This window comes from Pituophis catenifer, unplaced genomic scaffold (assembly GCF_029215685.1).
Source record: "Pituophis catenifer annectens isolate HBS135680 unplaced genomic scaffold, rPitCat1.0.hap2 SCAF_1, whole genome shotgun sequence".
NCBI lineage: Eukaryota > Metazoa > Chordata > Lepidosauria > Squamata > Colubridae > Pituophis > Pituophis catenifer.
The window spans coordinates 4,334,372-4,478,550 of NW_027256881.1; positions in this window are offsets into that span (position 1 = coordinate 4,334,372).

The following is a 144,179-nucleotide window of genomic DNA, read 5'->3' on the forward strand; positions in this document are numbered from 1 at the left end:
CTATCCTTCTGTTGATGCAGCCTAGAACTGTGTTTGCTTTTTTGGCAGCTGCTGCACACGGCTGGCTCATATCAGTGGTGGGTTCCTCCCGGTTCGGTCCGGTTCGACTGAGCCGGTAGCGGTGATGATATGACGTCACTGAACCGGTTCTCCCCCCCGCCCCCCCCCCACCCCCCCACCCACGTTATTCTTATCTTTTATTTGGTCCCACCCCCAATCTATTGCTGCCTCCTGAGTCCCAGCTGATGACTAGAGGGAAAAAAAACTGTTTAAACTCTTGCCGCGGGGCTTCAAAGGGCTGCCCTACAGCTGATCAGTGTTAAAAGCAAACAAATGAGTCGGGTCGTAAATGCGAGGACTGGTCGTAAGTGCGAGGACCTTCCAGAAATGACTCTGACCAGCTAGCCACGCCCACCTAGTCACATGACCTCCAAGCCACACCCACAAAATAAGCCACGCCCACAGAACCGGTAGTAAAAAAATTTAGAACCCACCCCTGGCTCAGATCTAAATGGTTGTCTACTAGGACTCCAAGATCCCTCTCACAGTTACTACTATTGAGCAAGGTACTACATATACTGTATCTGTGCACTTTTAAGAAATGTCGCACTTAGCAACAGAAATGTGGGGCTCGGTTGTGGTAATATGTAATCCTTGATTTATGACCACAATTGGAACCAAAATTTCTGTTGTTAAACAAGGTGACTGTTAAGTGAGAAGGAGAAAAGAAAAAGAGGAGGAGGAGGAGGAAGAGGAGGAGGAGAGCAATAGCAATGGAATCATAACATATCGTTTATAAGTTTGCACAGAAAAAATGTAGCTGTGTAAAAACTCTTAAAAGCACCCACCTGCATCCACATAAGAAAGGACCATTGGGGAAATTTGTGATTAAAAAAAGGGAATTTAGCGGATTTATATCAATGGCGACATACTTCCAAGAAAGGGATGGATTTTATATATGAGGAAACAGCAAATAAAATAGATGCAGGATATTTTTTTCCTTTAAGGGTTTTTTTTTCTTTTAAAAAAATAGTCAATTAAACTTACAGTAGGTAACAAACCAGTCTCTGAATTCCTAAAAGCTGGTTTAGGCTAACCAATTCAGGGGTGAAATGCTACCGGTTCGCAACGGTTCAGACGTTCGGGAAGTAATCTGTTTTTTACCTTCTGCGCATGCACAGAAGACTTTGCACATGCGCAGAGGGTCAAAAACGTGTGTGCGGTGCGCGCACTTCCTAACCAGTAGGGAAGGTAAGTAGATTTCACCCCTGAACCAATTGCACCTAAATTGTTAACTGATTGAGTTGGCCAACCAGCTTGTCCCAAAGATGATTGGATGCTACACAGGTGAACCCCAAACTCTGCACGAATATTGCTGCTTCCCAGAATATTTTTGTTTTCTTCTTAGCTTTGGGGAATTTCAAGGATTGTGTCCCTTATCCCTGTGCCACATTTAAATGTTAAATTGACCCATCCTAAAGATACATAAAGCAACAAACGAACTCCCTTTTTACGACTCTGTAATCCTTTAATTCAGGGTGGAGTCTATGCGACTGGATGGAGCTAAGCATTTACTGCCCGGATGCCCTTCCTGATGCCTACATGGAGTTCACAGCAGATACCTTTCCTTTGAGTCTTAGGAGAGAAACATCTGCAACGAACAAACATCGGGAGCTATTTCTTCTGTTACAAGGGGACACAGCCGTTCAATCCTGGCTGAATCTGAACAAGAGATGATGGTGTTCTTTGTATGCCGTGGGCCCCATCAAGAGGACACTGGAAGGTGGAATAAATTTCACGGCGAACAACGCCGATGAACTCTGCCTATTACCCGGCATAATAAAATAATGGAAATAACTGCAAAGGCTGGGGTGAAGAATGCAAGCTATCGATGCAAATAAAATCAACTCGGTGCAACCTCTACATGCGTGTAAATCTTAAGAGTCCGCTTCCTTTAAACACCGTGAGGACATAGACAATGTCGTTCCTATGTACGTACACATGGGAGCACAAATATACACCAACAAACCTTAGAACCAAGGGGGAAGGGGGAAAAAAACCCCCCAACCCCATAAGAGTGAAATGCATATCTCCAGTTTCTTACCCCTTCTTTATTGTAAAGGCATCAGCAGCTGCCAGACCAAATTACCGTTCATCTAAGCATTGTTGTGGAAATTTTCATGGGATTTGCAGTAATTATATGACAAAATGCTTGCAAATCTTACTCGTTGCTGAATAGAAACACACGGGGTCAAAGTCTGAACAGGTTCGGCTGGATAATTTGTAAACGTCAATCAACCCCACAAACCACTGGAGGTGTACAGGCATAAGTAAGTAGTGGGGGAAATAAAAAAAACAAAACAATGGGTAGGAACACAACAAAAGCTTTTCAATGCAATTTCCATCCCCCTTCCTCTCCTGTTTGCCAGTATGTGATATATAAAATAGAGGTGTGTGTATGTATTTATATTTAAAAAAAAACCATTGTATATGCCTTCAAAGGGTTAGAGGTGCTTGCGTTAACAAAATAAGGAAAAATGCAAAAGCAGGATCACCCTCCACCAAGGTGAGACAGAAATATATTTAATATATTTGTCCTAGAAGAGAATGAAAAGTGAGAGAGGGAGAGACAGAGAGAGAGAGAGAGACAGAGAGAGTGACAGAGAGGGAGACAGAGATGGGGGAGAGAGAGAGAGGGAGAGACAGAGACAGAGAGAGAGAGAGAGAGAAAGAGAGAGAGAATATATATATATATAAAAAAAAGAAGGAAGAACAGCCCAGTTTAAATAAAACTGGGAAAGATTAAATTAACTGATACATGCAATTCGCCAAGGGTAGATCGTTTTGCTCTGCAATAAATATAGGCCCCTATCTTCCCTCTTCCCGAGCCCAGCCAGGAGAGCAAAACAAAATTAAAAGATATAACAATAAAAATTATAAATGCATTGCGGCCCCAGAGAGCAGGAGTCTATAATGAAAGGCTGGAAGAGACGCCGAGGATGCTATCGGTATGGATCGTAAATAAACAGAAGCAGGGAAGATGAGGGGGTTTGCTCCCACGCTGCACACAGAGGGAAATAAAATAAAATAAAAATTGGGGGGGTGAGGTCTGGAGAAGGCATCGCGCACGTAAAGGACAGGACCGAAAAGCCAATTCTGAAACGTGTTTCCAGAAAAAAAAAAAAAACAGCTTCCAAAATGGCATAGCATTGAAACTTGCAAACAAGGACTGGCCTCCCAGGAATACGCCGTCGGGACCACTATGTACGGGGGGAGCATTTCTTCCACCCAACGGTTATTTCAAATGCAATTGCTTAGAGGAGATCCCAGGTGGGTATATCGTGAATCCAGAGAAACTGCTCGCCCCACTCCACTCGCCCAGCCCCTCCGGCGTTTCAGAGCCTGCTGTCAACCCTGAAGCTGGCTTAACTGTGGCCATTTTCTCCTTATAGGTTTCCTTTAAGGAGGTTTCGCTTCGCGGCTGACACAGTTAGGTGGGGCCGCGTGGACAATTGTTTCAACTCCTACCCTCAAAAACGATAAAAGCACTGCACGCCAGAACGACTAGACATAAGAACAGTTTTTTTCCGAACGCCATCACTCTGCTAAAGAAATAATTCCCTCAACACTGTCAAACTATTCACTAAGTCTGCACTACTATTACTATTTCTCTTCTCATCGTTCCTATCACCCATCTCCTCCCACTTATGACTGTATGACTGTAACCTTGTTGCTTGTATCCTTACGATTTATATTGATCGTTTCCTAGTATGATTTGATCGCTTATTTGTACCCTATGACTATCATTAAGTGTTGTACTTTATGATTCTTGACAAATGTATCTTGTCTTTTATGTACACTGAGAGCGTATGCACCAAGACAAATTCCTTGTGTGTCCAATCACACCTGGCCAATAAAAAATTCTATTCTATTCTATTCTATTCTATTCTATTCTATTCTATTCTATTCTATTCTATTCTATTCTATTCTATTCTATAGATAGCTGGGGTTTGTAGTCTAAATAAAATTCTTTCCCCTGGGAATCAAGGACGTTTGTGCAGGTGTTCGAGAGGTGGAGACTGAGGTCACCTAGCAACTGGACTACATTCTGATTGGACCGTGTGAGTGGAGACTCTGGGATGGGGGAAAGTGACAAAGTTTTACTTTTAATAGGATCTAAAACCGGCGGGAACTTAAGAGCTGGTTTTCCACCAAGTCTGTGCCAATTTGGTATGTCCCAATAAAATGTTCTTTGAGGAATTTGCCTGCCTCTGAGTTCTCATTGTTGGGGTGTATTACTTGGAACCTTGACACCCTGCATTGTATGAATAGGAAGGAAGGGGAGCCTGGAAGGATTTTATTCTCGGGGGCCCACATTTCAGAAAGTTGCAGGAATTGGGTATGTCTAATTTAATGAAGAGAAAGGGGTGAAAATTTAGGTGCGTCTTATACACCGAATGTAGCCCCGCCCACCCACTGGCCCCCACCCTTTGGCCTCTGCCTCCCAGCATTTTACCTCCTTGCAGCAAGCAGCAAGAAGAAACAGCTCCTTTCAGCTTCAGCACAGTCTAATTAGCACAAGTTGATTGGATCGGCCTCCCGACTCTCAGCTGTTTTGCTCTCAGTTGTTTTGCAGGGGCCTCTGCTGCTTGCTGCAAGGAGGTAAATTGCCGGAGCAGATTTTTTTTTCTTGTGCTAATCAAGCTATGCTGAAAACGAAACTGAAAGTAAAGCAGGCTGTTTGCTGCAACAAGGCAAAATTGCTGGGAGGCAGAGGCAGATTTCTTTTTCTTGTTTTCCTCACCAAAAAAGGTAAGTGCATCTTATACTCTGAAAAATATGATAAGTTGACCCCCTCTTCTTTGTGGCAGCCCCTCAAATATTGGAAGACTGCTATCATGTCACCCCTAGTCCTTCTCTTCATTAAATTAGACATGCCCAGTTCCTACAACTGAACAATAACAACAGCTATAGGGTACCGGGCTCAATAGTAGTAACTGTGAGAGGGATCTTGGAGTCTTAGTGGACAACCATTTAAATATGAGCCAGCCGTGTGCAGCAGCTGCCAAAAAAGCCAACACAGTTCTGGGCTGCATTAACAGAGGGATAGAATCAAGATCACGTGAAGTGTTAATACCACTTTATAAGGCCTTGGTAAGGCCACACTTGGAATACGACATCCAGTTTTGGTCGCCACGATGTAAAAAAGATGTGGAGACTCTAGAAAGAGTGCAGAGAAGAGCAACAAAGATGATTAGGGGACTGGAAGCTAAAACATATGAAGAACGGTTGCAGGAACTGGGTATGTCTAGTTTAATGACAAGAAGGACTAGGAGTGACATGATAGAAATGTTCCAATATCTCAGGGGCTGCCACAAAGAAGAGGGAGTCAAGCTATTCTCCAAAGCACCTGAGGGCAGGACAAGAAGCAATGGGTGGAAATTAATTAAGGAGAGAAGCAACTTAGAACTAAGCAGAAATTTCCTTTAAAAAGGCCAAAAGTTAATCAGTGGAACAACTTGCCTCCAGAAGTTGTGGGTGCTTCAACACTGGAGGCTTTTAAGGAGAGATTGGACAATGTTTTATCTGCAGGGTTTCTTGCCCGAGCAGGGGGTTGGACTAGAAGACCTCCAAGGTCCCTTCCTGCTCTATTCTGATTGATTGTTTGTACCACGTTGAAAACGTTATCTGCTGATTGTCTATTGTCAGCGGGTCCTCCATTTCTTCAAAAGTTGCAGCTGGTCGCTATCTTCTTTTAGTGATGCCCTGGCCTTGAGTGCCTTCTCTTCCTGCTTGGTCTTGGGTGAAGAAGCGATTTTGCTCCACCGATGCATTCTTTCTAGCATTGCAAATGATGCTCTGGCAGACTATTTATATTGCAGAAGAGCGCTATCCACGGGCAATGCTTAGACATCAAGTCTCGCCGATTTTTCTCCTTTTTTTCTCCGATCAAGTATAAAAACATGTTCATTTTACAGTCTCCTTTTTATCTCCTTTTGCAATGGGCACATAGAAATTGAGTTCATTTTTTCTAGGCCATCGTGCTTGCAAATTCAAGAGATGGCTCAGCCATTATCTCCCTCCTTTCCTTTCCTTTCCTTTCCTTTCCTTTCCTTTCCTTTCCTTTCCTTTCCTTTCCTTTCCTTTCCTTTCCTTTCCTTTCCTTTCCTTTCCTTTCCTTCTTTCTTATCCTTCCCTCCCCTCTTCCTCCCTTCCTCCCTTTCTTCCTCTACTTCCTCCCTTCCTCCCTCTACTTCCTTCCTTCCTCTATTTCCTTCCTTCTTTTCTTCCATTTCCTCCCTCCCTTCCTCCCTCTCTTCCTCTTTTTAGTTACTTCTTTCCTTCCATTTCCTCCCTTCCTCTTTCTAGTTTCTTCCTTCTTTCCTCTAATTCCTTCCTTCCTCTATTTCCTTCCTCCTTCTATTTCCTCCCTCCCCCTCCTTCCCCTCGCCCTTCCTCCCTCCCTTCCTGTAGTTCTATCCAGGATCTACATACTATTAAAAGATAAAATTCACAATTCAAGGTTGCAACTAGGGAACCCACTTCTTGGATGGGTGTTTACTTTCCAGAAAAGTTAAGATGGCAGCCCACGCCCAACCCCGCTCTCCTGGATGAAGCTTCTCGAATCAGGGGTCTTCAGAAGGACCATCCCAACTGATTTAAATAACAGGGCTGGGTCACAGCAGGGAAGCGTCCTGCAGATCATCAAACTGTTTTATCATCTCCATCTTTATTTCAAACTCTGTCTGGGAAGACCCCGGAAACCAGGGGGCAGATTCTTGCAGCGCTCCACTCACCAAACAAGTGTTCAAGATTTGTACTTTAGGATTGAACAAGAAATACGTGGATACTCCCATCCCTTTCCTCCAAGCTCTTCTTCCTCTTGATTATCATTTCTCTGCAGGGACTTAATGACCTGTTTGTGGCCAAGATTTTGCACTTAAGCAAAAAAAATAGTTAATGAGTCCCATCCTGAGTCGCAGGGAATGCTATTTTCCCCAGGTTAGCTATTTGCATTAAGTTCATTTTGTTCATTCTATCTATCTATCTATCTATCTATCTATCTATCTATCTATCTATCTATCTATCTATCTATCATCTATCTCAGTATATATGTGTGTGTGTGTGTGTGTGTGTGTGTGTGTGTATATATATATATATATATATATATATGTCTTTGGTTATTCGGGTCTTCTCCCACGTAAAATTGGAAGTGTCTCGGCGACGTTTCGACGAAGTCTCATTCGTCATCTTCAGGCTGGTGTTCTCGGCTTCGTGCTTCCAGGAGCTCCTGGAAGCACGAAGCCGAGAACACCAGCCTGAAGATGACGAATGAGACTTCGTCGAAACGTCGCCGAGACACTTCCAATTTTACGTGGGAGAAGACCCGAATAACCAAAGACCTACAATACAAACACCCGCGAAAACCTGAGAAAACATATATATATATATATATATATATATATATATATATATATATATATATATATATATATATATATATATATATATAATATATATATATATATATATATATATATATTATAATCCTACGAATAAAAGAAATATATATATATATATATTTATGTAAGTTTTCAACGGGTATATATGTGTGTACAGTTAATATCTCGGGTTTCTTCCCATGTAATTGTAAACATATCCTTAAAAGGGTAGTAGCGACGTTTCGACGAAATCACATTCATCATCTTCTGGCTGAAGTTCTCGGTTTGGTTCTTATGGGCAAACTGTGTGATCGTAACTGATGTTTTTCTATGAAAAGAGGCACCAAAGAATACACCGTTCAAAGTGACCGTTCAAAGTTACAATGGCACTGGAAAAAGTGTTTCACACTTATGACTGTTGCAGCATTCCCCATGGTCGCGTGATCAAAACTCGGCTGCTTGGCAAGTGACTCACATTGATGACGGTTGCAGCGTCATGCGATCCTTTCTTGTAACCCTTTGGACAAGCCAAGTCAACGGGGAAGTCAGATTCACTTAACGACCGAATTACTCACTGAATGACTGCAACGATTCGCTTAACAACGGTGGTGAAAGAGTTTGTAAAATGAAGCAAACCTTCACTTTACAACTGCCTTTGCTAATTTTTGTGCTCAACATTAGGGTTGTAAGTCGAGGATTACCTGTCTGTTGCAAAGTATTCCTGTTTATAGACCGAGATCGATTGCAATCCAGCCACTCTTTCCCGAGGTCTCTAGCAGATGGTGTTAGATCATCCCATCAAGAATGCAAAAAACCTTTTGACTTTCATCTAAATACTCCCCAAATGCACAGTTTGACTTGTCCCATTGGGAGCAAAACACAACCACTCGTGTTGTTGTTGCTTCAACAAAATAGGATGCTTAACAGAAAACTACTGGGACAGAGATAAAATATTGAGTTTCTAATGTTGGGGAACTCAGCCATTCCACCAATGGAAAATTTACTCATCCCCCAGCTCTCTGCCTAGCAGCACAGGTTTTCACCTGCAAGGAGGTGTGTGTGTGTGTGTATGTGTGTGTGTGTTTACTTGAGAACATGCAACACATAGGATTAAGTAGGTAAAGAAACTGTCAGAGAGGGGCATTTCTACAGGGGAAAGAATTAAGATGGTGCTGCATGCGTTGGTCGTTGCATGACAAGGTTCTTTCTTTCTTTCTTTCTTTCTTTCTTTCTTTCTTTCTTTCTTTCTTTCTTTCTTTCTTTCTTTCTTCCTTTCTTTCTCTCTCTCTTTCTTTTCCCTCCTTCCTTCCACCTTTCTTTTTCTACAGTTTTCTTTCCTTCCTTCCTTCTTTCTTTCTTTTTCTTTCTCTCACTCTCTCTCTCCTTCCTTCTCCCACCCTCTTTCTTTCTTTCTTTCTTTCTTTCTTTCTTTCTTTCTTTCTTTCTTTCTTTCTTTCTCTCTCTCTCTCTTTCTTTTTCCTTCCACCTTTCTTTTTTCTACAGTTTTCTTTCTTTCTTTCTTTCTTTCTTTCTTTCTTTCTTTCTTTCTTTCTTTCTTTCTTTCTTTTTCTTTTTTTCTTTCTTTCTTTCTTTCTCTCCTTCCTTCTCCCACCCTTCCTTCCTTCCTTCCTTCCTTCCTTTCTTTCTTTCTTTCTTTCTTTCTTTCTTTCTTTCTTTCTTTCTTTCTTTCACTCTTTCTCCTTCCTTCTCCCCTCCCTCCCTCTCTCTTTCTTTCTTTCTCTCACTCTCTCTCCTTCCTTCTCTTTCTTTCTTTCTTTCTTTCTTTCTTTCTTTCTTTCTTTCTTTCTTTCTTTCTTTCTTTCTTTCTTTCTTTCTCTCTCTCTTTCTTTTCCCTCCTTCCTTCCACCTTTCTTTTTCTACAGTTTTCTTTCCTTCCTTCCTTCTTTCTTTCTTTTTCTTTCTCTCACTCTCTCTCTCCTTCCTTCTCCCACCCTCTTTCTTTCTTTCTTTCTCTCTTTCTTTCTTTCTTTCTTTCTTTCTCTCTCTCTCTTTCTTTTTCCTTCCACCTTTCTTTTTCTACAGTTTTCTTTCTTTCTCTTTCTTTCTTTCTTTCTTTCTTTCTTTCTTTCTTTCTTTCTTTCTTTTTCTTTTTTCTTTCTTTCTTTCTTTCTCTCCTTCCTTCTCCCACCCTTCCTTCCTTCCTTCCTTCCTTCCTTCCTTCCTTCCTTCCTTTCTTTCTTTCTTTCTTTCTTTCTTTCTTTCTTTCTTTCTTTCTTTCTTTCTCTCTTTCTCCTTCCTTCTCCCTCCCTCCCTCTCTCTTTCTTTCTTTCTCTCACTCTCTCTCCTTCCTTCTCTTTCTTTCTTTCTTTCTTTTCTTTCTTTCTTTCTTTCTTTCTTTCTTTCTTTCTTCTTCCTTCCTTCCTTCCTTCCTTCCTTCCTTCCTTCCTTTCCTTCCTTCCTTTCCTTACTTACTTACTTACTTACTTACTTACTTACTTACTTACTTAAAATGAAGGGAGACTTCATGTTAACCTCCTTGAGCTCCTGAAGAACAGTTGTGACATAAATCCAACATATGAATATTAAATAAATTAAAATCTTGATTTTGGGAACTGAGAGTACTGGATTGAGAGGCTCCCTCTTGTGGAAAAAACACTGAACCTCAGAGGCATACATGCTATGGTTCAGGCAATTTTTCTCAATCTTGGCAACTTTCAGATCTGTGGATTTCAATTCCCCCCCTCCACCCCCCCAGAATTCTTCTTGGAGTTAAATTCCACACGTCTTAAATGTTGCCACGGTTGAGAAACATTACTGTAGACTAATGTTTTTCCAACTTGATAACTCTAAGATATGTGGACTTCAACTGCCAGAATCCGGGAGTTGAAGTTCACAGATTTTAAATTTGCCAAGTTTGAAAAACAAAATACCCGGCTCAGGAATTCGTTTTCAACCATCACAGGCTGTGTCTTCCTAAATTCCTGCAATATGTAGTAGAATCATAAGACTGGAAGGGATCTTTGAAGTCTTCTAATAGTCCATCAATAGGGATGCGGTGGCTCAGTGGCTAAGACGCTGAGCTTGCCGATCGAAAGGTCGGCAGTTCAGCAGTTCGAATCCCAAAGTGCCACATCATGGGGTGAGCTCCCATTACTTGTCCCAGCTTCTGCCAACCTAGCAGTTCGAAAGCACGTAAAAAATGCACGTAGAATAATAGGGACCACCTTTGGTGGGAAGGTAACAGCGTTCCGTGCGCCTTTGCAGTTTTGTCATGCTGGCCACATAACCAGGGAGACGTCTTCAGACAGCGCTGGCTCTTCAGCTTTGAAACGGAGATGAGCACCGCCCCCCTAGAGTCGGGAACGACTAGCACATATGTGCGAGGGGAAATCTTTACCTTTTACCTTAACAGTCCATCAACAAAGGGGAGGAGTTTTCAACCAGTGATGGGATTCAAATAATTTAACAACCAGTTCTCTGCCCTAATGATTTCTTCCAACAACCAGTTCACCAAACTGCTCAGAAGGTTAACAACCGGTTCTCCCGAAGTTGAACGAACTGGCTGAACCCCATCAGTGGTTTCAACCTATTCTCCAAATCACCGGAAGGTAAGACAAGAAGCAACAGATGGAAACAAGGAGCAAATCAACCTAGAACTAAGGAGGAATTTCCTGATAGTGAGGACACTTAATCAATAGAACAACTTGCCTCTGGAAACTGTGAATTTATTTATTATTTATTTTATTAATTTTATTTCTATACCGCCCTTCTCCCGAAGGACTCAGGGCGGTGTACAGCCTAATTAAAAACACAAAGATGGACAAAATTTAAAAATAATTAAAATTATTAAATAATAGGCCCAATTTATAAAACCCCAAATTTAAAATCCCATATTTAAAACCAATTAAAATCTTTACATTGATAGCCCAGCCTGGCGGAACAACATGGTTTTGAGGGCACAGCGAAATACACGGGGATCAGAGATTTTACGCATTTCTGGGGGGAGTTCATTCCAAAGGGCAGGGGCTCCCACAGAGAAGGGCCTCCCCCTGGGTGTTGCCAGCCGACATAATTTGGCCGATGGCACCCTGAGGAGACCCTCTCTGTGGGAGCGGACTGGCCGGTGGGAGGCTACTGGTGGCAGAAGACGGTCTCGAAGGTACCCAGGTCCAATGCCATGGAGCGCTTTAAAGGTGGTAACCAACACCTTGAATCGTACCCAGAAGACCACCAGGAGCCAATGCAGCTCGCGCAGGAGGGGTGTCACGTGGGCACAACGAGTTGCGCCCATAACCACCTGCGCGGCCGCATTCTGGACCAGTTGGAGCCTCCGGGTGCTTTTCAAGGGGAGCCCCATGTAGAGAGCATTGCAGTAGTCCAGTCGGGAAGTGACAAGGGCGTGAGTGACTGTGCGCAAGGCGTCACGGTCCAGAAAGGGCCGCAACTGGCGGATCAGGCGAACCTGGAAGTTTTTAAAGAAGAGATCGGACAACTATTGGTCTGAAATGGTATAGCGTTTCCTGCCCGAGACGGGGTTGGACTAGAAGACCTCCAAGGTCCCTTCCAACTCTGTTAGTCTAAAAACATTTTTTTCTAGAGGCCCTAAACCTCTTCATCACCTGCATTTATTACTGAACAGAAGGCTACATTCCCACGAAATGTTTGTGAAAATAAAATTATCACATTTTTTTTCCTCTCCAGGTTCATGGACCCCCTGAAATCTAACCACTGTTATTCTGAGATATCATTCCAGAGAAATGGTTATCTGATCCTCTTTTGAAAACCTCCAGCGACCGAGTACTCTGGGAGACAAGCTGTTGATTAATTGTTCTTACTGTCAGGAAATCCCTCCTTAGTTCTGTAGGAAGTTAGCACCCACCTCTCTCCTAGAAAAAATGAAATATTTTAGGAAATATTTTCCCTAAAAGGGAGGCAGAAACTCAGCCCCCCCCCCCGGTCAATGGACCATTAAGGCCTGGGCCAGTCTATTCTATATAACAAAGATCTACCTCCTTCAGGCAGAGCCATAGTAGGAATTGCCCAAAGCCCTTTTGTTAAGGATATTAGTTACAATAGTTACAGAATCTTCTTACCCAACAAACAGTAGTTGGTTAGAATAACAAACTCACTCTGGTTCACAAACCACGATGGTTGCAGATCCATCAAACCGATGATTAGCAGATAACAACTCCTCTCAATGGTAGCTTATCATAGCAGCTTCATCATCAACAGCAGCAGCATATCATAGCAGCAACTGAACATGTTACAGTACCTTGCTTAAATACTCTCATAACCAGTCATTATCTAATTACAGCATGACTCAGCATTAAAGTCACATAATACATTTACAGATTAAAGTTACAGTACACTTATATTGCCTGGACAACATAGTTAGGCTCAAACCATATCCTAACACCTTTCATTACATCATCACCCAGCAAAAGTCAACCAAGCCTGGGACACAGACAACCTACAAAGTTACCCCTGCATGGCCCCATGGGAGTCTGACAACCAATCAGAACACAAGCTCAAATTCAAAAGCCCAGAGAGGGCATAAAACCCAGGCACTCTCAGCATCTCTACCCTTTTCTGCCCAGGATCTCAAGCCATGTGATTCTGTTCATCGATAAACTTCCTTTCCAAGCAACTTCCATGAATCCAGTGTCTCTTTCCCCCACTTGGAACTGAACCCAGATGGACATTTCTTCCAACAGTGCCATCATAAACATCATGATCGCTTCATGCATCTCCTTGGCTTTTCGCCGTTCATTTTCATTTTCTTCTTTGCGACTTTCTTTCCTTATTATTCTTTTATTACCTTCGTTCAAGAGGGAAGCAAACCTTGGCTCAAAAAAATAAATAAATAATGCAGGTGTTGTCGATGGCCGGGGATTTTTTGTGACTATCAGCCCCCTTAAATTTCTGGAGATTGTTAGATCGGGTGATAGAAGAGACCGGATGCAGCTCGCAAAGTAACAACAGCTCTTTATTAGAAGTTTAGTAACCCAGCAGCTGGCTCATCGGACAGCTTCCCTTTTTATAGGGAGCTGTCAGATGGCTCGGCCAATGAGCTTCAGGGTGGATAAAAATCAATGATTTTTTTTAAAAAAATCAAAAAAATCAGATTTTTTTTTATTTAAATTGGATTTTTTTATTTAAATCGGATTTTTTTTTATTTTTATCGAATTTATTTTAATAAAAAACTTTGGGGGTAAAAATCTATCGTAAGATAGTTTTCTATTTAAGATACGTAAATAATTTAGTTTATTCAGCATGAAATGGAGCTTAGTTATGTAGCATGAGGCTGTATATTCTGCAACACTGGGACTATCGGTGAGTCAACAGTGGGTCCAAGGAGTAGCAGAGATGACAGTTGCTCTTTAAAAATTATGTTTTAAATCAAGTTGATTTAAATCAAGCCTTTTTACTAGTGATTTAAATCATGATTTAAATCGTGATTTAAATCAGCTCAATTTAAATCATATCCACCCTGATGAGCTTCAAGTATTTTTCCGCCAGTTTAGCGGACCTGTGTGGAGCCTATGCTCCACTCCCATTTAATATACAACAGAGACTATTTCCCTGGTGTTTTGGGGAGTAATCCCCAGCTAAAACTCAAATTTGCATTTAAATGGAGTTTTTTTTTTCCTTCCCTCTTTTTTTTTTTAATGAGCAAACCACACGGGAGAGGAAGACTATTAATTTTATTTTATTTTTTTATCCCTGGAGTGCGAGTGTTGTTCGGTGCTCTCTCACCTCAGTTTTTTTTCCAAACCCCTTTCAGGAAAGGTGCCGGTTTACATGCTGGGGAGGGGAGAAAGGGGGAGATAAAACCAACAACTCAGGAGCATCAGAATGACAGAGCCAAGGACCCCTCATTTCAACAAATATTCTCCTTAGTAAGTTAGCACCCACCCCTCTCCTAGGAAAATTTATTTATTTATTTTATTTAATTTGTATACCGCCCTTCTCCAACAGGACTCAGGGCGGTGAACAGCCACGGTAAAACACAACATATAAAATTTAAAAGCAGTTTAAAAGACATTAAATAATTTTGGCCATCAATTTAAAACAACCCAGTTAAAACCAATTACAAATTAAAACTGAAAGGATGGGATCAAGCCAGCCCGGCTAGATGAAATAGATGTGTTTTCAGGGCCCGACGAAAAGTCCAGAGGTCTAGTATCATGCGTATCTCTGGCGGTAGGTCGTTCCAGAGGGCAGGTGCCGCCACAGAGAAGGCTCTCCCCCTGGGGGTCGCCAGCCGATATTGTCTGGCCGACTGCACCCTGAGGAGGCCCTCTCTGTGTGAGCGAACTGGCCGGTGGGAGGCTATTGGCGGCAGAAGGCGGTCTCGTAGATACCCCGGCCCTAAGCCATGGAGTGCTTTAAAGGTGGTCACCAACACCTTGAAGCGCAAATGAGATGTTTTAGGAAATATTAAAAGGGCAGAATATTTCCCCTAAAAGGGAGGCAGAAACTCAGCCCCCCCCCACTTTGTCAATGGGCCATTAAGGCCTCTTCTACATAACAAAGATCTACCTCCTTCAGGCAGAGCCATAGTAGGAATTCCCCAGAGCCCTTTCATTACATTATCACCCAGCAAGGCTCAACCAAGCCTGAGACACAGACAACCTACAAAGTTACCCCTCCATGGCCCCATGGGAGTCTGACAACCAATCAGAACACAAGCTCAAATTCAAAGCCCAACAGAGGGCATAAAACCCAGGCACTTTCAGCATCTCTGCCCTTTTCTGCCCAGGATCTCAAGCCATGTGATCCTATTCATCAATAAACCTCCTTTCCAAGCAACTTCCATGAATCCAGTGTCTTTTCCCCCCACTTGGAACTGAACCCAGATGGACATTTCTCCCCTCTTCTCTGTGACAGCCTCTCAAATTATCCCCTCAAAACAAATGATCCCTTTGCTGGATCCTGGCAACTAATTAATTAATTAGTTAACTAATTAACAATTAATTAATTAATTAATTAATTAATTAACTAATTAATAAAAGCAAGGGCAGATCTCCCAATAACTTAACACAAAATAAGGACTTGTATGACAGCCAGCTGACCACCAAGATTTTATATCAAGAAATCCTCATCACATATTGCTATACAGGTAGTCCCCAATTTATGACCTCAATTGAGCCCCAAATTTCTGTTGCTAAGGGAGACATTTGTTAAGTGGGTTTTGCTCCATTTTTACCACCTTCCTTGCCACAGTTGTTAAGTGAGTCACTGCAGCTGTTAAGTTAGGAAACCGATTGTTAAGTGAATCCGGCTTCCCCACTGACTTTGCTTGTCAGAAGGTCGCAAAACGGGGATCACGTAGCCCCGGGACACTGCAACTGTCGTAAGTGTGAGTCAGTTGCCGAGCATGTGATTTTTTGATCATGTGACCATGGAGGTGTGGCAACACTCATAAGTGTGAAAAACGATCATAACTCACTTTTTTTCAGTGCCGTCATAACTCTGGATGTTGTAACTGTGAAGATTGGCAACTGTCAAATGTCTCACTTAACAATAGAAATTTTGGGATCTATTGTGGTCGTAAGTTAAGGACTACCTCTAATGACAGCAGAGATACTGTACCCCAAAGGTTGTATCTCAGGGGCTGCCACAAAGAAGAAGGAGTCAAGGAGACATTCAACCTAGAACTAAGGAGAAATTTCCTGATAGTGAGAACGATTAACCCATGGAACAACTTGCCTCCAGAAGTTGTGGATGCTCCAACACTGGAAGTTTTTAAGAAGAGATTGGACAACCATTTGTCTGAAATGGTAGAGGATCTCCTGTTGGGCGGGGAGTTGGACTAGATCAGGGGTCAGCAACCTGCGGCTCTGGAGGCACATGTGGCTCTTTCACCCCTCTGCTGTGGCTCCCTGTCACTCAAAATATGTATCACAACCGCCAATGTGCGACACCTGCAGGCACGCGATTTATTGAGCTTTTAGACCAACCGTGGATAAATCCAAGAAAAGAAAAGTTTCAGAAGAAAACAGAACGTTTAATTCAACTACAGATGCTAGTTTTGTGGCCGCTCAAGAAATAGTCAGGCATGGGAAGGGTTTTGTGGCTCCCGGTGTTTTCTTTTCTGTAGGAAACGGATCCAAATGGCTCTTTGAGTGTTTAAGGTTGCAAAGTCTTGGACTAGATGACCTACAAGGTCCCTTCCAACTCTGTTAATCTGATAAGTGTTTGTGGTCATTTGCAGTGTCCCCAGTAGCATGACTATGATTTGCAATGGTGGTTGTTTTTTGTTTTTTTTTTGCCAGAAACCAGTTTTTACTTTGGTGCCTGGCACAAAATGCCCATCGAGTCCAATGGATTTGCTTAATGACTGCAGTGCTTGTTGAACAACTGCGGCCTTCATTTCCCGAATGGTTGTTCTGCCCCAGTTACGGATCCCAAAGAACGCAGCACACACAAAGTCCGTTCGAACCTTAGTTTACTAAATAAACCAGGTTTTTTTACAACAACGGCTGTTAATTAACTGCATTAACAGCTGCCAAGAATTCAAAGAATAATACCGAAAGTTTACTGGGGTTGGCAGAATGCCCAGAAGCAATTTGCAGGAAGCTGATAAGATAAGCAAGACAAGACACAAAGGTATGTGAACGAAGTTGTTCCCTGAAAATTGCTTCAGTCGGGGTTGCTCCTTAAATAGGCTAAGGGAGTGGCCAATTGGCACCAGTGTGTTTGCTCAATGACCATAGCACTGATTTATTTTATTAAGAACGTTCATATAATTGGGCGCGGTCACATGGGGACTCGCATAAAGACCAACACAACTATAACTTTGGTCTCAATTACAGTCGTAAGTCAAGGACAACCTTTATGCTTTTCTATTCACCGTTTACAGCATGTTATTTATTTTACTATCACGTTGCTTGTTTTTTCGCTGCAACTGATATAGGATTGATCTCCACCGCTTTACCATTAAAAATAATCAAATCCGCTCACAATTAACGCCAAGTACAATCAAGTCCATTAAAAATCCCAGCGCAATAAACAGTTAAAGAGTAAAATTGCTCAGTTGAGGATATTTATAGTTACGTACTTCTGGGTGCTACGCTTTAAAAAGGATATAGACAAATTAGGATGAATGCCGAGGGTGGAGGGAAACAGAAGAGCAATCAGAAGTGGGAAGCAAGTCATTTCAAAGTCACTTGAAAAAGTTGTGGTTTAATTTCCTTTTTTCTTCTTCTTTAAAATAGTAATAAGTAGAATTCGTCCTCGACTTACAACACTTCATTTAGAGACCATTCAGGACCTGTTCATTGGTTCTCTGGGTGGTGGCAAGGCAGCGCAGCATGTGAAACAACCACAAATTTATCAAATTTCGATCCCATCGGAGTCGCAGGCCCTGGATTTTGGAGGCATTCTGTAAGTCAGCTCATTTGGTAGTCCTCGGCTTACAACAGTGACCATTCAAAGCTACGACGTCAATGAAAAAAGTGAGTTAAGACCGTTTTTCACACTTACGACTGTGGTGGTATCTCCATGGTCATGTGATCAAAAGTTGGAGGCTTGGCAACTGGCATGAATTAATGACGGTTTGTTCTGCCCCAGCAGAATGCCCAGAAGCAATTTGCAGGCAGCTGATAAGATAAACAAGACAAGACACGAAGGTATGTGAACAAAGTTGTTCCCTGCAAATTGCTTCAGTTGGCATTCCTCCTTAAATGGGCTAAGGGAGTGGCCAATTAGCCCCAAGTCTTACTCTCGAGGAAACCTCCTCCTGAGGAGCCACCCCTGCCTTTTGGCAGCTCTGCGCACCCGTGCATCGAGAAGAGGCTCCTCCTCTTCTTCCTCTTCACTTATGGGAGCTTCTGGAGGTTCTGAAGGCCCTGGCTGAATCCCTGCCTCTGGCACCACATCTTCTCCAGCCTCCTCACTGTCTGACTCGAGTGCCAGCTGCACAGGCTGCTGGCGCAGCACCACACCAGCCTCCTCGCTGTCAGAATCAGCTACTAGCTGCACAGGCCGCTGACGGGCCACAACACTGTTGCAGTGTCCCAGGGTCATGTGATACAACCAATTACCATAAATATGAGCCAACAGTGTGTGGCAGCAGCCAAGAAAACCAATGCAATCCTAAATTGCATAAACAGAGGGATACAATCAAGATCAAGGGAGGTACTAATACCACTCTATAAAGCCTTAGTAAGACCACACCAAGAGTACTGCATCCAGTTTTGGTCACCATACTATAAAAAAAGATGTGGAGACTCTAGAAAGAGTGCAGAGAAGAGCAACCAAGATGATGAGGGGACTGGAGGCTAAAACATACGATGAACGGTTGCAGGAACTGGGCATGGCTAGACTACTGAAGAGAAGGACCAGGGGAGACATGAGAGCCGTCTTCCAATATTTGAGGGGCTGCCACAGATCCAGGTCAAGCTGTTTTTCAAAGCACCCGAAGGCCATACTAGGAATAATGGATGGAAACTGAACGAGGAGAGATTCAACCTGGAAATAAGGAGGAATTTTCTGACAGGGAGAACAATCAACCAATGGAACAGAAGTTGTCTTTGGAAGTTGTGGGAGCTTCATCCCTGGAAGCTTTCAAGAAGAGACTGGACTGCCACCTGTCAGAAATGGTGTAGGGTCTCGTGCTTGGGCGGGGGGTTGGACTAGATGACCTACAAGGTCCCTTCCAACTCTGTTAATCTGTATCTGTATGTTCTGTGTTCTAGTGATCAAAGAATTTTTGCCATCCAGATAAAGTTGCCCGAACACATTTGGTGTGTCTGCTTTTCAAAAGACTCCCATTTTACCAGCAAAGAAATACAGATACTGGTAGTCCCTGACTTACAACAGTTTGTTTAGTGACCATTCGAAGTTACAACAGCACTGAAAAAATGACAGTTTTCACACTTATGACCGTTGCAGCATCCCCGTGCTCACGTGATTTACATTCGGAGGTTTGACCACTGGTTCATATTTATGACAGTTTCAAGGTCTCGAGGGTCATGGGATCCCTTTTTGCAATCTTCTGACGAGCAACGTCAATGGGGAAACCAGATTCACTTAACAACTGGGTTACTAACTTAACAACTGCAGTGATTCACTTAAGAACTGTGGCAAGAAAAGTCGTAAAATGGGACAAAACTCACTTAACAAATTTCTCACTTAGCAACATAAATTAGAATGATAAAATAACAGAGTTGGAAGGGGCATTTGAGGTCTTCTAGTCCAACCCCTGCTTGGGCAGGAAACCCTACACCCATGATGGTGAACCTATGGCACGGGTGCCACAGGTGGCACATGGAGTCGTATCATTGGGCACGCGAGCGTTGCCATAGCTCAGCTCCAGCGCGCATGTGTGCGCCGGCCAGCTGATTTTTGGGCCTTTCAGTCCTACCAGAAGTTGGGGAATGGGCTGTTTCCGGCCTCCGGAGGGCCTCCGGGGAGATGGGGAAGGCTGTTTTCGCCCTCCCCAGGCTCCTAGAAAGCTTCTGGAGCCTGGGGAGGGTGGAAAACAGGCCTACCGGGCCCACTGTGCCATCATGTGCTAAAAGGGGGGGGGCGCATGTGCAGGGGTGGGGGCATTGAATTATGGGTGTGGGCACACATGTGGGCCACCTCGCCACGCTCCGCCCACTTTTGGCACCACGCGACAACAAAAAGGTTCGCCATCACTTCCCTACACCATTTCAGCCAAATGGTGATCCAATCTCTTCTTAAAAACTTCCAGTGTTGAAGGATTTACAACTTCTGGAGGCAAGTTATTTATTTTTTATTTGATTTGATTTGATTTTTATACCGCCCTTCTCCAACAGGACTCAGGGTGCCGAGATAAAACATACTGTAACATATAAAATTTAAAAAACAGTTTAAAAGACATTAAATAATTTTGGCCCTCAATTTAAAACAACCCAGTTAAAACCAATTTCAAATTAAAACTGAAAGGATGGGATCAAGCCAGCCCGGCCAGATGAAATAGATGTGTTTTCAGGGCCCAATGAAAAGTCCGGAGGTCTGGTATTGTGCGTATCTCTAGGGGTAGGTCGTTCCAGAGGGCAGGTGCCGCCACAGAGAAGGCTCTCCCCCTGGGGGTCGCCAGCCGACATTGTCTGGCGGACAGCACCCTGAGGAGGCCCTCTCTGTGCGAGCGTACTGGCCGGTGGGAGGCTATTGGCGGCAGAAGGCGGTCTCGTAGATACCCCGGCCCTAAGCCATGGAGCGCTTTAAAGGTGGTCACCCACACCTTGAAGCGCACCCGGAAGACCACCGGAAGCCAGTGCAGCTCGCGCAAGAGAGGTGTCACATGGGAGCGCCCCGTCACTCCCATAATCCCCCGCGCGGCCGCATTCTGGACCAACTGGAGCCTCCGGTGCACCCCAAGGGGAGCCCCAAGTTGTTCCATTGATTAATTGTTCTCACTGTCAGGAATTCTGGGCTCAGTTGTGATCGTAAGTCAAGGACTACCTGTGTTAGCATATGGGGCAATGCAATATGTTTATAGCGCATATATCCACGATGGATCCCACATCACAAATGAACAAAGATTGTTTAATAAATCATTTGGGAAGGGAAATAAACCCCTGTCTTCTAACCTCATAATTGAGGCAGAATAGCATTAATAAACAAATACTCAGCAGAAGCTCAATTAGCCAGTGACTCATGCCCCATTATCCCCATCGCTGTACTCGTAGCCCCCAGCGCATGAAACCTATCAAGAGATGCATAAATATTATTATTTCTTCTGTATTCTCCTTGTCCATGCTTACACAGCTGATGGGATGACTATTTTATAAGATAGAGAGGGAAAATATGCCCCTGATAAGGAATCTGGATTCCTCCAAATCCGTATTTTATGAAACCATATTCTTAATCTTCGTGGTGGAGACAAAAATATCACCCTTGAAAGCATGCAGACCAAGGATTCCTAAAATCAGGGAGTCCTCGAATTACGACCGCAACAGCCTAAAATTTCTGTCGCCAAGCGAGACCGTTAAGTGTGTTTTGCCCCATTTTTACGACCTTTCTTGACACGGTTGTTAAGTGAAGCACTGCAGTTGTTAAGTTAGTAACCTGGTTGTTAAGTGAATCTGGCTTCCCCATTGTCCCCATTGTCTTTGCTTGTCAGAAGTTCGTGACTCGCCGGAATGCTGCAACTGTCGTAAATATGAGTCAGTTGCCAAGCGTCTGAATTTTGATTGTGGGATCACCGGGATGCTTGCAACGGTCGTAAGTGTGGAAAATGGTCCTAAGTCACTTTTTTCGGTGCCGTTGTAACTTCGAACGGTCACTAAACGAATGGTTGCCTCAAAAAAGGTGCTTTTTTTTCCAAAAAAGTGGATTGTTTAAACATTTCAGTTGCCTTTTGAAAAAAAAGCACCTTTGAGACAAGTATGACCTGAATGACTGAGAATCTCCACAGACATTTAAATGAATGGTTGTAAGTCGAGGATTACCTGTGATTCATTTAGTGACTGTTCAAAGTTACAACGGTACTGAAAATAGTGACGTATGACCATTTTTCACACTTATGACCTTAGCAGCACCCACATGATCAGAATTCAGATGCTTGGCAACCGGTTCATACTTACGACCGTTGCTGTCCCCCAAAGTCACATGATCCCCTTTTCCGACACTGCAAAGTCAATGAGGGAAGCCAGATTCACTTCATCAGGGGGTTACTAACTTATCAAAGTGCAATGATTCGCTTAACGACGGTTAAAGGTGGCAAAATGGGGCCCCAACTCACTTAACGTACGTCTCACTTAGCCACAGAAAGGTTGGGCTCAACTGTGGCCGTAAGTCGAGGACTGCCTGTATATATTTGGTCCTGGGGGGAGAGGAGTTTCACCACTCAGACCAGATCAATCAGTGTGAACCTGTAACAGGCATGCACAGGAAAAAAATCATGACCATTACACGCTCATTTTCCCACACCATTGGTGAGTGTTTGGCAGGAAGAGTCCCTCTCCTTCCATGTAGCAAGGCAGTGAAAGATTAACAGAGTTGGAAGGGACCTTGTAGGTCATCTAGTCCAACCCCCCGCTCACGCAGGAGGCCCTACACCATTTCTGACAGATGGCAATCCAGTCTCTTCTTGAAAGCGTCCAGTGATGAAGCTCCCACAACTTCTGAAAGCAACTTCTGTTCCATGGGTTGATTGTTTCTCCCTGTCAGAAAATTTCTCCTTATTTCCAGGTTGAATCTCTCCTTGTTCAGTTTCCATCTATTATGCCTTGTCTGGGCCTTCAGGTGCTCTGTAAATGGATTTTTTTGGGGGAGGAAATTTTTTAATGATGAAAGTTCTAAAAGGAATCCAGAGATAAGTCTTAGCACTAGTGGATTATATAACAGAATAACAAAGTTTATTTGTTTGTTTATTTATTTATTTATTTATTTATTTAATTTAATTTATTTAATTTAATTTATTTTATTTTTATTTTATTTATTTATTTATTTATTTAAAATTGATTTATATGCCGCCCTTCTCCGGAGACTCAGGGCGGCTTACAATGTGTTAAGCAATAGCCTTCATCCTTTTGTATATTTATACAAAGTCAGCTTATTGCCCCCACAAACTGGGTCCTCAATTTACCTACCTTAGAAAGGATGGAAGGCTGAGTCAACCTTGAGCCTGGTGAGATTCGAACTTACAGTAATTGCAGACAGCTGGTGTTAATCACAAGGCTATCAGTCTGCTGAGCCACCAGGCCCGGTTTATTTATTTATTGATTGATTCGATTTATATGCCGCCCTTCTCCGGAGACTCAGGGCGGCTTACAATGCGTTAAGCAATAGCCTTCATACTTTTATATATACCTGCTTAGTAGGGCTTTCGGCGCCCCCCCCAAAGCGGTGTTCTTTTTTATACAAAGTCAGCTTATTGCCCCCACAAACCGGGTCCTCATTTTACCTACCTCGAAAGGATGGAAGGCTGAGTCAACCTTGAGCCTGGTGAGATTTGAACTTGCAGTAATTGCAGGCAGCTGGTGCTACTTAACAGCACTTTAGTCTGCTGCGCCACCAAGTTGGGAGGGACCTTGGAGGTCTTCTAGTCCAACCCCCTGTTCAGCCAGTAAACCTATATCATTTCAGACAAATGGTTATCTAGTCTCTTCTTGAAACCACCCCCCGGTGTTGGAGCATTCCGAAGACAACTTCTGTTCCATGGGTTGATTGTTCTCCCTGTCAGAAAATTTCTCCTTATTTCCAGGTTGTTCAGTTTCCACCCATTATTCTTTGTCTGGCCTTCGGGTGCTTTGGAAAATAGCTTGACCCCCCCCAGTCCTCTCTGTGGCAGCCCCTCAAATATTGGAAGACTGGTATCCTGTCTCCCCTGGTCCTTCTCTTCACTAGACTAGCCATGCCCAGTTCCTGCAACCGTTCATTGTGACGGAGTGGCCGAAGAAGTCAGCCCCCCCACTCTCATCCTTCCTTTCTGATCCGCCATGCCGTTCCCGTTGCTTTTGGCGGTTCCAGATGCCACTAACAATAACCGCGGCTCTTCGCGCCTTTGAAATTCATTACGAACCAGTTACATTCCTGGCCATCTTACTGCCATTCTAACGAGGTTTTCCTTTCAGATGTCACTCTGGCGTGGCATAGATTCCTCTCGCCCGCCCCGGAGAAAAAGCTACCTGTCCCCTCCAATTTTCCTGCAAGGGAACGAGACGCGTCTGAGGGGCAGAGCAAATGACCAGGCCCTGAATGACCTTTTCTCCTTCAATTTCACTGTTCTCTTCTCAGGAGAAAAAGAGGGAACATCCGGGAGGAGAAATAAATAAATAAGCCAGCCTGTCAAGCCGCCACATTAGGTGGAACTGACAACCTCATCACCGGCTTGAGCTGTTACATATACAATAGCCGTGTCACTCGGTATCAGCTCAGAGAAGAAGCTGATGAAATTACAGGCCCATCATAGGCCAGAGTGTCGTTTTCCTACCACCAACTGGGTATTTTTTTTAACGTGAAGTTTCTTCCGTCTGTTGTTTCTTCCCAAGACTGGCTGGCAACCAATGCTGTGAGAACTTAGGGCCAAAGCTTGCAAGCTGAGAAGAATAGAATGAGCTGGAAGGGACCTTCGAGGTCACCTAGTCTGACCCTCTCCTCAAGCAGGGGAGTCTATCTATACCATTCTAGACAAAATGGATGTCCAATCTCTTCTTAAAAACCTCCAGTGATGGTGCACCCACAACTTCTGGTGGCAAGCTGTTCCATGGGTTAATTTTCCGCACTGTTAGGAAGTTTCTCCTTATTTCTTGGTTGCTTCTCTCTTTGATTAGTTTCCATCCATTATTCCTTGTCTTGCCTTCTAGAGCTTTGGAAAATAAGTTGCCCCTCTCTTCTTTGTGGCAACCCCTCAAATACTGGAATTCTGCTACTCACGTCACTCCTAGTTCTTCTTTTCTCCAGGGGTTCAAGCCACTGATCTAGATCATTGATGTGGTAGTTTTACCTGTTATTTTATATATGCTTGACAAATGAACTTATGATTATGATAAGGACCAGGGGAAACAGGATAGCAGTCTTCCAATATTTGAGGGGCTGCCACAGAGAGGAGGGGGTCAAGCTGTTTTCCAAGGCACCCGAAGGCCAGACAAGGAATAATGGATGGAAACAGATCAAGGAGAGATTCAACCTGGAAATAAGGAGAGATTTTCTGACAGTGAGAACAATCAACGATCAAAGAGAGAAAGGGGGGGGTGTTTTGCCCTCAAATCATTCAGCAGGCTTTCATGCCTAAAATGGGACTAGAACTCACAGTCTCCCAGTGATTGGCCCAAAGTCACCCAGTCAGCTTTTATGCCTAAAGTGGGACTAGAAGAATTCACATTTGCCTGGCGATTGGTCCAAAGTCACTCAGCAAGCTTTCATACATAATGTGGAACTAGAACTCACCACCTCCTAGTGATTGGTCCAAAGTCACCCAAGGTCAGCTTTCAAAGCTAAGGCGGGACTAGAACTCACAGTCTCCTGGTTTCTAGCCTTAAGCACTAGGCCAAACTGGTAGAGTTATGTGTGTACGATAACTTCTCCCCTTTATTCCAGTGAGTCAGGAAACAGTTAAGGCTCCCCCTTCCTCCTAACTTTCTAAATGGTTGAACTCCTGCATGTTGTAGTTTTTGACCGCAAATCATCTTTAATAGCAGACGTCATGGGACGACTCATTACATTAAACTATTTTTCATGCTATCTCCTGTAATATCCTTTAATCCAATGCGTTTCAAATCACCTCGGGCTAAAATAAGAGACATAGCAATGTAATAGCTTAGTGTATTAGTGGGTTAATTGCCCTGTTGTGGTCTCTCTTAAGAGATCTATGGGATGGGCCTCCCGACATTAATTGTCAACGGCAAAATGAATTTAACTCCTTGAGTGACGGGCAAAGACCTGGGATGAGTTTTGTGGCTTCAAGACGGTTGAAATAGAAATAGAATAACAGAGTTGGAAGGGACCTTGGAGGTCTTCTAGTCCAACCCCCTGCCCAGGCAGGAAGCCCTACACCACTTCAGACAAATGGTTGTCCAATTTCTTCTTAAAAACTTCCAGTGTTGGAGCATTCACAACTTCTGGTGGCAAGTTGTTCCACTGATTAATTGTTCTATCTGTCAAGAAATTTCTCCTTAGTTCTAAGATGCTTCTCTCCTTGATGAGTTTCCACCCATTGCTTCTTGTTCTGCCTTCAGGTACTTCAGAGAATAGCTTGACCCCCTCTTCTTTGTGGCAGCCCCTAAGATATTGAAACAATGCTATCATGTCTCCCCTGGTCCTTCTTTTCATTAAACTAGACATACCCAGTTCCTGCAATCATTCATGTTTAAGCCTCCAGTCCCCTAATCGTCTTTGTTGCTCTTCTCTGCACTCCTTCTAGACTCTCAACATCTTTTTTACATCGTGGCGACCAAAACTGGGTGCAGTATTCCAAGTGTGGCCTTACCAAGGCCTTATAAAGTGGTATTAACTTTATAAGTTTATGATCTTGATTCTATCCCTCTGTTTATGCAGCCTAGAACTGTGTTGGCTTTTTTGGCAGCTGCTGCACATGGCTGGCTCATATTAAGCGATTATCCACTAGGACTCCAAGATCCCTCTCACAATTACCACTATTGAGTGAGGTACCACATATACTGTACCTGTGCATTTGGTTTTTCTCGCCTAAATGTAGAACCTTATTTTTTTTCACCATTGAATTTCATTTTGTTAGATAGCACCCAGTAGAAATAGAAATAGAATAACAGAGTTGGAAGGGACCTTGGAGGTCTTCTAGTCCAACCCCCTGCCCAGGCAGGAAACCCTACACCACTTCAGACAAATGGTTGTCCAATTTCTTCTTAAAAACTTCCAGTGTTGGAGCATTCACAACTTCTGGTGGCAAGTTGTTCCACTTATTAATTGTTCTAACTGTCAGTAAATTTCTCCTTAGTTCTAAATTGCTTCTCTCCTTGATGAGTTTCCACCTATTGCTTCTTGTTCTACCCTCAGGTGCTTTAGAGAATAGTTTGACAATGTTCAAGTCTGTCAAGATCCTTCTAGTTGGTGTGACTAATTTCTGTCCTGGTCCCATGGGAGCTGGGGAAAAATGGGTCTCCCAACAGAAAAAGCTCTTTCCAGGCAGGCAGTCCTCAACTTACGACCCCAACTGAGCCCCCCCCCCATTTTTGTCGCTAAATGAAACATTAAATTGAATTTCACCCCATTTAACAACCTTCCTCGCCACCGTTGTTAAGTGAATCACTGCAGTTGTTAAGTAAGAAACACGGTTGTTAAATGAATCTGGATTCCCCATGGATTTTGCTTAAGGAGATCACATGACCCCAGGATGCTGCAGCCGTCATAAATGTGAGTCTGTTCCCAAGCTTCTCAGTTTTGATCAGGTGACCAAGGGGATGCTACAACGGTCGTAAGTGTGAAAAACGGTCATAACTCGCCTTTTTAGTGCTGTCGTAACTTTGAATAGTCACTAAGTGAATTATTTTAAGTTGAGGACTACCTGTATTGCGAAGCCCAAACTGAGAATCATGTGCCTAAATCCCTAAATTCTACCTTTCCTTCCCTTAACTATCTCTCATTGGCCACTCCATTGTAACCAATCAGGTTCATTGCCCAGCCTAACTCTTAAGATGTATGGACTTCAACTCCCAGAATTCCCTAGCCAGGAAGGCTGGTTAGGGACTTCTGGGAGTTGAAGTCCACACGTCCTAAAGTTGCTAAGGTTGAGAAACACTACCTTAGAGAAAATCTGTCTCTGTGGTCATAGAATCATAGACTCTATAGGGCTAGAAGGGACTTTGGAGGTCTCCTAATCTAGTCCAACCTCTGATTCGAGGCAGGATACCTTATTATAGGTAGTCCTCAATTTACAACCATTTTTAAAAAATGATCATTCAAAGTTACAATGGCACCGAAAAAAAGTGACTTGTGACCATTTTTCACGCTTCTGATGTTGGAAGAAATATCCATCTGGTTCAGTTCCAAGCTGGGAGAAAGGCACTGGAGACAAAATGGAGGCTGGAGGCTGATTGGAAAGAGGATCCATATATTGGTGAAGCAGAACCACCAAGAACATGTGGATCTGGTGCAGCTGGCCCCAGGGAGTTGAGAGGGAGGAGTTTTTATACCTTCTCTTGGCCTTTGAACTTGAGCTTCCTGTTCCTGTGTGAGAACATGCATTCTATTGGTTGTCAGACTCCCATGGGGCCATGTACAAATCCTAGGAGTTTGTCTGAGCTAGGTTTGGTTGAAGTTTGGGCTGATGCAATGAAGGGGCTTGTTGGGCAATTCCTATTATGGCTGAGGGCTAACCCTACCTTTGTTCAGACCTTTGCTGCAGGGAATTTGCTTACGAATAGAGCTATCTATCTCTTTATCTCTTAAGTGCTGACATCTGCTATGGGCTATTAAGGAAGGTGGGGGCTGCTTTCCAAGAGCATGCTTCTCCATTTCTCATCCAGGGGAATATAATATTCTGCCTTTTTAATATTTCTCAAAATATTTCATTCTTTTAGGAAAGGGGTGGGTGCAAACTTTCTGTTAGGATATGGTTTGAGCCTAACAGGTTGTCCAGGCAATATATATGTGTTCTGTGACTTTAACATGAATATGTATTGTGTGACTTTAAAGTTTTACTGCTGATTCATTGTAATGCTGAGTCATGCTGTAATTACACTGGTTGTAAACATATTTAAGAAAGGCACTGTAAAGTATTCAGTTGATGATAAACTACCATTGTGTGAGGAGTGCTATCCATTGTGCTAGCATCGTTGGATGGATCTGCTACCATCGTGGTTTGTGAACCAGAGTGAGTTTGTTATTCTAACCAACTACTGTTTGTGTGGTAAGAAGATTTTTGTATCACTGGACTGATTTAACTGGCAAAGACTTGGATTGATTTAAAAGACTATGAGATTGTTTTTTCACTATAAAGTAAACTTTTGATAAACCAGTTTGCACATCTCTTATTCATTGCTCTCAGCAACGTTTCTCTGTGCTCTACACTCTGCTGGTTGGTAACACAACAACAATATCCTTAACGTTTTCTACAGACCATTGCAGCATCCCAGTAGCAGAGTGGTGCGGTGGCTTACAGCAGTGTTTCTCAATCTTGGTAGCTTGAAGATGGGTGGACTTCAACTCCCAGAATCCCCCAGCCAGCAGCGCTACCAAGCTACCAAGATGAAGTCCACCCATCTTCAAGCTACCAAGGTTGAGAAACACTGTCTTAGAGGATTATGGGGTCGTTAAATGATGATGATGATTGCAGCATCCCTATGGTCATGTGGTCAGAATTTGGGTTCTTGGCAACCAGCATGTATTTATGACGGTTGCAGTGTCCCAGGGATCACCACGTCTAACCTTCCCAGCTGATATCCGACAAGCAAAAGTCAAATGGGGGAAGCCGAATTCGCTTAATAACCGCATGATTCACTTATCAACTGCAGTCTCACTTAACAACTGTGTCAAAAGAGAAATGTTATAGAATGGACGAAACACATTTAATATCCATCCCAACGGTTAGCATCAGAAATTTGGGGCTCAGTTGTGGTTGTAAGTCGTGGGCTAAAGGTAGAGGTTCCCCTCGCACATATGTGCTAGTCGTTCCCAACACTAGGGGGCGGTGCTCATCTCTGTTTCAAAGCTGAAGAGCCAGCGCTGTCCGAAGACATCTCCGTGGTCATGTGGCCGGCGTGACTCAACGCCAAAGACACACGGAACGCTGTTACCTTCCCACCAAAGGTGATCCCTATTTTTCTACTTTTTTTACGTGCTTTCAAACTGCTAGGTTGGCAGAAGCTGGGACAAGTAACGGGAGCTCACCCCGTTACGCAGCGCTAGGGATTCGAACCGCTGAAATGCTGACCTTTCAATCGACAAGCTCAGCATTTTAGCCACTGAGCCACCACGTCCCTTAGTCGAGGGCTAGGTGCATATAAAGCGATGGATCGGCGTTTGTACTGCAGACACATACTTAAGGGGCCGCAAGAAAACTGTGAATATTTGAGCCTGTTTACAACAAGCCCTCCTTTTCCTCCTTCCCCAACGGGTTTACTGCCGAAATAAAATATGCGCAGAAGGGGACGCCCGCCCATTTCGTTGATTTGATCGGTGTATCACAATGTTCCATTTGCTAATGTCACCTCCTCCCTGCCTCTTGTCGGCTTTTCAGTTGTCATTTCAGCAACGGATGCAGGGAATGATTGACAGGTCCCCTATTCCCCCAAGGTTACTTCAATTAATCCGTTTTAATAAGTTACAGATGGCCGTCGCGCAAATGGTAGCGGAGACCGTCAAACCTTGACACACGGCACCACACGTTGGACTCAAAGGGGGGGATTCCTGTGCAGTACCACCCCCCCCTCAACCCAGATGTTTCCCCATGACCTAACATCTACACCTAGTTTGCAATCCATATGGACAGAATGGGATGTAGATATGATTATGGAACATAACAAAAGTGTCTTCAAATATTGGCGAGTTAAAAGTCTATGGAGATTCTCAGTCATCCAGGGTCATGGTTGTCCCAAAGGTGCTTTGTCAGGAGGCAAGTGGGCTTCCTTGTTTTTTAGCAATAACACTTAGACTGATATACCGCTTCATTGTGCTTTGCAGCCTTCTCTAAGCGGTTTACAGAGTCAGCATATTGCCCCGAACAATCTGGGTCCTCATTTTAACCGCCTCGGAAGGATGGAAGGCTGAGTCAATCTTGAGCCTGGTGAGATTCGAACTGCCAAATTGCAGGCAGCCGGCAGTCAACAGAACTAGCCTGCAGTACTGCACTCTAACCACTGCGGCTCTTTGAACCTTGAGCCTCGAAGAATGGAAAGGACCTAGTCCAGTGATGGCGAAACTTTTAGGCACCAAGTGCCCAACCTGTGTGTGTGTGTGCATGCCCAAACTGAAAGGTGCGGGCATGCGCAGACATGTGCATATACATGCGCAGACACTCATGCATGCGCAGCAGAGACCCGAAGACCAGCTGGCTGGCAGGAGGCGGGGCATCCCAACACCGGCAGCATGGCAAGAGGTATGATCTGTCCCCGTCCACACACACACACACAAACACAGCCAGCCGAGGGTTAAGGAAGCACTTGGCACACACCCAGGTCCTTATCTCCAACTTGGCAGCGATATACACACCGTCTGCCAAGTGCTTTTATTTCCACAGAAACAGAAAGATAATATACTCAGCGTACAAGAGTCCAACAGAAATAATATTCGGACGAGGCTTTAGTGACTATCCAAGGTTTATTTTTGTTCGTCACAGGGATCACTGGCCACCACCCTCTATTATATAGTCTCTGGGGTGTGGTCCAGTGACTCAGTTCTAATCCCTAGCACGCCTCCTGAGCTGCTGCAATCGTTTATCACGCCTTCGGAGGCGTGCGTCCAGGAATGACGTCTCTCCCTCGCTCTCATCTGAGACACCTGTCTCCCTGCTAATCTCCTCTCCCTCGGCCGGCTCCTGAGACAGTGCCAGAGGGGAGGGGCCTGGAGAGGGAGGCCTGGCTGACTCCTCTTCCTCATGCTTGGAGCTTTCTTCCTCCGATGGGATAGGCTCAGAGGGCGGGGCCACAACAAGGTAAGATCTGTTTCTTTCTTGAGCTTCTGTTTCGTCGTTTGCAGGGAAACAGAAGCTCATGAAAGAAACGCCACGGAGATCTGATCTGGGGCGATGCTGCACATGCCTGCCAGCATAAAGGGCTCTGCATTCCACCCCTGGCACATGTGCCATAAGTTTGCCATCATGAACCTAGTCCAACCCCCTGCTCAAGCAGGAGAACCTATACCATTTCAGATAAGTGACTGTCCAGTCTTTTCTTTAAAAGCCTCAAGTGATTAAGCATCCGCCACTTCTGAAGGCAAGATGTTCCACTGGTTAATTGTACAATCTCTTCTTAAAAGCTTCCAGTGTTGGAGCATCCAAAACTTCTGGAGGCAAGTAGTTCCACTGATTAATTGTTCTCGCTATCAGAAAGTTTCTCCTTAATTCCAGGTTGCTTCTCTCTTTGATTAGTTTCCATCCATTGTTTCTTGTTCTGCCCTCTGGTGCTTTGGAGAATAATTTGACCCCCCCTTCTTTGTGGCAGCCCCTCAAATACTGGAATATTGCTATCGTGTCCCCCCTAATTCTTTTCTCTAGACTGGCCAAACCCAAATTCTGTAGCCGTTCTTCATATGTTTTAATCTCCAGGCCTTTGATCATCTTAGTTGCTCTTCTCTGAACTTTTTCCAAAGTCTCAACATCTTTTTTGTAGTATGGTGACCAAAATTGGTTGCGGTATTCCAGGTATGGTCTTACTAGAGTTTTAGGAAGCGCTACTAATACTTTACGTGATCTTGATCCTACTATGCCTCTGTTTATACAACCCAGGATTGTATTAGCTTTTTTTGGCGGTGGCTGAACACTGGTGGCTCATTTTCTTTGGAGATGTTTCACTTCTCCTCCAAGAAGCTTCTTCAGCTCTGATTGGATGGTGGGGAACGGAAGGATTTATATTCCTTGCAGACAGCTTGGTCATTTGCATCCTTTTTAGAGAGCCGTTGAGGCCCCTTGGAGGTCTGTCTGTGTCCTCAGAGTCACCTGAGTAGCGCAATTGGGTATGGAGCCTTCTTGGTTGCAGGATGCAGGAAACTGAAGGGCAAATGCTTCCTGTAGTCTGCCATTTTTCCTCTGGAAATCCGTTCCTACTCCCACACTATTCAAAGGGGTTTCATCCCAAATTGTATAGCTAAAAGTCTGTAGAGATTCTCAGTCATCCAGGTCATAGTTGTCCCTAAGGTGCTTTCTCAAGAGGCATCTGGAATTTCTGGTTTTGCTTTGAAGACGTTTCGCTTCTCCTCCAAGAAGCTTCTTCAGCTCTGACTGGATGATGGGGAATGGAAAGTGAGTTGGTGAGTTATTTTATTGTTAAACCTGTGTGTTTTTCGGATTTCAGTAGAAGTGAATCTCTCTACGGGTAGTCCTTGACTTACAAACTGAGAATTCTGAGACCAGAATTTCCATTGCTAAAATGGTTGTTAAGTGAATTGCACCCGATTTTACGATCTTCTTTGCCATGGTGGTTAATCTCCTGGTGATTGGTTCAAAGTCACCCAACCGGCTTTCATGCCTAAGGCGGGACTAGAACTCACCGTCTCCTGGTGATTGGTTCAAAGTCACCCAGCCGTCTTTCATGCCTAAGGCGGGACTAGAACTCACCGTCTCCTGGTGATTGGCTCAAAGTCACCCAGCCAGCTTTCATGCCTAAGGCGGGACTAGAACTCACCATCTCCTGGTGATTGGCTCAAAGTCACCCAACCGATTTTCATGCCTAAGGCGGGACTAGAACTCACCGCCTCTTGGTGATTGGCCCAAACCTATTAGCAGCCAAGCTTACTTTTGGCGTCAATCACTGCAAACGTTCTACATCTACAGCAATGTTTTAAAAACAAAACAGTATTTTAAAAACAAAAAGTATTTTAAAGGCAAAACTATTTTAAAAAGAAAGCAATATTTAAAAAACAAAACATGTTAAAAATATTTTTAAAACAAAACAATATCTTAAAAATGCTTGTCTTTCAAAGCAAAGGGGCTTTGAAGCCTTTGCCACGTCCCAACGGTCCTTTTTCGGACAACTGATTCTGAAGAAGCCCAAGCTTACAAATCCTATTTTTCGGGAACACGGGGGAAACACCCCCCCCAGCCCATCTGCCCTGATTGATATTCATGGGAATCTGGGATGGAGATCGAGACCCTTGAAAAGGTATCTCTCTGATGCCCTCTTGCCATTTTTTTTTTTTTATGGGGGATCTGAGGTTAATGAAATTTAATGCCAAGCGCTTCATTCGGAGGATGAACCTGAGGTCATCCCGGCAGCGTTGGAAAGAAAAGCCGTGTCTGGACGGGGCCAGAATGGCTGATTTAGACCCCCAGCCAGCAGTGAATAGCAGCCACTGAAGCATGAAGGTAGATTCTGATATTGCACTGCAAGGAGGGGAGCTGGCTGGCTTCGGCTTGCAGGGAGAATGGCCAACCTGATCTTCTCTCCTTCTTCCTTCTCTCTCTCTCTCTCTCTCTTTCTCTTTCTTTCTTTCTTTCTTTCTTTCTTTCTTTCTTTCTTTCTTTCTTTCTTTCTTTCCTTCCTTCCTTCCTTCCTTCCTTCCTTCCTTCCTTCCTTCCTTCCTTCCTTTTCTTCCCCCCCCTCTCTCTCTTTTACTTTCTTTCTTTCCTTCCTTCCTCCCTCCCTTCCTTTCTCTCTCTTTTACTTTCTTTGTCTTTCATTCCTTCTCTCTTTCTCTCTCCTTCCTTCCTTCCATCTTCCTTCTTTCTTTCTTTCTTTCTTTCTTTCTTTCTTTCTTTCTTTCTTTCTTTCTTTCTTTCTTTCTTTCTTTCTTTCTTTCTTTCTTTCACCCATCTCAATCAATGGATGGTTTACAATTCAAATTATATTCAGACTTTTCTCTGAGGCAACAAAAGAAAAGACTTTCTTCCCTTACAGGCGGTTCTTGACTTAACGACAATTTAGCCTGCCATTTTGCTTGATTGTTGTAAGGTGGGTCATCCCATGACCTCATTAACAGAATAACAGAGTTGGAAGGGACCTTGGAGGTCTTCAAGTCCAACCTCCTGCTCAAGCAGAAGACTGTATACCATTTCAGTCAAATGGTTTTTCCAATCTCTTCTTAGCACCCACAACTTCTGGTGGCAAGTCGTTCCACTGATTAATTGTTCTGTCAGGAAATTTCTCCTTAGTTCCAGGTTGCTTCTCTCCTTGATTAGTTTCCACCCATTGCTTCTTCTCCTGCTTTCAGGTGCTTTGGATTTTTAGGATTAGATTTTATGACTTTTTTGCAGTGGTCATTAAGTGAAGGTGGTGATTGTAAAGCAAACACTGTTGTTGTTAAGCGAATGCCATAGTTGTTAAGTGAACCCATTGTTTGCTATGGGGTGGGGTGGTGGTTTTCGGCCCCAAAACCAGATGTAAGAATTTTGAAAGAAAGTTGCAAATTATAGTCACGTGGATGTGGGATATCGCAAACGGCCGTCAATGTGGGCCAGTGACCAAGAGTGCAAGATGTGGCCACGTGACCTCAGGGGTTGCCCTGGATGTCCGAATGTTGAATTGAGTGGTGCCTTCCTTTTTCAGAGCAGGTCAAAACTTCAAATTGTTGTAATATATTCCCCATTCTTTTTTTTAATTTTCACATTGTTCAGAGTTGTGGAGACATGGTGGGATGCATAAGGAATAGAATAGAATAGAATAGAATAGAATAGAATAGAATAGAATAGAGTAGAGTAGAGTAGAGTAGAGTAGAGTAGAGTAGAGTAGAGTAGAGTAGAAGAGATTAGAGTAGAGTGGAGTAGAATAGAATAGAATAGAACAGAGTAGAGTAGAGTAGAGTAGAGTAGAGTAGAGTAGAGTAGAGTAGAAGAGATTAGAGTAGAGTAGAATAGAATAGAATAGAATAGAATAGAATAGAATAGAATAGAATAGAATAGAATAGAATAGAATAGAATAGATTTTTTTTATTGGCCAAGTGTGAATGGACACACAAGGAATTTGTCTTGGTGCATATGCTCTCAGTGTACATAAAAGAAAAGATACGTTCATCAAGAATCATAAAGTACAACACTTAATGATAATCATAGGGTACAAATAAGCAATCAGGAAACAATATCAATATAAATTGTAAGGATACAAGCAACAAAATTACAGTCATAAAGTCATAAGTGGAAGTAAGATGTATAAATGAAATGAATGAGAACTGGATTCCGAAATGTACTAAGTATATAAGGAGAAATTTAGCTTCATAGCTTTCTGCCTGAGATGCTACTCTTCTAAAAGCCTGGAGTATAATCACGGGTGGGGTTGAATAATTTCAGCAACCGGTTCACTGCCCAGTTGCTGGGTGGGCATGTCCATGGGGGCGTGGCCTACTCAGCTTCCTGCACCACGGCGGGGGGGCGGGGGCGTTTTCGCTCTTCCCAGGCTCTGGAGGCTTTCCTCAAACCTCCAGGAGGATGAAAATGGCCTCCTCCGGGCACTGGAGGCCCTCCAGAGGCTGGAAACAGGCCCGTGTTCAGACTTCCAGTACTTCTGGTAGGCCCATTTTTCGCCCTCCCCAGGCTCCAGAGGCTTTTCTCGAGCCTCCAGGAGGGTGAAAATGGCCTCTTCCGGGCTCCGGATGCCCTCCGGAGGCCAGAAACAAGCCTGTTTCTGGACTTCCAGTACTTCCTGTAGGCCTGTTTTTTGCCCTCCTAGAGTCTCCGCGCGCACCCTGCACTTACCTGGCATCCAAAACGGGCCACGTGGAGATTCCTGGGAGGGGCAGGATGTGGTGGGCATGGTCAACCAGTCCTTGGAACAAATGGTTTGGCGAACCAGATTAAAATTAACATCCGGTTTGCCCGAATTGGTCCGAACCGCCTGAATCGCACCCGATATAATTGAATTGTGTAAGTTCATTCCTCAAAAACCAAGAAAATAGATTCTGGTAAATATATTATTTCTTTTTCTCCTCCATCCTCTTCTTACTCACACATTTTGCATTGGCTGACATATAGATCCTGACCCCTTGAACCTTAAGAAAAGAAAATTAAGTGCTTCCGACTATTCAATTAATTATAAAACCATAATAACTGATGTTTAACAGCCACATTAATGGTGCAAGTTTCATTATCTAGCCATTAAGCTCTTGCCACATATATTTAAAATAATCAATTAGTATTTATTTAGCATACAATAACTTTTCTGTTTACATACCTCAATTAGGGGCCAGTTAGAAAGACCTAAAGGGGAAACAAGGTTTGCCTTCCACTTCTTTTGCTGGTCCCCAAAATTCTGAATCTGGAAAGTTTAGTAGAAAAATAAGAGTTGTAAAGATGAATTTTCGCACTAAGAGTCATTCTATCAGCTGGGGTTCAGCATTCCTGGACCACAAAGCAGTGGTGGGTTGCCCCCGGTTCGGACCGGTTCTATAGAACCGGTAGTAAAATCAGCGGGAGGCTCCGCCCACTGACCCTGATGTCATCAGAAGCGATCTGCGCATGCTCGCACACGCGCACGATCCCTTTGCGAACCGGTAGTAAAAGTAAGTAGAACCCACCCCTGCCACAAACGTTTTCATGAGCCCTGGGCAATGGTTAGAATGAAGTATTGCAGGCTAACTCTGCCCACTGCCAGGAGTTCAATCCTCACCAGCTCAAGGTTGACTTCCATCCTTCCGAGATCTGTAAAATGAGGACTCAGATTGTTGGGGACAATATACTGACTCTGTAAACCGCTTAGAGAGGGCTGTAAAGCACTGTGAAGCGATATATAAGTCTAAGTGTTATTGCTATTGCTGAATTTGCACAATGAGTTTGCAAATACAAATCATCCCAAAGGTGCTTTTTCAAGGTGCTTGAAAAAGTACCTTTGGTACAACCATGACCTGGATGACTCCATAGAATCTCCATAGACAAATTCTGTCACTGCGTTTTTGTATTTACCAGATGAGCTCTTATTTTTGGACTTTCAGACTTACCGTAGCTTGCCAAGTTCTTATCAGTAAGCTAACTGCGCATGTCTACATTCTTTTCTTCTTCTCTAAAACTTTCTTTGTTCTCCGGCCAGGAGAGGTGGCTGGGAAAGCTTTGCCAAGATGTAACTAATTAGCTAGTGAGATGTTTTATTTTCTTTATAACAAATAAATGAGTTTTTCTTAGAAAATATATCTTCGGGTTTATTTTCTTAAGGTATACTTCAAGGGAAAGTCACGATCCGCTTCTCTAAATCAAGGTGCAATTACCCAAAAGCAGAATGGGATTAATTGCCATCCTGACAAATTCAAATCACCATTTCAGTCTTTATGGATTAAGAGGGGAGGGGATTGGTCACCTTTTAGGGGAGATGGGCCAGTGGTGGTATTCAGCCGGTTCTATCCGGTTTAGGTGAACCGGTAGTGGTGGCTGTGGGAGGCTCCACCAGGGGTGAAATGCTCCTGGTTCAGACTGGTTTGGCGGAACTGGTAGCAATGGCGGCTGGTGGTTCGGAGAACTGGTAGCGATGGCGGTGCGAGGCTCTGCCCACCTGCCCAGTCATCGTTACTTCCTAGTTTTAACCTTATTTATCCTCTGTGCATGTGCAGAAGGGTTTGAGATGGGGCCAGGGCCATCGGGGAGTGATGTGTGGACTTCGGAGCCTCCAGAGGCTGACAGTAGAGAGGCAGAGGAACAGGAGGAGCCTGTTCCTAGTGCACGTATGAGAAGAGCTGCCAGAAGGCAGGAGCAGATAAAGCAGAGAGGACGACTCGGGAGTAGGGCCAAGAGATGATTGGCCCCTCCCATAAGGCTTAAAAGGCCAGCAACGGCTCTTTGCCGGAAAACAACGTTGAGAGAATTGCTTCTTGTTTCACTGTATTCATTTCTTATCGGCGTCTTCTGCTTCTGAACTTTTGCCAAGAAAAGCCTTTGGCAGTTTGCCTAATTATCCCAAGGTTGGTGATAAACTGAGGAATGGTGTTTTGAAGAATTTGCTTTTGGACTACACTGAGAATGAGTTAATTCTCAGCTGTTCTAATAAAGTCTGTTTATTTTCGAACTGTTTGTATTTAATACTAACGACTTGGGCCTGGGTCACAACACCTGTATGAAATGCTATAGGGTAGGGTTGGTGAACCTTTTTGATACCAAGTGCCGAAACAGGTGCCTGCCACCTGGCGTGCACATATTCCAGTTTCTACCACATGCATGCCAGCTGGTCTTCGCGCATGCATGTATGCCAGAAACCGGAAGACCAGGTGGCCGGTGCACATGCGCGCACCGGAAACCAGAAGATTATCTTCATGGCGTGCGCATGTGCACCAGGTGGCTGGTCTTCTGGTTTCTGGAAGCTCCCTCCATGCATGAAGACCAGTTGCCCAGCATGCTGGAACCCGGAAGAGCAATGGGTGATGGCTCGCGTGTCCGGAGAGATGGCTCTGCGTGCCACTCCCATTATGTGTGCCATAGGTTCCCCATCATAGCTATAGGGTCTCCTACTTGAGCAGAGTACCCACAAGCCCTGTCTTCTCGGGTGACTTTGCTGTTTGAATTCACTTGGGAGTGAGGGTGTCCACCTGGTTGTGTTTGGACAGCTTTTTAAAAAGCTGTCCAAACTGGTTCTGTGGGCATGGCATGGTGTGGTTTGGTGGGCGGGGCAGGGGAAGGATAATGCTCCATTCCCACCCCACTCCAGGGGAAGGATACTGCAAAATCTCCGTTCCCACCCCACTCCGCGGGAGGGACACTGCAAAATCCCCATTCCCACCCTACTCCAGGGGAAGGATACTGCAAAATCCCCATTCCCACCCCACTCCAGGGGAAGGATACCGCAAAATCTCCATTCCCACCCCACTCCAGGGGGAAGGATATTGCAAACTCTCCATTCCCACCCCACTCCAGGGGAAGGATACTGCAAAATCCCCATTCCCACCCCACTCCAGGGGAAGGATATTGCAAAATCTCCATTCCCACCCCATTCCAAGGGAAGGACACTGCAAAATCCCCATTCCCACCCCACTCCAGGGGAAGGATACTGCAAAATCTCTATTCCTACCCCACTCTGGGACCAGCCAGAGGTGGTATTTGCCGGTTCTCCGATCTGCTCAAAATTTCTGCCTTCGGTTCTCCAGAACCTGTCAGAACCTGCTGGATTTCACCCCTGGGCTGAAGACTCCATCAATCTCCCCATTTCGGAAAGGGGCCTGAGCTGCAGCTCTGGGGGAACAGCTGAAGTGAAGGTTTCGGGGGGAACCGGTTTTAAAATTTCACTAGTCCTCCCCCCTTCCTTCTACCATCTAGGCTAGCCAGAAGGATTTTAACATTGCCCGACCAGCAGGCTGTTTGCCTTCCAGAGTTGAGTTTTGCCCTCTATTAAATTCACCTTTTCTCGCTCAAGGCCATCGCTGTTTCTTCTGAGTTCCCAGCGGACAGAAGGGGCCGCGGTTTTCATTCAGTGGCAGGCCAGTTTTGCCGCTGGGAAAAGAAAATCCCCCTCCACCGCCCTGCCCAATCACACAAGTGCGCAAACAGGCCTTGCTTTTTTAATTTTAAGTTTTGCTTTGCTTTGTTTTCAGATAATGACGGAGTAAACTTTCGCACCTTTGAAAGGTGGACCTCAATTTTCTCTAGGTTGGGGATAATATACACAGAGGGAGAGGGGCCAGGGAATGGCAAAGCAGCTTTCTGCCACTGTCATGTAAACAAGATTGTGAGTTTGACTCCTGCCTTAGGCATGAAAGCCAGCTGGGTGACTTTGGACCAATCACCAGGAGACAGTGAGTTCTAGTCCACTTATTATTTAGCGATTTTTCCAAGATCTTTGTTGCAAGTCCTGCTAACAATTCAGGTATCTCCTGCTATTTTTCTGTGCATCTGATTCTTATTTATTTTTTTTTTTTTATGCCGCCCTTCTCCGGAGACACAGGGCGGCTTACAATGCGTTAAGCAATAGCCTTCATACTTTTGTATATTTATACAAAGTCAGTTTATTGCCCCCACAAACTGGGTCCTCAATTTACCTACCTTAGAAAGGATGGAAGACTGAGTCAACCTTGAGCCTGGGGAGATACGAACTTGCAGTAATTGCAGGCAGCTGAATGTTTATAACAGGCTATTAGTCTGCTGCGCCACCAGGCTCTTCCCAAGCAGCAATAAGTTCTTCTCGTTATTTTAAACCCATGCCTCTAGCCCAGGGGTCTCCAACCTTGGCAACTTTAAGACCTGTAGACTTCAACGCCCAGAATTCCTCAGCCAGCAAAGCTGAGGAATTCTGGGCGTTGAAGTCCACAGGTCTTAAAGTTGCCAAGGTTGGAGACCCCTGCTGTAGCCAATGGTCCTGAAAGAAATCAACCCTGAACTGTTCTTTGGAAAGACAGATCCTGAAGCTGAAACTCAAATACCTTTGGCCAGCTAATGAGAAGACATGACTCATTGGAGAAGACCCTGATGATGGGAAAGAGGGAAGGCGAAAGGAGAATGGGACTGCAGAGGATGAGATGGTTAGATAATGTCATTGACGCAATGGGGGGAAAAGCCAACACAATCCTAAATTGCATTAACAGAGGGATACAATCAAGATCAAGTGAGGTACTGATACAACTCTATAAAGCCTTAGTAAGACCAAACCAAGAGTACTGCATCCAGTTTTGGTCACCACACTACAAAAAAGATGTTGAGACTCTAGAAAGAGTGCAGAGAAGAGCAACCAGGATGATGAGGGGACTGGAGGCTAAAACATACGATGAACGGTTGCAGGAACTGGGCATGGCTAGTCTAGTGAAGAGAAGGACCAGGGGAGACAGGATAGCCGTCTTCCAATATTTGAGGGGCTGCCACAGAGAGGAATAAGGGGTCAAGCTATTTTCCAAAGCATCCGAAGGCCAGACAAAGAGAGATTCAACCTGGAAATAAGGAGAAATTTCCTGACACTGAGAACAATCAACCAACGGAACAGAAGTTGCCTTCAGAAGCTGTGGGTGCTCCATCACTGGAACAACAGAAATAACAGAATGGGAAGGGACCTTGGAGATCTTCTAGTCCATCCTCTGCTCGAGCAGGAGACCCTATATACCATTTCAGACAAACGGTTGTCCAATCTCTTCTTCAAAACCTCCAGTGTTGGAGCATTCACAACTTCTGGAGGCAAGCTGTTCCCACTGTTAATTGTTCCCACTGTCAGAAAATTTCTCCTTAATTTCCAGTTGTGATGGAGCCCTCACAACTTTTGGAGGCAACAAGCCATTAAATCAAGAGGCTGGACAGCCACTTGTCCTCAATGATACTATAGCGTCTCCTGCTTGAGCGGGGAGGAATGGGGGGAGACTAGAAGACCTCCAAGGTCCCTTCCCTTATTCTGCTATCTGCAAATCTGACAAGCATTTCCTTCAAATCCTTGTCCAAGTGATTAATAACACCGTTGAAATGTAAGGTGGGCAAATCCTAATTTCCAGCCAGCGTTCGTTTTCCTTGATCCCAAACCCACAGGGCTGCTGGTTTAATTGCCTCCCGATATTTTATCATTACGGCGACACAAGAAGGCGCATTAAGTTGAGAGGCCGGCCCAAGGATTTTTGCATGAACATGCCTGAGTGGGTTTTAAAGTCAGGCCTCCCAAAATTGGCTTTGACACTTGAATTCTGTGATGATGGAGTCTTTTATCCTGGCCTCTGCAGAGTAAAAGGTATCGTGGCATTGGCTTTGGAAGAATTTATTATAATACAGGAAACTGTCTTTGTGTTTAAAAGAATAACAGAGTTGGAAGGGACCTTGGAGGTCTTCTAGTCCAACCCCCTGCTCTGGCAGGAAACCCTGTACTATTTCAGACAAGTGGCTGTCCAATTTCTTCTTAAAAATCTCCAGCTTTGGGACTGGAGGGGAGGAGAAGAGTAGAAAGGGAAGGAGATAGAAGCGGGGAAGAAGAGAGAGGGGAAATAGAGAGGGGACAGGAGAAGGAGAGAAGGAGAAAGGGAAGGAGAGGGAAGGAGAGGAGAAGGGAGGAGGGAAGGAGAGAGAAGGAGAGGGGAGGAGAGAAGAGAGGGAGGAGAAAGAAGAGGAAAGGAGAGGGGTGTTGTAAAAATGGGTGAAACACGGTGTACAGGAGAAAAGAAAACAGACGGACAATTTCGTTGTTTTTTTTTTTGAGGGTTAGGTTATACTATTGAAACTATAACGGAAGATAATACAAATGCTAAAGCACATCGGTTTAGATGTTATTGCATACTAGTTTATATTTATATGAAAATTAAAATTGCAATTGTGTAAAAGGTAGGAGTAAATAATATGAAATAAGGAAAATAGAATGTAATAATTAGGAATATGTTTATATGTATTGAAATCAGGGGTGAAATGCTCCCGGTTCGGACCGGATCGCCCGATCCGGTAGCGATGGTGGCGGGTGGTTCGGAGAACCGGTAGCAAAAATCCCTGCGCCCCCCCCCTCTCCATGCCCAGCTGAGCCGCACGATCATCAGAGGCTGGTTTTTTTACTTTTAAAAACATTTTTTCTACAACCTCTTTGGCCGAAAAAATGCTTTTAAAAGTAAAAAAAAAAAAAAGCCTCTGATGATCGTGCGGCTCAGCTGGGATCGTCAGAGACTTTTAAAAGCATTTTTTTCTACAACCTCTTAAGGTTGTAGGAAAAATGCTTTTAAAAGTAAAAAAAAAAAAAAAGTTGGCTACGCCCACCCAGTCACATTACCCCCCCCCCCCAGCCATGCCCACAGAACCGGTAGTAACAAATTTTAGATTTCACCCCTGATTGAAATGTGTGATACTCAAACATCGCGCCATTCACACAATGATATGTATAAATTTAAAAAAATAAAATAAAAACTTGATTTAAAAAAAAAAAACTCCAGCTTTGGAGCATCCAAACAGTTTGTCTGTATTCTTTCTCTCCCTCCTTCCATCCCTCCCTCCCTCTCTTCCTCTCTCTCTCTCTCTCTCTGTGTATCTCTCCCTCCCTCCCTCCCTCCCTCTCCCTGCCTTTCCCCATTCACACACACACAGACACACAGCAAAGAGGAATACCAATGACACCTGTAATTTAATACATACAGCTATGCCTCAACTTAGAATCATTCATTTAATGACCATCTGAAGTTATAACGGCAGTGAAAAAAAGTGATTATGACTTATGACCCTTTTTCAGACTTATGGCTTGTGGTCATGTGATCACATTTGGACGCTTGGCAACTGGCACCCCAATGGTGCCTTTTCAAGAGGCAACTGGATTTTCTTGCTTTTTCCTTGAAGAGGTTTCGCTGGATGGATCTTTACTCAGAAGTAATCCCACTGTATCCAATGGAGTTTACCCTTTAGCAACTGCCTAGGGGATTTTCCTTATCCTAAGGTGGGAAATGTTGTACTCAAAGATGCTGTCCAGCTTGAAAAGCCCAGTTTTGAAAATGTAGTTTGCTATCCTCAAAAACGATCGGTCTCAAAAATAGGTTTGAAAACATGATTATACCAAGTTTTCCTGTCCTCTGCCACTAGAGGCTGCTCCATACCTCATTAAAGGGAATAAACCAGCCTGTTAATCAAGGTTCTCCAGGGGAATTCAGTTTCTATCAGCTCTGACTGTTGGTGCCAGCCCCAAAATCGCTTTCTATCCAAGCTCTGTCACTAGCCGAGGCTGAAAATGTCAAGGACCAAATCCCATCTCTTCTCTTCTCTTCTCTTCTCTTCTCTTCTCTTCTCTTCTCTTCTCTTCTCTTCTCTTCTCTTCTCTTCTCTTCTCTTCTCTTCTCTTCTCTTCTCTTCTCTTCTCCTCTCCTCTCCTCTCCTCTCCTCTCCTCTCCTCTCCTCTCCTCTCCTCTCACCCTAACCCACCCAACCACCTTCCTTCCCTCCCTCCCTCCTTCCCTAACCCTTCCTTCCTCTCTTTTTCCCTCCCTCCCTCCTTTCTATTTCTTTCCTTCTTTCCTTCCATCCTCTATTTCCTTCCTTTTCTTTCCTCTCTTCCCCTTCCTTCCTTCCTTTTTCTTTCATTCTTTCCTTCCTTCCTCTATTTCCTCTCCTCTCTTCCCCTTCCTTCCTTCCTCTATTTTCTCTCCTCTCCTCACTTCTCCTCTCTTCCCTTTCTTCCTTTTTCTTTCATTCTTTCCTTCTTTCCTCTATTTCCTCTCCTCCTCTCCTCTCTTCCCCTTCCTTCTCTCCCTCCTTCCTTTTTCTTTCATTCTTTCTTTCCTTCCTCTATTTCCTCTCCTCTCTTCCCCTTCCTTCCTTCCTTCCTTTTTCTTTCATTCTTTCCTTCCTTCCTCTATTTTCTCTCTTCTCTTCCCCTTCCTTCCTTCCTTCCTTTTTCTTTCATTCTTTCCTTCCTTCCTCTATTTCCTCTCCTCTCTTCCCCTTCCTTCCTTCCTTCCTTCCTTCCTTCCTTCCTTCCTTCCTTCCTTTTTCTTTCATTCTTTCCTTCCTTCCTCTATTTCCTCTCCTCTCTTCCCCTTCCTTCCTCCCTCCCTCCCTTCCTTTTTCTTTCATTCTTTCCTTCCTTCCTCTATTTCCTCTCTTCTCTTCCCCTTCCTTCCTTCCTTCCTTCCTTCCTTCCTTCCTTTTTCTTTCATTCTTTCCTTCCTTCCTCTATTTCCTCTCCTCTCTTTCCCCTCCCCTGGTCATGTGTTCACCAGTTTTGACCTTCCCAGCGGTCTTTTTTTTTGGGGTGGTGTGCAACCATGGTAAACACAGGCCAGTTGCCAAGTGCCCAAATTTTGACTAGATGACCATGGGGATGCTGCAATGGTCATAAGTACGAGGACCCATCGTAAGTCCCTCTTTTCAGTGCCATTGTAATTTCAAACAGTGGCTCAAGGAAGGGTTGCAAGTCAAGGGCAGCCTGTGTCTGCTGAGGGATGCAAAAGAAATTAGAAAGAAATGGTTAAGTGTCCAGAGACTGAGTTAAAGGAACGGAAGTGCTTTTCTCACGGGAGGGATATGTGTGAGAACAAGAAATTACAACGCCGTATTTCAGCATGATACTATTTAAAAGATGTTCAAATGATGGTGTGTGTTGTCTGATGCAATCTCCGTGTTGGTCGTATGTCCTTGGCGTGCTTTTTCTGACTGATGTCCTACATTTCCTGCTCCTGCGGGGTTACCAGCTAATATCGCTTAATTTACATGGGGAAGAATTTAGGTCACGAGGGTGTTAAAAACTGGCATGACTTTACACACACACACACACACACACACACACACACTCACACACATTCTCTCTGTGTGTATATATCTTCTATTCTATTCTATTCTATTCTATTCTATTCTATTCTATTCTATTCTATTCTATTCTATTCTATTCTATTCTATTCTCTATAATGGCTGAGTCCGGATTTGAATCCGCCTCTCCCGGCTCCTAATCCTTGCCCAACACCTTCATCACAACTCTGTACCAATTGTGAGATTGAGTTCTTGCGTAGCTAGAAAGAAACAGTCAGATATCATCTGGTGTCACATCAAGAGATCCTTCAAGTAATGAAGGAGAAAAGGGAGAGAGGGAGGGAGGAAGGGAGGGAAGGGAAGAGAGGAAGAATGTAAGGGAGGGAAGGGTCAGGAAGAAAGGAAGAAAAGAAGGAAAGAAGGGAGGGAGGGAGGGAGGGAGGAAGGAAGGAAGGAAAGGGTTAGGGAAGGGAGGGAAGGGAAGCTGAAGGAAGGAAGGAAAGAAAGAAGGAAGGAGAAGGGGAAAGAGTTAGGGAAGAGCTGGGAAGGAAAGAGAGGAAGAAAGCGGGTAGGGAGAGACCAAGGGAGGGTTGAGGAAGGAAGGAAGGGTGGGAGGGAGGAAGGGAGGAAAGAAGGAAGGAAGGAGGGAAGGAAGGAAGGAAGAAAAGAAGGAAGGAAAGGAAGGAAGGAAGAGAGGGAGGAAAGAAGGAAGGATGGGAGAGAGGGAGGGAGGGAGGGAGAAAGGAAGGAAGGAAGGGAGGGAGGAAAGAAAGAAGGAAAGGAAGGAAAAAATCTCACATATATCATAAGGACTTCCAAGCATAAACAGAAAGTTGTTGCCTGTTGCATTCCTTGGACAAGAGAACGAGGCACTAAAATATGAATAAAAAACCCGGCAGTTGCTGGAATCGTTGGGAAGTGACTTTTTAAAATCTTTTCTACAGTAACCTTTTTTTTTTTATTAGAAGTCCTGGGATTCCTGTCTGCCTTTTTCAAGGTTTCCAGTCCAGCCTGCAGGAGGAGCTGGACACCGGCTCTCGAAAGCAAAGGATCCTTCTGGTTCCTCTGTGGATAATGAAGAGAGGAGATTGGAAACCTAGCAGGGATAAGCAACTCTTCACAGGCACCCAGAGGCTGAGGGTCGATGCCAGCTGCCAGAATTAGGGAATGAAACCAAAATAGTTGTGTTTCCCTGGTCTAATTTGGGTCATTTGCTTTAATGGTTAAGTCACCAGGCTAGAAAGTGGGAGATGGTGAGTTCTAGTCCCTCCTTAGGCATGAAATCCGATTAGGTGACTATGGGCCAATCACCAGGAAACGGTGAATTCTAGTCCTGCCTTAGGCATGAAAGCTGACTGGGTGATTTGGGGCCAATCACCAGGAAACAGTGAGTTCTAGACCCGCCTTAGGCATGAAAGCCAATTGGGTGACTATGGGCCAATCACCAGGAAATGGTGAATTCTAGTCCTGCCTTAGGCATGAAAGCTAGCTGGGTGACTTTGGGCCAATTACCAGGAGATGGTGAATTCTAGTCCCGCCTTAGGCATGAAAGGCGACTGGGTGACTTTGGGCCAATTACCAGGAGATGGTGAATTCTAGTCCTGCCTTAGGCATGAAAGCCGACTGGGTGACTATGGGCCAATCACCAGGAGATGCTGAATTCTAGTCCTGCCTTAGGCAGGAAAGCTAGCTGGGTGACTTTGGGCCAATCACCAGGAGACTGTGAGTTCTAGTCCTGCCTTAGGCATGAAAGCTGACTGGATGACTTTGGACCAGTCACTCCCTCTCAGCCCAACTCACCTCACAGGGTTGTTGTGGGGAAAATAGGAGGACGGAGGAATATTGGGTATGTTTGCCATCTTGAGCTATTCCTAAAAATAATAAAGGTGGGATACAAATAAAAAATAAATTTACGTGTCACCAGGGTAGACAGTTCCCCCATGTTCCCATCAGGTGATTTAGCACACTAGAAGATGCTTGATTTAGGTTAACTGTGGTTTATGATCGTGTTATGTGTGGTCATACTTTAGTTTATTGTAGATCCAGCCTGTTTAGTTAGTTGTAGTTGAAGGATCCCAGACAAGAGATTAATTCAATAATCAAATTAAGTGTAATTGGGACAGAAGTATACCATTGATGTTCTTGTTCAATGGGCCCAATCAGTCCTGAGCTTCCCCCTGGGTAATAATAATAATAACAGTAACAGAGTTGGAGGTGACTTTGGAGGTCATCTAGTCCAACCCCCTGCTCACGCAGGACACCTATACTGGGGATTCGAACCGCCAAACCGTCGACCTCTCTGATCGACAAGCTCAGCGTCTTAGCCACTGAGCCATGCAGGGTCTACTGCAACCCTCAACGGCCAACTCATCGCAGCCAACTTGCTGCAGCCAAGTCAAGAGTCTCGCGATGAGACAAGAGTTACACCTAATATTGAAGAAATAGTGGGATAGAATCACTAAAGAAAGGATGCCAAAGGAGGGACAAAATGAAATGGGAATGACAAATATTAAACTATTTTTATAAAAAAAATATTTTATAGAATTCAATTGAATTGTTGAATTGTCCCATCACGAGTTGGCCGTGGTGGGTTTGGCTGTAGCTAATTGTCCCATTCCGGGGTATGCATGCAAATAATCTCATCTGGGTCTCCCTCCTGTCCTTTCAAATGTGGGAGGTGGATCCTTTTTTTCCTGCCTCGGTTCCTTCTCTCCAGATGCTGCTAAATTAACTCTCTGAGCATCCTTTGAAGTAGCTGTTTTCCTGGCTGGGAGTTCTGGTTTATCTGTCCTGTTGAGCTACAGAGAGATGGGTCTTGCCTCTGTTATTGGTTGGCTGGGGCAAGGAACCCCCAAAACCACGTGCCTTCCCTCCATGTGTTTTGAGACCACCCAATATATTTAGGAAGATCCAAAAGAGGACAAGTCCTGTCTGGGGTTCCATGTTGCCAACTCTTCCATTCCATCCTTGCCTCCTCCTCTTCCTCCCCTCCCCTCCCCTTTCCTCTCCCCTCCTCGTCCTGCCTCCTCCTCCTCTTCTTCTTCTCTCCTTCCCCTCTCTCCTCCTTTTCTCCTCCTCTCCCCCTTCCTCCTCCTCCTCTTCCTTCCCTCACTTTCCTCCTCCTCTTCCTCCTCCTCCACTTCTTTCCCTCCCTTTCTTTTTCCTCTTCCTCTTCCTCCCCTCCCTCCTCCTTTTCTTCCCCTCCCCTCCCTTCCCCCTCCCCATCCTTTCCCACCCTGCTCTTCCTCCTTTCCCCTCCCTCCTCCCTTCCTCCTCTTCTCTTTCCTCCCCTCCCCTTCCCCCTCCTCCTCCTCTCTCCTTCCTCCCTCTCTTTTCCTCCTCTCCCCTTCCGTCCTCTTCCTTCTGCTCTTCCTCCTCCTCCATTTCTTTCCCACCCCTTCTTCCTCCTCTTTGTTTTGTTTGTTTTTATTGAATTTGTATACCGCCCTACTCCCGAAGGACTCAGGGCGGTGAACAGCCATAAAAATAAAACATATAAATACAAAATTTAAAATAGAGATAAAACAAATTAAATAAATTTGGCTGAACCATATTTAAAACCCCAATAATTTAAAACCGAATTTAAAATTCCCATTTAAAAACGGAGAAGTTTAAGTCAGGCCGGCTTGCTGGAATAGAAACGTCTTAAGCGTGCGACGGAAGGTGCGCAGATCCGGAATCCTCCGTATCTCGGGGGGGAGCTCGTTCCAGATAGTAGGTGCCCCCACAGAGAAGGCTCTCCCCCTGGGGGCCGCCAGTCGACATTGTTTGGCCGACGGCACCCGGAGGAGCCCCTCTCTATGGGAGCGTACTGGTCGGTGGGAGGCTATTGGTGGTAGCAGGCGGTCCCGTAGATAACCAGGTCCTAGGCCATGGAGCGCTCTAAAGGTGATAACCAAAACCTTGAAGCGCACTCGGAAGACCACCGGGAGCCAGTGCAGCTCGCGCAGGAGGGGCGTTACATGGGAGCGCCACGTCGCTCCCATCACCACCCCGCGCGGCCGCACTCTGCGCCAGTTGGAGCCTCCGAGTGCTCCTCAAGGGGAGCCCCATGTAGAGAGCGTTACAATAGTCCAGACGGGAGGTGACGAGGGCATGAGTGACCGTGCGTAACGAGTCCCGATCCAGAAAGGGGCGCAACTGGCGAATCAGGCGAACCTGATGAAAAATCCTCCCGGTCACGGCCGTCAAGTGCTCTTCTAAAGACAGCCGTGAATCCAGGAGGACACCCAAGTTGCGAGCCCTCTCCGTGGGGGCCAATGCTTCGCCCCCAATAGTCAGCGATGGCACCAGCTGACTATATCGGGACGTCGGAAACCACAGCCACTCGGTCTTGGATGGGTTGAGTCTGAGCCGGTTTCTCCCCATCCAGATCCGTACGGCCTCCAGGCACCGGGACATCACTTCAAGGGCATCGTTGGGGTGGTCTGGGGTGGAGATGTACAGCTGGGTGTCGTCAGCGTACTGATGGTACTCCACCCCGAAACCACGGATGATCTCGCCCAGCGGCTTCACATAAATGTTGAACAAAAGGGGCGAGAGGACCGATCCCTGTGGCACCCCACATATAAGGGGCCTCGGGGTCGACCTCTGCCCCCCTGTCAACACAGACTGCGACCGGTCGGAGAGAAAGGAGGAGAACCACCGTAATACGGTGCCTCCCACCCCCAACCCTTCCAACCGGTGCAGCATGATACCATGGTCGATGGTATCAAAAGCCGCTGAGAGATCTAATAGGACCAGGATAGAGGAACAACCTCTATCCCGAGCCCTCCAGAGATCATCCACCAACGCGACCAATGCCGTTTCCGTGCTGTACCCAGGCCTGAAGCCCGACTGGAACGGGTCTAGATACGTCGTTTCATCCAGGTACCGGGGAAACTGTCGTGCCACCACACTCTCAACAACCTTCGCAACAAAGCGAAGGTTGGAGACTGGACGATAATTAGCCAATGTTGCCGGGTCCAGGGAAGGCTTCTTGAGGAGAGGTCTCACCACCGCCTCTTTCAAGGCAGCGGGAAAGACACCCTCACTCAATGAAGCATTTATAATCCCCTGGAGCCAGCCTCGCGTCACCTCCCGAGAAGCCAGCACTAACCAGGAGGGGCACGGGTCCAACAAACATGTGGTCGCATTCAGTCTACCCAGAATCCTGTCCACGTCCTCAGGGGTCACAGAGTCAAACTCATCCCAGATAACATTCTCAGGACCTGCCCCCGTCATCCCCCCTGGATCTACCCAGTCGGAGTCCAGATCTTCCCGAATCTGAGTGATTTTGTCATACAGATACTGAACAAAGTCCTCGGCTCTTCCCTCCAAGGGGTCCTCCCTCGCTTCCTGATGGAGCAGGGAGCGGGTCACCCTAAACAGGGCGGCCGGGCGGTTATCTGATGACGCAATAAGAGCAGCAAGATGAGTACATTTTGCTGCTTTTATCGCCACTAGGTAATTCTTAATATGAGATCTTACCAGTGTCCGGTCAGATTCAGTGCGACTGGCCCTCCAACTACTCTCTAGGCGTCTTTTCCGGCGCTTCATCTCCCTCAGCTCCTCAGTAAACCAAGGAGCCAGGTGAGATCGGCGCCGGGTCAGAGGCCGCAAAGGCACGACTCGATCCAGAGCTCCAGCGGCCGCCCTATCCCAGGCGGCCACTAAGTCTACAGTCGAGGCGTGAGCCAGGACCTCAGGCATTGGCCCAAGCTCCGTCTGGAACCTATCAGGTTCCATCAGGCGCCTGGGGCGGTACCATCTTATCGGTTCCGCCTCCCTGCGGCGGGGAGCAGCGGTTCGAAGATCAAGGCGAAGGAGAGAGTGATCCGACCATGACAAGGGCTCGATGGCTATGTCCCCTATCTCGAGATCACTCAGCCACTGTCCAGAGACAAAAATCAAGTCCAGTGTGTTTCCCCCCATGTGCGTAGGGCCATGAATTAGCTGGGTCAGATCCATAGCCGTCATGGAAGCCATGAACTCCCGAGCCACCTCAGACGTCTCACCCACGGACGGCAGGTTGAAATCCCCCATGACCATAAGTCTGGGGGTATCAACCGCCACCGCAGCGATAACGTTGAGTAGCTCGGGCAGGGCTGCTGCCACGTGGCAGGGAGCCAGGTACGTGATCAGCAAACCCATCTGAACCCCATGACCCCACTTCACAAGGAGGGTCTCACAACCGGCCGTCTGAGGAACAGTGGCCTCCCTCGGCCTAAAACCTTCTCTAATAATAACCGCTACTCCCCCGCCCCTCCCCTGAGACCTCGGTTGATGGAATGCGTGGAAGCCTGGTGGGCACATTTCTACCAGAGGGACCCCCCCCTCCAGGCCCAACCAGGTCTCCGTAATACCTGCCAGGTCCGCTCCCCCCCTCCTGAACAAGATCACAAATGAGGGGGGCTTTATTTACTGCGGACCTGGCATTGCACAACATCAGCCGAAGGCCCGGGCCCTGAGGGTCTGTGCAACCTGGAAAACGAGTGGAGCCTTGGGGGCCGGAGCACGCTACCGCATGAAGACAGCGGGTGCGCGCTCCCTTAACATGATATGGCCCCCTGCTCCCGCCATATCTACCCCTCCCCCTCACAGTACCGATGGTAAAAACACAATCTGGACAAGCTCGACCCCCCCCATTTCCTCCGGAACTCCCACCCCCCCCGCCGCATATAGTGGCCAGGCCTGACCTTCCCCTTGGTGGGTTATCCCCCAAACCCACTACCCTAGTTCCAATTTTGCCTCCCCCCCCCTGGGACCCCTTAAGATTTTTTCCAAAAATTTACATAAAAAACCCCTCAACCCCCTCTTCGCCGCATGCCACCTCTCTGGGTTCCAAGACCCGTCATTGAGGTAGGCCCTCGATAACGTGGAGGGCCAGGCTTGCGAGAGGGGGGAGTCTCGCAATGCAAGAAGCTGTGCCCTTAGGTACATCTAAGCTCTGAGGTAGTGATAAGGTATGGCCCAGGGCTCCATGATAGTCCAAATTGTCCTGAAAAAGGCAGGTTGACCATAAACGGAAGAGTCTCCACTGTCCTCTCACGGCAGTGGGGGAGTCCAATGTTCCAACCAATTCGAGGGTAATCGTCCAACCAGCCTCTCATGATGGTTGGCCGATTCGCCATGGGGAAGATGGTACATCCCATCGGTAGTGAAACAATGATAGAAACCGGCTCCGTTCGTCCTCCTGTAAACTGCCATTTTTCATACAGCCAGCGTGCTAGATAACAAACAGAGCCAGGTCCAAGGTCTCTAGAAGAAAATAAGCTGTCCACAATATTCATGCAGGTAGCGTATAGATGGATAATACAGGCAAGCAAATAGAGGAAAATAAGTGGGAGCCACCTCCATCGAGCAGGAACTGGCAGGGCAAGCATGTTAATCTTAGGGCCTGATAATGGCCCAACTAGGACGGGAGGGGAGGGGGGGAGAGGGTTAACCAGGGCTGCGCAGTAACTCCAACAGCCCCTCCACCCTCATTGACCCCCCCCCTCGAGTCTTCCAGGTCTTCCGACCATCCTATATGCCCAGTCCTAGCCCCCCGAGATGGTTATAAAGGAGGCCTCGCCATGGGGCTAAAGTTTGGGAATTACCCCAGAGCCCCCTGGCGGCCCAAAGTTGCCAAAGTTTAAAATTCAGAAATGGAGGCTCCCCCCTCTTCCTCCCCTCTCTCCTCCTTCCCCTCCCCTCCCTTCCACCTCCCCATCTTTCTCCCCTCTTCCTCTTCTTCTCTCCCTGCTCCTCTTCCTTCCCTCTTTCCTCCTCCTCTTCCTCCCCTCCCACCCTCCTCTTCCTCTTCTCTCCCTCTGCCTCCTCTTCCCTTATTCCTCTCTCCTTCCTCCTCCTCCTCTTCCTTCCCTCCCCTTTCTGTTCCTCTTCCTTCTGCTCTTCCTCCTCCTCCCCCCACTTTTTGTGAGGAGCCCCCTGTTCCTTTTATGCCTCTCCTGGCCCACCGAGCCCCTCCAAGCGAGCGAGCAACCGAGCAAATGCTCCCGAGCTTGGCACGAACCCACCCTCACCGCTGCATGCCTGTGCAGGCACAGATCTCCCCAAATTATCTCTCTTTCTTCTCCAAAGGGGGTGTGTGTGGAGGGAGCGGGGGATAGGAGTCTTGCGGCGTGAGTCGAGGTGGGGGGGGGGCGAGAGTTCCCTTTCAATCTGCCGCCGGCCTCCTGACACCCAAAATAAACAGCATAAGCCCAGAACATTCCCCGTCGCAAGGGGCCGAGAGGGCTTGTCAAGCAGGCCTGTTTGAGTTGCTAGGATGATAATGTGGCATGACACTTCTGAAATGAGACACCGGTTGCCATGGCGAGGGCTCGGGAGGAACTATCTCTCCAGAGGCAGAAATAAAACATGCTTTAAATGATGTTTGATTAGAATTTAGATCATGTAACTGAATGGCTGGGCTTGCTTTGCTCGGTGGCTCGCCTCCCGGACCCCCGTCTCTCTCTCTCTCCCACCCCCCACCACCCCCGATACATCCCTTGTCATCTTCAGCTGATGGAACCATTCACATTCATTTGAAAAAGAAATCAGCCCTTAAGTGGGGAGGGGGACCCGGGGAGGTTGGGGTGAGGGCGCCGGATTCCGATCACGAGAGTGGGATGCGGCGGCCTTCCTTCTCCCTCACTCCCTCTGTCCCTAGCTTTATTTTTCGGGAGCACGGAGAGATTTCTGAAGGAGGGGTCCTTGGTGCTCTCTGAGCTTTGGCTGTTTTCTTGCAGATGTTTCATGACCAAATTAGGTAGCATCATCAGTGATACAAGGGAGTCGGGTTTGCGGAAAGGAGGAAGAGGAGGAGGAGGAAGAGGGGTCCTTGATGCTCTCTGAGCTTTGGTTCTTTTCTTGCAGATGTTTCATGACCCAACTAACTAACATCATCAGTGCTACTTGCTAGTTGTAGTGATATTGTTATTTCATTTATTTTTTTTTAATTTTGATTTATATGCGGCCCTTCTCTGGAGACTCAGGGCGGCTTACAATGCGTTAAGCAATAGCCTTCATCCTTTTGTATATTTATACAAAGTCAGCTTATTGCCCCCACAAACTGGGTCCTCAATTTACCTACCTTAGAAAGGATGGAAGGCTGAGTCAACCTTGAGCCTGGCGGGATTCGATCTTACTTTAATTGCAGACAGCTGGTCTTAAATTACAGAGCTCTGTCTGTGGAGCTATCCAGGCTCCTTGTCCTTCATTTGGACAATGAAACATCTGCAAGAAAACAACCAAGCTCAGAGAGCACCGAGGTAGCCATATTTCAACCCGGATCTACAAATATTCTCCTTTAGTGTGATTTCTGAATGCAACCACAATTCACAAAGTGTTTTTTTTTTTAACACTCGGCAATTTTACCCACCTACCCAGAAGTGAAAGCTGATAGAGACCCCCTTTCGCTGATTAAATGGCACGAGGAATGGAAGGGTTGAGAAGACATGAGAGAACAGCCCCTTAAGACCACTTTCTGAACCTAGTTAAACATCGTCTTCATAAGGGGTGTCCAACCTTGGCAAACTTTTTAAGACTGGTGGATTTCAACTACTGGTATTCCCCAGGTAGACCTAAGGTAGTCCACAACATAGGACTGTAATGGAGCCTTCCCATTAATAGAGCCTACAGTGAAGGAGCACTCACAACTTCTGGAGGCAAGTTGTTCCACTGGTTAATTGTTGTATCAGGAAATTTCTCCTTAGTTCCAGGTTGCTTCTCTCCTTGATTAGTTTCCACCCGTTGCTTCTTGTCCTGCCTTCAGGTGCTTTGGAGAATAGCTTGACTCCCTTTTCTTTGTGGCCGCCCCTCAAATACTGGAACACTGCTATCATGTCACCCCTAGTCCTTCTTTTCATTAAACTAGACATACTCCCTGAAGAAGAGCCTAATGCTGGGAAAGATTGAAGGCAAAAGAAGAAGGGGACCACAGAGAAAGAGGTGGCTGGATGGAGTCACTGAAGCAGTCGGCATGAGCTTAAATGGACTCCAGAGGATGGTAGAGGACAGGAAGGAATGTCCTCTACCTGGACATTCCTGGAGGAATGTTGTCCATGAGGTCGTGATAGGTCGGAAACGACTTCGCAACTAACAACAAGACATACCCAGTTCCTGCAACCGTTCTTCGTATGTTTTAATCTCCAATCCCCTCATCATCCTTGTTGCTCTTCTCTGCACTCTTTCTAGAGTCTCAACATCTTTTTTACTTTGTGCCAACCAAAACTGGATGCTGTACTGTAACTCTTGTATTTCTGGAATTGGCTCTACTTTATTATTATTGGTCACGATTCTGTTAATTTAATTAATTTAACTTTTTTATTTGTTGAATTGTTCCGTGGCGAGTTTCCTGTCAGGATCCGAAAAGAACTTGACAGACTTGAACAAACCTATCCAACAAAATGAAATTTAATGTGGAGAAAAGCAAGGTTTTCTACTTTAGGCAGGAAAAACCAAAGCTACATGTACAGATTAGGTGAAACCTGGCTCAAAAACATTTTGAGAGGGACCTTGGAGTCTAGTGGACAATCACTTAAACATGAGCTAGCAGTGTGCTGCAGCAGCCAAAAAAAAAAAAAAGCTAATATAATCCTTGGTTGTATAAACAGAGGCACAGAATAAAAATCACCTGAAGTATTAGTAGCACTTTATAAAGCTTTAAGTAAGGCCACATCTTGGATACTGAATTCAGTTTTGGTCAGCACATTACAAAAAAAGATGATGAAACTTTGGGGAAAAAAATGCAAAGAAGAGCAACTAAGACGATTAAAGACCTGAAGACAAAAACATGCAAAGAACAGCTTCAGGATTTGGGTCTAGAGAAAAGAAGGACTATGGGGGGACATGATAGCAGTCTTCCAGTATTTGAGGGGCTGCCACAAAGAGGAAGAGCTCAACTTATTTTTCCAAAGCACCAGAAAGCAAGGCAAGAAACAATGAATGGAAACTAATGAAGGAGAGAAGCAACCAGGAATTAAGGAAAAATTTCATAACAGTGAGAACAATTAACCAGTGGAACAGCTTGCCACCAGAAGTTGTGGGTGCTCCAACACTGGAGGTTTTTAAGAAGAGACTGACAGCCAGCTGTCTGAAATGGTATGGGGGTTGGACTAGAAGACCTCCAAAGTCCCTTCCAGCTCTATTCTGATTGAGTTCTCTGCCACAGCAGAGATTTCACTTGATGGATATTATCTTTCTAACTAGAGAAGTGTAATATAAAACAATTATCTATTCAGATTTGGGGAATAAGAAGTATTACGCACAAAATGCTACCCTTTGGGGAAAATTAGAATTACCTCAACAAAATTGTGTATTATTTTACCGCTAGTCCACATGGTTTTCATCCATTGACCTCTGAAAGGTTAGAGAAACAGTCAAATGAATTTCCATACTTACAAATTATGTAAACACACTCATCAGGATTTATTAATCCTTGAAATAAAACAAAAGTCCTCTTCAGTGAACTTCAAAATCAATTAAAAGAGAGGATGGGATGTATCTGAGAACTAAATTTAAAAAGGAAAAAAAAAATCAGGTGAGACAGTCTTTCGTGATCTTCTCCAATTAGACTTTGAAATTAGGTTCAACATTGATTAGTCAAACATACTGTTAAAACACTTGACAATGGATATATATCGGCTTGGGAGCTAAATTCACAGAGAAAATGAGAAAGAATTTTCTACTTCTAATCCAGGGATCACAAAACTTGGCAACTTGAAGGCTTATGGACTTCAACTCCCAGAATTCCCTAGCCTCATGTTGGCTGGGGAATTTGGTGCGGTGGCCTAGAGGTGGAGCTCTCGCCTCGCAATCAGGAGGCTGTGAGTTTGATCCTAGATAGGGGCAGATATTTCTCTCTCTGGGCACACTGAAGAATATATCTGCTGAAAAAAAACCTCCACATTGGTGACAGGAAGGGCATCCGGCCAGTAAACACTCAGCTCAATTCAACTGCCCAGACTCCCACCCCCCACAAGGGATAATGGCAGTGGTGAAATCCAAATTTTTTTACTACCAGTTCTGTGGGATGGCTTGGTGGGCGTGGTGTGGCTTGGTGGGCGTGGCAGGGGAAGGATACTGCAAAATCTCCATTCCCGCCCCACTCCAAGGGGAAGGATATTGCAAAATCTCCATTCCCACCCCACTCTGGGGCCAGCCAGAGGTGATAGTTGCTGGTTCTCCAAACTACTCAAAATTTCCTCTATTGGTTCTCCAGAACCTGTCAGAATCTGCTGGATTTCAGTCCTGGATTAATGGGCTTATTAAAAGAAGATGATGTTGGCTGGGGAATTCTAGGAGTTGAAGTCCACCAATCTTAAAAGTTGTCAAGTTTGGAGACCCCTGTTCTAAACCATAAAAATGTGACAGATTCTCAATGAGAAGCTCAGACGATGCCCAGAAAATCAACAGTCAGTTTATGTTTACAAAGTTTTCTTGGCGTGAAGGGTTGCCACTTTTTCAACTTCCCAATCTACAATGTAGCTCTGGGATCTCTTAGTGGTCTCCCAGCCAAGCTCCCACCAGGTGCGAGCCTGCTTAGCTAATTGACAGTCAGCGACAGTCAGTCAAGTGCTGATAGCTGGGAACTCGAAGGAATCTTCAGAAGTCATAAAATCAGAATTTCAGTGCCCATTTCAGTAAGATGCCATGTTGCCCCAGAAACTGTATCTAAGGTTAATATTGATTTCTGTTTGTTCCAAAGATCAGACTTTTGTGAGAAGGATGAGATTCAGGGAAAATTACAGGAGTTCTAAAATTACAGGTGTTCTAATGAATTCATTGGACACATTTTACACAACCATAAATGTGCTTATATGCTCATAGGAGCCATGAACCCTGCATTTTGGATGTATTCTGTAAATTGGCCCATTTGAGGTAGCTCGGTTCCAAAAACTACAATCGATCAGATTAGAGCTGGAAAGGGACCTTGGAGGTCTTCTAGTCCAACCCCCTGCTCAGGCAGAAAACCCTCGACCATTTCAGACAAGTGGTTGTCCAATCTCTTCTTTAAAAACTTCCAGTGTTGGAACTTCTGGAGGTAAGTTGTTCCACTGATTAATTGATCTCAGTATTAAGAAATTTCTGCTTAGTTCTAGGTTGCTTCTCTCCTTGATTAGTTTCCATCCATTGCTTCTTGTCCTGCCTTCAGGTGCTTTGGAGAATAGCTTGACCCAGCGGTGAAATCCTCTGAAATCTGCTACTGGTCTGTGAATCTGTTACCGGGTGCGTGCTTTGCGCGCAGGCGCACCTGAGGTGCACCCGTGCAGCACTAAAAAAGGAACATTTTGAAGCCTTTTGAGCCTGCAAAGGTAAGTAGAACAGCGGGGGGGTGGGGGGTGGGGGTGGGGGGGGCAGGGGGGAGGGAATCAACTGTGCCACGAGATTTAGATTGGCTAGAAAGCAGGAAATCAGATTATTCTAGCTAATACATCGTATCACAACTGATCGTCGGAAATACCAGTTTGCCCGAACTGGTAGCATTTTGTTTATTACTGGTTCGCCGAACCAGTAGCATTTTTACTACCGGTTCGCTTGAACCGGTCCGAACAGGTAGCATTTCAGCTAGTGGTGGGTTCCTCCCAGTTCGGTCCGATTCGGCCGAGCCGGTAGCGGTGATGATATGACGTCACCAAACTGGTTCTCCCTCCCCGCCCTCCCCACCCACCACCCACCCACGTTATTCTTACCTTTTATTTGGTCCCATCCCCAATCTATTGCTGCCTCCTGAGTCCCAGCTGATGACTAGAGGGAAAAAAACTTTAAACTCTTGCCGCGGGGCTTCAAAGGGCCGTCCTACAGCTGATCAGTGTTAAAAGCAAACAAATGAGTCGGGTCGTAAGTGCGAGGACTGGTCGTAAGTGCGAGGACCTTCCAGAAATGACTCTGACCAGCTAGCCATGCCCACCTAGTCACATGACCTCCAAGCCACACCCACAAAATAAGCCATGCCCACAGAACCGGTAGTAAAAAAATTTAGAACCCACCCCTGATTTCAGCCCTGGCTTGACCCCCGCTTCTTTTTGGCAACCCCTGAGATACTGGAACACTGCATGTCACCCCTAGTTCTTCTCTTCAAGAAGGGCAATTAAGATGTCCAGCTGCTTGAAACCAGAAACTTATGCAGGGAGATAGCAAAAAGCAGGAATAGGTAGCCTTGAGAATACAATCGGAGCCATCCATCTTCCGGTATTTGAAAGGATGTCATGCAGGAAAAAAAAGGGGTTATTTTTTTGGTTTTTGCTTCTTGTAATCTGGTTGAGGATGGATTTCTGCACTGATTTAGATCTGAGAGTCTTGATGGCTCCTTCACGAGATACAGCAGTAGGAATCTCTACAGGTAGTCCTCGCTTAACGACCGGTTGCTTAACGACTGTTTGAAGTTATGACAGTCCTAATTAACATCCGGTTCTGGAGTTCCAAAGGCTACCCCTCCCCCCAGTCACATGATTGCATTTTGACTGTTTGGCAACTGGCTCGCATTTGTGGCCGTTTGCATTGTCTCTAGATCACATGACTAGAGGGTCATGTGATCCCACTTCTGGTGGTTTGTTTTTTTTTTGCTGATTTCCTTCCAGTTTTTGACAAAAAGCATCCATTGAAGAAAACGGGTTCGCTTAGTGACTATTGCGTTTGCTTAACAGCTGTTGCAAAAAAAGAAAAAAAGGTTGTAAAAATTGGGCACAATCACATGCTGACCGCTTAAGGACCACCACAATTTACTACCATAATTCTGGGGCCGATTATGGTTGTAAATTGAGGACTACTTATAATAGGCAGCAAGAAAGTGAATTCTTATATACAACTTTCCAAAATAAATCATATCATATCATATCTTGTATATCGTATATCATATATTTCATATTGTACCTCGCACCTCATATATTATGTATCATATCATATTATAACTACAAGTTTAGAATAACAAAGTTGGAAGGGACCTTGTAGGTCATGTAGTCCAACCTCTTGCTCAACAGGAGACCCATTATATTGTATTGCATTGTATTGTATTATGTATTTTATTGCATTGTATTGTATTGTATTATATTGTATTGCATTGTATTGTATTATGTATTTTATTGTATTGTATTGTATTGTACTGTATATTGTATTGTATTATATATTATATTATATTATATTATATTATATTATATTGTATTACATTGTATTATATATATTGTATTGTATTGTATTGCATTGTATTGTATTATATTGTACTGTATATTGTATTGTATTATATATTATATTATATTATATTGTATTACATTGTATTATATATTGTATTGTATTGTATTGCATTGTATTGTATTATATATTATATTGTATTGTGTTGTATTGTATATTATATTGTATTGTATTGTACATTATATTGTATTGTATTGTATTATATATTGTATTGTATTGTATTATATATTATATTATATTGTATTGTATTGTATTGTATTGCATTCCATTGCAGTTTGCCTCATTTTACAGTTGGTAAGCGAATCACTGTAGTTGTTGAATTAGTCAAATTGTTGTTAAGGGAATCTGGCTTCCCCATTGACTTTACTTGTCAGAAGGTCACAAAAGGTGATCACATGACCCCAGGACACCACAACTGGCATAAATACATGCCAGTTGCCGTGTCTAAATTTTGATCCCGTGAGCATGGGGATACGACGGTCATAAGTGTGAAAACTGGTCATAACAAGTCACATTTTTCAGTGTCGGGGTAACTTTGAACGGTCACACCAAATAAACTATTGTAAGTTGAGGACTATCTGTATAATATGATAATCTATAATTTAAATATAAAATAAAATAGGAAAGAACTTTTCTAGCACGCATCTTTCAGATTAAAGGCGGCGAGAAGGATAAGATCTCAGATCAGGTTTTTAATAGAGGCGAGTGAAACGTCCAATGTGTCGACTTAATTTCTTGTACTTTGATGCTGCCACATTCCCCACAAACTCCTGGTGGGGCACAGCATAAATCTGGTAATGCCATCATCAAAAGTTGATGGGCGAAATTAGAAATGTTGGCAGACATCAAATCTTCTTTCTCGCTCTACGCGGGAGGAATAAACACGTCAATTGCCAAGGGAGCTGGATTTACTCGTAAAATCTAACAAATTTTCAGAGTTACTTCGGGAAAAAAAATGAAAACGGGAAAAACGGTCTCTCTCTCCCTCTCCCACCCGCTCTCCCTCTTTCTCTTTCTTTCTTTTTGTCTGTTTCTCCCTCCCTCCCTTTCTTTCTCCCTCCCTCTTTCTCTCCCTCTTTCTCTCTTCCCATTTCTTTCTCTCTCTTTACCCTCTCTTTCTCCCTCCCTCTCTTCCTTTTTCTTTCTCTCCCTTCCCCTCTCTTATTCCCTCCCTCCCTCTCTTCCTCTCTCAATCTCTCCCACTCTCTCCCTTTCTCTCTCTCTTCCTTCCTTCCTCTTTGCCTGTCCCTCTCGCTTTCTCCCTCCCTCCTCTCCTTCCTTCCCTCCCTCTCTCCCTTCCTCTCTCAATCTCTTCCACTCTCTCTCCCTTTCTCCTTTCTTTCTTTCTTTTCTCTCTTTGCCTTTCCCTCTTATTCCCTCCCTCCCTCTCTTCCTCTCTCAATCTCTCCTACTCTCTCCCTTTCTTTCTCCTTTCCTTCCTTCCTTTCTCTTTGCCTGTCCCTCTCACTTTCTCCCTCCCTCCTCTCCTTGCCTCCCTTCCTCTCTCCTTCCCTTCCTCTCTCCCTCTCTCTCTCTTATCTTTCTTTCTTTCTTTTCTTCTTTCCTTCCTTCCTTCTTTCTTTCTTTTCTCTCTTTGCCTTTCCCTCTTATTCCCTCCCTCCCTCCCTCTTCCTCTCAATCTCTCCCACTCTCTCCCTTTCTCTCTCCCTTCCTTCCTTTCTCTTTGCCTGTCCCTCTCGCTTTCTCTCTCCCTCCCTCTCCTTCCCTCCCTCCCTCCCTCTCTCAATCTCTCCCACTCTCTCTCCCTTTTTCTCTTCTTTCTTTCTTTCTTTCTTTCTTTCTTTCTTTCTTTCTTTCTTTCTTTCTCTTTCTTTCTTTCTTTCTTTCTTTTCTTTCTTTCTTTCTTTCCCTCCCTTTCCCTCTCCTTGTCTTTCTTTCTTCCTCTCCCTCCCTCTTTCTCTCTCCCCTATCTCTTTCTCATTCTCCCTATCTTTCTCCCTCCCCCTCCATCTCCCTTCCTCTCTTTCTCCCTCTCTCTGTCCCTCTCCCCCTTTCTTCCTCTCCCTCCTTCCCCACTCTCTCTTTCTGCCTGCGTTTCTATGTATCCTTCAAAAGGTACACAATATGCAATGTATTATCAAGAGCCAACATTACTCTGCCTGCTGAGAATTATGCAGATCCTCAACCTCCGGAGCCGAATAAATTATAAAAGGATTATTTCTGCTGCTGACAATAGCTACTGTATCTCTTTGTCTCTCATAAATTAAAGGCCCTGCATTCTTTTCTCCCAGATAGGCCCACTCACTCACACGGATTTTGCCAGCCTGTTCCTATTTTTCCCCCACCTCTTAAGTCTGTATAAACCCCTGAATCCATCAAAAGGCACAGAATGTATTGATATCCAAGCTGCTAACGTCTATAGGAAAAGCTTGATTCTTATATAAAAATGAGATTCTGTCCACGGCGTGCACAACATACTACTCTTTAAGTGGAAATATATATTTATTTATGGAAGCATGAAGTCTCTTCCTAGTGAATAGAACAGTTCTTTATCCAGGAAAGAACTAGAACTAAGAATAAGCTTCCTTTATTGAAATGTGTAAAACAACGAAAGTGTGCGAGAGATACAAGTTTACAGGCAATCCCAAAGTAATCAAGACACAATATAATATTATATCACAGGCACAATGAATCGTTAATAGCCCAAAATGCTACAGTATACAGTAGACACAAGAACAATTTTTCCCCGAACGCCATCACTCTGCTAAACAAATAATTCCCTCAACACTGTCAAACTAGTTACTAAGTCTAAGCTGGGCTGTCTTAAAATTTTAATGGGTTATTTTAAGGGTAATGGGTTTTAATTTTTGGGAAGCCAATTCGATTCTGTTTTTAAATTATTTTAAATTTTATATTGTATGTATTTTAATTTTGGCTGTTCACCGCCCTGAGTCTTTCGGGAGAAGGGTGGTATACAAATTTAAATAATTAATAAATAAATAAATAAATAAATAAATAAATAAATAAATAAATAAGTCTGCATTACTATTAGTCTTCTCATCGTTCCTATCACCCATCTCCTCCCACTTATGACTATATGACTGTAACCTTGTTGCTGGTATCCTTAAGATTTATGTTGATTGTTTCCTTATATGATTTGATTGCTTATTTGTTCCTTATGACTATCATTAAGTGTTGTACCTTATGATTCTTTTTTTTATTGAAAAGTTTTACAAAAATTTTTTTTTTTCAAATATTTCCCCTTCTCCCCCCTCCCTTCCTTCCCCCCCACCCTCCCCGGACTTCCCAGAACAAAATACAGTGTAAAACAGTTAACAATCATATGCTAAGCTAAGCTAACTAACTACAGATTCCTATCCCCACCCTCGACACTTTAACTCGCCTTTTACTTAACTAAATATACATACTCTTAACTTTTCTATTCATTCATAAGCTCTTTGATACTTTTTAGTTCGATATTTGTTTTGAATGTAATCAATCCATCTTCTCCATTCCGATACATATCTTTCTTGTGAATGATCTTTCAAGTACGCTGAAATTTTCGCCATTTCTGCCAAATTTGCCACTTTTAATGTCCATTCTTCAATAGTAGGCAATTCTTCCTTCTTCCAATATTGCGCCACCAAAAGTCTAGCTGCAGTTATTAAATTTAAAATCAATTTAGTCTATAACCGTACAATCTGTGATTATACCCAACAAAAACAATTGTGGAGTAAACTTTATCTTCTTTTTAAGAATATTTTGGATAATCCACCATATTTTAATCCAAAATGCTTTAACTTTTTTAGAAGTCCACCATATATGATAATAAGTAGCATCGTCACAATCACATCTCCAACACATACAAGCCAACTTTTTAGGATCCAAATACCATCTGTAAAACATTTTATAAAACTTTTCTCTTAAATTTTGTGCTTGCGTAAATTTTACATTTCTAACCCATATTTTTTCCCAAGTTTCCATCATTATTGGTTCCTGAATGTTTTGTGCCCATTTTATCATGCAATCCTTAACTAATTCCGTTTCTGAGTCTATTTCTATCAGTATATTATATAATCTTTTTATATGCATTTGACCTTGATCTCTAATTTGTTTTACCAAATTTTCCTCCTTCTGCATGATACCAATTCTCTGGTCTTCTTTCCATCTAGCTTGCAACTGTCCATACTGAAACCAAGTTTGAATTATTTTTTCTTCTTTTAATGCCTTTATAGATTTTAACTGCAATATACCCCCTTCCATTTTAAGAAGCTCTTTATAGGTAATCACCTCTTGCTTTTGTTCTACACTTATATTCTCTATCGCATGTCTGGGTATTGCCCATATAGGTATCTTATAATTTAACTTATATTGATACTTCTTCCAAACTTGTAACAAGGCATTCCTTAGTATATGGCTTTTAAAGGTCTTATCCACCTTTTTGTCATAAAATAAGTAAGCATGCCAGCCATATAACAAATCATATCCTTCAATATTCAATATTCTTTCTTCTGTTGAATTAATCCAGTCACTAATTATTGTTAGGACAGCTGCTTCATAGTATAATCTTAAATTAGGCATTTTAAGACTTCCTCTTTCACGTATATCTTGCATTATTTTTAACTTTATTCTCGGTCTTTTCCTTGCCCAAACAAATTTATTAATATCCTTCTGCCATTCCCTCAAATTATCATCTTTCTTAAGTATTGGTATCATTTGAAACAAAAATAAAAACCTAGGTAAAACATTCATTTTTATTGCTGCTTTAGTGTTGTACCTTATGATTCTTAACGAATGTATCTTTTCTTTTATGTACACTGAGAACGTATGCACCAAAGACAAATTCCTTGTGTGTCCAATCACACTTGGCCAATAAAGAATTCTATTCTATTCTATTCTATTCTATTCTATTCTATTCTATTCTATTCTATTCTAGTCTAGTCTAGTCTAGTCTAGTCTAGTCTAGTCTAGTACAGAAAATTTTTCTGTACTAGATGATGATAGATGATTTCTCTTTTTGTTGTTGTTCTGATTTGCTTTTCTTTTGCTTGCTCTTTCTTTTCTTTTTTTTAGGTAGGTGACATGACTAGAAGTTAGATAGGATAGAAAGAAAACGTTTTTTAAATAAAGGGTGATATGATTAAAAGTTAGAATAAGAGATAGAAATAAGAGAAAGGGGGAATGTTAGTGTATACACTTTTATATAATAAAATAAAAGCAATTAACAAGAGAAAATATGGAATAATTGAATAATGACAGGCTGCAACTTAATATAAATGTGTATTATTATTATTATTATTAGAAATATATAAGTTGATTGAATGTCATAACTATGATTAATTTTGTTTGTTTTATTTGTATTAGAATGTATGACACCCAGGTGCCACACTGTTCACGCATTGATATGTTTGTAAAAAAATAAACAACTTGGAAAAAAGAAAATCTGTTTCTAAACAGCAAAGACCAAGAAACATTTATGTGCATCGTAAGAGTTGTGCATCGTAGCAGAACTGAGCATAGAAACGCATACAGGTAATGTCTAAAGAGCCTTGGTGGCGCAGCAGACTAATGTGGTGTTAACTAGCACCAACTGCCTGCAATTACTGCAAGTTCAATTCTCACCAGGCTCAAGGTTGACTCAGCCTTCCATCCTTTCGAGGTAGGTAAAATGAGGACCCGGATTGTGGGGGCAACTAAGCTGACTTTGTATAAAAAAAAAACCCGCTTAGGGGGGCCCGAAAGCCCTACTAAGTAGGTATATACAAAAGTCTGAAGGCTATTGCCTAACGCATTGTAAGCCGCCCTGACTCTCCGGAGAAGGGCGGCATATAAATCGAACCAATTAATTAATTAATAATTAATTAATTAATTAATTCTTGGCTTGCAACAGTTTGTTTAACGACCATTCAAAGTTACAACGGCCCTGAAAAAAGTGACTTATGACCGCTTTTCACATTCAGGACCATTGTGGCATCCCCATGATCACCTGAATAAAATTCAGTGTCAGTAACTAGGTGAATCCTGGAAAATAGATGGGGAAGAAATGGAGGTAGTGGCAGATTTTATTTTCCTGGGCTCCAAGATCACCACAGACGGGGACTGCAGCCAAGAAATGAAAAGACGCTTGCTCCTGGGGAGGAAAGCTATGGCAAATCTAGACAGCGTACTAAAAAGCAGAGACATCACCCTGCCAACAAAATTGTGTATAGTCAAGGCTATGGTTTTCCCAGTTGTAATGGATGGCTGTGAAAGTTGGACCATAAGGAAGGCTGAGCGCCAAAGAATTGAGGCCTTTGAACTCTGGTGCTGGAGAAGACTCCTGCGAGTCCCTTGGATTACAAGGCGATCCAACTGGTCAGTCCTAGAGAGATCAACCCTGACTGCTCTTTAGAAGGCCAGATCCTGAAGAGGAAACTCAAATCCTTTGGCCACCTAATGAGAAGGAAGGACTCACCGGAGAAGAGCCTCATGCTGGGAAAGACTGAGGGCAAAAGAAGAATGGGACGGCAGAGAAGGAGGTGGCTGGATGGAGTCACTGAAGCAGTCAGCGTGAGCTTCAATGGACTCCAGAGGATGGTAGAGGACAGGAAGGCCTGGAGGAACGTTGTCCATGGGATCGCGATGGGTCGGACACGACTTCGCAACTAACAACAACAACTAGGTGATCTACTCTTGATATTCAGATGTTTGGCAACTGACTCGTATTTATGACGATCACAGTGTCCCGGGAGTCGTGTGATTCCCTTTTGTGACCTTCCAACAAGCAAAGTCAATGGGGAAGCCTGATTCACATAACAACCATGTTAGTAACTTAAGTGATTCACTTAACAAACGTGGCAAGGAAGGTCGTAAAAGGGAGAAAAATTCAGTTAACCAACGTTTCAATTAGCTAGAGAAATTTTGGACTCAGTTGTGTCGTTAAGTCGAGGACTATCTGTACTAGAAATGACATTGGGGTATCTTGTGCCCAGCGTAACCACCGCAGGGATTCATTTAACAACGGTGGCAAGAAAAATTGCAAAACAGGGCAAAACTCACTTCACAAATGCCTCACTTAGCAATGGAGATGTTCAGCTGTAAGTCGAGGATTGTAATTGCTGTTCCCCCCCCACCTCTGACCAGTCATTAAATTCATCAACAGCAGTGTGGGCTAGAATTTACAGTTGGGAAAATGTCAAATTGGTGAAGAGACACACAGTAGAGGTAGAGTCCATGATTTACGACGACAGCTGGGATCCAAATTTTCATCGCTTAGGACAGTGATGGCTAAACTTTTTGCCATGGCGTGCCAGGAGCGGGGTGTGTGTATGTGTCACATTCACATGTGCCCACACCCATAATTCTATGCACCCCGTGCATGCGTGCATGACCCCCCCCGCTCCTGGCACGCAATGGCACGGTAGGCCCATTTTTTGCTCTCCCCAGCCTCCAGAGCCTTTCTAGGAGTCTGGGGAGGACGAAAACGGCCTTCCCCGCCCCCCTTGGAGGCCCTCCAGAGGCCAGAAACTGCCTGTTTGCCTACTTCCAGTCCCACCTGAGCTGAGCTCGCGTGCCCACCGATATGGCTACACGTGCCACCTGTGGCACGCATGCCATAGGTTCGCCATCACGGGCCTATAAGATATTTTCTTCTACTAGCAATAGCCCTTAGATTTATATACCGCTTCACAGAGCTTTACAGCCAGCTTGAAGCGGTTTACAGAGTCGGCACATTGCCCCCAAGAATCTGGGTGTTCTGACCCAGCTCTCCAAACACGACAAACCCTCTTGACATGAACTCAAAAGCTTCCTTTAATTAGGAGTGCCGGCAGCCCCGGCAAAAAAATTCTCTCTCTCCACAGGTTAACAAGGCCATCCGGCTGGAAGATGAATAGCCCTGCCCCCGCCCATGCGTGCGCGACCCCACTGCTCCCCCCGCTCCTGGTACGCGATGGCACGGTAGACTCGTTTTTTTGCTCTCCCCAGCCTCCAGAGCCTTTCTAGGAGTCTGGGGAGGGCGAAAATGGCCTTCCCCACCTCCCCCGGAAGCCCTCCGGAGGCCAGAAATGGCCCATTTGCCAACTTCCGGTGGGACCAGTTTTCGCCTTCCCCAGACTCCTAGAAAGGCTCTGGAGCCTGGGGACAGCAAAAAAACGGGCCTTCCCCACTACCCCCCGAGGCCCTCCAGAGGCAGGAAACAGCTTGTTTCTCTACTTCTGGTGGGCCCAGAAGGTTCGAAAATCAGCTGAGCTTGCGTGCCCACTGATATGGCTATGCGTGCTATAGGTTCGCCATAATGGGCTTAGGAAAATGGTTATTAAGTGAATCGCGCGCAATGCTACAATCTCTTTTTTTGCCATGGCTGTTAAGTGAATTAAATGGTCATTAAGCGAAGCCAGCATCCCCCCCCCAAATTGACTTTGCCTGTCGGAAGACGGCTGGGAAGGTCAGGAAGGGCATTGACATGACCCCGGGATGCTGCAACCATCATCAATACGTGCTGGGTGCCCAAATTGAAAAGGATAGCTGGCTTTCTCAATCAAACAAACCATCACTCACTCAATCAATCAATCAGAATAGAGTTGGAAGGGACCTTGGAGGTCTTCTACTCCATCCCGTTGCTCAAGCAGGAGACCCTATACCATTTCAAACAAGTGGCTGTCCAGTCTCTTCTTCAAAATCTCCAGTGATGAAGCATAATTTCTGGTGGCAAGCTGTTCCACTGGTTAATTGTCCTCAGTGTTAGGAAGTTTCTCCTTAATTCACAGGTTGCTTCTCTTCTTGATTAATTTCCATCCATTGTTTCTTGTCCTGCCTTCTAGGGCTTTGGTAAATAAGTTGACCCCCCCCCTCCTCTTTGTGGCAGACCCACAAATACTGAAATACTGCTATCACCTCACCCCTTGTATTAAGGAAGAAGTGCAATGCAGGGGTGAAATGCTCCTGGTTCGGACCGGATCTCCCGATCCGGTAGCGATGGCCGCGGGTGGTTCGGAGAACCGGTAGCGAAAATCCCTGCGACCCCCCACCCCCCACCATGCCCAGCTGAGCCGCACGATCATCAGAGGCTTTTTTTTTTTTACTTTTAAAAGCATTTTTCTACAACTTCTTCTGCCGAAAAAATGCTTTTAAAAGTAAAAAAAAAAAGCCTCTGATGATTGTGTGGCTCAGCTGGGATCTCAGAGACTTTTCAAAGCATTTTTTTTCTGCAACCTCTTCTGGGGAAGAGGTGGTTAAAAAAATGCTTTGAAAAGACTCTGACGATCAGGCAACTCAGCTGGGATCGTCAGAGCCTTTTCAAAGCATTTTTTAAACCACCTCTTCCCCGGAAGAGGTTGCAGAAAAAAAATGCTTTAAAAGTCTCTCTGACGATCCCAGCTGAGTTGCCTGATCCTCAGAGAGACTTTTAAAGCATTTTTTTCTGCAACCTCTTCCGCGGAAGAGGTGGTTAAAAAAATACTTTGAAAAGACTCTGACGATCCCAGCTGAGTTGCTTGATTGGCAGAGGCTTTTCAAAGCATTGTTTTGCATTTGCAGAAAAAATGCTTTGAAAAGTTAAAATAAAAAAAAAAAGTTGGCCACGCTCACCCAGTCACATTACCCCACCACCACCACCAAGCCACGCCCACAGAACTGGTAGTAACAAATTTTACATTTCACTCCCGGTGCAATACTTTCGTATATAGAACCAGTGTTAATCTTAGCTTCACGGAAAGAAGGTGGACATGAGTGGCAACCGGTTTGACAGCTGTCTATTGAAAAGACACACCGACACAGATTGGAACTGCCAACAGAGAAGACAATTGAGCAGAAGGTTGGACTTGAAGACCTCCAAGGTCCCTTCCAATCCCTATTATTCTATGTTCTAGTCCTTCTTTTCTCTAGACTGGCCTTATCCAAATCCTGCAACTGTTCTTCGTATGTATTTTGTCTCCAGGCCTTTAATCAGGGGTGGGCTGCTGGGGGTTCGCAGGGGTTTGTTAGAACCTCTAGCTAAGATTCTGTGGAGTTCGGAGAACCCCCAAATCCCACTCCTGGCTGGCCCCTCCTACCCCTCCCAGGAGTCCCCACGTGGCCTGTTTTGGATGCAGGTAAGTGCAGGGCACACACGGAGGCATGAGGAGGGCGAAAAACGGGCCTACTAGAAGTTCAGGAAGGCCGGAAACAGGCCTGTTTCCAGCCTCCAGAAGGCCTCTGGAGCCTGGGGAGGCCATTTTATTTATAAGAGCCTTGGTGGTGCAGCGGACTAAAGTGCTGTTAAGTAGCACTTAGCTGCCAGCTGCCTGCAATTACTGCGAGTTCAAATCTCACCAGGCTCAAGGTTGACTCAGCCTTCCATCCTTCCGAGGTAGGTAAAATGAGGACCCGGATTGGGGCAATAAGCTGACTTTGTATAAAAAAGAACACCGCTTGGGGGGCCCGAAAGCCCTACTAAGCAGGTATATACAAAAGTATGAAGGCTATTGCTTAACGCATTGTAAGCCGCCCTGAGTCTCCGGAGAAGAGCGGCATATAAATCAAACCAATAAATAAATAAATAAATACATTTTTGCCCACGCAGAGGTTCAAAAAAAGCCTCCGGAGCCCGGGGAGGGCAAAAACGCCCCTACCTGCCGTGGTGCAGGAGGCCAAGTAGGCCACACACCCCCATGGCCACACTCACCCAGCAACCGGGCAGAGAACCCCTTGCTAAAATTTTTGAGCAAATCTTAGTTGCTCTTCTTTGCACTTTTTCCAAAGTCTCAACATTTTTTTTTTTGTTAATGTGGTAACCAGAACTGGATGCACTATTCGAGGTGTGGCCTTGCTCAAGCTTTATAGAGCGGTACTAATACTTCACGAGATTCTCCGTCGACGACGGCAAAAATATTTGATTACCATTTGAGTAATAAGGAAACTATTTATCTTCCCTTGCTCCGTCGCTACCCCTAATTTTAATTGTCCTCGTCTTTTCCAACCTGTAACAGAAGATTAAAAAAAATCCAGTGGTCTTTATTCCACTAAGAGGTACAAAACGTTATGTGCCGCTACCCTCCACCCTCAACTCCTAACCCCGGAGAATATGATAAATTCTGTTTTATTGCTTCCAGCTCTGTTATTTAAAGTAATTAACCTTAATTTATAAATTTTTATTTCAAACTGCCTTTTAACTTTGCGAAGTGGCGAGCGAAGTCCATTTCCCAAGGCTGCTAATAGTCCCTCTATTTAATCAAAATTCATCCATCAGATTCCAGTGTTAAATCATCTTTTAATTGGGAGTTACATTCTGGTTAATAGTTTTATAATTCGCCCACTCTAATAGTTTTTACCACAGGGACCGACTCTATTTCTTTTTCGCTATTATTTCAAGGGTCAGCAGGGATCCTCTCTTTCTCTTCCTTTCTTTGGCTTTATTCTCATTAATTGCTCGCTTGCAAATTCCCCATGCCCTCTCATTACGGCCACACAACTTCGTCTGTCGTTGGGTGAACTTCACACCTTTTGACAAAGACTCGTCAATTAGTTCCCCCATCGCCAAGTGAGATTCTGGTTCCCTGCACGAAACCTGGTCCCTCCTTCACCAGACAGCAGCAAAATTTAAGTAGAGCTAATCATTTAGGATTAGCTGGTCTGGGCATGATTTTTGAATGTAGGTTCTAGGCATCTGAAGGCTGAGTCAATGTGTGCATCATTGACCATGCAACGGTTCTAAGAATTCATTTGTTGCATTTTAAGACAAGGGGATTCTTTATATTTGTTATTTATTTATTTTATTTATTTATTTATTTATTATATTTCTATACCGCCTTTCTCCTGTAGGACTCAAGGAGGTGTACAGTCAAGAAAAATATAGATACACAAACATCATAAAATTGCTAATTAAAATTATTATTATAACATAGTTTGGCCCAATTAAATAGAACCTAAAATTAGATAACATTTTAAAAACATTCACATGTTCATATGTTTAGCCCCGCTTGTTGGAACATCAGGGTTTTGAGGGCACGGCGGAAAGCACGGAGATCAGGGATATTTCGTATCTCAGGGGGCAGTTATGAAGAGGGAAGATATTTCTTGATGTGTATTTTATATTATTTATGTGTGTATAAATTATATATATCAGTGGTGAAATCTAAAATTTGTTACTACTGGTTCTGTGGGCGTGGCTTCGGGGGGTAATGTGACTGGGTGGGCGTGGCCTTTTTTTTTTAACTTTTAAAACCATTTTTTCTAAAACCTCTTCGGCGAAGAGGTTGTAAAAAAATGCTTTCAAAAGGCTCTGATGATCCCAGCTGAGTTGCCTGATCGTCAGAGGCATTTTTTCTTTTAAATGCCTCTGACGATCAGGCAACTCAGCTTGGATCGTCAGAGGCATTTAAAAGCATTTGAAGATCCCAGCTGAGCCACGTGATCATCAGAGGCTTTTTTTTTTATTTTTAAAAGCATTTTTTTGGTGGAAGAGATTGTAGAAAAAATGCTTTTAAATTTTTTTTAAAAAAAGCCTCTGATGTGTGGCTCAGCTGGGCATGGGCGGGGGCAGGGATTTTTGCTACCGGTTCTCCGAACCACCCGCCTCCATCGCTACCGGATCGGGTGATTTGGTCCGAACTGGCAGCATTTCACCCCTGATATATATGTGTGTGTGTGTGTGTGCATAAATGTATATAATTTTATATAATTCTTTTCTTTCTAGTATATTCTTAATTTTCTTTCTTTTCTATTTTTCATTTTTTTTTTTTTGCAATATGTATACACACACACAGAGTGTGTCTATCTCTGAATAACTCTAACACTCTATCTATCACTGTATCACTTTTACACCTAAGGTGGGACTGGAATTTCCTAACAGTGAGAACAATTAATTAATCAGTGGAAGGACGGTGTTCCATCATTGGAGGTTTTTAAGAAGAGATTGGACAGCCATTTGTCTGAAATGGTATAGAGGCACGCGTGCCACAGGTGGCACGCCGAGCCATATTGGTGGGCACGCGAGCGTTGCCCTAGCTCAGCTCCAGCACGCATGCGTGTGCTGGCCAGCTGATTTTTGGGCCTTCTGGGCCCACCGGAAGTCAACAAATAGGCTGTTTCCAGCCTCCGGAGGGCCTCCGGGGAGGAGGGGAAGGCTGTTTTTGCCCTCCCCAGGCTCCTAGAAAGACTCTGGAGCCTGGGGAGGGCAAAAAAACGGGCCTAACGGGCCCACCGTTATTATTATTCTATTCTATTCTATTATTCTATTATTCTACCTTCCACCCTTCTGCCAGACACTCAGAACTGGCATTAAATTAGCTCAGTGATTTGATGCCAGTTCAGCTAATTTGGTGGCACAGTGGGTTAGAATGCAGTACTGCAGGCTAACTCTGCCCACTATCAGGAGTTCGATCCTGACCGGCTCAAGGTTGCCTCAGCCTTCCATCCTTTCAAGGTTGGTAAAATGAGGACCCAGTGTTGTGGCCTGTCACCTGACCAGCCTCTCCAGCAGCCGAATCAGAGGAGGAGGCGTGGGAGTCAGGGTCAGCATCAAAGCAATCAGGGAGCTCCGACAGGGAAGAGGGAATGGAGCTGTCAGAGAGAGAGAGAGAGAGAGAGAGAGGGAGGGAGGGAGGGAGGGAGAGAGAGAGAGAGAGAGAGAGAGAGGGAGGGAGGGAGGGAGGGAGGGAGAGAGAGAGAGAGAGAGAGAGAGAGGGAGAGAGAGAGAGAGAGAGAGAGAGGCGAAGCCTGGGCCTTCTGTCAGCCCTCAGATGGAGAGGCAACAGCCCCCAGGTCTGGAGGTGGCTGATGAGGAAGAGGAGGAGCAGCTGGGTCCAGTGACAAATACGCGGATGTGCAGAAGGCAGAAGAGAGGAGAGCAGTGGAAATCCATGGGCTGATCTGTGGGCCAGAAGAGCCACTGTTGCTAGCGAAGCCCCACCCTAGCTCTGGGCATAAAAGACAGGGGGCAGAGATGAATAGATGTGGCAGACAACTATTCATCTTCCAGCCAGATGGCCTTGTGGAGAGAGAGAATTTTTTTGCCGGGGCTGCCGGCACTCCTAATTAAAGGAATCTTTTGAGTTCACGTCAAGAGGGTTTGTCGTGTTTGGAGAGCTGGGTTAGAACACCCAGATTCTTGGGGGCAATGTGCCGACTCTGTAAACCGCTTTGAGCTGGCCGTAAAGCTCTGTGAAGCGGTATATAAATCTAAGTGCTATTGCTATTGCTAGTAGAAGCCAATATCTTATAGGGCCGTGATGGTGAACCTATGGCATGCGTGCCACAGGTGGCACGTGTAGCCATATCGGTGGGCACGTGAGCTCAGCTCAGATGGGACTGGAAGTAGGCAAACAGGCAGTTTCTGGCCTCTGGAGGGCCTCCAAGGGGTGGGGAAGGCTGTTTTCGTCCTCCCCAGACTCCTAGAAAGGCTCTGGAGGCTGGGGAGAGCAAAAAACAGGCCTACCATGCCATCGCATGCCAGGAGCAGGGGGGGGGTGTCATGCACACATGCGCGGGGCGCATAGAATTATGGGTGTGGACATGTGCCCCCCGCGCCTGGCACACCATGGCAAAAAGTTTAGCCATCACTGTTATTGGGGATGATTTCACCAAGCTGCAGCTTTTAAAAAAGCCCCCGTCCATTCTCTGCTCCTCCCATCCTACCGTTAGACTTAAGACAGTAATGGCGAACCTTTTCAGCAGCAAGTGCCCAAACCGGGACACGTGTGTGTATGCGTGTGCCGGAGCGTCAAAAACCTGAAGGCCAGCTAACCGGTGCGCATGTGTGTGCCGGATAGCTGGTCTTCTGGTTTCCGGTGCACGCATGCACTCTGGCCAGCTGGTCTTTACACACACCGGAGCATTGGAGCGCCAGCCAGCTGGTCTTCGGGTTTCGGTGCTCTGGCGTGCGCGAAGACTGGCTGGCCAGCACACGTGTGCATGCCAGAAAACAGTAGAACAGCTGGCAACAGTATGCATGCCCAGAGAGAGGGCTCTGCGTGCCACCTATAGCACGTGTGCCGTGGGTTCGCCATCACGGACTAAAGGTAATATGGTAGCTTGATGGTTTGCTAAAAGAGTCCTCTCTATGGAAAGCCATAGAGCCTAAGAGCCTTGGTAGCGCAGCAGACTAAAGTGCTGTTAACTAGCACCAGCTGCCTGCAATTACTGCAAGTTCAAATCTCACCAGGCTCAAGGTTGACTCAGCCTTCCATCCTTCCGAGGTAGGTAAAATGAGGACCCGGATTGTGGGGGCAATAACATGACTTTGTATAAAAAAGAACACCGCTTGGGGGGGGGGCAAAAGCCCTACTAAGCAGCTATATACAAAAGTATGAAGGCTATTGCTTAATGCATTGTAAGCCGCCCTGAGTCTCCGGAGTAGGGCGGCATATAAATTGAATCAATCAATCAATCAATCAATCAATCAATCAATCAATCAATCAATAAATAAATAAATAAATAATTAATAAGCAGGTCACAAGAGAAATCGTAAAACCCTGGTTTGCAAACCCAAAGCTCAAGCCGGTGGGTTGGGTTCAGGAGAAACCATCTTTGAAAAAGCCTGCCTTTTACATTTCCCCCCTCCCCACTCCTGGCCAAGCTCTGCAAAACCATTCCAGACAGATAAACTGAAATGAGAATCGGCGAGTGGCAACAGAATTATTGTGCAATTATGATACTTTCCCCCCCCCCCCCACTCCTTCCCCACCAACTCTCCTTCTGGCTGAGCTCAATTTGATGTTTTACGCCCTTTACTACCAATTCTGTTTCCTGCTCATTCTCCCTCCCTCCCTGGATAATCCTATGTGGTGGCATTATAATAGTCGTAGTAATTTTTTTTATTACGGTCACACACCAGCCTCTACAATCATTTAGTCCACTTAAGACACGATCCTGTTTTGTTTGTCGGGGATGTGTTGTCATTGTACATATGTTGTGCGCTGACAATAAAGGTTTGGATTTGATGTGGGAAGAAATATCCATCTTGGTTCAGTTCCAAGCCGGGAGGAAGACACTGGGAACATGGTAGAATAGAATAGAATAGAATTTTTTTATTGGCCAAGTGTGATTGGACGCACAAGGAATTTGTCTTGGTGCATACGCTCTCAGTGTACATAAAAGAAAAGATATGTTAATCAAGATTGAAAAGATGGTTTATTGATAAAGCAGAAGCACATGGGTTTGTGGTTCTGGGCAGCTGACAAAATGGAGTTGAGAATGTGGGGGGGGGCACTTATGAGCCAAGGTGGTGCAGTGGTTAGAGTGCAGTACTGCAGCTACTTCAGCTGACTGCTAGTTCAGCAGATCAGCGGATCAAATCTCACCGGCTCAAGGTTGACTCAGCCTTCCATCCTTCCGAGGTGGGTAAAATGAGGACCCAGATTGTTGGGGGCAATATGCTATTTAGTATACTGTCTTTGGTGTAAGCCGTCCAGAGTCCTCGGAGAGTGGGCGGCATAGAAATATGACTAATTATTTATTTTATTATTATTTTATTAGTTTGATTTATATGCCGCCCTTCTCCGGAGACTCAGGGTGGCTTACAATGCTTTTAAGCAATAGCCTTCATACTTTTGTATATACCTGCTTAGTAGGGCTTTTGCCCCCCTGCCCCCCAACCAATGTTCTATTTTATACAAAGTCAGCTTATTGCCCCCACAAACTGGGTCCTCATTTTACCTACCTCGGAAGGATGGAAGGCTGAGTCAACCTTGAGCCTGGTGAGAATTGAACTTGCAGTAATTGCAGGCAGCTGGCAGCTAAATACTACTTTAACAGTAGTTTAGTCCACTGCACCACCAGGCTCATTATGACAAATAAATAAATAAATAAATAAATAAATACCTTTTTTTGGTATTTGAGCTTCCTGTTCCTGTGCAAGAACATGTATTCTATTGGCTGTTGTCAGATTCCTATGGGGTCATGTAGGGGTCAGAGCTGGCTCTATAGGCAAAAGAGGAAATGCAAATCCTAGGTCTGTGTTGGCAAAACTATGGCACGCGTGCCACAGGTGGCACGAGAGTGTTGCTCTAGTTCAGCTCGAGCGTACACGCGCGCACCGGCCAGCTGATTTTCGAGCCTTCTGGGCCTACCAGAAGTCAGGAAACAGGCTGTTTCCTGCCTCCAGAGGGCCTCCGGGTGGTGGTGGGGAGATCATTTTCGCCCTCCACAGGCTCCTAGAAAGCCTCTGGAGCCTGGGGAGGGTGAAAAACTGGTCTCCCCGTCCCACCGGAAGTCAGGAAACGGGCCATTTCCGGCCTCCAGAGGGCCTCTGGGGAGGCGAAGGCTGTTTTCGCCCTCCCCAGGTTCCAAGAACGCCTCTGGAGCCTGGGGAGGATGAAAAACGAGCCTATTAGGCCCACCGTGCCATCACATGCCAAAAGCAGGGGGAGTGCGGGGGCGATCATGGGTCCATTCGCGGGGGACAGGGCACATTGAATTATGGGTGTGGGTGCAAAAGCATGGCTTTTGTCCTGTTTTGAATCTTGAGTGAGGGGGGATAATCCTACCATTCTGCCTTTGTTCAGACTTTGCTGCAGGGAGTTTCAAAATATCCTGGTCTTGAATGGATTTCTGCCTGCCGTATTTGCTTTGCCTATGAATAGAGCTATCTAGTTTTCAATAAGCTCTTTATCTCTTAAGTGCTGACATCTGCAGTGGGCTATTAAGGAAAGTGGAGGTTGCTTTCTGCCTCTTAAAAAAACATGTTTCTCCATTTCTCATTTAGGGAAATGTAATATTCTGCCTTTTTTAAAAAAAAATATTCCTCAAAATATTTCATTCTTCTAGGAGGATGGGTGCTGACTTTCTACAGAGATGGTGTCAAATTCCATAATGCCTTGGTAAGGCCACACTTGGAGTACTGCATTCAGTTTTGATTGCCACGATGTAAAAAAGATGTTGACTCTAGAAAGAGTGCAGAGAAGAGCAACAAAGATGATTAGGGGACTGGAGGCTAAAACATATGAAGAACGGTTGCAGGAACTGGGTATGTCTACGTTGATGAAGAGAGGGACTAGGGGAGACATGATAGCAGCCTTCCAATATCTCAGGGGCTGCCACAAAGAAGAGGGAGTCAAGCTATTCTCCAAAGCACCTGAGGGTAGGACAAGAAGCAATAGATGGAAACTAAAGAGGAGAAGCAATTTAGAACTAAGGAGAAATTTCCTGACAGTTAGAACAATTAATCAGTGGAACGACTTGCCTCCAGAAGTTGTGAATGCTCCAACACTGGAAGTTTTTAAGAAGATGTTGGATAACCATTTGTCTGAAGTGGTGTAGGGTTTCCTGCCTAAGCAGGGGGCTGGACTAGAAGACCTCCAAGGCCCCTTCCAACTCAGTTATTCTATTCTATTCCAAATTGTCCGCCTGTTTTTGGCTGTCGATGGAGGTGGAAGGACTGCCGATTAGAGAGGCGAGATCTTAATCTCGGGGACGACTTTCATCCTGATCCATCTTGATGAAGTGGTTGTTAATTAGGAAAATCAGGAGCAAGCAATGGATTAAGTCATTAGTGGCCGAGATGGTATCGAGCCACAAAATAGCCACATGTGGCAGCTTAACCTTTTGTCTTGGAAGGAAGAACAATGGAGGAAGTCCACTGTTTGTTCGGGCTGCTAATTTCCCTTTCCCCCCCACAAAAAAGAAAGAAAGTACAGGTAGTCCTCGACTTACGGCCAAAATTGAGCCCCAATTGTTAAGTGAGACATTTGTTAAGTGAGCTTTCCCCCCATTTTACGACCTTTCTTGCCTCGGCTGTTAAGTGAATCACTGCAGTCGATAAGTTAGTAACTTGGTTGTTAAGTGAATCTGGCTTCCCCCATTGACTTTTGCTTGTCAGAAGGTCACAAGAATGGATCACATGACCCCAGGACGCTGCAACGGTCATAAATACGAGCCAATTGCCAAGCACCCAAATTTTGATCACGTGACCATGGGGGTACTGTAATGGTCATAAGTGTGAAAAAACGCTCCTAAGTCACTTTTTTTTAAGTGCTGTTGTAACTTTGAATGGTCACTAAACAAACTGTTGTAAGTCAAGGACTGCTTGTATAGAAGCTGTAGAGCAGAAATGCTTGAGGAATGCAGTTTTGGAGAATTGCAGTTTGGAAGTGTGATTTGTTTCTTCTTCTTTTTAATGAGATGTGTTTGAACTGTTTGTACCTGCTGGCATCACCTGGTGGTCTTCCATCCGATTGCTAGGCAGGTTAAAACTCTGTTTAGCTTTTCAAGATTAGCTAAACAGTTGGTGCTGCCTCTTAGCTGTGCATATGGGATTGTTTTATCCCTTTCTCTCCGATTATGGCCTTTGTCCTCAGCTACTTTTGTTGTTGCTGTTACTATTCACATTTTGTAGTGGTAGGGAGGATCCTTGACACTTTAAACCTAACAAACCATAGATTTAAATTGTTGTGGCCCGTCAGCGGCCTGTGCAGCGAGTAGCTGATTCCGACAGCGAGGAGGCTGGTGTGGTGCTGCGCCAGCAGCCTGTGCAGCTGGCACTCGAGTTGGACAGTGAGGAGGCTGGGGAAGACGTGGTGCCAGAGGCAGGGATTCAGCCAGGACCTTCAGAACCTCCAGAAGCTCCCTTAAGTGAAGAGGAAGAAGAGGAGGAGCCTCTTCTTGATGCACGGGCGCGCAGAGCTGCCAAAAGGCAGGAGTGGCTCCTCAGGAGGAGGTCTCCTTGAGAGTAAGGCTTGGGGCTAATTGGCCACTCCCTTAGCCTATTTAAGGATGGATAACGACTGAGGCAATTTGCAGGGAACAACTTCGTTCACTCTCCTTTGCGTCCTGATCTTAGTTCTCTTATCAGTTTCCTGCAAATTGCTTCTGGGTTTTCTGCCAATTCTAGTAAGATTACGATTATTTATTCTTTGGATTCTTGTAGGCTGTTAAGAAAGTTAATTAATAGCCTTTGTTTGAAAAGACTGATTTAATTTAGTAAACTAAGGTTTGTACAGACTTTGTCTGTGCTGTGTTCTTTGGGGTCCGTAGCTGGGACAGAACATAAATTTACATTTCTTGTATTGTGCATATTTAGAAGAATGAAGAGACCAGTGCCTGCAGAAATACATGAGTAGACCGGTGCCTGAAAAAATACATGAGTAGACCGCTGCCTGCAAAAATACATGAGTAGACCGCTGCCTGCAAAAATACATGAGTAGACCAGTGCCTGCAAAAATACATGAGTAGACCAGTGCCTGCAAAAATACATGAGTAGACTGGTGCCTGCAAAAATACATGAGTAGACCGGTGCCTGCAAAAATACATGAGTAGACCTGTACAGCTCTGCAAGCAGTTAAAAGCCTGGTAGACCAGTACCTCTGCTAAATCGTAAATAATTGTCACATGACCATCAAGCCACGCCCACAGAACTGGTAGTAAAATATTTTAGAACCCACCCCTGGGTTATAGGGTCCGCAAGGGGTCACCATTTGTAACTTTTCCAGCTGGCTTCCGACAAACAAAGTCAACGGGGGAAACTGGACTTCTCGTTCCTAAGCAAAGCAGTTGATAAATGAGTTTTACTTTCCCCCTATTTTATGACTTTTTTTGCTCTGGTTGTTAAGTGAAGATACTTAGTTCTCCTGGGAATACTTGAAACAAAATTTGATAGAAAGATAAGAGATTTGATTCTACATATACTAACAGTGGCAAGAATTGCGTTCGCGCAATACTGGAAGGAACGCAATAAAAGAAAATAAAAAGGAATCAGAGGGATTGATCATTCAGAAGATATATGAATGTGCCAAAATGGATAAACTGACCGTAGACTTAAAAGAAAAAGATGATTTGGAATATTATGCGGTTTGGGAAAAATGGTATACCTGGATAGATAATAGAAATAAAAATTGGGAAGATACATAAGGCTATTGAGGATTAAATACGGAATGTATATAATGTATATATTGTATGGAATGTTGATCCGAAGTATATAAAAATGACACAGACATGTATTAGAGTTGTGTAAAGGAAAATTGTAATAAAAATTATTTCAAAAAAAAAAGAGAAGATACTTAATTCTTACATGGCACGGAGTTTAAGAGCACAGCATTTCAGTACCGATTTCAGCTTTTTAGATCCTGTAAGTCAGGGGTGTCAAACTCAAGGGGTTTAGGGATGCTTAGATCTGGCCCACGTGGTGCCTCTGCCAGCGAAAACAGAGTTTGGGGAGGCCGCATGCGGCTGTCTGGGCTCCATTTTCAGCCGCGATGGCCTCCTGCAGCCCTCTGCCGGCAGAAATGGAGTCTGGGGAGACTACACACGGCCCCACTAGGCTCTGTTTTTGTTGGCAGTGGGCTACAGGAAGCCGTTGTGGCCGAAAATGGAGCCCCGATGAGTGGCCACGCCCCTTGGCCACGCCCCACAGATTAAACGCAACGATGATGCGGCCCTCAATGAAATAGAGTTGGACACCCCTGCTGTAAGTGATGGCTAGCAATTTATTGGACCGTTAAGAAATTGTACTGAGATCTCTCTCTTTCTCTTTTTCGCTCTTTCTCTACCTCTCTTTCTGTCTCTCTGTCTCTCTTTTCTCTGTCTTTATCTCTCTCTGTCCTTTTTTCTCTTTCTCTACCACTTTTTTCTTTCTACCTTTCTCTCTACCGTTCTCTCTCTTTCTGTCCTTTTTTCCTCTGTCTTTCTCTACCACTTTCTTTCTACCTTTTTTCTCTCTCTCTTTTCTTTCTCACTGTCTCTTTCTCTCTGTGTCTGTCTCTCTCTTTTCTCTTTCTCTTTCTATCTTTCTCTCACTCTTTATCTCTCTTTCTCTTTCTGTCCTTTTTTCTGTCTTTCTCTACCATTTTTTCTCTTTCTACCTTTTTCTCTCTCTACCTCTCTCTCTCTTCTCTGTCTCTCATTCTCTCTCCTTTTTCTCTGTCTTTCTCTGTCTTTCTCTACCACTTTTTCTCTTTCTACCTTTTTCTCTCTCTACCTCTCTTTCTCACTGTCTCTCTTTCTCTGTGTGTCTGTCTCTCTCTCTTTTCTCTCTTTCTCTTTCTCTCATTCTTTCTTTCTTTCTCTCTCTCTCTCTCTTTCTGTCCTTTGTCTTTCTCTACCACTTTCTACCTCTTTCTCTCTCTCTTTCTCACTTTTTCTTTCTCTGTCTCACTCTTTCTTTCTCTGTGTGTCTCTCTCTCCCACACACATTACCTACCAACATAAAACTGGGGTGCCCTTGAAAGAAGCACGTTGCCTTCGTGGAGAAGTGGGGGTGGGAAACTTGACCTTGAAATTTTCCTCTTTGGAGGCGAAGCCTCTGCTGCGTCCTCTCCTCTCCTCTCCCTCCGCATTGATCGCTCCCCTCCCCTCCCCTCCTTTTCTTCTTCCTCCAAAGATGAAAGAGGGAGAAAGGGGGGGGGAGGGGAGGGGAGCGTCTTGGAAGAAGCCATTGACTTAAAATTTACACTCCTTGGCCCTGCCTGCGTCTCCTGCCTTCCTCGGCCGCGGCTTCCCTTCCGTTGCTACGAAGCGCCATCGATCGCCGGATCTCTCAACGGGCCGGCGCCAGGTGGGCGGTGGGGAATTGGAAAGACTGAAGTTTCATTTCCACCTGAATGGAGCCGAAAATCAGCCGCCGCCTTTTTCCTGCCTTCAGAGCTTCCCAAGACTGCGCTTCTCTCGCCTCCTTGGAATCGGACGGCTCGTTCTGGGAGAGAGAAAGGAGGTTGATTCCCCCTTGACTGGCTTCCTCCCCGTCCTCTTCTCTTCTCCTCCTCTCCTTCCCCTTCCCTTCCCTTCCCTTCCCCTCCCCTCCTGTGTCCCTCTCCCCTCCCTCCCCTCCCCCTCCCCCTCCTTTCCTCTCCTCTCTCCTCCTCTCCTCCCTCCCCCTAACCTCACCCCTCCTCTCCCACTCTCCCCTCTCTCCCCTCCCTTTCCCTCTCCTCTCCTTCCTCCTCCTCCCCTCTCCCCCTCCCTTCCCCTCATATCCTCTTCTCCATCCCCCTCCCCTCCTCCCCTCTCCTTCCTTCCTCCCTCCCTGCTCCCCTCCTTTCCCACTATCCCCTCCCCTTCCCTCTCTTCTCCCCTTTCCCCCTCTCCCTCTTCTCCCTCCCCCTCTCCTCCTCTCCTCTCCTCTCCCACCCCGCCCCTCTCTTTCCCTCTCCTCTCCTTCCTCCTCCTTCCTCTGTCCCCCTCTCCCCTCTCCTCTCCTTCCCTTCCCCTCCTATCCTCTTCTCCCTCCCCCTCCCCTCCTGTCTCCCCTCCCCTCCTCCCCTCTCCTTCCTCCCTCCCTGCTCCCCTCCTTTCTCACTCTCCTCTCCCTCCCTTCCCCTCTCCTTCGCTCTCTTCTCCCCTCTCCCCCTCTCCCCCTCCCCCTCCTCTCCTCTCCTCACTCCCCCTCTTCTCCCCCTCTCCCCTCCCTCCCCGCCCCTCTCTTTCCTTCTCCTCTCCTTCCTCCTCCTTCCTCTGTCCCCCTCTCCCTTCTCCTCCTCTCCTCTCCTTCCCTTCCCTTCCCTTCCCCTCCTCTCCTCTTCTCCCTCCCCCTCCCCTCCTGTCTCCCCCTCCCCTCCCCTCCTCCACTCTCCTTCCTTCCTCCCTGCTCCCCTCCTTTCTTACTCTCCTCTCCCTCCCTTCCCCTCTCCTTCCCTCTCTTCTCCCCTCTCACCATCTCCTCTCCTCTCCCCTTCCCTTTCCTCCTCTGGGCCACGATTTATTCTCAACCAGACTGTGTAAGTGGCAGGTGAGTGTGTCCACACATGCAGCTCCACTTGCGTGAGTGGTGCACAATTGGAACTGCGAACGCTTGCATGCACGCCTGCCACTCACACAGAGCCATCCCCTCCCCCCTCCCCGCTAGACTGCCAAGCTAGAAAGGTTTGGGTTCAGGGGTGAAATGCTCCCGTTTCAGACCAGATCGGGCGATCCGGTAGCGATCGTGGCCGGTGGTTCGGAGAACTGGTAGCGATGGGGGAGCAAAGCTCCGCCCACCTACCCGGGAGTCATTACTTCCTGGTTTTAACCAGGAAGTAATGTATTTTTTTCCCTCTGCGCATGTGCAGAAGATTTTGTGCATGCACAGAAGGTCTGCACGCACAGGTGACGTGCACGCCTGCGTGCACTTCTGAATTGGTAAGGAAGGTAAGTAGATTTCACCCCTGTTTAGGACTGCTGCTTTAGAGGAAGGAAATGCTGACTCTGTCCCTCCTTTGCCTACAGACCTTCTGTTGTGACCCAGGCCCAAGTAGGTAGTAATCGACGCAAACAATGCCAAAACAAACAGACTTTATTAGAACAGCTGAGAATTAACTCATTCTCAGCATAGTCCAAACTAAATGAAAACAAATTCTTCATAACACAAATTCTTCAGTTTAATCACCAACCTTGGTATAATTAGGCAAACTGCCAAAGGCTTTTCTTGGCAAAAGTTCAGAAGCAGAAGATGCCAACAAGAGATAAGTACAGCAAGACAAGAACAAGTCTATCAACGTTGTTTTCCGACAAAGAGCCCAAGAGCTGTTGCTGGTCTTTTAAGCCTTATGGGAGGGGCCAATCATCTCTTGGCCCTACTCTTGAGTTGTCCTCTTTGCTGTAGCTGCTCTTGCCTTCTGGCAGCTCTTCTCATATGTGCACTAGGAACAGGCTCCTCCTGTTCCTCTGCCTCTCTACTGTCAGCCTCTGGAGGCTCCGGAGTCCATACCTCATTCCCCGATGGCCCTGACTCCATCTCTGCCTCCGACGCAGAGCCCTCATCCGGGCCTTCTCCAGCCTCCAGGACTGGTCCAGGTTCTTCCTCAGCCTCATCACTGTCCGACTCCGCTGCCAGCTCCGCAGGCTGCTGGTGGACCACAACACCTTCATCCCAACAACCTCTTGCTTACTATCCAAGCAATACATGGTTGTCAGGGTTCCAAATAATACACCCATAGCAAACAGAATTTCTGAGGCAAGCAGGTTCCTCAAAGAACAAGTTTATTGGATATATCATATTGGCACAGGCTGGTGAAAACCGACTCTGAAGGTTCCCGTGGTTTTCACCTAATTAAAAGTAAAAAGTTTCCCCACCTCCCTTTCCCAAACAATCAGTCACATGGTCCAATCAAGGTGCCGTCCGTTGCTTGGAAACTTCACTCCTCCTCTCTTCAGCCACCTGTGGGAACGTCCTTGGTTCTCAGGGGAAACTATTTTGTTTCGGCTACTAAAAACCCCAGCTCTGTCTATTCCCCACTCCCTATCCCTCAGCACCGTTGTGGCAACACCGAAACCTCCAAGATAGCCTCGGTCAGGCTAGCTTCAGAGTTGACACACGGTGGAGCTAAGTGTGTTCTATTCACAGTTCCGTCCATCCTTCTCACAGTGCCAGAGACGGGAAAAGGGAAATCTTTCAAGACGCCGCCGTCACTCTCTCTGGAGGTTTTCTTGGAGGTCTTTATACCCAACGGTCTCTCCATCCTCCACCAATTTGCACTCCATGGTGTCATGGCCACACGGGAGCTCACACACACTCCGACTGCCAGGAGTCCATCTTAGGAGGTGATCGGTGTCTGCGGAATCTCACTTTGGCAGAAGTTGCGTGCTGTCTCAGCGGCCAGGAGAGCGTGGCATCTCCTATTGCCATCTTTCTGAAGAGATCATTCTTTCTTTGGGCAAAGAAGCTGCAGGAAATTCCTAATTTTGTCTTGGTACCTTTGTTTCATTTGGGGAATGGCTAGGGGAGCTAGGGACAGGATAAAATTGGCTCTCTGTGGCTGCACAGCAGAAGGCCGAGCCATCAAACCAACCATTAAGATATGTGTGTACTTGCAGGCGTGTGCTGCATGGGGGTGCCAACTTCCAGACACAACTCCGCATTCGGTTTTGCTCACCACTTTCTGTTGCATGTGGAGCTTTTCGGCACCATCGCTGTTGATCTGCGTCACCGAGACAATGAACGCCAAGGAAATTTATTATTTTGTAAACATTTTTCCTGCTGTTACTCTTTAGAATTTTCTCTTGGGCAAGCTTTTAAAGGGTGCATTTGCAGGTAATGGCAAGGAATTGTTCATTGAATGACTTCAGGTAATCCTCAACTTTACGACCACAACTGAGCCCAAAGTTTCTGTTGTTAAGTGAGGAAATTTGTTGAGGTTTTTTTTTTTTTTTTGCCCCATTTTGCAACCTTTCCTGCCACGGTTGCTAAGTGAATTCATGGACGTTGTTAAATGAGTGACACGGTTGTTAAGTGAATCCCATTGACTTTGTTTATCAGAAGGTCTCAAAAGGGGATCACGTGACCCCCGGGGCACTGCAACCGTCATAAATATGAGTCAGTTGCCAAGGGCCTGAATTTTGAATACGTGACCCTGGGACATTGCAACCGTCGTAAATACGAGTCAGTTACCAAGCATCTGAATTTTGATCATCTGCATGGGGCTGCTGCAATGGTCATAAGTGTGAAAAATGATCATAAGTTATTTTTTTTCAGTGCTGTTGTAACTTTGAATGGTCACTAAATGAACTGTTGTAAGTTGAGGACTACTTGTATGTTTTGGTTGGTGCTATGGATGTATCACGGGGTGTGAGAAAAAAAAGGAAATTACAGGGTCCATTATCCTGCATTGCAAGTGAATTCAGATAGTCTCAAATTACAACTACAACGGAGGCCCGCCCATTACGGTTGTTTAAAACAAGTCCGTCACACGACCCACCCAATTTTATAATCATTTTCGCAATGTTTGTTAAGCAAACACTGCAGTCATTAAGCGAACCTATGATTTGCTCAAGGCGCTCTTATGCCGAAACCCGGAAGTCGGGCCCAATTTCTAGCAAAACCATCGAAAAACAAGGTCATGTGATCTTGGAGAGCTGCAGACAGCTGTAAAAGCAGCCATGTTGCTGAGGGCCTGAGCTGAGGTGGAAGTCACATGACTGTGTGTGACCGTCAGAACTTTGGATCAGGGTTGTAAGTCCCCTTCTGTCAGATAGGTTGCAGATAGACTTTGAACGGTTGCTAAGCAACCTGTTTGTAAGCCAAGGACTGCCTGTATGTCCTTGCCTGTGGAAAACTAGTGGTGACAAAAATCTTGACTCTTAACATGCTAGCTTCTATATTTGAGGGTTTATTAGGGAGAAGGGACCTGAGTGGTGCGCTGGCCTAGAGGTGGGGCTCTCGCCTCACAATCAGGAGGCTGTGAGTTCGATCCTAGGAAGAGGCAAATATTTCTCTCTCTGGGCGAAATGAGAATGTATCTGCTGAACAAAACTCCTCATTGGCAACAGGGAAGGGCATCCGGCCATGAAAACACTCAACTCCATTCAGTTCCCTGGACTCCACCCTGCAAGGGATTATTATGGGGTTGTTAAAAGAGGATGATGATGATGATTAGGGAGAAGGGACCTGAATTTGCAACCTGCTATCAAATGGTACTGTTTGGGAACAGTTTTTTGCATCTCGTTCAATGTCCGCGTGGAGAAAAATTCTCCAATTGTCTTGGTATCTGGAGAATCATGCATTTTATGGAGGAAAGAGGAATTAAAAAAAAGAAAAGAAAAGGAGAACGGGGCAAGAGAAAATTGAATAAATCAAATTTCCTGGGACAAATAGCGTAGGCCAAAAGGCAGTTATCCTTTCAATGGTGCACTTCTCCAGATTTCGCAGTGCAAGACCCAGCTAACATCTGCACAGAAAAAATGCATAGTTTAGGGGAAAATGCATAAGGAAGTGAGGGTTTTTTTTTTCCTCTCTCTCCTGGAACTGCTTGTAAAATGTGCCTTTTAGGGGAAAATGTTCCCCATTTAAATGCAAATGTTGGACTATTTCGAACAAGAAAATAGCAAAAAATATCAGGAGGAGAAGTTATGACTGGAACACATTAGAAAATGACATGGCCTGTAGAATGGAAGGAAGCCATTTGTAGATTTTGGGGTGGGGGGGATGAGTAAAAAATGGGACATCCTTCCTTGTCCTGGAGGAGAGACCAGAATAAGACAATAACAGAGTTGGAAGGGACCTTGGAGGTCTTCTAGTCCAACTCCCTGCTCTGGCAGGAGATCCTATATCATTTCAGACAAATGGTTGTCCAATCTCTTCTTAAAATCCTCCAATTTACCTGCGAACTATCACCATTTTTGTCCCAAAGGTGCTTTTTTCAAGAGGCAACTGGATTTTTTGGCTTTTCTTTGAAGACGTTTCGCTTCTCATCCAAGAAGCTTCTTCAGCTCTGACTCATTCCCCACCATCCAAGTCAGAGCTGAAGAAGCTTCTTGGATGAGAAGCGAAATGTCTTCAAAGAAAAACCAGAAAGTCCAGCCACATTGTCTCTTGGAAAAAGCACCTTTGGGACAACCAGGACCTGGATGACTGAGAATTTCCAGAGACATATCACCATTTTTATTAATAAGGTTCACTGTATTCTTTCAGATTCTTTGACCTTACGGGGAAAAATATTCTTTTTTCCCCACCCTTTTTAAAATGCTAAACTTTTCTTTAAACACATTTCTAAAATCAAAGCTTTCTAATAGATCTTTTTCTTTAAAATAGATTAACAGAGTTGGGAGGGATCTTGTAGGTCATCTAGTCAACCCCCCCAAGTAAGAGACCCTACACCATTTCTGATAGATGGAGAGCCCAGTCTCTTCTTGAAAGCTTCCAGTGATGAAGCTCCCACAACTTCTGAAGGCAACTTCTGTTCCATGGGTTGATTGTTCTCACGGTCAGAAAATTTCTCCTTATTTCCAGGTTGAATCTCTCCTTGTTCAGTTTCCATCTATTATCTCTTGTCTGACCTTCAGGTGCTTTGGAAAATAGCTTGACCCCCTTCCTTTCTGTGGCAGCCTCTCAAATATTGGAAGATGCTATCATGTCTTCCCTGGTCCTTCTCTTCACTAGACTAGCCATGCCCAGTTCCTGCAACAGTTCATTGTATGTTTTAGTCTCCAGTCCCCTCATCATCCTGGTTGCTCTTCTCTGCACTCTTTCTAGAGTCTCAACATCTTTTTTATAGTGACCAAAACTGGATGCAGTATTCTAGGTGTGGTCTTACTAAGGCTTTATAGAGTGGTATTAGTGGGAGGGACATGAGTGGGCAAGACAAGAGGGCCACCATAACTGCCTAAATGACGTTTCTCCATATTTAACATGTGCCATGCATTGCCTAAGTTGGGATGTCCATTGTGTTGTTGCTGTTGCCATCTTGGATTGTTTGACACTCCCCCTCATACTCACATGTCCCTGAACCAGAAGGTCATTGCATCCCTGTAAAATTCAATAAATGTTGTCTTTGAAAGCATTTCCCTAGCAAATTCTTTTTTATCATCTTGTATGAAAAGTGACTGGGAAAAATGCAGGCGCATTTTCCTTCCTTCCTTCCTTCCTTCCTTCCTTCCTTCCTTCCTTCCTTCCTTCCTTCCTTCCTTCCTTCCTTCCTTCCTTCCTTCCTCCTCTCCCCCTTCCCCTCTCCTCCTCCTTTCCTCTCCCCCTCCTCCCTCCCTCCCTCCCTCCCTCCCTCCCTCCCTTCCTTCCTTCCTTCCTTCCTTCCTTCCTTCCTTCCTTCCTGTGGTGGAATTCACATTTTTTTACTACCGGTTCTGTGGGCGTGGCTTGGTGGGCATGGCAGGAGAAGGATACTGCAAAATCCCCATTCTCTCCCCACTCCTGGGGGAAGGATATTGCAAAAGCTCCATACCCACCCCACTCTGGGGCTAGCCAGAGGTGGTATTTGCCGGTTCTCTGAACTACTCAAAATTTCCGCTACTGGTTCTCCAGAACCTGTCAGAACCTGCTGAATAGTACCCTCCCTCCCTCTTTCCTTGCTTCCTTGCTTCCTTCCTCAAATTTGTTCACTGCCCATCTCACAATAGAATAGAATAGAGTAGAATTTTTTTATTGGCTAAGTGTGATTGGACACACAAGGAATTTGTCTTGGTGCATTTGCTCTCAGTGTACATAAAAGATACGTTCATCAAGAATCATAAGGATCAATTGAATATACACAGGTGATGTGCTATAATAATTTTGTGCATCGTGCATTGTGCATCGTGTTGTCTCGGGGTGGTTTCAAAGAGGGGGGGCTCTTATTGTCACTTCAAAAGGTGATCTGTCAGCCCTTCCTTAGAGAAAATTAGCAAAAAATCCCCAGCCATTTCTGTCCCCGTGGCCTAGAGCTCTCTGATTCACCTTTAATTAGGATAATATTAGCCAACATCATTTCCGTGAAACGAGTCAACGTGGAAACCAAAAAGGGATGAAGAACATACATCGGCCTGAAGGGACATTCCTTCCTTTAAAAACAGCAACAACGATCGGTTTGTGGTTGGAAAACGGCAAAAAAAAAAACCCTGATTCCTAGCTGTAAAAAATGAAAATGCACCTCTGTACGCGCATACACCCCAGCACCGAGAGAAACCTGGATTAAACTGTCACTCATATTCTCCATCTATCCAGACAGCCCATCCATGTCTCTACAGGCAGTAGTTATCCCAACGGGAATGCGATATTCTTGTCACAATCCGAGAACACAATTGGCACAATCCGACGGGCCACTTTGATTAGACTCCGCCAGGACAGATGTCCACAGCAGGTTATCAAAAGAAGCCGATCTTCTGATAACCGCTTGCTTCCCGCCAAGGAGCAAAAGGTCAAGAGTGGCTCTCCGGATATTGGAGTTCGGAGCACAGAGCGGATTTTTTCCCCCGGCCAAGTTGGTGAAAAGAGGGGCCTGCCTGGGACTGTCTCCCTTTGAATGCCGGTGCGGTTAAAATGAATAAGTAAACGGACGTTTATCGGCAGGCTGCAACGTCGTGCGATCCAGCCAAAGAGAGAGAAGAGAGGAAGAATAATTGAGATTTTTTTTTAAAAAATATTTTATTTATATGAATCATCGATGCCAGCAATGAAGAACAATGGATGAAAACTGACAATTGCAAACAATAAGCTGCAGAGAATAGAAATAGAATAACAGAGTTGGAAGGGGCCTTGGAGGTCTTCTAGTCCAACCCCCTGCTTAGGCAGGAAACCCTACACCACTTCAGACAAATGGTTATCCAACAACTTCTTAAACACTTCCAGTGTTGGAGCATTCACAACTTCTGGAGGCAAGTTGTTCCACTGGTTAATTTTTATTTATTTATTTATTTATATTAAATTTCTATACCGCCCTTCTCCCGAAGGACTCAGGGCGGTGTACAGCCAGAAATAAAACCATGACAATAGAAAAATTAAAAACAATTAAAAACAATTAAATCAACTGGCCAAAAATTCTAATAAAACAACCCATTAAAAATAGTAAAAATATTATTATTATTTAGGCCAGCCTTGTTTGTTGGAATAGTAATGTTTTTAGGGCACGGCGAAAGGTATGCAGGTTGGTAATCCTACGAATCTCCGGGGGCAGCTCATTCCAGAGGGTAGGGGCCCCCACAGAGAATGCTCTCCCCCTTGGGGTCGTCAGCCGGCATTGTCTAGCTGACGGCACCCGGAGGAGCCCCTCTCTGTGGGAGCGTACCGGTCGATGGGAGGCTATCGGTGGCAGAAGGCGGTCTCGTAGATACCCAGGGCCCATGCCATGGAGCGCTTTAAAGGTGGCAACCAACACCTTGAATCGCACCCGGAAGACCACCGGGAGCCAGTGCAGCTCGTGCAGGAGCAGTAATTGTTCTCACTGTCAGGAAATTTCTCCTTAATTCTAGGTTGTTTCTCTCCTTGATTAGTTTCCACCCGTTGCTTCTTGTCCTGCCCTCAGGTGCTTTGGAGAATAGCTTGACTCTCTCTTCTTTGTGGCAGTCCTCAATTTATGACCACAAAAATTTATGTGGCTAAGTGAAACCTATATTAAGGGAGTTTTGCCCCAATTTTACAACCTTTCTTGCCACAGTGGTTAAGTGAATCTGAATTCTCCATTGACTTTGCTTATCAGAAGGTCGCAAAAGGGGATTCACATGACCCCGGCACGCTGCAATCGTCGTAAATATGAGTCAGTTGCCAAGCATCTGAATTCTGATCAGATGACCCCGGGACATTGCGACCGTCATAAATACGAATCAGTTACCAAGCATCTGAGTTTTGATCACCTGACCATGGGGCTGCTGCAATGGTCATAAGTCTGAAAAACAGTCATAAGTCATTTTTTTTCAGTGCTACGGTAACTTTGAACGGTCGCTAAATGAACACACAGACGACCTGTGTGTTTTGATTGGTGCTGTGAATGTATCACCGGTGTGAGAAAAAAAAAAAAGAAATGATAGTTTGTGACCTCTCTTGCCATGGTTGTTAAGTGAAACACTGCAGTTTTTAGGTTAGTAATACAGTTGTTAAGTGAATCTAGCTTCTCCGTTGACTTTGGTTATCAGAAGGTTGCAAAAGGGGAACACACGACCCCGGGACACTGCAACCGTCGTAAATCTGAGTCAGTTGCCAAGCGTCTGAATTTTGATTGTGAGGCCTCGATGGTCGTAAGTGTGAAAAATGGTCGTAAGTCACTTTTACAGGACTACCTGCATTGTATGTTGGAGAAATTAGAAGAAGTGCGCAATTGTCTCGACTTAAACTATTTGTTTAGTGACCAAAGTTGCAACGGCACTGTTCTGCCCCAGCTACGGACCCCAAAGGACGCAGCACACACAAACTCTTTACAAAGCTTATTTACTCAAAATAACTTAGTCTTTATTATTTCAAAAGCTGTTAATGAACTGTCTTAACAGCCTACCAGAATTCTAAGATAAGGTAAATCACAGTCTTACTAGAGTTGGCAGAAAGCCCAGAAGCAGTTTTGCAGACACGAAAGAGAGTGAACTAAAGTTGTTCTCTATAGCTTGTTGCAAGTGGCGTTCTTTCTTAAATAGGCTAAGGGAGTGGGCAATTAGCCCCAAGCCTTACTCTCGATGAGACCTCCTCCTGAGGAACCACTCCTGCCTTTTGGCAGCTCTGGGTGTTCGTGCATTGAGAAGAGGCTCCTCCTCTTCATCCTCTTCACTTAAAGGAGCTGGAGGGTCTGAAGGCCCTGGTTGAATCCCTGCCTCTGGCACATCTTCTCCAGCCTCCTCACTGTCCGACTCGAGTGCCAGCTGCACAGGCTGCTGGCGCAGCACCACACCAGCCTCCTCGTCGGATTCAGCTTTAATCCGTGCAGGCCGCTGGCGGGCCAGAACAGGCACTGAAAAAAAGTGACTTACGACCGCTGCTTGCACTTACAACCGTCGCAACATCTCCCCGGTTTTGTAGTCAAAATTGGGGCAAACAGCACACATTTACGACAGCGGCACTGTTCCAGGGTCACGCGATCGCCATTTCCAACCTTCCCAGCCGGCTTCCCACAAGCAAAGACAATGGGGGTGGGGAAAGCCTGATTTGTTTTACCACCGCGTGATTCGCTTAACGACTGCCGTGAATCACTTAACCACAAGAAAGATTGCCAAATGGAGCAGGAGTCACTTAAAAACTGCCTCGTTTCGCGCGACAGTTTTATCCGTAGAACTAAAAGTCAAAGGCCTTTTTTCAAATTTATTTGAAACATTTCCGCTCCCGATTATGGTGGTATGTCGAGGACTCCCTGTATACGCGACTCCATCAAACCCCAGTGAATCCTGGATGGTCCCTAAGGTGCCGACAGAAGGCAGGAAAGGAAAAAAAAAACACGACAAAACTGCCCTTCTCTGTCCCTGCGCTAAAATACATTTTTTTTTAAAGGAATAAAAGATGAAAAAGAGAGAGACAGAGAAAAAGCTGAACATTGACTCTCGTCACCTGGTGCAGACTAAATTTACACTTGCTCCATGTCTGTTCTCTCTGCATGCTAAGACATGTCACCATTCCCCAGCTCTGCAGGACAACATGTCTTTGATTTTTCTTTTCTTTTCTTTTTTTGATCACCCGATAATCTCCTTCCTCCTCCTCCTCCTCCTCCTCCTCCTTTTTTGTCAGGTGGAAATGAGTGTCCTGCATCTTCGGCTCCCCATAAAATTCAGCGATGGGAACACCGAGATGGTTTTTTTTTTTTCTCCTCCTGTGCCGTTTCCACCGCAGGTTGCTTTGATTAGCAATTATTTCCCCCGATATTAAAAGCCAAGCTGCAAAGAATCATTTATGTGTCCCTTGAGTTTTATTTGCCTCCGCCCTCTCCCCCCCCACCCCCCTCTTCCTGTCGGGAGCTTATTAAAAAGGAAGGCCGAAAAAAATGTGACAAATTAGCAATTTATTTCTGTCACTTCGGTCGCTCGGAGTGGAGTGGAGGCTGGAAACGGGTTGCAGACACAATGCATTGAGGCTTGCAGGTGGTCCTCGGCTTACGACCATATCAGCCCCAGATTTCCATTGCTAAACAGGGTGGTTGTTAAGTGAGGTTTGGCCCATACTATGACCTTGCTTGCCAGAGTTGTTAAGTGAATCGCTGCATTCCCCCCCTCCCCCCCCCCAGTTAGTAACAATGGATGTTAAGTGAATCTGGCTTCCTCTGTGACTGTGCTTGTCAGAAAGTCACAAAAGTTGATCATGGGACCCCAGGATACTGCCACCGTCATAAATATGAACCGGTTGCCAATCATCAGTACATCAGTGGTGGGTTCCTCCCGGTTCGGCCCGGTTTGGCCGAGCCTGGTTCAGCCCGGTTCGGCCCACTTCGGCCACCCCCGCATTATTCTTACCTTTTATTTCTTCTTTTTTAGCCCAGCTGATAGGTGCAGCAGAGTGGATTGCCACACCTCAGCTGGGCAGATTCCCAACGCGCTTGTGCGGAGCGCAAGTTTGGCGCGCACACGAGCAAAGTGCGTGCACAGAGAACCAGTAGTAAAGCCGGTTAGAACCCACCACTGCAGTACATGCTGGTTTACCAAGCGCCCGGATTTTGATCACATGACTGTAAGGCTAATGTGATGGTCGTAAGTGCAAGGACCAGTTGTGTCACTACCTCAAACAGTGAAACAGTCACTAAGTGACTGTTTAAGTTTAAGTAGAGGACTATGTGTTGGAATAAGAATCTGGTCCAATTCCAAGCTGGGAGAAAGACGCTGGAAATAAAATGGGAGGCTGGCTGCAGGAAAGGAGGTCTCTGTTTATTTGGATGCCAGAAATTTCAGTGACAGCAACATGTTTCTGGGGTAGCTGACAAAACGGGGTTGGGATAGGTGGGCTTTTATACATTTATTTATTTATTTATTGGTTTGATTTATATGCCACCCTTCTCTGGAGACTCAGGGTGGCTTACAATGGTTAAGCAATAGCCTTCATACTTTTGTATATACCTGCTTAGTAGAGCTTTCAGGCCCCCCCCAAGTGTTCTTTTTTATACAAAGTCAGCTTATTGCCCCCACAATCCGGGTCCTCATTTTACCTACCTCGAAAAGATGGAAGGCTGAGTCAACCTTGAGCCTGGTGAGATTTGAACTCGCAGTAATTGCAGGCAGCTGGTGCTACTTAACAGCACTTTAGTCTGCTGCGCCATCAAGGCTCTTTCTTGGGAGCTTTGTGATTGAGATGCCTGTTCCTGTGTAAGAATATGTCCATTAATATTTTAATGGCTGTTGCCAGATTTCTTATGGGGTCAAAACCAACAAAGTTTGTCTGAGCTAATCTTGTCAGCTTTGACTTGCCTAATTGTGTTGCTTATTTGGAGTCTCTTTGCTTATGAATAGATTGGCCCAGTCTTTCCGAATGGATACATAATCTCCGTCCCTAAAGACCAGCCTCTTCAAGATGCTATTTTCCTATGGCAGGAAGACTGAGGCTGCTTTCTGCCTTTGATTTTTCTCCTTTTCTCCTTTAGAGGAAATAGTCTACCCTGCCTCTTTTTAATAAAATAAAAGAATAAAAATATTTTAATCTGGGGAGGGAGGAGGCTTCCTACAGATGTTTGTCTGTGTATGTGTGTGTGTATGTATATATTCTCTATTTTTTTCACTAGCACAAATTATTCAATATTTTCACGTGAATTTTTCTTTTAAAGGAAAAGAGAATTTCAGCCAAATGCTGCCGAGATGCATTCTTGCACCTATTTAAAGATGAGGTTCAGATGTTAAATGCATCTTTTTGCTTTCCGTCCCCCCGCCCCCCCTTTCTTCAGAAGCACTTTTATTCTCCTAGCGAATTCTGGAAATTTCTTTCTCCATCGTTCGCTTCACCTCCACCCCTCGAATAACTTAAAGAGTCCATTGGCACTAACGATCCGGCCAAATCCACCTTGCAATTTCTGAAAAAGTGTGTTTCCTCAAAAGAAACATCGGGTTTTTCCTCTTTATTTTCAGGGTAGAGTGAGAATTGCTTTCGTATCTCTTTTTAATGATGGTTTAGAGCTTTTATTCCTGAAGAGAAAAGATTGCGGTTGGTGTTATCTGTTTTTCCAGAAGCTTCTTTCGCAGGCAATTTTTTTTTCTTCTTCCCAAGGCCTTTCCTTGGGGGTTTAATCGAAGTACGAGAATCCAAGAAGACCACAGACCAGGAGTGAGATGATTGTGCAAGGAGAAAAACAGGACCAAGCTAAGTGTGAAAACACCCTCGCTCTCCGCTGTCTGCTTTTACCAAAATTCTCTTCTGCAAAAGAAATGTGAAAAAAAAATAATAAATTCACTTTTATTGAGCTGAATGGAGAAAGGAAAAAAAAAATTAACAGGATTATTTCAATTTTGCTAAATTGCAACCGTTTGTAGCTGGTGGCGGGTTAAGTCGAAATAGAGGAGGTAATGAAAGCCATGGCTTCATTCAACAATATTGGGTGATATTAGGCTGGATTCAGAATTGCATCTGAGCTTCACGATTCTCATAAGAAGGCCAAAAGGGGGGAAATTTCATATCTCCATGGTGCGTGTGTGTAAAATTATCTATTGGATAGAGACGTCTTGAAAAAACAGAGTTCTTCAGATAACTCCTCTGAACTTTCTTTTCTGGAGATTTCCATTGGCTCTAAAATATAGTAAGTGGGAGAACAAACGAATGAATGAATGAATGAATGAATGAATGAATGAATGAATAAACAAATGAATGTCCCAAAGGTGCTTTTTCAAAGCACCTTTGGGACAACCATGACCTGCATGACTGAGAATCTCCATAGATGAATGGATGGATGGATGGATGGATGGATGGAAGGAGGGAGGGAAGGTGGGAGGAAGGAAGGAAGGAAGGAAGGAAGGAAGGAAGGAAGGAAGGAAGGAAGGAAGGATCCCTCTTACAATAATATCCCTTCTTTTCTGGAAAAGCTTTCAATTGGCTCTAAAATCTAATAAGTAGGAGATGGAATGAATGAATGAATTTATTTATTTATTTATTTATTTATTGGTTCGATTTATATCCCGCCCTTCTCTGGAGACTCAGGGCGGCTTACAATGCTTTTAAGCAATAGCCTTCATACTTTTGTATATACCTGCTTAGTAGGGCTTTCGCCCCCCCCCCCCAAAGCGGTGTTCTTTTTTATATGAATGAATGAATGAATGAATGAATGAATGAATCAATCAATGAATCAATAGCAATAGCACTTAGACTTATATACCGCTTCAAAGTGCTTCACAGCCCTCTCTAAGCAGTTTTACAGAGTTAGCAAATTGCCCCCAACAATCTGGGTCCTCATTTTACCGAACTCGAAAGGATTGAAGGTGGAGTCAACCTTGAGCCGGCTAGGATCGAACTCCTGACTTTGGGCAGGGTTAGCCTGCAGTACTCCCACTTTGGCAAAATATGTGTTACCACTTAATGTATCTTAATGAGCAGTTGCTATCAAGAGCTTTTACTATGACCTTGAAATCTGCAACAGAACAGCTGAAGGCGCAAAGCAGCCATCCTTGGATTGTCGACATATAAATACAGTCCCTTTTTACCCTGTGCATTTTTTTCCCAAGACCTATCATTTAAAAAAAGAACTTTCAATCTATTTAAAAAAAAAATCCACATCCATTTTGGTCTGTAACTTTCCCTTCCTTAACAATCACTTTTGGATATAACTTCTAATGCTGTTCTTGGTTGGACAAATTTCCCCAGGGTAGGTTTTTTTTTTTTTAAATGTAACTTCTCCAGTCTAAACTCTTCCTTTTTTTAAAGCAATTGACCCATCCATCAATCCAACCTGAGCCAATCCACCAACCATCCATAATGACTATCCTGTTTTCATGGAGGACTTTACAATCTCCTGTAGTCTTTGTCCGGAGGGGAGGATTGGTGGTGGGTTTGGGCATGTTTTTATTCAAAGAAAAACCAACTGGATCAGATTCTTCTGTTACAGGAAAATCTATTGCAATTGTCGTGCGCTTTAGGGCCTCCCATGGAAACTGGCAGCTGCAGATCTTTTCAAAAACACATAGAATAGAATTCTTTATTGGCCAAGTGTGATCGGACACACAAGGAATTTGTCTCCGGTGCATACGCTCTCAGTGTACGTAAAAGCTATAAATGATAAATCATGATCATCGTCATCGTAAAAATACACTCATCAGAAACCATAAGATACGACATTTAGTAATAGTCACAGGATACTAAATAAGCGATCAACATAAATCATACTAGGATACTAAATAAAACAATATAAATCGTAAAGATACAAGCAACAAAGTTATAGTCATAAGTAGAAAAGGAGATAGGTAATAGGCAGGGGTGGGTTCTAAATTTTTTTACTACCGGTTCTGTGGGCGTGGCATATTTTGTGGGTGTGGCTTGGGGTCCTCGCACTTACGACCAGTCTTCGCACTTACGACCCGACTCATTTGTTTGCTTTTAACACTGATCAGCTGTAGGACGGCCCTTTGAAGCCCCGCGGCAAGAGTTTAAACAGTTTTTTTCCCTCTAGTCATCAGCTGGGACTCAGGAGGCAGCAATAGATTGGGGGTGGGACCAAATAAAAGGTAAGAATAACGTGGGGGGGTCGGGGGGCGGGAGGGGAGAACCGGTTCGGTGACGTCATATCGTCACCGCTACCGGCTCGGCCGAACCGGACCGAACCGGGAGGAACCCACCACTGGTAATAGGAAAGATGAAAACAATAATAGTAATACAGTCTTACTAAATAGTTTGACAGTGTTGTGGGAATTAGTTGTTTAGCAGAGTCCTCAACTTACAACCATCTGGTGATCATTCGGTGTTACAACAGCACTGAAAAAAGGGACTTTCCCCGATTCTCACAACCATTGCAGCACCCCCATGGTTACAGGATCAAAATTTGGGTGTTTGGCAACTGGCACGTATTTAGGATAATTGCAGTATCCCAAGATCCTGTGATTTCCATTTGCAACCTTCAGACATGCGAAGTCAGTGTGGGAAGTCAGATTCATTGAACAACGCCGTGATCACGTGATCAAAATTCAGACAACTGGCATGTACTTATGACGGTTGCAGTGTCCCGGGGTCATGTGACCCAGGAGAAGGCATGAAGGCCACGCAGCCAGCTGAGAGTTCAAACTCCTCTTTAATGCTCCAAAATTCCCCAAACTCTCCTGCGTTCTTGGCAAGTCTCAGAGCAAGAAAGAGAAAAGGAGAGAGAGAGGTAGGGAAAGAGAAAAAAGAGAAGAGAGAGAGAAGAGAAGAGAGAAAGAGAGAGGGAGAAAGAGAGAGAAAAAGGAGAGAGGTAGAGAAAGAAAGAAAAAAGAAAGAGAAAGGGAGAAAGAGAAAGAGAAGGAAAAGGAGAGAGAGAGGGATAGGGAAAGAGAAAAAAGAGAAGAGAGAAGAGAGAAAGCAGTAGAGAAAGAGAGAGGGCGAAAGAGAAAAAAAGGAGAGAGGTAGAGAAAGAAAGAAAAAAGAAAGAGAAAGGGAGAAAGAGAAAGAAAGAAAAGGAGAGAGAGGGATAGGGAAAGAAAAAAGAGAAGAGAGAAAGAGCAGTAGAGAAAGAGAGAGGGCGAAAGAGAGAGAAAAAGGAGAGAGGTAGAGAAAGAGAAAGAAAAAAGAAAGAGAAAGGAAGAAAGTGAAAGGAAGAGAAAAGGAGAGAGCGAGCGATAGGGAAAGAGAGAAAAAAGACAAGAGAGAAGAGAGAAAGAGTAGTAAAGAAAGAGAGAGGGCGAAAGAGAGAGAAAAAGGAGAGAGGTAGAGAAAGAGAAAGAAAAAAGAGAAAGAAAGAGAGAAAGAAAGAGAAAAGGGGGGAGAGAGAGAGAGAGGTAGGGAAAGAGAGAAAAAAGTCAAGAGAGAGAGAGAGAGAGCGCATTTTGCGGGCATTTTGTCGAAGGCTTCCTGAATGTCTTCAGCATATTTCTCCATATCTTTGTGGCGGCCGAAGCCGCAAAGATATTTACTAGGAGGGATGGCCCGTCATTTCTATTGTGGGTCCGTGTGACATTCATTAAGTGCAACTCTAGAAGGAGAGGGTTAAGCAGCCTGGCCTTTTTCTTCTGATTTGATCATACATCAACACGCGCTCCAGGTTAAATGCCCAGGATACGGCTTCAGATGAATAGTCAGTAAGCGTGTAGAAGATACTTCACCCTGTGCTACTTAACTCAAGGAAATGAGTCTCAAAGCTGGTGTCACCGTAAAATATGGACGCTCACTTAGATAATGTGTGCTGGGAAATCTCACACACTTCCTTTTCTTTCGGCTTTTACAACTGGCTGCACTTTAAGATACAAAGACCAGCTCCTCTCTCTCTCTCTCTCTCTCTCTCTCTCTCTCTCTCTCTCTCTCACACACACACACACACACACACACACACACACACACACACTTCCCCTCTCTGTCCCTCCCTCCCTCTCTTTATCTCTCCCTGCCTCTCTTTTCCTCTCTCTTCCCCTCTTCTTTTCCCTCCCTCTCTCCCTCCCACTCTCTGTCTCTCCCTCCCTCTCCCTTTCTCTATTCCTTTCTCTCTTTCTCTTCCTCTCTTCTTTCACTTCCTCTCTCTCACACTCCCTTTCTCCATCCCCCCTCTCTCCCCCTTGCTTCCTCTCTCTTCCTCTCTATTTATCTCTCCCTTCCCTTTCTGTTCCTCTCTCACTCCCCCTCTCTCTTGCTCCGTCCCTTTCTGTTTGTATCTCTCTTCCCCTCTCTTTTCCTCTCTTTCTCCCTTCCTCACTCCTCTCTTTCACTCCCATTCTCCACCCCTTCTCTCTTTCTTTCTCTTCCTTTCTCTCTATTTTTCTCTCTCTTCTCTCTCTTTCCCTCTCACCCTCCTCTTTCTTCCCTCTCTCTCCCTCTCTTTCCCCCTCTCGTTCTCCATTCCTTTCTTTTTGTCTCTCTCTTTTCCCCCCTCTTTCTCTCTTCCTCTCTCTTCCTCCCTTCTTCTCTCTTTCACTCCTATTCTCCATCCCCCTCTCTCTTTCTTTCTCTCTTTCTCCCTTCCTCACTCCTCTTTCACTCCCATTTTCCATCCCCTTCTCTCTTTCTTTCTCTCTTCCCCCTTTCTCTTCCTTTCTCTCTATTTTTCTCTCTTCCCTCTCTCTTCCCCTTTCCCCCTCTCATTCTCCATCCCTCTTTCTGTCTCTTTCTTCCCCCTCTTTCTCTTCCTCTCTCTCTTTCACTCCTCTTTCACTCCCATTCTCCATCTCCCCCCTCTTTCTTTCTCTCTTCCTCCTTTCTCTTCCTCTCTCTCTTTCCTCTCTCTCCCTCTCTCCCTCCCCCCTCTTGTTCTCCATCCCTCTTTCTTTTTGTCTCTCTCTTCCCCCCCCCTCTATTTCTCCCTCTTCCTCTCTCTCTCTCTCTTCCTTCCCCCCCCCACTCTGGTTTCCCTACTGCCAAGAGCCAGTTTGCATTCTGCCAATGGCTGCTATTTTTATGTGTAATTTATCTTTATTGCAACATCAGGGAAGAGGTTTAACCCTTGGCACAGTTGAAGGAACTCTTGGTGGCCAATTGATAGGGATTTCCATAAGGGTATGTCTGTACTTGTGGGTGTGTGGGTGTGCATGAGAATGGAGGGGGGGGAGGGGAAGGTGTTGGAGGATGCCCTTGAAAATTGGCAGCATCAGCTGGTTAAGTTTAAAATAACAGGCAGACAATGATGTGCAGGAAAGTCACCAGTAACTTGCCATCTAGCAAAGCTAGGAGGTGAAAGAGAGAAGAGGCGGAAGGATTCTAAACTGACTGAAAGAAACAAGAGAGAAATGCACCATTCAGCAATTGGGCAGGAAAAACATGAGGCTCAAGGATAGGATAGAATATTTTATTTATTTATTTATTTATTTATTTATTTATTTATTTATTTATTTATTTATTTATTTATTCATTCATTCATTCATTCATTCATTTATTTATTTATTTATTGGTTCGATTTATATGCCGCCCTTCTCCGGAGACTCAGGGCGGCTTACAATGCGTTAAGCAAATAGCCTTCATACTTTTGTATATACCTGCTTAGTAGGGCTTTTTGCCCCCCCCCCCCCCCCCCCGAGCGGTGTTCTTTTTTATACAAAGTCAGCTTATTGCCCCCACAATCCGGGTCCTCATTTTACCTACCTCGGAAGGATGGAAGGCTGAGTCAACCTTGAGCCTGGTGAGATTTGAACTCGCAGTAATTGCAGGCAGCTGGCAGCTAAGTGCTACTTAACAGCACTTTAGTCCGCTGCGCCACCAAGGCTCCAAGAATAGAATAGAATAACAGAGTTGGAAGGGATCTTGGAGGTCTTCTAGTCCAACCCCCTGCTTAGGCAGGAAACCCTACACCACTTCAGGATGTGGGAGAGTTATTTTATGTATTGATTTGTATCCCGTCTTTATTATTTTAAAAAAATAAACCAAGGCGGTGAACATATCCAAAAAGACCTTCCTTCCTCCTCTTTTCCCCACAATAACAATCCTGTGAGGTGGGCTGGGCTGAGAGAAAGTGATTGACCCAAAGTCATCTAGCTGGTTTTCATGACTAAGGCGAGACTAGAACTCTCAGTCTCCTGATAATTGGGATAACATCACCGAGCCAGCTTTCATGGCTAAGGCGGGACTAGAATTCACAGTCTCCTGGTGATTGGCTCAAGGTCACCCAGTCAGCTTTCATGGGCTCAAGGACACCAGCCAGCTTTCATGGCTAAGGCGGGACTAGAACTCACAGTCTCCTGGTGATTGGCTCAAGGTCACCCAGTCAGCTTTCATGGCTAAGGCGGGACTAGAACTCACTGTCTCTTGGTGATTGGCTCAAGGTCACCCAGTCAGCTTTCATAGGCTCAAGGACACCAGTCAGCTTTCATGGTTAAGGCGGGACTAGAACTCACTGTCTCCTGGTGATTGGCTCAAGGTCACCCAGTCAGCTTTCATTGCCCTAGAACTCAAAGTCTCCTGCAGTGATTCTCTTAAGAATCCTTACTACATGCCATCACATATCCATAAATTTACACTATAACTGGTATTCTAAAATTGTCAATAGAATAGAATAGAAGAACAGAACAGAACAAAATAGAATAACAGAGTTGGAAAGAACCTTGGAGGTCTTCTGGTCCAACCCTCACTCAGACAGGAATCCCTATACCCGTGATGGCGAACCTGTGGCATGCATGTCAGAGGTGGCACGCAGAGCCCTCTCTGTGGGCATGTGCACCGTCGCCAGCTGCTCTTTTGGTTTCCGGTGCACATGTGGCCATTTTTTGGGCCATTTTCAGGCCGCTTTTTGGGCCAAAAACACCCTGAAACACCCTGAAAATGCCCCCCAAAACACCCTGAAAAATGCCAGAAAACAGCCAAAAAACAGGCCATTTTCCGGGCCATTTTTTGGCCCATAAACAGCCTGAAAAAAGCTCTGAAAACACCCCCAAAAACGGCCTGAAAACGGCCCCAAAAATGGCCAAAAAACAGGCGTGTGCACACCGACCAGCTGGTCTTTGGTTGTCCGGTACTCCGGCACACGCATATGCACACACGTTCCGGTTTGGGCACTCAGTGCCGAAAAGTTTCGCCATCACTGCCCTATACCACTTCAGACAAATGGTTATCCAATCTCTTCTTAAAAACTTCCAGCATTCACAACTTCTGGAGGCAGGTTGTTCCACTGATTAATTGTTCTGACTGTCAGGAAATTTCTCCTTATTCTAAGTTGCTTCTCTCCTTGATTAGTTTCCACCCATTGCTTCTTGTCCTGCCCTCAGGGGCTTTGGAGAATAGCTTGACTCCCTCTTCTTTGTGGCAGCCCTTGAGATATTGGAATATACTGCTATCATGTCTTCCCTAGTCCTTCTTTTCATCAAACTAGACATACCCAATTCCAACAACCGTTCTTCGTATGTTTTAGCCTCCAATCCCCTAATCCTCTTTGTTGCTCTTCTCTGCACTCTTTCTAGAGTCTCAACATCTTTTTTACATCGTGATGACCCAACCTGAATGCAGTATTCCAAGTGTGGCCTTATCAAGGCCTTATAAAGTGGTATTAACACTTCACGTGATCTTGATTCTATCCCTCTGTTAATGCAGCCTAGAACCGTGTTGGCTTTTTTGGCAGCTGCTGCACACGGCTGGCTCATATTTAAGTGGTTGTCCACTAGGACTCCAAGATCCCTCTCACAGTTACTACTATTGAGCCCTATAGCTGTTGTTATTGTTCAGTTGCTAAGTTGTGTCCAAGTCTTTGCGACCCCATGGACCACAGCACATCGGGGGGCTCTGTCCTCCACTGTTTCCCAAAGTTTGCCCAAATTCACGTTCCTTGTGTTGATGACACCTTCTAATGATCTTATCCTCTGCCATCCCCTTCTCCTTTGGCCTTCCATCTTTCCCCACATCTGGGTCTTTTCCAATCAGTCCTCTCTTCTCATTAGACTCATCCAACTGGTGCAGAATGCGGCCGCGCGGGGGATTATGTGAGCGACGGGGTGCTCCCATGTGACTCCTCTCCTGCGCGAGCTGCATTGGCTTCCAGTGGACTTCCGGGTGCACTTCAAGGTGTTGGTGATCACCTTTAAAGCGCTCCATGGCTTAGGGCCGGGGTACTTACGGGACCACCTTCTGCCACCAATTGCCTCCCACCGGCCAGTTCGCTCCCACAGAGAGGGCCTCCTCAGGGTGCCGTCAGCCAGACAATGTCGGCTGGCGACCCCCAGGGGGAGAGCCTTCTCTGTGATGGTGCCTACCCTCTGGAACAATCTACCCCCAGAGATACGAGTGATCCCAGATCTCCGGACTTTTCGTCGGGCCCTTAAAACCTATTTCTTTCAGTTAGCCAGGCTGTCCTGATTTTATATTGGTTTTTAAAATTGATACTGATTTTAATTGAAATGTTTTAAATTATGGGCCAAACTTTATTTAATTATTTTAAAACTATTTTAACTTTTGTATACAAATGCTTTATTTTTGGCTGTTCACCGCCCTGAGTCTGAAAGGAGAAGGGCGGTATAGAAATCATAAATAAATAAATAAATAAATAAATAAATAAATAAATAAATAAATAAATAAATAAATAAATAAATAAATAAATAAATAAATAAAAATTAGGTGACCAAAGTGTTTGAGCTTCAGTGTTTAAAGGGTCGACTCATGGCAATTGGAGCAAACTTTGTTAATCTGAGAGGTGTTGTTGTTCATCCAAGCAACTTCAACAGTCAGAGCAAAATTAGTTAGACAGGGAGTCAAGAGAGTGGTTGGAATGTACCAACTGTTGCAGTGGTGGGATTCAGCCGGTTCGGCCCAGTTCGGGTGAACCGATAGTTAAATTGCTGGCTGGCCCCACCCCACTCTCTTCCACCCCACCCCTTCCAGGAGTTCCCACATGCCCCATTTTGGCTCCCAGGTAAATGCAGGGAGGCCTCCTAGGCACAGGGAGATGCGGTGCGCTCCCTCACAGCCTGTTTTAGCTCCCAGGAGGCTTCAGGTAGGCCTCCTAGGCCCAAAATGGGGTGCGGGGTGATGGCATGCCCCCCCATGGCCCATTTTTGCTCCCAGGGGGGTGCAGGACGCTGAGTACTGCCTGTCACACCCCCTGGCCACACCCACCATGGCCACGCCCACCCACCCAGTCATTAGGGCAGAGAACTGGTTGTTAAATTATTTGAATCCCACCACTGAACTCTTGCCAAACCAACGTCGGGGGTTTCTCCAGAAAATGGCTTGCAATATGATTGATGAAGTTGCTTGGATGAGCAACGAAACGCTTCAGATTAACAAAGTTTGGTCCAGTTGCCATGATTCAAACTTGAGACACCTTTGGCCTGGATGATCGACTTATTTGAGCTTCGGCTTCAGGATTGCTCCTTCCAAAGATCAGGCAGGGTGGATTTCCTTGAGGATGGATAGATTGGATCTCTCTGCAGTCCAAGGGGCTCTCAAGGGTCTTCTCCCAGCACCCCAATTGGAAAGCCTCAATTCTTTGGTGCTCAGTCTTCCTTGTGGTCCGACTCTTACAGCCATCAATGACTCCCGAGGAATCCACAACTTTGACAATAGATGGATCTTTGCCAGTAAGATGATGTCTCTGCTTTTGTTTTAAATAGTGCTTTTAGTTTTTAGTAATGTTAGTTACACGGGACGCGGTGGCTCAGTGGCTATTACGCTGAGCTTGTCAATCGAAAGGTCGGCAGTTCGGCAGTTCAAATCCCTAGCGCCGCGTAACGGGGTGAGCTCCCGTTACTTGTCCCAGCTTCTGCCAACCTAGCAGTTCGAAAGCACGTAAAAAATGCAAGTAGAATAAATAGGGACCACCTTTGGTGGGAAGGTAACAGCGTTCCGTGTGCCTTTGGCGTTGAGTCATGCTGGCCACAGGACCACGGAGACGTCTTCAGACAGCGCTGGCTCTTCGGCTTTGAAACGGAGATGAGCACCGCCCCCTAGAGTCGGGAACGACTAGCACATATGTGCGAGGGGAACCTTTACCTTTAATGTTAGTTACAAATATTTCTTTGTGCAGATTTGTCATTGGAACAAAACTGAATGTTAGTGGGCACCATTCAGCTTGGACACTCACATGGAAATGACATACAAGTAGTCCTCGGCTTATGACCCAACATTTCTGTTGGTAAGTGAGACATTAGTTATGTGGCTTTTGCCCCAGTTTATGACCTCTCGTGCCAGAGTTCTTAAGTGAATCACTGCAGTTGTGAAGTTAGTGACACGGTTGTTAGGTGAGTCTGGCTTCCCCATTGATTTTGCTTGTCTTCTCCAGCACCACCAGACATAGTTAGAAACAAACAGATTCTGGGTTTGGCTAGTCTAAAGAAATGAAGAATTAGTGGGGACATGATAGCAGTATTCCAATATTTGAGGGGCTGCCACAAAGAAGGGGGGGGTGTCAAATTATTCCCCAAAGCACCAGAGGGCAGAACAAGAAGCAATGGTTGGAAACTAATCAAAGAGAGAAGCAACCTTGAATTAAGGAGAAGCTTCCTAACAGTGTGGACAATTAACCAGTGGAACAGCTTGCCACCAGAAATCGTGGATGATCCATCACTGGAGGTTTTTAAGAAGAGACTGGTCAGTCACTTGTCTGAAATGGTGTAGGAATCTCATGCTTGAGATGGGGGCTGGACTAGAAGACCTCCAAGGTCCCTTCCAGCTGTATTGTATTGTATTGTATTGTATTGTATTGTATTGTATTGTATTGTATTGTATTGTATTGTATTGTATTCAGAGGTGGGTTTCAGCAGGTTCTGACCAGTTCTGGAGAACCGGTAGCAGAAATTTTGAGTAGTTGGGAGAACCGGTAGTAAAAATTCTGACTGGCCCCACCCCCATCTATTCTCTGCCTCCTGAGTCCTAGCTGATTGGGAGGAAATGGGGATTTTGCAGTGTCCTTCCCCTGGAGTGGGGAGGGAATGGAGATTTTACAATATCCTTCCCCTGCCACGCCCACCAAGCCACGCCCACCAAGCCATGTCACACCCACCAAGCCACACCCACAGAACCGGTAGTAAAAATTTTTGAAACCCACCACTGATTCTATTCTATTCTATTTACTTATTTATTTATTAGTCATATTTCTATGCCGCCCACTCTCCGAGGACTCTGGGCGGCTTACACCAAAGACAGTATACTAAATAGCATATTGCCCCCAACAATCTGGGTCCTCATTTTACCCATCTCGGAAGGATGGAAGGCTGAGTCAACCTTTAGCTGGTGAGATTTGATCCGCTGAACTAGCAGTCAGCTGAAGTAGCTGCAGTACTGCACTCTAACCACTGCGCCACCTCGGCTCATTCTATTCTATTCTATTCTATTCTATTCTATTCTATTCTATTCTATTCTATTCTATTCTACTCTACTCTACTCTACTCTACTCTACTCTACTCTACTCTATTCTATTCTATTCTATTCTATTCTATTCTCAAATAAGAATCACTCCTAAATAACAAGTAGAATAGATTTCATGATCTTAGTCTGAGGCCTCCTTGGTGATCTCTGAGCTTGGTGGCTTTGCTTGCAGATGTTTCATTACCCAACTAGGGAATATCATCAGTGCCCTAGTGACTATAATTGCATCAGTGGCTAGAATTGTATCATGGCGAGGCCCGTAGTGACGATCGATGACTATAATCGCACTGCAGCGAGGCCCAAAAATTACGTCGGCTTGCTCTTTATGAGGTGCACCTCTTGTAAATATCGCCACGCTGTTGTTATTTATTCATATATCGCTGTTTTAAGTTGCAAGCCATGCTCAAAAGTGGATCAGGAACATTTTCAGCATGGCTTTGCAAACCGGAGTCTGTCAAATAAAACAAAGCAATGGAAGATGTTCCATTTACAACGCAATGCAATTATAAGCCATCTTGTGAACATTAATGGAAAAACAGGTAAAATTAAAACATCCCTATGGGCTGGAGCAAGAAAAATATACCAAACACAACATCCGAAGAGCAGGAACGATAACCGATTTCACCTTTGTCCACGGTGAAATAAATGCTACAATTCACAACCGTCCGGAGATAATCGTCAGGCTTCAGCGACCGTGAGCTATATTGATATATGATTCAATCCCATCCCATTTCAAAGCAGGTTTTTTTTTAATGCAAAACCTCTCACTAGGGCCATGCAGATTTTATTTTTCTTTTAATTTATATATTAGGTTTCGTGCTACTCCCAGACAAGGACTGTGAAAGGCTCACATGCCTCATTCAACGAACTTATTTTTTTTTGCAGTGCCAAATTATAACAAGAGAACATCATGTATAATGATGCCTTGGTGGCGCAGCAGACTAAAATGCTGTTAAATAAGCTGACTTTGTATAAATATACAAAAGTATGAAGGCTATTGCTTAACGCATTGTAAGCCGCCCTGAGTCTCTGGAGAAGGGTGGCATATAAATCACATTTAAAAAAATAAAAAAAAAATAGCACCAGCTGCCTGCAATTACTGCAAGTTCAAATCTCACCAGTCTCAAGGCTGACTCAGCCTTTCATCCTTTCGAGGTAATTAAAATGAGGACCCGGATTGTGGGGCCAATAAGCTGACTTTGTATAAAAAAGAACACCGTTTAAGGGGGGGCAAAAGCCCTACTAAGCAGGTATATACAAAAATATGAAGGCTATTGCTTAACGCATTGTAAGCCGCCCTGAGTCTCCGGAGAAGGGCGGCATATAGATCGAACCAATAAATTAAATAAATAAATAAATAAATAATCTGGATTTTCTGGTTTTTCTTTTGAAGACGTTTTACTTCTCATCCAAGAAGCTTCATCAGCTCTGACTGGATGCTGGAGGAATGGAAGGATTTATATTCCAGCTGGTCATTTGCATCCTTTTAGAGAGTTGTTGAGGTCACTTGGAGGCTTGGTCTGTGATATAGGAGGACAAACTCATCAAGAGAAGATTCAGCAGTCCACCTGCTTTTAAAAGACAAAGGCCACACTTTTGAGGACAGCAAAGTCCACATTTTGGACAGTGAGGTCAGCTGGTTTGAAAGAGGGGTCAAAGAGGCCATTATGTCCAAATTGAGCAGTCCTCTCTCAACAGAGGGGAAAAGATATGACATCATCTATCTCCAGTCCACAACACAGTCCTTTCAACAGTTCCAAGAAAGCTCCACACCCATCTGCAGCACTCAGATGACCCTAAGGACACAGATAAACTTTCAGGTCGCCTCAATGACTCTCTAGGTAAAGGGAAAGGTTCCCCTCGCACATATATGCTAGTCGTTCCCGACTCTAGGGGGCGGTGCTCATCTCCGTTTCAAAGCCGAAGAGCCAGCGCTGTCCGAAGATGTCTCCGTGGTGGCTGGCATGACCTCTTCTTTGTGGCAGCCCCTCAAATATTGGAATACTGCTATCATGTCCCCACTAATTCTTCTTTTCTTTAGACTAGCCAAACCCAAAATCTGTTTGTTTTTAACTATGTCTGGTGCTGCTGGAGAAGACAAGCACAGTCAATGGGGAAGCCAGACTCACTTAAAAACCGTGTCACTAACTTCACAACTGCAGTGATTCACTTACTCAGAACTCTGGCACAAGAGGTCATAAACTGGGGCAAAAGCCACATAACCAATGTCTCACTTACCAACAGAAATGTTGGGCTCAGTTGTGGTCATAAGCCGAGGTCTACTTCTATGTCATTTCCATGTGAGTGTCCAAGCTGAATGGTGCCTACTAACATTCAGTTTTGTTCCATTGACAAATCTGCACAAAGAAATATTTGTAACTAGCATTAAAGGTAAAGGTTCCCCTCGCACATATGTGCTAGTCGTTCCCGACTCTAGGGGGCGGTGCTCATCTCTGTTTCAAAGCCGAAGAGCCAGCACTGTCAGAAGATGTCTCCGTGGTCATGTGGCCGGCATGACTCAACGCCAAAGGCGCACAGAACACTGTTACCTTCCCACCAAAGGTGGTCCCTATTTTTTCTACTTGCATTTTTTACGTGCTTTCGAACTGCTAGGTTGGCAGAAGCTGGGACAAGTAACGGGAACTCAACCCGTTACGCGGCACTAGGGATTCGAACCGCCGAACTGCCGACCTTTCAATTGACAAGCTCAGCGTCATAGCCACGGGACACTGCCAACAGCAGAAATGCACTAAGCATTTGAAGTGCAGTCATGTGATTGTGGGGTGTGGGGGGGTGCCTGACCATTGGAATTTCGGATCCAGATTTTAAACTCCACTTTTCAGGTAGCTTCGAATGGTCTTTCAGTCACTGGTCATAAGTCGAGGACGATCTAAAATGTCCACCCTGCACTATTTACCCTAAAATTTTGCTGCTTACAGGTAGTCCTCGACTTACGGCCAAAATCGAGCTCAAACTTTCTGTGGCTAAGCAAGACAGTTGTTAAGTGAGTTTGGTCCCATTTTACAACCTTTCTTGCCACAGACGTTACGCGAATCACTGCAGTTGTTAAGAACCCGGTTGTTAAGTGAATCTGGCTTCCCCATTGACTTTGTTTGTCAGAAGGCCGCAAAAGCGGATCAGGTGACCCCGGGACACTGAAACCGTCATAAGTATGAGTCAGTTGCCAAGCATCTTGAATTTTGATCACATGACCATGGGGATGTTAGCAACGTTTGTGTAAAAAAACGGTCCTAAATTACTTTTTTTCAGTGCCATTGCAACTTCGAACGGTCACTAAACAAACTGTTATAAGTCGAGGACTACCTCTATTGCTTTATCACCCTCCTTCACGTCCAGTTTCTTTCCAGCTTGATCTTTCCTCAGGCACCCAGGCGGAGGTCAAAAAAAGTCAAGATGGCAGCCACAAGCATGCAAACGAAGCCCCATCGTGCTCAAAAAAAAAAAGAGGGGGGGCAGGGCTTCCACCGGATGCTCGTGGCCGCCATTTTGAAGTTTTTGACCCTTGGGGCGGGTCTTCCCTTAAAGAAGAGCTGCTGAACCCCATCAAATCCCTATCCCAAAGAAAATACACGCCCTCCGTTTTGCTGCAAAGACCCTACCTGCAAGTCTGTGCGCGGGGAACAATGGCAGACAAATGTGTCTGTGTGTGTATGTACACAGGGGTGTGCAAACAAGACCAGGAGAGTCCTGCTGCATATAAATCATTATTGGCGAACATCTCAGCTTTTGGGGGCGCGCTGTTTTGCGGCTGCCTTGCAGGAGCCCGGGACATAAATCATAATTCTCCCACAATAGATCCTTTTGCAGACTCCATCAGGAAAAACGGTGTTGGTTTTATTGATTTTTTGACACCCGAGCCCTGGCGGACGGCCGCTGCTGAATCATTATGAAATGAAACTGATTAGGAATTCATAGAATACTAAATAAACTTTACGAGGCCGTTGTAAGCTTTTTTTGGGGGGGTGGGGTGGGGTGCCGGGGGGGGGGGGGAGATGCATAGGGAGCGGAAAATGAGAACTAATGATATAAAAATTACACAGCGTGCTGACTATGATTAGGCCGCTATTGATTGGTTTCAAACTGTACATCAGAACCGAAGGATGTAGAGTTGTGGGGGCTGGCATGGTGTGTGTTTGTGTGTGTTTTTTTTTTGAGGGGGTGGGATGTGTGCTTGTTTCCCTGTGTGTGTATGTTTAAGGCTGGAAAGAAAGAACGCTGAAAGACAGCCGCTATTTTAAAAAGCTAACGAGGGGAATAAATTTAGCCCTTTAGTTCTCCTACACAGAGAATGGGACTTTTACAGAGGTGGGCTTCTAAAATTTTAGCAAGGCCTGGTTGCTGGGTGGGCATGGCCATGGTGGGCATGGCCTAGTCGGCCTCCTGCACTATGGCGGGGAGGGGGGGTGTTTTTGCCCTCCCTGGGCTTCGGAGGCTTTCTTCGAGCCTCTGGGAGGGCGAAAATGGCCTCCCCAGGCTCCGGAGGCCCTCTGGAGTTTCCGGCCTTCCCGAATTTCCGGTAGGCCCATTTTTCGCCCTCCCTGAGCCTCCGCGCACACCCTGCACTTATCTGCATTCAAAACGGGCCGCGTGGAGACTCCTGGGAGGGGAGGGGAGGGGAGGGGTGGGGTGGGCAGGGCCATCCAGGAGTGGGATTTGGGGGTTCTCCGAACTGCACAGAATCTTAGCTAGAGGTTCTCCCAAACCTCTGCGAAATCCCAGCAGTCCACCCCTGGACTATTAGCCATTTTGAAAAAGGTGGTGGGTTAGTCAAAGGAGGGGGGGAAATATTTATTCCCTCCCCCCTAAAAAATTTATCTGCCAAAGTACTCCAGCTCTAAAAAAACACCTATTTTTGATTTTTTTAAATCTGATTGCAAAGTGGGAAGAATTATTTATTCCTCCCCCCGCCCCCAAAAATACATCTGCCTAATTTCTTCAGCTCTTAAAAAAAAACTATTTTTGATTTTTTAAAAAATCAGATTGCAATGTTGGGTTCGGTTGCCAACTGGATGCTTCCATCTCTTATGTTTGCATCCCAATTCTTGTAGATCTTTGGTCTGGGTTCACACAACATGTTAAAAGTCATTGGTAGGGGTAGTCGTCAATGTAGGACCACAGTTGAGCCTGAAATTTCTGTTGCTAAGTGAGACATGTTTTAAGCAGTGGTGGAGTTCAAAATTTTTTACTACCGGTTCTGTGGGTGTGGCTTGGTGGGCGTGGCAGGGGAAGGATACTGCAAAATCCCCACTCCTGTGGGAAGGATATTGCAAAATCTCCAGTCCCACCCCACTCCAGAGGAAGGTCACTGCAAAATCCCCATTTCCTCCCAATCAGCTGGGACTCGGGAGGCAGAGAATAGATGGGGGCAGGGCCAATCAGAGGTGGTATTTACCGGTTCTCTGAACTTCTCAAAATTTCCGCTACCAGTTCTCCAGAACTGGTCAGAACCTGTTGAAACCCACCTCTGGTATTAAATGAGTTTGGCCCCATTTTGCTACCTTTCTTGCCACGAGTTGTTAAGTGAATCATTGCAGTTTTTAAGTGAGTTGGTTGTTCAGGGAATCTGGCTTCCCTGTTTAAGTTTGCTGGACTGAAGGTCGCAAAAGGGGATGACGTGATCCTGAGACACGGCAATCGTTATAAATAGGAGTCAGTTGGCAAGGGTCTGAATTTTGATCCTGTGACCATGGGGATGCAATGGACGTAAGTGTGAAAAACAATCAGCCTCTCTGTTAAGTTTGAATATTTTATTAAGTGATAAGATACAAAATATAAAAGTGAATAGGAAAGAAGTGGCGGGAAAGGAGGGGAAGAGAAGTGAGGGAGGGTTGGGAAAAATAAAAATAAAATAAAATATGCAATAAAATAAAGCATTAACATCCCGGTGGTCTTCCGAGTGCGCTTCAAGGTTCTGGTTATCACCTTTAAAGCGCTCCATGGCTTAGGACCTGGTTATTTACGGGACCGCCTGCTACCACCAATAGCCTTTCACCGGCCAGTACGCTCCCATAGAGAGGGGCTCCTCCGGGTGCCGTCGGCCAAACAATGTCGGCTGTCAGCCCCTAGGGGGAGAGCCTTCTCTGTGGGGGCACCTACGATTTGGAACGAGCTCCCCCCGGAGATACGTAGGATCCCGGATCTGCGCACCTTCCGCCGCGCGCTTAAGAGTTTTCTATTTTATCAAGCTGGCCTGGCCTAAATCTTCCCCCTTTTTAAATGTGGAAATTTTAAATTTTTAAATTTTAAATTCGTCTTATTTATAGGGGCATGGGTAAGGCGTTTTAAATTGGGGAGCCATTTTGGATTTAATTCTGTTTTAAACGTATTTTAATGTTTATATTGTATGTTTTTTAATTTTGGCTGTTCACCGCCCCGAGTCCTTCGGGAGAGGGGGCGGTATAAAAATCTAATAAATAAATAAATAAATAAATAAACCACGACTTTCTGCTTTTCCATAGTAATATAAATTAGCCATTTCTATAAGCATCTATCAATCTAATTGGCAAAACCCAAAATCAAAGTTTCATTTTTTCCCCCCTCACCCCAAGCACAAAGTTCAGAAGCGGTTTCCATGTGGAAACAAAAGTACTGTATATTCTTTTCTTTTAATCCAAATAGTCCATTTTGCCATTTCTGCCAACTCCATCAGCTTTCGTCCACAAAAACTTCCATTTTTGTGCGTACAATAGTCTCTTGCTGCTGACAACATATATAGGGACAATGTTCCCAATGTTTTCTCCAAATCTTTTTCCATTAGACCCAAAAGGAAAATTTCCAGTTTCATCTTTATTTTTGTCTTCAGAATTTTCTGTATTAAAAAGCCTATTTCTCTGTTCGTGTGTGTAAGGACATTTTCTTAAAGCCTTGCTTTGCTGTTTCTGAGATATGTATATTGAATTTAGATTTGTGCTGTTAGTACCTTCACTCACTCATTCACTGCCATATTGACTATATAAATTGAGTGTTACATGTAATAGGGAGAGTTTAGACATTATTCTCTGTAATTTGATTTAATGGCTGGGATTGGCAGGCCTCCTCTCCCTCCCACGGCCTCCTCTGCCCCTCCTGTGTTTATTTACATATGTATTCTCGACAGCGTACATACACACACTGACGTATTCACGAACAGACATTCGGCTGCACATACCCCATATTAGTACGGGTAGTCCTCCATTTACGACCACAATGGAGCTCAAAATTTCCGTTGTTCAGTGAGACATTTGCGACGTGACTTTTGCCCCATTTTACGGCCTTTCTTGCCTCAGCTGTTAAGTGAATCTGGCTTCCCCATTGACTTTGCTTGTCAGAAGGCAGCAAAAGGGGATCGTGTGACTCCTGGGATACAACAACGGTCATAAATATGAATCAGTGGCCAAGCGTCTAAATATTGGTCACGTGATCGTGGGGATGCTGCAAAGGTCGTAACTGTGAAAAAAAGGTCCTAAGTCACTTTTTTCAGTGCCGTTGTAACTTTGAATGGTCACTAAATGAACTGTCGTAAGTTGAGGACTATCTGTATACTTTTTCATTTTGGAAGAGGTATGTGTCAAAAGAGGGGTTCGGATCCTAATAAATGTTACTCTCTGTTTTTTGAATAGGAACATAGAACATCAGAGTTGGAAGGGACCTTGGAGGTCTTCTAGTCCAACCCTCACTCAGTCAGGAAACCCTACACCATTTCTGACAAATGGTTGTCCAACCTCTTCTTAAAAACTTCCAGTGTTGGAGCATCCACAACTTCTGGTGGCAAGTCGTTCCACTGATTAATTGTTCTCACTGTTTTGAAAATTTCTCCTTAGTTCTAAGTTGGTTTTCTCCTTGATTGGTTTCCACTCATTGCTTCTTGTCCTGCGCTCAGGTGCTTTATTTATTGTTTATTTATTTATTGGTTCGATTTATATGCCGCCCTTCTCCGGAGAATCAGGGTGGCTTACAATGCGTTAAGCAATAGCCTTCATACTTTTGTATATACCTGCTTAGTAGGGCTTTCGGCCCCCCCAAGCGGTGTTCTTTTTTATACAAAGTCAGCTTATTGCCCCCACAATCCGGGTCCTCATTTTACCTACCTCGGAAGGATAGATGGCTGAGTCAACCTTGAGCCTGGTGAGATTTGAACTCGCAGTAATTGCAGGCAGCTGGCAGCTAAGTGCTACTTTAACAGCAGTTTTAGTCTGCTGCACCACCAAGGCTCTTCATTTGGAGAATAGCTTGCCTCCCTCTTCTTTGTGGCAGCCCCTCAGATATTGGAAGACTGCTATCATGTGACCCCTAGTCCTTCTTTTTACTAGACTAGAGTTTTATATTTTGGTCACCACGAGGTAAAAAAGATGTGGGGACTCTAGAAAGAGTGCAGAGAAGAGCAACCAAGATGATTAGGGGACTGGAGGCTAAAACATATGAAGAACGGTTGCAGGAATTGGGAATGTCTACTTTGATGAAAAGAAGGACTAGGGAAGACATGATAGCAGTCTTCTAATATCTCAGGGGCTGCCACAAAGAAGAGGGAGTCAAGCTATTCTCCAAAGCACCTGAAGGCAGGACAAAAAGCAATGGATGGAAACTAATCAAGGAGAGAAGCAACCTAGAACTAAGGAGAAATTTCATATCCACACACCCTGATTCCTTGGGAAGTTCCTGATTGCTTAGGATCATTTGTGCCACTAAACAGGACAGGATCAACTTTACCTTTTTGCCTTTCCATGGGGATAACCCTCACTTACCTTATTTAATAGGCCAGTCCTCAAACCTGGGGGTCTTGTCTCTTTATGGTCTGGTCTGTAATCATCTGGAGTTTCTGATGAATGAATCCAACAGAAGGAATAGGGCAAAATAGTTTCATCAAGAAGAAACTATAACTTCATCCCAGTTACATGTCAGTAGGGAGATGTGAAGAAAAAAGTGAATATTCACCATCAAATGTTTTGGGGGATTATTTCTAATAGGTGAGATCACTAATTGGGGGGCTTAGGCAGTGTGGGATTCAGCCGGTTCGCACCTATTCAGGTTAACTTTCTAAACAGTTCGGAGAACCGGTTGTTGGAAGAAATCTTATTTTGTTTTTTTTTCCACTTTACAGGGCTAATCCTATAAGGAAGGAAGGAAAGAAACATTCTGGTGTTGTTTCTAGCCTAATCTTCATTGCCCTGCTTATAGAAACTGCCTCTCCAGTTAACACTTATTACATTGTTAACAGTTAAGGCAAAGTACCCATCTACCTGAGTGACGTTGAGCTGGCCACGCCCACACGGTCACATGATGACCAAGCCACGCCTACCCAGCTGGTCATTAGGGCAGAGAACCGGTTGTTAAATTATTTGAATCCCACCACTGGAGCTAGGTGCAACGATGGGCTGCTGGGGGTTTGCAGGGGTTTGGGAGAAACTCTAGCTAAGATTCTGTGCAATTCAGAGAACCCCCAAATCCCACTCCTGGCTGACCTCGCTCACCCCGCTCCTCCCCTCCTAGGAGTCCCTACGCGGCCCATTTTGGTTGCAGATAAGTGCAGGGTGTGCGCGAAGGCTCAGGGAGGGTGAAAAACGGGCCTACCGGAAGTTCGGGAAGGCCCGAAAGGGACCCATTTCCGGCCTCCAGAAGGCCTCTGGTGCCTGGGGAGGCCATTTTTGCCCTCCCGGAGGCTCGAGGAAAGCCTCCGGAGGCCGGGGAGAGCAAAAACATACCCCTGCCATGGTGCAGGAGGCTGACTAGGCCACACCCAACATGGCCACGCCGACCCAGCAACCGGGCAGAGAACCCCTTGCTAAAATTTTTGAGGCCCACCCCTGCCTAGGTGAGCTGGGTGGTGTAGAAAATTTATAAATTGAGAGCCAGTTTGGTGTAGGGGTTAAGGTGCTGGTCTAGAAACCAGGAAATGATGAGTTCTAGTCCTGCCTTAGCTATGAAAGCCAGCTGGGTGATTTTCAGCCAGTCCCTCGCAGGGTTGTTGTTTTGAGGAAAATAGGAAGAAAAAAGTGCGTTACGTATGTTCAACACCTTGAGTTACTTATAAAAGTAGTAAAGGCGGGATAAAATTATAACGAATTAAAGAAAAAGAAATAAATAAAATTAGAGATAGCGGAACACCTGCCACAGACCTCAAAATTCATGGATCTCTATCACTAAATAGATGGGTCTCCTCGCCTCCTTCCTCCCCTCCACAGCATTAATCTGTAATTTGATTACATATCTGTTTAAATACAGTTGCCCATTTGACAGAAATATTGTGTGCAAGGAAAGGAATTACATCCCAAGCACTATATTACCAGCGCGGAAAAAGTTTTTCCTAAGCAGCCCGCGAAAGATTAGTTAGTGCTTGACACACCATGTCTTGCTGTCTCTGTTATTGGGCAAAATTAAATCAGAACAGGAAAATATTAATTTAAAGTCGGGAGGGGATAGAGGCCATTCACTTCCAATTATGCACCATCCTGTCAAGCTTTATACGGGCGTAAACAAGGGAAGAGGGCTGAATTAATTGCCTTGGATTCTGCCCCATTCCAGAACCAATTACAGAAATATATTGGCTCCTAGCATTATTATATACACTGCTGTGAAGGAAATTGTGTGAAATTTTAACGGATTTCAGATGTAATAATCGAGAACACAATTCCGCACTGTATTAACAGTCCAGGAGGTTTCTCTCCTTCCTTCTTTCTCCCTCTCCCTCTCTCTCTCTCTGTCTCCTTCTATTTCTAACACGGATGGGTGAAGGTTAAGCTGTTTGGGACTTCGTTCTGTATTAAAGGATCATCTGGTTAACTGAAGTACGGGCAGCTTTCGATACAGGCCTGACAACAGATGAAACAAAACCGCCAATCTTTCGACAACAAGGTACTAAATCCACAGACTGAGAGGCAGGGAGTGTTGGCAGCGCACAGAATCACAATCACGGGTGGGCTGCTGGGGGTTCGCTGGGGTTCGGGAGAACCTCTAGCTAAGTCAGTGCAGTTTGGAGAACCCCCAAATCCCACTCCTGGCAGGCCCTGCCCCGCTCACCCTGCCCCTCCCAGGAGTCCCCACGCGGCCCGTTTTGGATGCAGGTAAGTGCAGGGCGTGTGTGGAGGCTCAGGGAGGGTGAAAAATAGGCCTCCCGGAAGTTCGCGAAGGCCTCCAGAGCATGGGGAGGCCATTTTCGTCCTCCCAGAGGCTCAAACAAAGCCTCCGGAGCCTGGGGAGGGCAAAAATGCCCCCCTCCCGCTGTGATGCAGGAGGCTGACTAGGCCACGCCCACCATGACCATGCCCACCCAGTAACCAGTTAGAGAACCCCTTGCTAAAATTTTTGAAGCCCACCCCTGATCACAATATAGGTGGTCCTCGACTTACGACCACACTTGGGGCCAAAATTTCAGTTGCTAAGCGAGACTCAGTTGTGAGGTGAATTTTGCCTGATTTGATGACCTTTCTTGCCCCATTCGTTAAGTGAATCACCACAGTTGTGAAGTCAGTAATATGGTTGTTAAGTTAATCTGGATTCCCCGTTGACCTTGCTCGTTGGAAGGTGATCATGACACTGCAACTGTCATAAATATGAGTCACATTGCCAAATGTCCAAATTTTGATCACGTGATCCCCAGGATGCTCGTAAGTGTGAAAATAGCAATAGCACTTAGACTTATATACTGCTTTGCAATGCTTTAGAGCCCTTTCTAAGCGGTTTACAGAGTCACCATCTTGCCCCCAACAATCTGGGTCCTCATTTTACCGGCTTCTAAAGGATGGAAGGCTGAGTCAACATTGAACCGGTCAGGATCAAACTCTTGGCAGTGGGCAGAATTTGCCTGCAATACTCCATTAAATCACTGTGCCACCATGGTCATAAATCACTTTTTTCAGTACCGCTGTAACTTTGAACGGTCACGAAATGAACTGTTGTAAATTGAGGATTATCTAGACCAGTGATGGCTAACCATTTTGCCATCACGTGCCAGGAAGGGGGGAGCGGGGGAGATTCGCACATGTGCGTGCCCACACCCATAATTTTATGCGCTCTGCCCTCTAGGAGTCTCTGGAGGCTGGGAACAGCAAAAAATGTCACTTCCTGTCCAACCGGGAGTTGGGAAATGGGCCCTTTCTGGCCTCCGGAAGGCCTCCGAGGGGTTGGGGAAGGCTGTTTTTGCCCTCACCAGATGCATAGAGAGGATCTGAAGCCAGGTGAGAAAGAAAAATGGGCTTTCCCCAACCCCCCGCCCCCAGGCCCTCTGGAGGCAGGAAACAGTCTGTTTCCCTACTTCTGGTGGGCCCAGAAGACCTGAAAATCAGCTGGCTGGTGCACGTATGTGCGCCAGAGCTGAGCTGGCATGCCCACTGATATGGCTATGCGTGCCACCTGTGGCACGTGTGCCATAGGTTCGCCATCACGGACCTAGACCCATGGCTGGACATGCTGGTAGGAATAATGAAATTTCCCTATGACCATGTCAAGTTCCCCATAGGGGCAGCTAGGGGTCATTGGCAGAAGCTGCCTTGTGAAGGAAGGTAGTGTTGAGACATTTAATGGTCTAAGAGCTGTTGTGGATGAATCTGTGTTGGCTGCATCTCAAACTAAAGTGCAAATAGTTCCTGTAGTCCGTAGACTCATCCCGAACATCCTGCACCTGTGTTCAATAATAATAATAATAATAATAATAATTTTATTTCTATACCGCCCTTCTCCCGAAGGACTCAGGGCGGTGTACAGCCTATTTAAAAACAGAATAAACATCAATTTAAAATAATTTAAAAGTATTAAATAAATTTGGCTGATTTAAAAACCCCAAAAATTTAAAACATCCAATTAAAAATTATGTTGTTAACCCAGCCTGGCGGAACAATAGGGTCTTGAGTGCGCAGCGAAATACCCGGAGGTCAGAAATCTTACGAATTTCCGGGGGCAGTTCATTCCACAGGGCTGGGGCTCCCACAGAGAAGGCCCTCCCCCTGGGTGTCGCCAGCCGACATGACTTGGCCGATGGCACCCTGAGGAGACCCTCTCTGTGGGAGCGAACTGGCCTGTGGGAGGCTATTGGTGGCAGAAGACGGTCTCGAAGGTACCCGGGTTCAACAGTGAAGGGGCCAGGGGTGGGCTTCAAAAATTTTAGAAAGGGGTTCTCTGTCCGGTTGCAGGGTGGGTGTGGCCATGGTGGACGTGGCCTAGTCGGCCTCCTGCACTGCGGTGGGGGTGAGAGCATTTTTGCCCTCCCCGGGCTCCAAAGTCTTTCCTCCGTGAGGGCGAAAATGGCCTCCCCAGGCTCCGGAGACCCTCTGGAGACCTGAACTTCTGGTAGGCTCATTTTTCACCCTCCCTGAGCCCCCGCACGTGCCCTGCACTTACCTGCATCCAAATCAGGCTGCGTGGGGACTCCTGGGAGGGGTGGAGCAGGGTGGGTGGGGCCAGCCAGAAGTGGGATTTGGGGGTTCTTCAAAATGCACATAATCTTAGCTAGAGGTTGTCCTGAACCCCTGAGAACCCCCAGCAGCCCACCCCTGGAAGGGGTACAGGCCAGAAAACATCCTGCAGAAAGAACAGCCCTGTCACTGCGTTTTTTGTATTTACCAGATGAGGTCTTATTTTTGAACTTTCAGACTTACCGTAGCTTGCCAAGTTCTTATCTCTAAGCAAACTGCGCATGTCCACATTCCTTCACTTTCTTCTATCTTTCTTTGTTCTCCGGCCAGGAGAGGTGGCCGGGAAAGCTTGGCCAAGATGTAATTAATTAGCTTGTAAGATGTTTTTACTTCTTTATAATAAAATGTGTTTATTAGAATATATCTCGGTTTTATTTTCTTAAACTATACTTCAAGGAAAAGTCACGATCCATTCTCTAATCAAGGTGCAATTACCCCAAAGCAGAATGGGATTAATTGCCACCCTGACAAGCCCCACAAAACACAGTCCTTTCAGCAGGTCCAAGAAGGCTCCACACCCATTTGCACCACTCAGGTGACCCTGATGCCACAGACAAACCTCCAGGTGGCCTCAATGACTCTCTAAAAGAATGCAAATGACCAACTGTCTGCAAGGAATATAAATTCTTCTGTTCCCCACCATCCAGTCAGAAGTGATGAAGCTTCTTGGATGAGAAGCAAAACGTCTTCAAAGAAAAAGCAAGAAAGTCGCCCTGAAAAAGCACCTTTGGGATTTCACAGAAAGACCAGCAGAAGCTTGGAACCAAATTCCAGTCGAGGTAGCAATTGCATTTATTTAGGGAGACATGATAGCAGTCTTCCAATATCTCAGGGGTCTTAGCGGCCCTAATCAGCCTGAGTCAGCACCATGGACAGTTCCAAGACCAATAATAATAATAATAATAATAATTTTATTTCTATACCGCCCTTCTCCCGAAGGACTCAGGGCGGTGTACAGCCAGTTTAAAACACAAGACACAACAATAATTAAAAATTAAAATAATTAAATAGATTTGGCTGCTTTAAAAACTCTAAAATTTAAAATACCCCAATTTAAAATTATTATATTGACAGCCCTGCCTGGCGGAACAACAAGGTCTTCAACTGCCCACCAGTCCAGCTTCTGAGTTCAAAGTGTCTGAAGAAGCCGGAATGTTCATTTCTTGCTAAAGGAGTTCTTTTCAAGATTATGAAGAATAAATGTATAGGTAACCACAAGAGAGCTCAACATTTTTGTGGCTAAATCAGACAAAAGTTGTTAAGAAAGAATCTCTCTGGTTCACCTGGATGAACCAGAGAGATTCTATACCGTGTTTCCCTGAAAATAAGACATCCCCTGCAGTGGTGGGTTGCCCCTGGTTTGGACCGGTTCGCAAGAACCGGTAGTAAAACCGGCAGAACGCTCCACCCACTGACTGTGCATGCACTGGAGAATGTACTTGCAGTTTCTTCAGGTTACTGCCATGCATGCAGTGGTGGGTTCCTCCCGGTTCGGCCCAGTTCTGCTGAGCCGGTAGTGGTAACGATATGATGTCACCGAACCGGTTCTCTTTGTTCGGGAGCTGGGCCCTCCCGCCCCCCCATTATTCTTACCTTTTATTTGGCCCCGCCCCCAATCTATTTGCTGCCTCCCGAGTCCCAGCTGATTGGCTAGAAGGAAAAAAACTGTTTAAACTCTTGCCGTGGGGCTTCAAAGGGCCGCTCTACAGCTGATCAGTGTTAAAAGGCAGTGTGGTGGTTGACCAGTGCACTCGAAAAACAAATGGGTAGACTGATGCCTCCGAAAACAAATGGGTAGACCAGTGTCTCCAAAAACAAATGGGTAGACCGGTGCCTCCAAAAACAAATGGGTAGACCGGTGCATCCAAAAACAAATGGGTAGACCGGTGCATCCAAAAACAAATGGGTAGACCGGTGTCTCCAAAAACAAATGGGTAGACCGGTGCCTCCAAAAACAAATGGGTAGACAGGTGCCTCCAAAAACAAATGGGTAGACCGGTGCCTCCAAAAACAAATGGGTAGACCGGTGCCTCCCAAAACAAATGAGTAGACCGGTGCCTCCAAAAACAAATGGGTAGACCGGTACAGCTCTGCAAGCAGTTAAAAGCCTGGTAGACCAGTACCTCTGCTAAATCCTAAAGAATTGTCACATGACCATCAAACCACGCCCACAAAATAAGCCACGCCCACAGAACCGGTAGTAAAAAATTTTAGAACCCACCCCTGCATGCATGTGCATCATCAGCTGGCCAGCGCACATGCTCACGCTGTAAAATGGAAGACCAGCTTTTCCAGTTTCCGGCACTGATGCGAGCACAAAGGCCAGCTGATCGTCATGCACACATGCGCACCAGAAACCCGGAAGATGAACGGGTGATGCCGTGTGTGCCAGATGACATGGCTCCATGTACCACTTTGGGCCATCACAGATTTGCCATCACGGAACTAGACAGAACTACCCAATTCCAGCAACCGTTCTTTATATGTTTTAACCTCCAGTCCCCTAATCCTCTTTGCTGCTCTTTTCTGCACTCTTCTTAAATTTTAAGAGGTCTCCTTATGCCATGTTAGATTACATTACGTCGAACATACATAAGTTGTTTTTGCACAGATAAACTGCAGAGTCTTTTAAATATTTGCACAGCTAAGTGGGGAAGGTGGGGCTGGCGGGGAAAGGGGGGAGAGATCCTTTTCTCCTCTTTCAATAGGAACATGCACACAAATACTTGATTTAATATCCCTTCCCATCCCCGCCCCCCAAAATGATGCATTTTATTTAATACTGATCGTGGCACTTATTGCCTTCCTAAGCCGGCGTATTCCTTGGCATTGCAATTACAACATCACAGCAGTTGTGCTTCAGTTATGGTTGAAAAAGCAGTTTCATTATATCGCTGCTTCTCTCCGCAGATGCCCCCATTTCTTCTTCCCCGATTCTCAAGCACGAATTTAATTGCAAACTTCCCCGCTTGCACCATGGTGTTCCTCGTGGCGAGAAGCCAAAGGAGCCGGAAGGAAAGACAATGAATGGTGGAAGCCCATGTTCGAACTATGGTGCCCTCTGAACTTGGTGGTTTGCTGCAGGCATCTCATGACCCAACTAGGTAACGTCATCAGTGCATTGAGGCTTATCAGTGCAATGTCCACAAGCAAACCACCAAGCTCAGAGAACACTGAGGACTCCACAGTTCAACCCTGAGCTACAAATCGTTTCTTCTATTGGATCTGCTGCGGTGCAGTGTGACCTCACTACTTGACATTGTTCTTGAGGTGGTTTGACAGTTCTTGGGCTTCTTTGGGCTGGAATGCTTCAAGACAACCCCTCTGAACCTTCTGAAATCTGGTGGAAATGTGTCCTCACCAACAGCATCATTTATGCACTACCTTTTGTCCAGGAAATTAAATAGGGGAGGGGTCCTCGGTGCTTAAATAGGTTTTTGATCAGAAGCTTCACATTAAGGTTGTCCATGGTTTGCAAACGATTTAGAAGATGTGGCAGACCTCTACAACCAAGGCCAAGGCCAAGATCAATATCAAGGTCAATGTCAAGATCAATATCAAGGCCAATGTCAAGACCAAAACCAAGATCAATATCAAGGCCCATGTCAAGACCAAGACCAAGACCGAGATCAATATCAAGGCCCATGTCAAGACCAAGACCAAGGCCAATATCAATATCAATGCCCATGTCAAGACCAGGATCAAGGTCAATATCAAGGCCAATGTCAAGAGCAAGACCAAGGTCAAGACCAACACCAAAGCCAAGATCAGTATCAAGGTCAAGACCAAGATCAATATCAATATCAATATCAAGGCCTATGTCAAGACCAAGACCAAGGTCAAGATCAATATCAAGGCCCATGTCAAGACCAAGACCAAAGCCAAGATCAATATCAAGGCCTATGTCAAGACCAAGTCCAAAGCCAAGATCAATATCAAGGCCTATGTCAAGACCAAGACCAAAGCCAAGATCAATATCAAGGCCCATGTCAAGACCAAGACCAAAGCCAAGATCAATATCAAGGCCTATGTCAAGACTAAGACCAAAGTCAAGATCAATATCAAGGCCTATGTCAAGACTAAGACCAAAGCCAAGATCAATATCAAGGCCTATGTCAAGACCAAGTGCAAAGCCAAGATCAATATCAATATCAAGGCCTATGTTAAGACCAAGACCAAAGCCAAGATCAATATCAAGGCCCATGTCAAGACCAAGACCAAAGCCAAGATCAATATCAAGGCCTATGTCAAGACCAAGACCAAAGCCAAGATCAATATCAAGGCCCATGTCAAGACCAAGACCAAAGCCAAGATCAATATCAAGGCCCATGTCAAGACCAAGACCAAAGCCAAGATCAATATCAAGGCCCATGTCAAGACCAAGACCAAAGCCAAGATCAATATCAAGGCCCATGTCAAGACCAAGACCAAAGCCAAGATCAATATCAAGGCCTATGTCAAGACTAAGACCAAAGCCAAGATCAATATCAAGGCCTATGTCAAGACCAAGACCAAGGTCAAGATCAATATCAAGGCCTATGTCAAGACTAAGACCAAAGCCAAGATCAATATCAAGGCCTATGTCAAGACCAAGACCAAAGCCAAGATCAATATCATGGCCCATGTCAAGACCAAGACCAAAGCCAAGATCAATATCAAGGCCTATGTCAAGACCAAGTCCAAAGCCAAGATCAATATCAATATCAAGGCCTATGTCAAGACCAAGACCAAAGCTAAGATCAATATCAAGGCCTATGTCAAGACCAAGACCAAGGTCAAGATCAATATCAAGGCCTATGACAAGACCAAGACCAAAGCCAAGATCAATATCAAGGCCCATGTCAAGACCAAGACCAAAGCCAAGATCAATATCAAGGCCCATGTCAAGACCAAGACCAAGGCCAATATCAATATCAAGGCCCATGTCAAGACCAAGACAAAGCCAAGATCAATATCAAGGCCTATGTCAAGACCAAGACCAAAGCCAATATCAATATCAAGACCCATGTCAAGACCAAGACAAAGCCAAGATCAATATCAAGGCCCATGTCAAGACCAAGACCAAAGCCAAGATCAATATCAAGGCCTATGACAAGACCAAGTCCAAAACCAAGATCAATATCAAGGCCCATGTCAAGACCAAGACCAAGGCCAATATCAATATCAATATCAAGGCCCATGTCAAGACCAAGACCAAAGCCAAGATCAGTTTCAAGACCAAGACCAAGACCAAGATCAATATCAAGGCCCATGTCAAGACCAAGACCAAAGACAAGATCAATATCAAGACTTTTCTGCTCATCACAACCTTGGCAATAACAGTCAAAGCAAATTGGCGGTAGATAAGAGTCAACAGAATTCAAGGCAGGCTGGACTTAGATCCCTTGTGAGTGCCAAGGGACTCGAGACTGATGACGCAGTCAACCCCTCCCTCAGGCTCAGCCTGGTCATCTCCTGCATCTTTCCTCCCTCACATCTGCAGCCCAGGAAACTGGTGGAGGTCCCTTCTTAGATGTTTGCCCTTCCCCATTGTTTTCTCTGAGTTCAGCTGTCTCTTATTTCACCCTTCACAGAATAACGAGTTGGAAGGGACCTTGGTGGTCTTCTAGTCCAATCCCCTGCTGACAGGAGCGTGCGCCAGCCAGCTGATTTTCGGGCCTTCTGGGCCCACCAGAAGTAGGGAAACAGGCTGTTTCCCCAGAGAGCCTGGGGTGGTAGTGGGGAAGGCCCGTTTTTCTTTCTCACCTGGCTCCAGATCCTCTCTATGCATCTGGGGAGGGTGAAAACAGCCTTCCCCACCCTCTCGGAGGCCTTCCGGAGGCCTGAAATGGCCCGTTTCCCAACTTCCGGTTGGACAGGAAGTGACTTTTTTGCTGTCCCCAGCCTCCAGAGACTCCTAGAGAGGCCATTTCGGGCCTCCGGAGGGCCTCCGAGGGAATGTGGAAGGCTGTTTTCACCCTCCCCATATGCATAGAGAGGAGCTGGAGTCAGGTGAGAAAGAAAAACGGGCCTACTAGGCCATCACGTGCCAGGGGCGGAGGAGGGGCGGGTCGTGCGCTCATGCGCGGGGTGGGGCGCATAGAATTATGGGTGTGGGCACGCGCATGCGAACCTCACCTGCCCCCTCTTCCTGGCAAGTGATGGCAAAAAGGTTAGCTATCACGGCCCTATACCATTCCAGACATGCAGTATTTTTGTAGCTTCTGCACTTTATCTGCTATATTATGCTGAATTCTTCTTACGTAACCAAGTAAAAATAAGAAAGTTTTGTATACTTGCTTCAAACTGTGTTCGGGGTTCTTCCAATCTTAAGGGAGGACCCATTTTTGTTCAGATGAACGAACGTGCCGTTTTAGAGAGAGAATCTGGACTCCGTCCCTCTGTTCGCACCAAGCCACACTTGATCCCTGCTTAGCATTTTGTCCAATGGGGTTTTTGTTTTTGAAACTCAAGTGGCCTCTGTCCCATGCCTGCATATCCACCTTTTTTTCTGCCTTTTCTCTCTGCAGGGAAAGCAATCTTTAGTCACTTCAGGTTGGACTGGATTTGAACGTAGGTCCCCGAGGTGAAAGAGCCAATATATCAAGCCGGTAAGTCGTCTTTTATCCCAAACTCCAAGTAATGGATGAAGTGCCATTTCATACAATACCCGAGTTAGGGCTTTATTGATTAACCCTCAGCTCGGCATTCCAACCCGAGGTAAGATGTATTGCCTGTTGTAATTTTTACACCAGCCTGTCTGATCCGTCTTGTCTTCCCTGGGTTATGATGGGAACAGATCGGCTCATAAACAACCTCGTCCGGTTTGTGTTTATCAGCGGAGTCTATGAGGAAGAGGAAAATTAATAAATGGTTTGTTTCCAGAGGCTGCCTTGCCTCTGTTCAGAACTTTCAGATCAGATTTGCAGTTGCAAAATGCTCTGGAACAGCCGAGCCGGAGTAAAGCTGAATGCACATTATTATTATTATTATTATTATTATTATTATTATTATTAGTAGTAGTAGTAGTAGTAGTAGTAGTAGTAGTAGTAGTAGTAGTAGTATTTTAAAAAAATTGCTGCTTGTACATTTTGTTTTATTTTGTGAAACAAGGAGTGTTTTTCCTAACTTTGCCGTAATGTATTTTTTTCACTTTCAGTTCAAAAGCTGAAAAACTTTCAGTTCAAAAGCTGCAGTCCTTCAGCGAGGGAGAGGAAGACCCCTCACTTCATTGCAAAGAATAAGAATAAGAATAGAATAGAATAGAATAGAATAGAATAGAATCGAATCGAATCGAATCGAATCGAATCGAGTAGGGTAGGGTAGGGTAGGGTAGGGTAGGGTAGGGTAGGGTAGGGTAGGGTAGGGTAGAATAGAATATAAATATGACTATGACTATGACTATGACTATGACTATGACTATGACTATGACTATGACTATGACTAGAATAGAATAGAATAGAATAGAATAGAATAGAGTAGGGTAGGGTAGGGTAGGGTAGGGTAGGGTAGGGTAGGGTAGGGTAGGGTAGGGTAGGGTAGGGTAGGGTAGGGTAGAACAGAATAGACTTAAGAGTAGAACAGAAAAGAACAGAAGAGAACAGAACAGATGGAAGGGACCTTAGAGATCTTCTAGTTCAACCCCTCTGCTCAGGTAGGAAACCCTATGCCGTTCCAGACAAATAGTTGTCCAATCTGCTATCGGATAGCAAAAAAAAAAAAGTCCATTTTTTTATCTTTATTTTTTAATGTTTTATAGATTTTATGGTAGTTTCTCTGATGGTGGTGCACTGTCCAGAGTCATTGAAAGTCAGACAGCATACAAGTTTAATGCATTGTAATTATTATTATTATTATTATTATTATTATTATTATTATTATTATTATTATTATTATTATTATTGTTGTTGTTGTTGTTGTTGTTGTTGTTATTATTATTATTATTATTATTATTATTATTATTATTATTATTAAAAGCAGTGAAGGCCCAAGTTGCATGATTTAATTAGCAAATGAACCCGTTTCCTCAATTCGACTTGGAAATTAAATGAGCAGCTCATTCAACACACTTTTGCTTTTTGTTTTTTTTAAAAAAGAGCCCACACACTTGTACAGAGATAAAAGATTGAAAATCTTCCTATAGCATAGCAAACCTACCACCTTCCCTCCAGTTTTTTCCATTCTTTGATGACCAGTAACGTTCTTAGCACAAAGCAAGAAAATTCACCTCTTCCTTTCTTTTTTCTTTTGAAAAAAGTAAGGTTCTACATTTAGGCAAGAAAAACCAAATGCACAGGTATAGTATAGGGCAGTGATGACTAACCTTTTTGTCATCACGTGCCAAAAACAGGGGGAGTGCAGGGGGGTCACACACGTGTGTGCCCACACCCATAATTTCAATGCCCCCTGCACCCCGCACCCCTACGCATACAGGCACGCCCCCCCCACACCCCTGCTTTTGGCACGCGACGGCAAAAAGGTTACCGGTGGGTGCAGTAGGCCTGTTTTTTGCCCTCCCCAGGCTTCAGAGGCTTTCTCAGAGCCTGGGGAGGGTGAAAACAGCCTCCCCCACTCCCCTGGAGGCCCTCTGGAGGCTGAAAACGCCCTCCCTGTACTAAACTGGCATCCAAAACGGGCCTCATTGAGACTCCTGGGAGGGGAGGGGTGGCATGGGCGGTGCCAGCTAAAAATCAGCTGGCCGGTGCACACATGCGCACGGGAGCTGAGCTAGGGCTCATGACTCACGTGCCCACAGATATGGCTCCGTGTGCCACCTGTGGCACACGTTCCATAGGTTTGCCATCACGGGTATAGGGTCTCCTGCTTGAGCAGAAGGTTGGACTAGAAGACCTCCAAGGTCCGTTCCAGCTCTGCTATTCTATTCTATTCTATTCTATTCTATTCTATTCTATTCTATTCTATTCTGTTCTGTTCTGTTCTGTTCTGTTCTGTTCTGTTCTGTTCTGTTCTGTTTTGTTCTGTTCTATTCCACTCCATTCCATTCCACTCTACTCTACTCTACTCTACTCTACTCTACTCTACTCTACTCTACTCTACTCTACTCTACTCTACTCTACTCTACTCTACTCTACTCTACTCTACTCTATCCATCCCATCTCATCCTTCTATTCTATTCTATTCTATTCTATTCTATTCTATTCTATTCTATTCTATTCTATTCTATTCTATTCTATTCTACTCTACTCTACTCTACTCTACTCTATTCCATCCATCCCATCCCATCCCATCCCATCCCATCCCATCCCATCCCATCCCATCCCATCCCATCCCATCCCATCCATTCTATTCTATTCTATTCTATTCTATTCTATTCTATTCTATTCTATTCTATTCTATTCTATTCTATTCTATTCTATTCTCTGCAATCTGTAATTTTCTACTACTGCTAGTCCTCAACTTACAGCCAGTCACTTAGTGAATATTCAAATTACAACAGCATTGAAAAAAGTGACATGATCATTTTTCACACTCACAACCCTGGCAGCATCTTCTGTGGTCACATGATCAAAATTCAGACACTTAGCAATTGACTCATATTGATGACGGTTGAAATGTTCCGGTCACGCAACCTTCTGACCAGCAAAGTCAATGGGGAAGCCAGATTCAGTGTGTGACAAATTGTGTGACAGTCAGCTGATCAAAATTATACTCGGAAAAACAGTAGCAGTAGCAACAGCACTTAGACTTATATATACCGCTTCACAGGGCTTCCCAGCTCTCTCTAAGCTGTTTACAGACTCAGCCTATGCTCCCCCCACCCCAAAACAATCTGGTTCCTCATTTTACCGACCTCGGAAGGATGGAAAGCTGAGTCAACTTTGAGCCAGTCAGGATTGAACTGCTGGCAGTGGGCAGAATATTCTATTCTATTCTATTCTATTCTATTCTATTCTATTCTATTCTATTCTATTCTATTCTATTCTAATCTACTCTACTCTACTCTACTCTATCCATCCCATCCCATCCCATCATTCTATTCTATTCTATTCTAGTCTATTCTATTCTATTCAACTCAACTCTACTCTACTCTACTCTACTCTACTCTATTCCTTATTCTAGTCTACTCCTATTCTATTCTATTCTATTCTATTCTATTCAACTCAACTCTACTCTACTCTACTCTACTCTACTCTACTCTACTCTACTCTACTCTACTCTATTCCTTATTCTATTCTATTCTATTCTATTCTATTCTATTCTATTCTATTCTATTCTATTCTATTCTATTCTATTCTATTCTATTCTACTCTACTCTACTCTACTCTACTCTACTCTACTCTACTCTACTCTATTAGCCTGCAATAGCAATAGCACTTAGATTTATATACCCTTCATCGTGCTTTACAGCCCTCTCTAAGCAGTTTACAGAGCCAGCCTCTGGCCCCCAACAATTTGGGTCCTCATTTTATTGACCTCGGAAGGTTGAGTCAACCTTGAGCCTAGTGAGATTCGAACTGCTACACTGCAGACAGCCGGCAGTCGGCAGAAGTAGCCTGCAGTACTGCACTCTAACCACTGCGCCACCATGGCTCGTAATGGTAGACTTATCAGGGCACCTGCTCATGGATTAAATATAATTTCGCAGCATTCTTGACCTTTGATAACAGTGCCTGCTGATGTAATTAAAATTATTCATGTGATTCACAATAAATTGGGCAAAAATGTCCGAGGAAAGAAAAAAAAATGGTCTGAAAAGCATCAGGTTTAAAAACTCGAAAAAAAAACTAATCACTAAGGTACAGATAGTTCTCCACTTACCACTGTTCATTTAGTGATTGTTCAAACAAAGTTACAACAGCGCTGAAAAAAGTGACTTATGGCCGTTTTTCACACTTACGACCGTTGCAGCATTCCCCATGGTCACATGATCAAACTTCAGAAGCTTGGCAACTGGTTCATATTTATGACGATTGCAGTGTTCCAGCGTCACGCGATCCCCTTTTGTGACAAGCAAAATCCATGGGTATTGTGGTCTGCCAGCAGCCTGCGGAGCTGGCAGTGGAGTCGGACAGCGATGAGGCTGAGGAAGAACACGGGCCAGTCCTGGAGGCTGGGGAAGGTCCGGATGAGGGCTCTGCGTCGGAGGCAGAGATGGGGCCAGGGCCATCGGGGAGTGATGTGCAGACTTCGGAGCCTCCAGAGGCTGACAGCAGAGAGGCAGAGGAACAGGAGGAGCCTGTTCCTAGTGCACGTATGAGAAGAGCTGCCAGAAGGCAGGAGCAGCTAAAGCAGAGAGGACAACTCGGGAGTAGGGCCAAGAGATGATTGGCCCCTCCCATAAGGCTTAAAAGACCAGCAACGGCTCTTGGCCTCTTTGCCGGGAAACATCGTTGAGAGAATTGCTTCTTGTTTCACTGTATTCATTTCTTATCGGCGTCTTCTGCTTCTGAACTTTTGCCAAGAAAAGCCTTTGGCAGTTTGCCTAATTATACCAAGGTCTGTGATAAACTGAGGAATGGTGTTTTGAAGAATTTGCTTTCATTTAGTTTGGACTACGCTGAGAATGAGTTGATTCTCAGCTGTTCTAATAAAGTCTGTTTGTTTTCGAACTGTTTGCATTTAATACTAAGTACTTGGGCCTCGGTCACAACAATGGGGAATCCAGATTCACTTAACACCCGTGTTACTAATTTAATAAATGAAATGATTCACTTAACAGCAGCAGCAGGAAAAAGTCGTAAAATGGGGCAGAACTCCCTTAACCAATTTCTCACTTACTGTAGCCACATAAATTTTGGGCCAGGGGCGGTATTCACTTACCTTCGCTATGGGTTCCCAAATGGGAGCGCGCTTGCGTATGTACAGAGCCTTCCACACATGCGCAGAGTGTCAAAAATGGGACGTGATGACGTCCGGGTGGGTGGGTGGAGCCTCCCATAGCTGCCGCTACCAATTCGCCCGAACCGGATAGAACCGGCTGAATACCAGCACCATCACATTTTGTGATTGTAAGTCGAGGACTGCCTTCCAACTCTGTTATTTTGTTATGTTGTTAATCACCAGTCTCCCTGGAAATTCAGCCAAAAATTGAGGCTGCAACTCAATTTTTTATTTTTATTTTGTATTTTTTTGGGCCATTTCTTCCTTCTCTTGTTTCCTTACTGAGAGCAACTCAGGAGTAGGGCCGTGCCAGCGGCTTACGTGAGTCTTACAAGCAACCAGGCCATTAATAAACCCCAAAGTTTCCGAGGCACCTGGGAGGCGAGCAAGAGTAAAAAATCAGCAGTGCCTATCACCTTATAGATGGTAACCTTGCCTGCGTATTGTTCCAAACTGCAGCCCTACTGTTTTTAATTAGTGTACAGCAAAAAAAAAAAAAAAAAAAAATTAATAGAACCAAACTAAAAGGAAACTCTAAGAAACCTCTAAGGGGAAAAAAAATAAAATAAAAAACCAAGCACAAAGGGATCGGTCCAGTTTTTCCCAAAAAGCCCTAATAGATTTTTTTAAATGAGGCTATTAACACCTCCAATGAATTATTTTTAGGGGCACTAATTATAAAAAACAAAACTTGGCTGATTGGGCTTTGCAGACGCCCCTCCGCGGAGGGTGAAAATAGGCTAAGGAAGAGCTGAAGGATGCAAGAACTGATCGAAATGGGGAGAAGGAAGTAGAGAGCGAATGGACTTTCCTTGCCAAAGTCCGGTGAATAATTGCAACTTTAATTATCGGCAGAACTGCTGACTTTCTAAATACTCGATTGAAAATGAACACAACAATAGAGAGAGAATGGAGAGGGATAGAGGAGAGAAGAGAGGAAGGAGAGAGAGGGAAAGAAGAAAGGGAAAAGGAGAGGAAGAAAGTGGGGAAACGAGTAGGAGAGAAGGTTAGAAGGGAGGAAGAAGGGAGATGTGGGGGAAAGGAAGGGGAAGTAGAGAAGGAAAAGGAGAGGAGGAAAGAAGAAAGTAGAAGAGTAGATGGAAGAAGGGAGGGAAAGGAAAGAGAGGAGAGGGAGAAGAAGGATTGTTGTAAAACAAGGGAGATGAAATGGTAGAAGAGCAACCCCGAATATCATTAAATTGTTTAGGATGAAGATTGTATTAGTATGAAAGTTAAAAGAAAACATGTATGTTAGATAAGAAATTGTACATTTAAGATATGTTTATGGGAAAAAATAAAATAAAAAACTTTTTCAAAAAAAAAGAAAGAACTGCTGGCTTTCGGCTATAGGGAAAAGTTGGGCCGGGTTACTCAGCCGACCTTAGAACGGACGTACGACTGCAATCGAGCCCCACATTTCTGTTGTTAAGTGAGACATTGGTGAAGTGAGTTTTTGCCCCATTTTGCGACCTTTGCTTAGATGATTAGCAGACTGGAGGTTAAAACATATAAGGAACGGTTTCTGGAACTGGACATGTCTAGTCTGATGAAAAGATGGACTAGGGCAGTGGTGGGATCAGGGGTGAAATCCAGCAGGTTCTGACAGGTTCTGGAGAACCGGTAGCGGAAATTTTGAGTAGTTTGGAGAACTGGCAAATGCCACCTCTGGCTGGCCCCAGAGTGGGGAGGGAATGGGGATTTTGCAGTACCCCTCCCCTGCCATGCCCACCAAGCCATGCCCACCGAACCAGTAGTAAAAATATTTGGATTTCACCACTGGGTGGGATGCTGCTGGTTTAACAACCGGTTTGGTGAGAGTGCACATGTCTAAGGTGCTTGCGAACAGCGCTCAAAATGGAGCATTTAGAAGCTCAGCTGCTTACCTTCCAAGTCAGCAACGATAAGTAAAACAGCGAGGTGGGGGGGGGAAACCAGCTGTGTCACGTGATTGAGATGAGCTACAAAGCAGGAAATAAAGGACAGGATAGAGCGGTGGCGGGTGGGCGGGGCCAACTGATTGTCAGCGCTACCGGTTCGTCTGAACTGGTCCGAACCGGCTGAATACCACCTCTGGACTAGGGGTGACATGATAGCAGTCTTCCAATATTTGAGGGGCTGCCACAAAGAAGAAGGGGTCCACCTATTCTCCAAAGCACCTGAGAGCAGGACAAGAAGCAAAAGATGGAAACTAAACAATTAATCAGTGAAACGACTTGCCTCCAGAAATTGTGAATGCTCCAACACTGGAAGTTTTTAAGAAGAGGTTGGATAACCATTTGTCTGAAGTGGTGTAGGGTTTCCTGCCTAAGCAGGGGGTTGGACTAGAAGACCTCCAAGGTCCCTTCCAACTCTGTTATTCTATTCTATTCTTTTTTGCCACCGCTGTTAAGTGAATCACTGCCTTTGATAAATTAGCAACGAGCAGCTGCTGCACAACATCCTACACAACATCTTGTCAACAATTGTCTTTCTTGTTAACAAAGGATGTCTCATGCCCCCAAAAAGATGGATGGATGGAGTAATACCTGGCGACAGCAGAAGGGAAGAGAAGAGACAGAACTGGTGAAAAATTAAAAAAAAAAATACACAGGCTTGAAAATAGAAATAGAGTTAGTCCTCAACTTACGACCACAATGGAGCCCCAAAATTGATGTTAAGTGAAATATTTGTTAACTGAGTTTTGCCCCATTTACTGAACTTTTAACAGCCACGGCTGTTAATCAGTGTTGTTGATGAATTAGTAACTCGGTTGTTAAGTGAATCTGGCTTCCCGTTGACTTTGATTGTGACCAAAGGTCTTAAAAGGGGATCACGTGACCTTGGGACACAGCAACAGTCATAAATATGAACCAGTTGCCAACATCTGAATTTTTATCGCATGATCGTGGGGAGGCTGGGAAGGTCGTAACAGTGAAAAATGGTCATAAGTCACATTTTTCAGCGCCGTTGTAACTTTGAACGGTCGCTAAACGGACTGTTGTAAATCGAGGACTACCTGTAGAAGCAGGCCTTGACTTATGACCATTTACTCAATGACTCTTTGAAGTTATGATGGGCTTAAATGTGACTTATGACTGGTCCTCACACTTATGACCGTTGTAGGGTCCCCCAAGATCATGTGATCAAAACTTGAGTGCTATTTTCATAAAGGTTGCAGTGTCCCGGGGTCACGTGGGTGCCATTTTCAGCCCTCCTAGGGGGCTGCTTGATAAGCAAAGTCAATGGGAGAGCCAGATTCATTTAACGACTTTGCGATTCGCTTAACGACAGTGGAACAAATTTTGTAAATTTATCAGAATAAACAAACAGAAGCACAGACAACTTTACTAGATCTGATACAGAAGTGGTATTCAGCCGGTTCGTACCAGTTCAAGAGAACCGGTAGTGGAGATCGCGAGTGGCCCCGCCCACCTGCCCTGGCTCTATGCTGTCCTATTTAGGCATGTTTTTGAGGCCAGGCATATGCGTGGAAGGCGCGCACACACAGCGAACCAGTGGTAAGAATATTGGAAACCCACCGCTGATCTGATAGCTGATAATCCACTGATTCCATTCCTTATTTCCAGATGGCCACTAACAAAACCTACAGAAGGTGTAAAATGTGAACCTGGAGGATTCATTCACAGTTATCATCCTGAGGGATTCTTGGATCGACAGGGGCTGCAAATGAATCTGTTTCAAATCTTCTATTTTAAGATTTCTGTAAGGTTTCGTTACTGCAATTGATTCATATATTTTTTAACGTGTGCATGGACTATATATGTTTATTAATGTTTACCGATACGGTCCTTTTTGTATAATGTTTATATTTTACATAAGCAATTTCCATAAAATGGCCTTTTGTAGATGTTTTACAATACTCTCTCTCTCACACACACACACACATACACATACAAACACACACATCTCTCTCACACTCTCCTTCTGTCTCTCCCTCCCTCCCTCTCTCATTTCTCCCTCTCATCTCTCTCCCTCTCTCTCTCCCTCCCTCCCTCCCTCTCATCTCTCTCTCTCATCTCTCTCCCTCTCTCTCTCTCCCCCCTCTCTCTCTCATCTCCCTCCCTCCCCCTCATCTCTGTCTCCCTCCCTCCCTCCCTCCCTCTCATCTCTCTCTCTCATCTCTCTCTCTCATCTCTCTCTCCCCCCTCTCTCTCTCATCTCCCTCCCTCCCCCTCATCTCTGTCTCCCTCTCTCCCTCCCTCTCATCTCTCTCTCTCTCTCTCATCTCTCTCTCCCTCTCCCTCTCTCATCTCCCTCTCCCTATCTCTCTCCCTCCCTCTCATCTCTCTCTCTCATCTCATCTCTCTCTCTTTCTCTCTCATCTCTCTCCCTCTCTCTCATCTCTCTCTCCCCCATCCCTCTCTCATCTCCCTCCCTCCCCCTCATCTCTGTCTCCCTCCCTCTCTCCCTCCCTCTCATCTCTCTCTCTCTCTCTCTCATCTCTCTCTCCCTCTCCCTCTCTCATCTCCCTCTCTCATCTCATCTCTCTCTCCCTCTCTCTCTCATCTCTCTCCCTCTCTCTCATCTCTCTCTCCCCCCTCTCTCTCATCTCCCTCCCTCCCCCTCATCTCTGTTTCCCTCCCTCTCTCCCTCCCTCTCTCATCTCACTCTCCCTCTCTCTCTCCCTCCCTCTCATCTCTCTCTCTCATCTCATCTCATCTCTCTCTCTCTCTCTCACCTCCCTCCCTCCCTCTCTCTTTCTCCTTGCAGCAGGCCTTGCAAAATTCATAAAAGTCTCAACTGTAACGGATAATGGAGTTTTGATGTACGAGAGGTTTGGTACAAGCTGCAATGACATGCAAATGATGAAAAAAAAACAAACATTGTCATAAGTTCTGCCCTTGGTGGACTTGTAAGTAACCTCGTAATGTACATATGAAAAAGAGAGGGTTTGCATTGCATTGCACCAATAATACAACTCATCCTTTCTCCCTCCTTTATTTTCCATCTCTGGATATCTGTGAGTGTAAATTTACTGTAGTGAAAGTTGATTCACTTTGTGTGGTCATAATCCAGGGTGCCAATTCTTGGCTCTAACAAGGTAGCCAGTTTAGTCTAGTAATGAAGGTGCTGGCCCAGGAACCAGAAGACTGTGAGTTCTAGTCCTGCCTAAGGACTAGACCAAGGGAGGAAGGGAGGGAGGAAGAGAGGGAGGGAGGAAGAGAGGAAGGACAAGGGAGGGATAAAGGGAGGGAGGGAGAGAGGGAGGGAGAGAGGAAAGACCAGGGAAGGGAGGGATAAAGGGAGGAAGAGAAGAAGGGAGGGAGGGAGGAAAGACAAAGGAAGAAATTGGAAGGGAGGGAGGAGAGAGGAAGGGAGGAAGGAAAGAAAAGGAGTTTTCCAATATTTCCTTTGAGATTCCCATGAACAAATTCAATGAGGAGGCTGGCAAGAAGTCAGAAGTTGTCCCTGCTCCAGTGGTGAAATCTGAACTGGTTTACTACCCGTTTGCTGACTGCGCATGTGTGCCGCACACCAAATGCGCACTGCATGCACGCATGCACATTGCCCAACACGCACCAAATGCAAGGTGCACATGCGCAGTGCACGCCAAAAGGAGGCATGGGGTAAGTAGAACAGCGCACGGGGTATGTGTGATCAGCTGTAGTGTGCGAACTTCGGAGCCTTTTTTTTTAACTTTTAAAAGCATTTTTTACAACCTATTCGGGCGAATAGGTTTTTTAATTTGATTTATATGCCGCCCTTCTCCGGAGACTCAGGGCGGCTTACAATGCGTTAAGCAATATCCTTCATACTTTTGTATATTTATACAAAGTCAGTTTATTGCCCCCACAAACTGGGTCCTCATTTAACCTACCTTAGAAAGGATGGAAGGCTGAGTCAACCTTGAGCCTGGTAAGATTTGAACCTGCAGTAATTGCAGGCAGCTGTGTTAATAACAGGGTGCTTTAGACCACTGTACTACCAAGGTTGTAAAAAAATGCTTTTAAAAGTAAAAAAAAAAGGGTCTGACAATCACAGCTGTGGCACGTGATCTTCGGAGCCCTTTTGGAGGATAGCATTTTGTAAAAAAATGCCAAAAAAGAAAAAAAAAGTTCCGATGATCGTGCGTCGCTCAGCTGATTATCCGAACTTTTTTTTTTTTTTACGTTTTTTACTACCGGTTCGGCGAACCAGTGGCCTCTTTTACTACCGGTTCGGCGAACCAGTAGCCTTTTTTACTACCGGTTCGGTGAACCGGTAGCCTTTTTTACTACCGATTCGGTGAACCAGTAGCCTTTTTTACTACCGATTCGGTGAACCAGTAGCCTTTTTTACTACCGGTTCGGTGAACCAGTGGCCTTTTTTACTACCGGTTTGGTGAACCAGTAGCCTTTTTTACTACTGATTCGGTGAACCAGTAGCCTTTTTTACTACCGGTTCGGCGAACTAGTAGCCTTTTTTACTACCGGTTCGGTGAACCAGTAGCCTTTTTTACTGGTTCGGGCAAACCGGACTGAACCGGGAGCATTTCACCCCTGCCCTGCTCCCACTACTTTTTGCCCAATCTTATTCATTCTGTTTCTCTGCTAAGTGAAGGAAATGTTTCTGAAATGTTGATGGTGGGTTACCGAGTGTGTGTGTATGTGTGGTGTGTGTGTGTGTGTGTGTGTGTGTGTGTGTGTGTGTGTGAGAAAAGACCATATGGAGGAATGAAGTAGGTGTTATACTCAGAAAAGACAGTGTAAATTGGACTCTGTACTTGTTTCAGTGAAGACAAATGCTATACGGTGATACATACAGCTATGCCACAAATACAAAGCTATACAGGGGGAACCGTACAGCAAATTGGCAGCTACACAAAATATAATAAGGACGTAGTCGTGTTAATTCAAAAGATGGAAGGAGACACAGTCGGATTTGGACTGAATAAACATGATCCAGGCCAGAGATAGGTTAGCAAAAATTTTTTTTCCTTTTTGCAAAGGGAATTCTTGGCTGCCGGTGCCCCTTGGAAGCAATATAAATGCAAACTCCACACTTGGACATCACCGGATTCTCAACATTGTAATCAAACTGACTACATAATAGGAAGCCGAAGACGGAGAAGCGCAATCAAGTCAAGCCAGGAATACTTCCAGGTGCAGATGGTGGAACAGACCATGAATTATTGGTGTCAAATAGAAGGGTTAGACTCAGAAAATTAAAGGGGATAAGTAAGCCAGCAAGATTTGACCTGAACGACCTACAATCAGCATGTAACATCAATGCAAGGAACGGAGGTAGCGTGCTTAACTTAACGTGACCCTCCTGAGGAGCTATGGAAGAGAGAAAAGAAACCTAAGAGAATAACGGAGTTGGAAGGAGCCTTGGAGGTCATCTAGTCCAACCCCGAGCTCAAGCAGGAAACCTTATAACATTCGGGACAAATGGTTGTCCAATCTCTTCTTAAAAACCTCCAGTGATGGAGCACCCACAACTTCTGGAGTCAAGTGTCTGGTGTCCTCAAGGACCACCTTAGTAGAATAGAATAGAATAACAGAGTTGGAAGGGACCTTGGAGGTCATATAGTCCAACCCCCTGCTTAGGCAGGAAATCCATTGGAGTAGTGCAAATGGATGTGGAGCTGAAACCTCTTGGATGAGAAGCAAAATGTCTTCAAAGAAGAAGAAAAAAACACAAGGAAGTCCTGTTGCCTCTTGAAAAAGCACCTTTGGGACAACTGTGACCTGGATGACTGAGACTCTCCATTGACATTTAGCTATGCACTTTGGGATGAAAATCCTTCGAATGGGGCGGGAGTATGAACAGATTTCCAGAAAAAATGGCAGACTACAGGAACCATTTGTGCTTCAGTTTGAGATGCAGACAACACAGACTCATCCCCAACAGCCAGTGGTGGGTTCCTCCCGGTTCGGCCCGGTTCGGCCGGTAGCGGTGATGATATGATGTCATTGAACCAGTTCTCTTTGTTCGGGAGCTGGGCCCTCCTGCCCCCGTCCCCCACATTATTCTTACCTTTTATTTGGCCCCGCCCCCTATCTATTTGCTGCCTCCCAAGTCCCAGCTGATCGGCTAGAAGGAAAAAAAACTGTTTAAACTCTTGCCGCGGAGCTTCAAAGGGCCGCCCTACAGCTGATCAGTGTTAAAAGGCAGTGTGGTGGTAGACCGGTGCCTCCAAAAACAAATGAGTAGACCGGTGCCTCCAAAAACAAATGGGTAGACCGGTGCCTCCAAAAACAAATAGGTAGACCGGTGCCTCCAAAAACAAATGAGTAGACCGGTGCCTCCAAAAACAAATGAGTAGACCGGTGCCTCCAAAAACAAATGAGTAGACCGGTGCCTCCAAAAACAAATGAGTAGACCGGTGCCTCCAAAAACAAATGAGTAGACCGGTGCCTCCAAAAACAAATGAGTAGACCGGTGCCTCCAAAAACAAATGAGTAGACCGGTGCCTCCAAAAACAAATGGGTAGACCGGTGCCTCCAAAAACAAATGAGTAGACCGGTGCCTCCAAAAACAAATGAGTAGACCGGTGCCTCCAAAAACAAATGGGTAGACCGGTGCCTCCAAAAACAAATAGGTAGACCGGAACGCTCCAAGAACAAATGGATAAACTGGTACAGCTCTGCAAGCAGTTAAAAGCCTGGTAGACCAGTACCTCTGCTAAATCCTAAATCCTAAAGAATTGTCACATGCCCACAAAATAAGCCACGCCCACAGAACAGTAGTAAAAAAATTTAGAACCCACCCCTGCCAACAGCCTATGGCTGTCTTGAAAAAGGAAGGGACACAGGGCAGAGAAAAACATTCTGCAGCCAAGAAGACTCCACACCATTTTGCACTATTCAGGTGAACCTGAAGACAAACACAGACAGACCTCCGGGTGGCCTCAACGGCTCTCTAAAAAGGATGCAAATGACCAGCTGTCTGTAAGGAATATAAATCCTTCCTTTCCCCACCATCCAATCCGAGCTGAAGAAGCTTCTTGGATGAGAAGTGAAACGTCTTCAAGGAAAAAAATAAGAAAGTCCAGTTGCCTCTTGAAAAAAAACACCGTGGGGTCATGGAAGAGATGTTCTAACAGAGGTAAATAAGGTTAAAAGGAGATGGAAAGCTTTTCTCGCACAAGCACGAAGCCGAGGACACCAGCCTGAAGATGATGAGTGGGACCTCGTCGAAACATCGCCAAGATACTCTCAATTTTACACGGGAAAAGACCTGAATACACCAAAACTTGCATGTATATGTATATGTATATGTATATGTATATGTATATGTATATGTATATGTATATGTATATGTATATGTATATGTATATGTATATGTATATGGGTGGGTATGTATGCATGTGTCAACCCTGAAGTTGGCCGGAACTGTGGCCATTTTCTTTTTGGTAGTTTTCTCTAAGGAGGTTTCTCTTCTCACAGCTTCAGGACTGACATAGCCTGGAGCGAAGGAGCCAGGGAGGGGGGCATAAAAATAGCTGGAGTGTTGTAGCCAAAATAAAATTCTTTCCCCTGGGAATCAAGGACATTTGTGCAGGTGTTCGAGAGGTGGAGACTGAGGTCACCTAGCAACTGGACTGTATGCTGATTGGACCAGGGGTGAAATCCAATTTTTTTTACTACCGGTTCTGTGGGCGTGGCTTGGTGGGTGTGGTGTGGCTTGGTGGGCATGGCAGGGGAAGGATATTTCAAAATCTCCATTCCCACCCCACTCTGGGGCCAGCCAGAGGTGGTATTTGCCGGTTCTCCGAACTACTCAAAATTTCTGCTACTGGTTCTCCAGAACCTGTTAAAACCTGCTGGATTTCACCCCTGGATTGGACCATGTGACTGGAGACTCGGGGGGGGGTGACAAAGTTTTATTTTTAATTGGGTGTAAAATCGGCGGCAATTTAGAGCCTGTTTTCCACCAAGAATGTGCCAATTTGATAGGTCCCAATAAAACGTTCTTTGAGGAATTTGCCTGCCTTGGCATTCTTGTTGAATGGGATGTATTACTTGGAACCTTGACACCATGTGTGCATAAAATCACATTAAAATTGCCATGAAATACCACTATTGTTAGGAAAGACTTGGGAGACGGGAACAAAGAGATTACGCTTAGGGAATGGACAGATAAGAGAAGGTGTAGCCCACTACTGTATAGTGGGTGGAGAAAGAGGGACAAAAGGAACCCTCCCTAATTTTTGACCTGTAAAGGAGATGGCAGGAGAATTATATTTTCAGACTTGCAAGAATCTGTTATTGTAGCTTTACAATAAAGTAGAATTAGCTTATCTGGAAAGAAGCATTTCCTTGGTTTACTAATCTAGTCTCTTTATAAAAAACAACAACAAGTAATAAGGTGCAGCCGGCATGACCAGTTTTTAACCAACCCATGCTGGTTTCTACTCATTACTTTGTTCATTTCCAAGTGTCCGCAAGCTTGCTGAATGATGATCTTTTCCGGTTTTTCTTTGTTAGGATTTTCACAGCGAT